A 122,173-nucleotide genomic window follows, 5' to 3' on the forward strand; every position below is an offset into this window, starting at 1 on the left:
GTGATCTTCTTGCAGTGACTCTGGTGAATCCATGTTGATCTTTCAGCAATGTTATTTTTAAAAGGAAATTGGATCCAGTTGTTTTACTGCTGTTATGCTGCTCCCTCCTGTTGAGTCATGACCACGTCCATGGCTCAAAATTTCAGCAGCAGTCTTGTAGAAGTGTTCATAATGCAAATGACAACAACAATGACACAAAGGAAGACCCTCTGTAGAGTGTCAACCTCTGTATGGCACAGCGAAAAAACATTAGGTGATAATCTTTGAGAAATTGCTGTCAGTCAGTTCCTGTCACCGCCATAGCATCTGTTTTCTGTGTTGTTTACAGAATCATGATGCCATCCCTGAACTTCCTCTGTGCTTTCGGTTGGAGCTTGGCATGCTCCCCTTATCCTTCAGATAACCATTCTGTTGTCCACCATCTCCTGTTGATGCTCTCTAGGAAGCCCAGTGGTACAGCTCTCTGCGGGTCGTCAGCTGGAGGTGGTCTCCACCCCTCACTGATCCTCTTGTCGCCTCTCTCATAGCCTCAGTCTGCATCTGCATCTCATTTTCTTCTTCCATCACTTTACCTTTTTCCACCTGTAATTTAAGCCTCCCCAGAAAATGGCCCTTGCCATGTGTCAACTTCACACAATTAGACATACATAAGAAAGTTAGTTGCACATTCTCTCTTAAAGATTCCCAGGGCTTGTCTGTTAGGCTGAACGAATGGACTCTATGGCAGAACAAACGCAGGGAATGCAGAAAGTGCTCTTTATTTACAGTGTCTGGATTATTTACACAGGGTGGGAGATTATGTACAGTGATAAATAAACGGAGGGAAACCAGGAAAGGGGGCTGACACGCACTCGGAGGGAAAGGTATAATCGGCACACACAGGGTTGATCTACGAGAAAAAGGAAAACGAAATTTTAGGGGAAGATACCAAACATCCAGCCATCCATCCATTCGCTTCCGCTTATCCTTTTCAGGGTCGCGGGGGGCGCTGGAGCCTATCCCAGCTGTCATAGGGCGAAAGGCGGGGTACACCCTGGACAGGTCGCCAGTCTGTCGCAGGGCTAACACATAGGGACAGACAACCATTCACACTCACATTCACTCGCACATTCACACCTAGTGGCAATTTGGATTGTCCAATTAACCTATCCCCACAAGCTGCATGTCTTTGGACGGTTTGGAGATACCAAACAATCAGTAAAAAGCGGCAATAAACATGGGGAGAGTTGGAGAGCTCACTTCTCACACTGGCAGTACAGGTTTGGGCGAGAATCTCCAGGATGCGAAGGTAAAGATGCGATTGATGTTTGAAGTGATCCCGGAAATACGGCTTTACCAGCAGCTGACAGGCAAGCGGGTGATGGATCCGGCTAAGGATACAGGACAACAGGTAAGCAGACAAAATCCAAAACATGGGTTGGCTGTAGTGCACACCGCAGAGATTAACAAACACGTTACCACTCAGGGAGGCAACAATACTCCGACACCAGATGTCTGTCGCGCTGCTCCTAAATAACGCTCCATCAAATGATGTCTGATGTACCACCGGTGTGACAGCATCCTGTGAGACACCGTCCCACCTACCTGTGATGAAAAAGGAAGCAAACCCATGACACCACACCAGAGAAACCCTACCAACTCCTAATAGTCCCCCCCCCCTCAACGGGCGGCCCCCGGAAGGGCTTACCAGGATGTCTCTTGTAAAAGTCAGCAATGAGATCAGGGTCCTCAATAAACGAACTCGGAATCTAGTACTGATCCTCAGGCCCGTACCCCTCCCAGTCCACCAAAAACTGAAAGCCCTGGCCCCAGCGGCGCATGTCCAGTAGCTGCCGGACTGAATAGATAGAAATGCCATCCACTACTCCGGCGGGCGGGGGAGGGGGGCACAACGGGCTGCGAGAAACAGGTTTGAGCTGGGAAACATGGAAAGTAGGATGAATCCTCATGGAAGCGGGCAGTTGCAGTCTGACACATACAGGATTAATGAAGCATTGAATAGTGAAAGGACCCAGAAAACGGGGCACCAGCTTTCTAGACATACATTTCAAAGGAACAGTTGCAGACGACAGCCACACCTTCTGTCCCATGGATTATAGAGGAGCAGGGGATCTCCTCCGATCCACCGTACAGTGAGCTCGTGTCACAGTCTAAAGCAACACCGCCTTGGTCTGACGCCAAATCCTCCTGCTGCGGCGCAGGTGGTCCTGCACCACTGGGACCACAACCTCCGCCTCCTTAGAAGGAAACAGTGGGTGCTGATAACCCAAACAAACCTCAAACGGAGAGAAACTGGGGACAGAACAGGTGAGAGAGTTATGCGCATATTCTATCCAGGAGAGATGAGAGCTCCAGGAAGCAGGATTAGCCAAAACCACACAACGGAGCGCGGATTCCAGTTGTTGGTTCGTCCTTTAAGTTTGTCGATTAGACTGTGGGTGATAGCCCGAGGAGAGGCTCGCCCCCACCCCCAAGGCAGCACAAAACCCCTTCCACACACGTGACACAAACTGAGGTCCCCTGTCAGACACAATGTCCTGGGGAATCCCATGCAACCGAAAAACATGAACACCGAGTAAGCGAGCAGTCTCAAGGGCGGAAGGGAGTTTAGGCAAGGGAACAAAATGGGCAGCCTTGGAGAATCTATCCACGATGGTAAGGACGACCGAGTGACCAGAGGAACGCGGCAGCCCTGTGACGAAGTCCACAGCGATGTGCGACCACGGGTGACTGGGGACGGGCAGGGGATGCAAAAGCCCAGAAGGCGCCTGGTGACGGCTTTTAGAACGCGCACAAACTTCGCAAGCCACAACATACTCGCGCGCATCCCTCTCCAACGAAGGCCACGAAAAGGACCGTTTCGACAAAGACACCATACGATAAATGCCGGGATGACAGGCAAAGCGCACAGTGTGCAGCCAATGCAGGATGCGCGCGGACATACATAATTATGAGGTCAATCAAATGGACCAATATGGCAAGGCCATGATGATCCAATTGGTAAAGTAAAGCCGATTGGCATCTTTCTTGGCCTTCAGACAACAATTCTGATGGCTAAAGATCCAAGCGGAACAGGCAAAAAAACAAAAAACAAAAAAAAAGCGCCCAGGTGGAGATGCCCATCGTCCGGCGAAATCTGAGACAGCACGGCTCCTACGCCGGTATCGGAAGCATCAACCTTAACATCAAACTGTCTGAACACGTCGGGGTGGGCGAGGACGGGAGCGGAGCAAAACAGCTCCTTAAGCCGTGAAAAAGCCCGTTCGGCTTCCGCCGTCCACTGAAAAACACGAGCAGGAGATGTCAAACTAGTAAGCGGAAGCACAACTCGACTGAAATTCTTAATGAACCGCCGATAAAAATTAGCGAATCCCAGAAACCTCTGCAATTGCTATTGTGTGGAAGGGGTCGGCCAACTCACAATGGCTTCAAGCTTACAGGGGTCGGCTCTGAGCTGTCCCTTTTCCAGTACGTAACCCAAAAAGGACACTGACCCCGCATTTGAAGACACATTTCTCAGCTTTCACTAACAGTTTATTTTCCAGAAGCCACTGTAATACACAGCGCACCTGCTGTACGTGGTCATCCAGTGATCGGGAAAAAATGAGAATGTCATCCAGATAGACAAAGACAAAATGGTTCAAAAAGTCCCGCAACACATCATTGATCAGAGTCAGTCCAAATGGCATTACCATATACTCATAATGTCCCAGCGGAGTGTTGAACGTCTTCCACTCATCCCACTGACGTATGCATACCAAGTGATACGCATTACGTAGGTCCAAATTAGTGAAGACAACCGCTTCCTGTAACGGAACAAAGGTGGAAGAAAGCAGTGGAAGGGGATATTTATTCCTCACAGTGATGGAAATAAGTCCACAATAGTCAACATAAGGTCTGAGAGATCCATCCTTTTTCCCTACAAAAAAAGAACCCTGCAGCCACGGGTGAAGAGAACGGCCGAATCAAGCCTGCCTCCAGAGACTCCGTAATATAGGCTTCCATGGCAGCCCTCTCCGGCCTGAAGAGGTTGTACAGCCGATTAGTAGGCAGCAAAGCTCCAGGCAACAATTCAATAGAACAGTCATATGGCCGGTGGGGAGGCAGAGACAGAGCGCGACGTTTGAAAACTGACCTCAGATCATGATAGACCTCCAGCACAGACGACAGGTCCAAATCTTTTTGTGTCGATTCGGGAGCACCGGCCGCAGAGGGAGGTAAAGCAGACCGCAGACAGTGTGACAAACAGTGGCTACTCCAACTCTCTATACGACGGGTGGCCCAGTTGATATGGGGATTGTGGCGCTCGAACCAAGGATAGCCCAAGACTACAGGGGAATCAGGGGACGCGAAAACAAAAAAACTGAGAAATTTGCGATGATTGCCCGAGAGAATTGATGAGACAGGTTCCGTTTCATGGGTGACTGAGGGCAAAGCCTGACCATTGAGGGCAAAAACCGAAACAGGGACCTCTAGAAGTCGCATTTTAATACCGAGAAGACGTACCAGACCGCTGTCAATCAAATTCTGTTCACCCCCTGAGTCTAAAAGAGCTAAACGGACTTTACAAAACAAGTTTCCCTGACAGCAGAGTGCTCATCTTAGCTAGGTAGTGATGGTAAATTCGATTCTTTTTACTGAATCGAGTTTTAATGAGTCACTCACCAAAGTGAATCAGATTTCTTGAGTCACTGAGTCAGTTAACCAGAGAGTGCAAAAATGTATATTTTCACTCAAACTTGTTTGTTTCTCTTTTAATGTAAATCCTACTGCTAAGATGAATGATTGTAAAAGAAAACAACTATTTTATAGAGCAAAAAAAATTCTAAAGGGAACATTTATTTATTTTTTATTTTATTTTATTAATATTTTCCTTAAATGTGTCAAATATATATTTTCTCATCTAAATGTGCACTGAGCTGTGAGCCAGGGGGCGGTAATGCGCCTTAACATTGGTTGCCAACAGTGTTGCCAACTCCTCAGTAAGGAAAATCGCTATTGGTTGTCCTAAAAGTCGCTAGAAGTTGCTAAATGACGTCATCGCCTAATTTGCATAATTGGTCATGCTAATCTAATTGTAACCTATGTTGTTGGAGAGAGAAATAACATCGTGGAAGAGACATAAAGTGAGTAAAAAATGTCCTAAATGCATTTAGAGTTTATTTAGAACTACAAATTAAATTTCTTTTAGCAATTATTGTTTTTTTTTTTTTAATGTCACAATTCCAACCCTGCTCCTTTACCTGGGCTTGGACCGGCAAAAGTGACCCGAAATAGGCACTCTGGTGGAGTTACTTTGTGTGTGTGTGTGTTTATAAGTAGTTTTAAACCTTGTGATCCACAAAACAGCATAAGAGTATGTGATGGACCGAGTTGAAAAACAGGAGTCGTCCCAGGAATTATTAGAAAAATATAGTTTCCATTTATTTAACCCCCAAAAATTATATTCACAAGAGTAATAAATGTTGAGCTCATAAAAGAGGTCAAAGAAACAAAACTGAACTCAGGCAACGACTGCAAACTTAACAAACCAAATGACTGCTACAAACATACATAATTGACCTAACATGAAATGACATACAAGGGTATATATAATGGCTGATCAGACCATTGTGACACATGAGGGGTAGCAAACAAACACAATCATAAATCACAAACGATGCAGTATTAATAAACTAAACACCAAAGAAGAAAATCAAAAACCCCATTAAACCCTAAACTCAAATATTTAATTAAATACAAATACTTTGTTTTTAAAGTAAACAAAACACACATTACCCCCTTCAGCAGGAAGTGGTGGTGTGGTCCAATTATCTTCCTTCATATTTAATGGTTTCAAACCCTGGCTACCATCTTTTGTCCAGCAACTCCCAGGGATGATGGCAGGTAAGAAATAAAAAGACAAAAGTTAGTCAGAAAGCAAAGAAATGAAGTAGTATGAATACATAAGTAAACTAAATGTGCGCGCTTACAAATAGAACAAATGTATCCAAACCAATCAATAAAGTTATTGGCAACTAAAATATATTACTATGTTCAAATGAAGAATGAAAATACAAAAGTTACCGACTTTAGAGTGTAGCCACAGGTTTGGCCATCACAGAGTAAAAGAGTAAAAGAAGAACTGACTGCGTTACAGCACCTGCTGCTTGTTGAGAGTAAAAGCAATACGCGCTTTCACTCTGAAAACTCGCTAAATATAGCGACAAAGTCGCTAAGTTGGCAACACTGGTTGCCAACCAAGAAGAAGAAGAATCTGTAAGCCAGGAGGGAGGGGTGAGTGAGTGATTCGTCTATGCTACTGTGGCGAGACGAGGTTGGGATATAAAGTAAATACTCTTCAGTTTTAAAGAACGACAACGCCACCCTGGGAATTTCACCCAGAGAATACTGGAAATGACACTAAATCACCAAAAAGGCACTTAGGTTCGCTATACTCAATCCAGAGACGAGGTTCAATAATAAACAAATTGACAATTTATTGGTAATTATTTAAAACACCGAATAAACACATAATCATAAATATTCAAATACAAATATGCTTAAAAAGGTATTCAGAGCTGAGGCTTACCAGTGGAGGGGCAGGGATGCCACACACAACTAAAGAAAGAAAACACACCAAAACACAAGTGCAACACACTATCACACACTCACACTAATAAACTAGACAAGGCAGGTGTGTACACTCAAGGGATCCCACCACCAAGGCACCCTAGTCTCCTCCACGTCGGCACTCCGCATCTGAATAAAAGAAACAAAGAAAATGTTAATATATTACAACAAACTAATGTGTAGCACCGGGGGATAACCCAACTGCAGGACCACACTGGTGATCTACAGCTAGAAAAAGGGCCTCCCACCAGTGGTGTAACAGAAAATCCAAACTACAAATCAAAAAGCAATAAAACAACATACAATCTGAATAAAACTCTAAAATCTGGAGCAAACGGAATCGCCGTACTGCTCCAACTTGCCGTCCACACGACGATAAGTTAACAGTCAATCAATATGCACGCCAGCTGACTCCGATAACCGGCATGCATATGGCCGTTGTCCACGCCGACGTCCACTGTAAAAGCTGACAGCAGCAGGGAAAGAATTCTCACAACGGGAACAGACGGTAAAAGCACAGCAAGGCAAAACAGCAGCACTTCAGTTCGCGTAGCTTGGCGCAAAACTAAGGCCCACACTTCCAAGTAAGCCGTGTCATAGAACGTAAGTAGAATAGCTCAGGAGGCTTCTATAGCTACGACCAGCCGCGATGGAGACTTCAGAGGAGTAACCCACAAATGATCTCTACCACACCGAGAGGAAGTCAGGTGACCAAAAAAGGAGATCACAGGCAAGCGACCCAGAGACACTCAAATGGCCACTATTTATACCAGCGCCCCCTAATGGGCCAGGCTGAAAGTGGGTTGGACCGAGGGATAACATTCATCCTGCCACACTACGATTCAGCACAGGAAGGGAGGGGGTGAGTGAGTCAGTGATTCGTTCAACTCGTTTGAGCTGTGAGCCAGGAGGGAGGGGGTGAGTGAGTCCTGAGTGATTCGCTTATGCTACGATTCAGCACAGCAAGGGAGGGGTAACTCAAATGTGCTGTTAGCATGTTTGCTGAGAGATGCTACTGTGAACCGAGGAGCTATTGTCTTGATGTGAGCTTCTACTCAGGGTTTTTTCTTCCAGTTCAGAGCAGAGATGTTTTTGTTAAGAAACTGGCTGTTGTTTTTTCTCCCCACAATTTTAATTATAAGCTAGATATATTTCTACTAATGGAATTAGTTTGCTAACAGCAACAGAGATGAGTCATTGAGTCAGTTGCGCTTGTGAATCATGATTCACGAGTCAGTAAAGTAATTATCGAGTATTGAATGATTCGTTCACGAATCGAACATCACTATAGCTAGGTCTCAGGACCTAGCTAAGAACGGTGGTTACGGATAAGCTTACAAACACGTTTAACTTACCGAAAAAGTGCAGCGGGGTGCCGGGTCCTTCTGTCGGGTAGTCCAGTATACTGAAGAACACCTCAGGCTGTCAGATTAAAACAGTCGTCATGGTTTTGTAACGTAAACGCTGGAGCTCCTGTCTGCACCCCCGCTCTATCTCCCATTCCCGAACAGAGATACGTAAGTTTGTGCGTGACTGCAGCTTCCAGTCAAAGCTGTTACAATTACATCACACCCCAATTTCACAGCATTATGTAATGTAATTAGAATCAAACGTATGAGAAAGGAGACCCCTTGAACATAAAACAGCATCGTATGAACTACTGACGCTGTCACGTCGTCCATGTTTGTTACAGTCATTGGCTGGGACCTGACAACAGCGCCACCTGAAGGAGGCTTCTCTCTGTCTGATAGCTTGTGTTCTGACACCTGAGACCTGAGAACTGACAACTGAGAGCTGACACCTGAGACCTGACTTTTGGGACCTGACACCTGAGTCCTGACAATTGAGGCCCTGACATCTGAGACCTGACACCTCAGACCTGACACCTGACGAGTTTTTGTCTGAGACCTGACACTTGACAGCTTTTTGTCTGAGACCTGACGGATGTCCTAAAATGTACACCATACTGCCATTTCTTTTTGTGAGAGCTGAGTTTCAGTACCAGCTAAAAAGGACTGTTTAAGTTTAGTTTCAAAACCACCAAATAACAAGCTGAGTTTTGTGTTTCTAAGACTGTAGGAGATAAGGCTCGGGACTGGACGACGCTAACGCGTTGACGCCGTGCAGTAACAACATTTCTGCCTCTTTCATGGCTCTGTACTTTATTCTTGTTAGTGCCACATGGTCTAACAATCCAGCTTTAGGTGGCTTCCAGGTGGCTACCAGGTGTGCAGAATACAGTTTAATCAAAAAGTTTGAAAGCTGTGGCTACAACTGTAGCTTACCTCCACCAGTGTGTGAATGTGAGAGTGAATGAATAGTGGAACTGTAAAGCGCTTTGAGGGTCTTGAAAAGCGCTATATAAATGCAATCCATTATTATGATGATGTTTCACAATATTAAAAAAATCCTAACTTCACAGACACAGTTCACAATAAACAGCTTGTGTGCTTGCTGTGATTTCTTGAGCTCATAGTAACTTTAAAATTATTTTCCAGTGTTATTCCCTTTTATCCTCTTTTGAACCTTGAATGCTGTTAGAGGCCGTTCAAGTCCACTTTGTTCTGGGGTTGTTTTTTTTTCTCTTTTAGCCGTCGGGTGCCAGCCTGTGGAGGGGGGGGGTACTGTCAGGGTTCCTGGGTCGGTGATCCAGTGTTTTCGGTTTTGTTCATGTTCAGTTTATTTTGCCACTTCCATGTGCTCACTTCCTGCTTTTCCTGTGTTGCTCGTCTTGTGTCATTAGCCAGATTATGTTCAGCTGTGTACTCACCGGTCTCTCATTATCATCCTCATCAGTCTGTGTATTTAAGCCCTCTGTTTCTACTCGTTCACTGTCGTGTCATTGATGTTAATGTCGTCTGTATGTTCAGTTCGTCAACCGGTCGTTCGGTCGTTCAGTCAGTCAGTCAGTCAGCCAGCCAGCCAGCCAGCCAGCCAGCCATTTCCTACCTCTGTACTGTTTGTTCACTCCATCGGCAATAAACATCCACCTTCACCTACCTGCCTGTGAGTCCAGTGTTTGGGTCCTCCTTCTCTCATCCACGACACTACTCCTGACACAGTAAATAAAAGCCTGTTTAGAAAATGTCAGAAGCAGAAAGTTAAAATATTTGTGTTAAACTGAAGAGAGAAAAGGTAAAAAGTTATCAGAAAAAATAATACTCAAGTAAATTACAGACACCTGAAAGAATTTTAGTCAAGTACAGCAAGAAAACTATTTGTACTTTGTTACTTTCCACCGCTGATTAAGCACAGTTTCAAATAAGATAAAGAAATCAATAAGTAATAGATTTGATCCAAACACTTTTCTACTTTAATTGCACACTGAAATCAATGTGTAACAGATTTCCTTTTATGGTCAACGTCGTCTCCATAATTGGTTTTAGCACCAATTGGCTGCCCCTCTGCTGGCTATCTGAAGCTCACCAACCAGGAAAAAAATTGTCTCTAGTTTTACTCTTTTAGCACAGTGTGAAAGATGAATACTTAATTTGATTGTTTCTGCTTGTATTTACAGTCATGTGTTGGTGTTTGTTATGTAGGTGTGTCAACTTTTTTACATTTTGTATTTTTATTATATTCTCATTGTGTGACCTCCCTATATTTATGTACAGCACTTTTGCGAACTTTATAGTTTTTAAATGTGGTTTATAACTGGATTAGATTGAAGAGGCAGAGCTAAAACTTGTTATTTAGACAGAGTATGAACTGAGGGGCTGCACCAAGTCCTAGAATAAGATAAAGAATCATTACTTTGTCTTGTGAATCATGCCAAGATACACTAACAGAGTCTCTGATTAAAAAACATGGAATATGAAGCAGAATAAGACACCTTTAATATGTGTCATCTCTCAGGTAAATGCTTCAAACATCGCCTCAGCTGTCAAGGAAAACATCTTCAGACGACTTCCTGGACTTTGTCGGCGTTTGAAGAGACGCAGAGTCACTGTCCTGGTAAAAATAAACTGACACCTCAGGGAAGAACCACTCAAGTCCTTTCAAAATAAAGCATGCCACCTGAGTGTCCACTGTGATTCATTTTCAGTGTAACTTGGAGAAGTTCTGTTGGGGGCGGAGTCAGACAAGTCATTCAGGTCAGCTGTGTCAGTGCCCGCGGGGTTCCAGGTGTTCACATTTCTTTCTCCACAGCCTCTGAGTGATAATGCTTTTTAATAAATATGAGAAAACTTTTTGTAAAGAGTTTTTTTTTGTTTAGATTAAAATATTTCACATAGCACACACAGTATGATACAGACTGAAGCTTTAACACATTGTGAAAGTTAAATATCAAGGAATGTTTGAATAAAAAAAATGCCTACTTTCTGATGTGAATGAGAATTTATAAAGAAGAAAGAAGAAGTGTGGTGAATAATATATGATAATGCAGATGTTAATCATACAAAGTAAACTGGAGCGGACCCTAAACACACTTTGATCCGTGTAATAGATCTTATAATTTGGATTCAGAGAGTTTATAAATGTTGTTGTTCATGCAAAGTCACACACAAATCCGATTTCATTCCATCAGCATGATGTTCAAAATTGAAAGCATATCAGCACTTCACTGAAATGAAAAACAGGAATAATGATAATCAACACTGATATGATGTGAATCACTTTTGTCGATGGTTTTCATTAATGGTTTGATAATGCATCGCTATGAATTATGGAATGTAATTACTTCCTCTCATAAAGGATGCTTTAGTGTCTCCTCTGCAAAAAGAGGTAATAAAGGTAGCACTGAAGCACATTTCCTTTTGAGAGAACTTAACTAGCTCTGACTGTGGCCACAGAGACTTCAGGTTCAGTGTTCAGACGGATCAGGCCTGTTCAGTTTCCACCTGCTGCTGACACAACTCCACGATTCCCTCAGGGATTTGAATTCCAGGTGCAGAATTTTAACCAGGGACAACCTTGGATCAAAGCTGGACAACTGCTCAGCCATTGAGTCCACTTCTCTTGGAGGACGGTGTCTTGTTCTTGGCTGGGAAAGATGAACTCTGAACACTTACACATGTGAGTGAGAAGCGGGGAGAGAAGCTGCTGCCTGCGAGTTTGCTGTAGGAGAAGTGCACTGGCAGAGAGAAGAGAGCTTGAGTTTGACCAGGTACCAAAGCAAATTTTTCATACTGGACAAATAATGTAAATATGACGGTGTATCACAAAAGATTGATATCAAACTGATCACTTGACCTATATTATGTTACTTGCTCTTCAAGTGAATGAACAAATGGCGAAATGAAAAGCCGAACAACAATGCTGTTTTTTTTAGAGAGTCTTAGCTTACATGTGTGTTTATTTCATATTTTCAGTTATTACCTTACACAGCTAAATAAAGCACTCTAAATCGGTTTTAGTTATGCAAGAAAGTGCAATAAACTACAAAAAAATTGAAAATCGTTTTTGTTTTTTTAACATATATTTCTAGTTAGAGAAATTTAAGAGGTTTATCCCTCAAAACTGTAAATACAAAAAAGTTGCACAAAATAGTTTCCCACCACAGGAAATTTATTTTGAGTGTCTTCATAGTTTTATTTTTGAAATACACCAACGAAAACAAATATTATAGTCCTAATTTGCAAAAAAGCAGCATATGCATCTAAATAAATTATTTCCAGCAGTGCAATTTGAGTTCTAAGCATCCCAGACACGACACAGAAAGTCATAAAGTCAAACATAACTTTTAAAAACACCAGTATATGCTCATGAGGCCCTGATGGTAAAAAACTACATTTCCGCGAAAATGACGCCACTTCCGGTTTCGGGACAGGTAATGCGATAGTTCACGCTGTCGTCTATTGTAACTAGGAAGTGGTATGAACAGCTGATCGGATCGGCAAAGCGTGTTTCTGGAATATTATGTTTTTGTTGCTGCAAGTGCTTTTTATGCAGTTTCTGCAAAGCTATATGTGGAAGGAAACTGTGACCTAGGACAAGCTGATGGCATAAGATGTAAGTACAACTCCTCCGGTTTCATATGCAAAAAAAATTATTGCTAGCTTACATGGCTGCAGTGCTACCGGGATTTAAAAGTAGTTGCGCAAAACGGAGCGTGCCCGCTCTGACCGGTTTTAAAGGGTTAAAGTGTGGAAGTACTGACCTTACTTTGAGTTTGATTCTGTAAAAAGTGACAAAAACATTAGCTGTTCACTGCATGGGAAGAAAACATTCTTTTTACAGCGAAACTCCCCCCCCCCTCCCCTAAACTTCCGAGCAAGCACTGAGTACGCTGCCACGGTAATGTGAAATTCACAGAGAAACTCCCAGATCCTTCCACTGACTGCTGCGACACACCTGCACCAGGGCAAACCTCCGCCTGCCCCACTCCTGCTATACAGGTGAAATAGAGCAAATAGAGAAATAGAGCAACAGGATTGCTGAGTCTTTGATTTTATTTATTTTCTGCTGTGTTTTACTTGCATCTATTTAAAAGAGTGAGTGTAAATGGCCTGCATTTGTATAGCGCTTTTCTAGTCCTTAACATATTTGACATAAGATAAAAAACAACAACAACATGAAATCCAACATACCTGATAAAAAAGGTAAAAGAAAGAAAGGCCTCCAAGTAAATAATTTGCCCAGTCCAGCTTCTACGACCAAATACAAACAGTGGGGAAGAGGGTTAGCTCAACCCACCACAACTTCCAAGCTAGCAAGGAGTATATATTCATGCTAGCATTTATGATACACACATACTACACACTTATAACATTAACCAGCCAGCCCACCAAGATCAGGAGCACCTATCATAGGAGGGGTCTCATGAACGCCATCTTCGACTGGGTCAGCGGCGGATTGCTGATGGATCCATGATAGTGTGCGGTCATCACACTCGCCAATGCTGGAGACGGAATCCACAGTACGGGTGGCAGGAGGTACGCTCCTGTGTCCCCAAAAGATGTCACAGACCCATCCAGGTCAGACTCAGGGGGGCCACTGACAACGCTCACAGCAGGATGTGCAGGATCGTCGTTCAATGTTGTATCCAAGGGCAAAAAGTTAACTTGAAGGAGCAGGTTGCGATGCACCACACGCTCATGACCTTCTTTGTCTCTGATACGGCAGATGTGAAGAGCAGGATCCAAGTCGACTACCGTGTACACAACAGGTCCCCATTTGTCAGAGAGCTTCCTTTTTCCTCTGACTCCCTTGTTTGCCAACAACACCTGGTCCCCTAGTGATAGAGGCAGACCCTTCACCTTTCTGTTGTACTGGTCAGACTGGTGTCTCTGCTCCATCGTGATGTGCTCCTTGGCTTGGAGCATAGCAGAGCACAGGTCATCCATCAGTGACTTGACATAGATATCATAGTCACAAATGGTGTCATCATGAAGGACATCCCGAAACATGAGGTCAATTGGCAACCTTGGGACCCTCCCAAACATCAGGTAGAATGGCGCAAAGCCGGAGGTCTCGTGTGCTGTACAGTTATACACAAACGCTATGGACTGTATCATCTGCGGCCATTTCTGCTTACATCTGGGGGGGGGAGGGACCGTAACATGTTTCCAAGGGTGCGATTAAATCTCTCTGTGGTACCATTACCCATGGGGTGGTATGGTGAAGTGTGGGATTTGGCAACACCACCCAAAACCAGAAGCTCTGCAAGCAGCTCACTCTCAAAACTAGCTCCCTGGTCAGAGTGAATGCGCTGAGGGAAGCCATACACACAGAAAAATCCATCCCAGAGCTTTTTAGCAACTCTCTTAGCTGTCTGATCCGGGCAGTGGAATGCATGTGCTAATTTTGTGAAGTGGTCAGTAATCACAAGGACATCCACAGACTTGTTGTTGCTGTCCTCAGCTGACCAGAAGTCAATGCACACAGGTTCCAGTGGAGCACAGGTCTTAATGCTTTCTAACGGGGCCCTAGCTGCTGGCTCTGGGGTCTTGCTGAGAACACACCTGCGGCAATTTCTCACATGATCGCGCACATCCTTCTCTATATCATACCAGAAGAAACGCTGACAAGCCAAGGAGAGTGTGAGTGTGCGAGGTTGACCTTGATGACCAGCATTGTCGTGTATGCCAGACAGCACCACTTGTTTTAGGGAGTCAGGTACCACAAACTGGAATCTCTTGTGTTTGGCCAGTGGGTCCCTCACAACTCTGTAGAGGACACCATTGAGGAATGTGAGCTAATCCCATTGTTTCAGGAGCAGCAACATATGTTGGTGCTCTGACAAATGGGGACCTGTTGGGTCTGCGCTTACGCTCAACATAGCGGGCTACTCTGGAGATCCCCTGTTTGATGAGACAGGAGATCAGCATGGGACAGCGCATGAAAGACATCACAGTCAGGTGGACTAATGGAGGTCAGGTGACCAGCGAGGGATGTTGCACGCTGGCGAGAAGCAGACTCCCACTCACAGAGGGAAGGCATGTCATCAGTTGACAGAGACACATCAAGCACAGCAGAGTGTGGAGCACTGCGTATCGATTGAGGTTGACAGGTCAAACGGAAGGCATCTTGGACACTGGCATCTTTCACATCACTGATTTGCTCTAGCAGCTCAAAGTACGGCTCCGACAGGAGGCGCTGGGCCAAAGGCCTCACAAATGGTTCCCTGCTCAGGGTGTCTGCCACGATGTTCAGCTTTCCAGGAGCATATTTGATCTCAAAGCAGTATGGTGCAAGCTTAGAGACCCAACGCTGTTCACAGGCATCCAGCTTTGGCTTAGTCAGAATGTATGTGAGAGGATTGTTATCAGTCCAGACAGTGAACCGGTGACCCTTGAGCCAGTGGCTGAATTTATCGCACACAGCCCATTTCAGAGCCAAAAATTCAAGCCGGTGTGCTGGGTATTTGGCCTGACTGCGGCTGAGAGACTTACTAGCAAAGGCTATAGGTCTTGCTCTCTCCTCACCAGTTGGCACCTGGGATAATACAGCACCCAGCCCATCCATGGAAGCATCAGTTGAAAGGATGAATGGCCTCTCAAAATCAGGATGTGCCAGCACCGCACAGCTGAGGAGTGCACCTTTGAGTCCCTCAAATGCCTTCTCGCAAGCAGGAGTCCAGTCTTGAGGGGTGAGCTTACGAAAGGTTCCAGGTTTCTGACTCCCATGGCAGCCTTTAGTCCTCTTCTGACCGGCAGTTAGAGCAAAGAGTGGCTTTGCAATATGAGAGCACCCTGGAATGAAATGCTGGTAAAACATCACCATGCCAAGGAAGGATCTCACTTTCCTCTGAAAAGGGGTGCGACCGTCACCATCCATAAGGTCAGTCTTCTGAAAACTGGCGATAACCCTCACTTTATCCCGATCAACTGAGACACCACCAGCATCCACGACATGACCCAAAAACCTCACATAGCGTCTGAGAAAGTGACATTTTTTCTGCGTCAGCTTCAGATTGCTAGTCCTCAGGCGAGAGAAAACAATCTCGAGACATTTTAGGGCCTCCTCTTCTGAAGGTGCAAACACCAGCAGGTCATCAAGATAACACAGGAGGCTGGAAAAGTTCAAGTCACCAAAGATGCTGAGCATCATCCGCATAAAAGATGCTGGGCTGTTGCATAGACCCTGGGGAAGTCTGTTGTACTCATACAGGCCAAGAGGTGCAGTGAAAGCCATGTACCATCTGTCAGACTCATGGAGGGGAATGTTGTAGAACCTGGATGTGAGGTCCATGGTGCTGAAGAAAGCATTCCCACCAAGGGCAGCAAGGCAGTCAGCCTGATGGGGCAGTGGGTGAGCATCCTTAACGGTTTTGGCATTGAGCCAGCGGAAGTCAGTGCATATCCTCAAGTCACCTGACTTCTTCCAAACCATTACCAGTGGTGCGGCGTATTTGCTGGTGGACTTACTGATGATGCCTTTCATCTCCATGTCTGACAGCACCTCTCGCAACTTATGATAGTGAGCCGGGGGTACTCTGTGATAGGGAAGCCTGAAAGGGTGGTCGTCAGTGAGGTGGATATGATGGACAAAGTCTTTCACCTCACCACAGTCCAGTTTGTCTCTAGAGAACACATCTTGGTAAGTCAACACAAGCCCCACCAATTTCCTCTTCCACCCATCTGACACTTCACAGCCCTCAATGTCAATATCAGCCAACCCAGCGTCTTTGAGTAGCTGTGCAGAGTCAGGCACAGAGTCTGATGAGGGAGGATTGCAAAATGCATGTAAGAAGAAAAATACCTTATACAGAGAATTTATAATGAACAGAAGTACAGAAGCTGAAAATAAATACAAGAAATATAAAAATAAATTAACGAGTATTTTAAGGTCATGTAAAAAGGAATACTATGAAAAATTACTGATTATGAATAAAAATAATATTAAAGGGATCTGGAAAACATTAAATACCATCATCAAAAAGGGCTCGGGGCAGGCAGACTATCCTTCGTATTTCGCAAATAATGATAGAAATATTACTAATATGAGAGATGTGGTAAATGAGTTCAATAAATTCTTTGTAAGTGTTGGGCCAGACTTGGCTGAAACAATTCCTGATATAACAGATTCTGTAGAGAAAGAAACTAGACTCATTGACTCTAATCCTCATTCAATGTTCTTAACGGTGGTGGAAGAAATGGAAATCATTGATATTGTTGGGAAATCACAAACAACAGGTTTGACCAGCCCACAACCCCCCCACCCTCACCTTCACTACAGAGTCCTCTCCCCACTCTCCTACCTCCCTCGCTTCCCCCCCTTCCTGACACCATGACACCCCCCTCCTCCAATCCCTCTCTCAGCAGCAAGACATCTCCCCCCCTCCCCTCCTCCCAAACATCTCCCAGTGTCACAGTGGATCAGGTCAGGAGACAACTGAGGAAGCTTCGCCCCAGAAAGGCAGCAGGCCCAGACAAGGTGTGTCCTAGGATGCTAAAGGCGTGTGCTGCTGAACTTGGGGAGCCGCTACAACAAGTCTTCAACCTCAGTCTGCGACTGGGGAGAGTGCCCGCCCTATGGAAGACATCCTGCATCGTCCCGGTCCCCAAAAGGAACCGGCCCAATGAGCTGAATGACTTCCGACCGGTGGCACTGACGTCACATCTTATGAAGACTCTAGAGCGGCTCTTCCTCAACCTCCTCCGACCACAGGTACAACATGCCCAGGACCCACTACAGTTTGCATACAAGGCGGGTGTCGGAGTGGAGGATGCCATCCTGTACCTCCTACACAGAGCCCACTCATACCTGGATGGGGGAAAAGGCATGGTCAGGATCCTGTTTCTTGACTTTTCCAGTGCCTTTAATACCATCCGGCCCTGTATGCTTCAAGAAAAACTGAACAGGATGGAGGTGGACCCCTGCCTGGTGGCTTGGATCTCCGACTACCTCACCGACAGACCACAGTACGTCAGGCTGAAGGACATCACGTCTGACACTGTGGTCAGCAGCACAGGAGCACCACAGGGAACTGTGCTGTCCCCTCTTCTCTTCACCCTGTACACCTCTGACTTCTGCTACAACTCTGAATTATGCCACATTCAGAAGTTTGCAGACGACACAGCCATCATGGGGTGTATCTGGGATGATCAGGAAGAGGAGTACAGAAGTCTGGTGAGGAACTTTGTCGCATGGAGTCACACAAACCACCTGCAACTCAACACCTCAAAGACTAAGGAACTGGTTGTGGACTTCGGGAGGTCTAGAGCAGGTCCACTGCCGGTTCAGATAGAGGGGGAGGAGGTGGAGGTGGTCAACAAGTACAAGTACCTCGGGCTGTGGGTGGACAATAAACTGGACTGGTCATGCAACACAGAGCACCTGTATAAAAAAGCCCAAAGCTGACTGTACTTCCTCAGGAGGCTGAGGTCTTTTAACATCTGCAGGAAGCTCCTGAGGATGTTTTACCAGTCGGTGGTTGCTGGAGTACTTTTCTATGCTGTGGTGTGCTGGGGGAGCAGCACAGCAAAGAAGGACTCATCCAGGCTGGAGAAACTGATCAGGAGGGCTGGCTCTGTGGTCGGCATGAAGCTGGACACTCTGGTGACAGTGGCAGAGAAAAGGACATTAAAGAAACTGATGGACATTATGGACAATGCCAGGCATCCTCTGCACACGGCCATTAACAACCAGAAGAGTCTGTTCAGTGACAGGTTGCTTCTCCCAAAGACAAGAACTAACAAACTTAAAAACTCCTTTGTCCCACACGCCATCAGACTGTTTAACTCCTCTCTGGAGGGGAGAGGGAGGGGAAACAGGAGGACAAAGGAGGGGGGAACAACTAAGCTGTAGTGCCTCTTCACCTCACTGTGCAATACCTTTTGTGCAATACTTTTGTAAATAGTCAACAGTGCAATAGACTCAATACTTGAAATGTGCAATTCACTTGTATTTTTATTTTTATTCCTATTTATTATATTTATCCCCTTCGTATATTTTATTTATATTGTCTCTGTATTTATATATATGTGTGTGTGTATAACTCTGTAACTTCTGTCGGTGCTGTGCTTTTTTGGAAATCGAATTTCCCAGAGGAACTCACCCGAGGGATTAATAAAGTTCTATCTAATCTAATCTAATCTAATCTAAAAAACTCTACAGACTCTGACGACATTGATATGGAAATCGTTAAGAGAGTGATAGAGGGCATTTCCAAACCCTTAACACACATTTGCAATTTGTCCTTACAAACTGGTACATTCCCAAAACAAATGAAAACAGCTAAAGTAACACCACTGTTTAAAAATGGTGACAGACACCAATTCACAAATTATAGGCCTGTCTCTCTACTTTCTCAATTTTCAAAAATACTGGAAAAAGTCTTTAGTAATAGACTTGACAAATTTATAGATAAACACAAAATAATAATGGACAGTCAGTATGGTTTCAGATCAAATAGATCAACATCATTGGCATTAATGGAACTGATCGAAAATATCACCAACAATATAGATAAAAGACAATGTATAGTTAGTGTATTCATTGACCTAAAAAAAGCTTTTGACACAATTAATCATGACATATTACTTGATAAACTGGAGTATTATGGCATTAGAGGAGTGGTGTTAGAATGGGTAAAGAGTTATTTGAGAGACAGGCAGCAATTTGTGAAAATTGGGGAATATCAATCAGAGTGTATGGACATTGTTTGTGGAGTTCCGCAGGGGTCAGTATTGGGACCAAAGCTGTTTATCCTCTATATCAATGATATATGCAGAACATCAGATATACTACAGTTTATTCTATTTGCAGATGATACAAATATTTTTTGTGCTGGAGAGAATTTACAGCAGCTTTTGGAAATTGTCACACAAGAAATGATTAAACTGAAAACATGGTTTGATAGAAATAAGCTATCATTAAATTTGGAATTTATGTTATTCGGAAATTGTAAAAAAGATGCAGGAGCAAAATTATTAGTAAACAATGTTGAAATAGAGCAAGTTTCGGATACAAAATTTCTGGGTGTGATAATAGATAACAAAATCTGCTGGAAACCTCACATAAAGCATATACAAGCCAAACTGTCAAGAAGCATCTCCGTACTGAGTAAAGTTAAATATTTTTTGCCTTCCAAATCACTCCGGGTACTTTATTGTTCACTTATATTGCCATATTTGGAATACTGTGTGGAAATTTGGGGAAACACATATAAAACTGCACTTCAACCAATATGTAAAATTCAAAAAAAAAGCAATCAGGATGATTACTAAAGCAGGATTTAGAGACCATACTAACATCATGTTTTTGAAATTAAAAATACTGAAGTTTATGGATCTTATAAAATATAAAACTGCAAAAATTATGTACAAAGCCAGATACAATATGTTACCAGGAAATATACAGAGGATGTTCTATGACAGAGAAGGAGACTATGAATTGAGGGGGAAATTGAATCTAAGGATTCTTAAAGCACGGTCAAAGGTTAAAACCTTTTGTGTCACTATTTATGGGGTAAAACTGTGGAATAGTTTTACTATAGATCTACAGCAATGCTCAGGAATTAGTAAGTTCATGAAAATACTTCGAAAACTGATTTTGGAAGAATATGATACCGATAAAGATGATCACCCATTGTATGTATAAAAATATCAAATTATATCCAAATTATATCAATCACGGTAGCCATGTTTATATAGGTTCTCCTCGTGTATTGTGTGGAGTATGTGATGATGGGAATTAGGTGAATTATGTGGGATCAATAAGATGTTGAGCAGGGGTAGGAATTAATAAGTATGTTCATACTTCTTCCTACTCCTTTTCAGACCAAACATTGTTACATTATGTCAGACGATTTTGTTTTATTTCATTATTTTTATTTTTTTGTTTATCTGAACACATACGTGTGTGTGTGTATATCTACATATATATTCGTATCTGTAAATGAAAATATATGTAGTGTGTATATATTGTTTTTTTGTTTTATATGTCTGAAACAAATAAAGATACAACAATACAATACAAAAAAAACTGGTATGCTGGTCAGTCAGAGTCTCGCAGAGACCTTGAGTGATGGGCAGGTCCTCTACAGCAATACAAGGAAAGACATCCGCAGTCTTAGCATTGCGACGAAGTGTCACAGGGCTCTCTGTTGGGTTAAGGACTTTCATAGGGACCCAACGATCTCCCCACATGGGTGTTATAATGTTCCCCACCATTATATTCTTTGGAGTGGAACAGGTTGACGTGGGTTCCACAATGGCAGTACTTTCTGGAGACACAAGGGCAGAAGCTGGCAGCTTTCCCCAAACTACATATTATTTTTGTGGCAGGAGAGTGACACTCTTCCGCAACCTGACTGTACCTACTTTATCTGGCATCACAGGAGCAGACCACCGTGAGATACAACTCAGCAACTGCAGGAAGTCTTCACAATCAGTGCCAGTGTAATTGGAGTTAATAAGCTCCCAGTAATTTGTATCAGCCTTCATCTTCTGAATGATGGGCCGGATCACATTGCTCCCCACAATGAGTTCATCTTTTTGCCCAGGAACCACAAACGTTGGCACAAGCAACCTAGACCCATATATTTCCAAATCACAGATGCATTTGGGTTGTGTGAGAAGGCCACCGCAACCAACCAGCACCACATTTTCAGAGACCTGCTGCGGAATCAGAGCAACACCAGCAGCTCTTAGCTTGTAATCAGCCTCTTCACTTAGTGTGCATGACATAATTCCTGAATCAAGCATGCCTGTTAAGGACCACCGGCCACTGACGGACACTGGGGTGTAAAACAACTCACTAGCCCTGCCAACTCTTTGTGAACCCATAATAACAGTCTTCTCATCAGAGAGGCCACTACAGCAGTTAACATATATGGTTTCTGGATCTGTTACATTTGTGAGGGTTTCATTAACACTGCCCATGCTACCCCTCTCGTTACATGGGCTGGCTAGTTTAAAGCAGCATTGGTGGGAGGAGGGACTGAAATGCTTTGTTTCTGGCGCAACTGTGGGCATTCACGCCTCATGTGTCCAGGGTCAAAGCGGCTGTGGCATAGCTTGTACAGCCTACAATGCAAATGGGTTGTGTGTTCATGTGAGCCACACACTCTGCAAGAAGCACGATAAGCACTGCGGTGCCCATGGGAATGACCCGTGGGTTGTGGGCACCTAGGACCAGTGATGCAGTGCACATGGACAGAACCTTGTCAAACAGTGCTACCATCTGTTGAACATCTGGCTCAGCTGGAGGAGGGCCGGAAACTGGCAAAGATTGGAGCATGACATGAGGAGTCGAGGGAGGACAAGCCGAGGGCTGCTGCACACTTACCATGTCACCAGAAGAGAGAGGCTGACATGTGTCTGCAGAGGGAACAGAGGGCATAGGGTACGAGGCTGGCTCATGTGTTACTGGGACTGCTTGAGCACTACTGGAGTGGGGCTGGCTGTTAACAGTAACAGGGCTCAGATGTGGGATGGACAGACATGCTGTATTATGAGACAAAACACTAGACTGTCTTACTTTCCTCACATAGTTGTCCAGACGGTTCTGAACCTCAGCCGCAGTCCATTCCTCAGGAGCCTTCAGTTGAAAAGACAAGGCAAGACTGTGATCAGGACAGTGATTAATGAACATCGAAACAACCTCACCACTGGGGTCCTCTACCAGTTTGCCACGCCTGCGGAGACACTCATCAGCAGCGTCAATGGACTTGTTCAACTGGATCCAGTAATCCATGGCATTCTCACCTGGTCGTGGCACAGTACTGTAGAAATCTTTCATGGGCAGGCTGGAATATGTCAAGTCGCTGAAGTTAGATCTCAGTATGTCAAACACAGGAGTGATAAGATCATTCCCATTCAACTCAGGGCGGCAACGAAGTGACACCTTGACCACATATCTGGCATTATAAACTAGTTTTAAAAAGAGACTTTTTCATTTGATTACATTTTATATGATGGATTATGCAGAAAAAGTAGAATTGGGATGAAAGATCTATCGCTTTATTACCTATTCAGGTTGTAAATCATGTTTTTAAAACGTAACTTAGTAACTAATTACTTTTGAAAATAAGTAATCAGTAAAGGAGCAGGATTACTGGTTTGAGACCGGATGTAGGGTTGTAGATTTCCGATAGTTTTACTTTGCGGTCAATCGCTACTACGAAGATTTACTCCAAAATCATGTCCAAAACTCGAAAACGGAAAGATCGCGTTAAGTTACAAAGAGCAGAAGGTGGGAACACTCACCACTGTTGTGTCATAAAAAATCTAATGATCAATTTAAAGAGTTTAGATCGATCAGTTGTTTACGTCACTCAACACAAGCAGAACTGCATCACTGCAGCAGAAGACACAGTCCACATTCAGAAGCACATCTCTGTATAGTGACTGGTCTTGTGATGTAAACAGGCAAATGTTCAGCATTCAAACTACAGGTGAAAAATAGTCAAACCAGATGTTTCCCCCGTTATGTTAATATCAGCTAGTCAAGTACACACCTACACAACATGTTAACAAACCGTGAAAAAAAGCCACACAAAAAATGAACGATTGCTGGTAAGGGTTTCTATACATTAGTATTTACGAAGGGTATGTTGTGACTTACCTTCCAAATTACAGTGGTCCCTTGCTATAACGTGGTTCACCTTTCACCTCGCTGTTTCGCAGATTTTTTAGCGCAAGTTTGCATGCTTATTTTTTTTTACGTCACCTTGTGTCCTGATCGCTGCAGACGATCTCCTCCGTGACGTCTCTCCTGTACAGTACAGAATCGCTGCATCGATCACTAGCAGTGTGACTCTGAAGTGCAGTGGATGTCGACGAAACGTTTTGCACTGTCAAAAAATAAAATTGGCTACTTGATTTCACCTATCGCTGCTTATTTTTAGAACATAACACCCGCGATAAACGAGGGACAGCTGTTTCTTATTAGTATTTTAAGTATTCTATCTATTTTATTTATTGAATTTTATTGTTTTATTTATATTTTGATATTGCTAGGGATGATGCAATGATCGGGGACCATTCTTAATTTCGTTGTTCTCATGACAATGACAATAAAGTTTCTGATTCTGATTCTGATTCTGATTACAGATACTGAGAAATATAACATTTGAATCCCTTTTCTCTTTTGCTCTGAGGCGCGGGGGAAAAAATCAACAAGTCGATGAAGATCATTTACAGATATATTGGGTAAATGCCCAAGACATCTATAGAAATGTAAATCGCGGCTTGATTCATTCATTTTCTTAACTTGTTTTGGACCGTAAACAAAGCGTGAATAGGACACCGGAAACAAAGCTCCCCACAGGAGTTTCCGCACCGGAAGTAGCATATGCTAACGTGCACATAGTTTTTTTTTTTGTTTTTTTTTAACGTGCTCATAGTCTATCACCTGATTTCAACAGCAGCTGACGTAGGCCGTGTCCCAATTAACAGCGGCCTCCCATGGACGAACATGATAGAGCCTGCCTGAAACTAGGAGAAAAATTGAAACGGGAGTGGCATCCAGGGAGGGAAACGTGGGTGTACGGGGCGCGGGAGCCAACCCTGATGCGCGGCCTGTGAAATGCGACCCAGGGGTACTCTGGGACCCCCGGGGTCCGGAGCTGCCCCGAAGGGGAGCACAAGGGTTAAGCCCACGTTGGCAGCTTCAGTGCTAGCATAGCCATGGTCACTGACTTTAGCATGCGACGACGTCTTAACATTGGGGTTTGACGGCACAAATTGCAGCTTTGCATTCTTAATAACCTTTTAGACAAATTGCATCAATATGATTGTATTTGGTCCCCCTTTACAAGCTGGCTTTCTGTAACTTGAAGAACAGAGGAGTAATGACAGAGTGGTGGTGTGGGAATTGGTGTGCGAAGAAAGAATAGGATAACTTCCCTTTGTTTTGTTTTTTGTTGTTGTTCTGTTGTTTTTGTTTGTTTGTTTTTAAACTATTTATTTATGTAGTTATCCTTAAGCTCTGTTATTGAAGTTTAAAATGAAATAAATAAAAATTGTTGATGATAAAAAAAAGTTTAAACTTCAAAGCTCATGCATGCATGCACATCCAGTGCTCAGTGTCTAATTGTGTGTTTGTGTTTTTACCTTTTTGCAGTAGCGCAGTGAAACATTTGGGCGGTGGATAAATAATGGAAAATAAAATTCAGACTACAGACAGCTTCAGGTGAGTACACGTGGTGCACAAGGACCAAATCTCACCTTCTCAACCTGGACAAAATGAATTATTTTACACTGATACTGTAAACTTTTGTTTGTATGTCAGGTTTCCATACATCGGAAACAGCTGCTGCATCTGTAATTCTGTCCGTCCCGAGGAGAGTCCACACTCTACATCAGATCCTTGGCTCACCTATAATGACGCACAGGTGCTGCACACAACTGGATCTGCAGCTTGTGAGGAACAGCAGCACTCAGCCTACATCCTGTTTTACAAGAGAAACGTAAGAAGACACAGCATCTCATCCTGAAGTGAGAGAATGGCACGCCAGCTGCAGCCTAATCCAATCTCTCTTCTTTTCTTTTTTCGGTGCCCAGACACCCTTCAGTTTCATCATGTCATCCCTAACAATACAATGTAGAGTTGGATGGAGGATGAAGACAGCAGAGAGCAAAAGAAACAGGTAAGAGCAGACAGGTAGTCAGAGTTAACAAAAACTTTTAAAGCCAGTGTAGCTTCTGTTTTGAACACATTTATTGATGACAATTTTACATAAATAAGCAGTGTGTTATACTGTTATCAGATGTGGAGTCTCACTAACCACTTTAATAGTGACTTGTGTCTCAAATACTGTTTATTTGTCTTAGTTACAGATAGTGAAATAAAAATGGAACGAGAAGCGTAGGATTTTGAATTGATACCATTGGTGCATCTACTAAAGTTCTGGGGTCAGTTTGAATATCAGTGACCTTGACCTTGAGTTCAAGTTTTCTGAAAATCTTGTGAATGCTACAACTCTGTGACGAGAAGTAAGTCTCCTAGGTCTTTAAATTTGTATATAGGTGAATCTAGTAGGAAGCTGAAGGGTTGCACTGCGGGCCATCTGTAGAGGTGTAGAGTCAACAACCTGTCTGTGAACGTGGACAAAACAAAAGAGATTGTTGACTTCAGGAGAGCACAGTGGGATCACTGCCCACTTAACATGAATGGATCCTCTGTGGAGGTCGTCAAGAGCACCAGATTTCTTGGTGTCCACCTGGCGGAGAACCTCTCCTGCTCCCTCAACACCAGCTCCATAACCAAGAAGGCCCAGCAGCGTCTCTACTTCAAGCAGAAGCTGAGGAAAGCCCATCTCCCACCATCCATTCTCACCACCTTTTACAGTGGGACTAACAAGAGCATCCTAAGTAGCTGCATCACTGTCTGGTATGGTAACTGCAGCGTATTAGATCGCAGTATCCTACAACGGATTGTGAGAGCAGCTGAGAAGATCATTGGAGTCCCTCTCCCCTCCTTATAACACCCGCTTGCTGGAGGACCCCACACAGCCTTCAAACACACTCTTCACCCTGCTGCCTTCTGGAAAGAGGTCCCAGAACATCCGGGCCCTCGCTACCAAACTACGGAAAAGTTTCTTCCCACAAGCCGTCAGACCCCTGAACACTCAGTGACTGCACTGGCACACGCACACCTTCACACATGTCACTACCAAGCACTTATCTGCAGTATCTCACACTCATACACATACATACAGACACCAAGTTACTTTTGCACAATACTCAGCATTTTGCACATTTCCATTGTCTTGTGTCTGTATCGTCCTGTTCTGTCTAGTTTTGCACTGTTTTGTCTTGTTTATTTTTGCAATTTATGCACACTGCACTTTATGTAGTCCTGGGTTTGTCCGTATATGTCATATATAGCACCAGGGTCTCGGAGGAACGCGGTCTCATTTCACTCTGTACAGTACCTCTGCACGTGGTTAAAATGACAATAAAAGCCACTTGACTTGACCTGTATTTTGTAGCAGTTGCTTGGAGACGAGCACCATACAGTTCAAATGAGCATACATTCCAAAATATGCAAATGAGCCCCATACATCATAATGCTGATGTTTGCTGTTCAGGGTATGAACGTTCTATGCTGAAAGTTTATAAATATACAACCTTTGACTGCTTGTTTTCAGTTGAACTTTTGCAAAGCTGAGGAGATTTTGGCTGCGATCACATCAAGTCCAAAGATGTTTAAACTTCTTTTTCACAGAAAGGTAAGTTTGAAGAGACTCGCAGCACATTTCTCTGAATGTTTTCTTATGGTAAATAAGCATTTTTGAAACTTTTAAGGAAGCTTCTTGGATGATTTCTGTAAAAACTGAATTTTGAATCCAAATGAAGGATATTGTATTTTCTTACCATATACTTTGTTTTATGCCATTACTGATGTTGCTTTTCTTGTTTCTAAACAGAAATCACACAAACAAAACGTGGCAGAGAAGGAAATTCCTTCTACGTCTCATCAGAGGTAAAGAAATGCGCCGCTCTTTAATGCTGCTGGAGATATTTATAGCAGTGGTTTAGTTGGAGCTCTTTTATTTCCCTTTTATTGGTGTTTTGCATTTACATCTTTTTTACTACTTCTAGTCTTGTCTATAATTTCTATTGATTCAGAGATTAGCGTTTGAAAATGTAGAGTGTAAATGTACAAAATACATGATTTTGTTCCATTACAGTTATTAATTTTTATCTGCAATCTCCAGCATGTACTCCTTGTTAAAAATTTCCACTTTGAAAAATAACATTTACACTTTTGTCCTCATCAGCATCCCGGATGCTTGTGTTGCTGAAAATGGTCAAAAGAAGAAGAGAAAATGGAGACACCTCTGCTGTTCCTCGGTTTGCTTTTACACGAAACATATGAAATGCACATTCTCTTTAAATTGCACTTGTTAATTTAAAGTGACTTTACTTTTTTAATAAACTTATGTTTGTTCGTCCTCTGCAGCAAACTGACAGCGATGCAGAGGCAGAGAGCAACACTGTGAAGACACAAAAAAAGTGTCGCTGGTTTCTTTTTAAATTCTGGAAGGTATGTTTTATGGAAAGAGTCACTGTCATCAAGCATTTACTCATCACAGTTAAATGCGAAGAATTAAGAGCAATTTAGCACATCCATGTCCTCAAATTAAGTTCAAAGATGTTTAAACGTTTTTTTTTTCACAGAAAGGTAAGTTTGAAGAGACTTGCAGGATGTTTCTCTAAATATTTTTTATGGTAAATAAGCATTTTTGAATCTTTTAATGAAGCTTGATGGATGATTTCTGTAAAAACTGAATTTTGATCAAAACCAAATGAAGGATTTTGTATTTCATAGAACAAACTTTAAAACTCAATTTAAAGCATGAATAAATTGTTTTTAATTTATTTAAAGATATTCCTATATATCTGCTTCATGAGCTGACAGCTCACTGAAGTGATAAATAATATGAAATAATACCAAATTTTCTAACTGGACACTTTTCATGGAGAGACTCCCTTGGTATGTTTGTTTTATGCCATTACTGATGTTGGTTTTCTTGTTTCTAAACAGAAATTACACAAACAAAACGTGGCAGAGAAGGAAATTCCTTCTACGTCTCATCAGAGGTAAAGAAATGCGCCGCTCTTTAATGCTGCTGGAGATATTTATAGCAGTGGTTTAGTTGGAGCTGTTTTATTTCCCTTTTATTGGCATTTTTCTTCCACCTTGTGTATTTACATCTTTTTTACTACTTTTGGACGTCCTCCAAAATGTTTCAACTTCAAAGCTCATGCATACATGCGCATACACTGCTCAGAATCTTGACATCTTTCCTAATTTTGTGTTTGTGTTTTTACCTTTTTGGAGCAGTGTAGCATGCGGTGGGAAAAAAATAGAAAGTCAAACTGGGACTATAGACTGCTTCGGGTGAGTACACGTGGTGCACAAAGACTCACTTTGTCAAAGTGGAGAAAATGAATTATTTTACACTGATACTGTAAACGTTGCGCGTGTGTGTCAGGTTTCCAAACATCGGAAACACCTGCTACATGAACTCCTGCCTGCAGAGCCTCCTCAACATTGAGGAGTTCATAAGAGACATCAGGCGTCAGGGGGTTTTGTGGAGCACAGATCCAGAAGCTCAGCTCTTAAGGTGCGCTACGTCAACCTTCTACTTTCTTCAAAAACCTGAAGAACAAAGAGATCTAACAGCAGAAATGTCTGTTTACCCTTCCTTTCTACAGAAGGCTTATTGATGTCAGGGACTGTCACGAGTCAACAGATTATGGCCTTAAAGATCACCACCTAAGAGCTTTTAAGAAGGCATTCAGCAGTCAAGCTCCTGAATACACCGGCAGTGCACAGAAAGTGCGTCAGCTATTTGGACATTTCGTTTTTTGCTTTACCTTCTGATTTTGATGTACTGTTTTAAATCTCTCTGCTTTTCTTTCAGGACGCTCATGAATTCCTAACATTATTCCTTGATGAGGTCAAAAGGCTCACACCTCACCTGGAGAGGAACGCAGCTCTCCTGGGCCAAAGTTATAGCTGCCCAGTAGAAGACCATCACATTTTTAAAATGGAAAACATGAGGACATGCAAGAGGTAAGCCTGTCTTTCAGAAACGCAGAGCTGGTTGCAATATTTTCATATACCTCTTTTCCACGTACCTGATCTTTACTTTAACTACGTTACTCCTGAAATGTGTAGCTGCGGTCACCACTCATCACAGCAAGAGGAATTCACCAGCTTGTCTCTAGACCTTGTTCCAGAGGGGTCTATTATAAACATGTTAGAGACATACTTGAAGGTAAGATCACAAATTCCAATAGAGTTGTCGTATCAGCGATCTTAACACACCTTTTTTGTTAGTGTTTGTGTGCATGTGTGTGTGCATATGTTGAGATTTCTTTCTACCATAAAGCCTGTTTTCTCTGTGCTGTTGTTCAGGAACAAGAAATAGAATTTCGCTGTGATTGTGGAGGGACGGCCTCAGAACTGAAGTCGTCTTTTGATACACTGCCAAGGTGAGTAAGGTCACATCAGAATTGATCGACTGACCAGGTTTCCAAACTGTGGCGCATCAAATATCAGAGTTCTTCGAGACAATACTTGAGCAGTCGTTTTCTCCCATCTTCTGTTTGTGTTTGACACTCATTCTTCTTATTTTCTACCTTGTTTGTGTTTTTTTTCTTTTCTGCCAGAGTTCTGATCTTGCATCTGAAGAGGTTTGGCTTTACACAAACCTACAAGATTAAGAAGGTGGATGACCCCGTCAGGCTGCAGAGGGACTTGGTGGTGCCATCCAATCAGGTAAAAACAGACTGCAGAACGTCTCAGGCTACGTCCACACTAGCCCGGATAGATTTGAAAACTCCGTGTCCACACTGGCGTTTTCAGTCATTTTCAAATAGTTGTGCGTCTGCATTGAAACGGCCGAAAACGCTTACGTTCCAGTCCTGCGCATGCGCAAAAGTGAGTGAGAATTACAGAATTTGAAGAAAAGCTATCCGGAGCATGTACAAACTGATATTAATCTTTTTTAGGGCTGTCAAAGTTGAGAGCAATCAAAACAACTGCTGTCTAATGCACTCGGCTTATCTTTGTTTAATTGCTCACATGACTGCATCACATGACCAAAATGCGTCATCGTTTTAGAAAGTCTGCGTTTTCGAGTGTCCACACTGCGATGGGACAACTCCGTTTTGAAATGTATGCGTTTTCGAGAGCGTTTTCAAGATGCTGTGTTTTTCCTTGAGGAAAACGCCGTCTCGGTGTGGACGGGAGGTCAAAGCGGAGAGAAAACGATGCGTTTTCAAACGAAAACGCATTAGTGTGGACGTAGCCTCAGCAAATCAGCTTAATTATGGCACTGATGTGAGACTTTATGAAACTAACACTCTTTGGATTTGTTCCTTCTCAGGGTGGTGGCTGTTATAGTCTTTGCAGCATCATCAGTCATTATGGAGGCACAGAGTCAGGTAAAACAACAGACTTGTGACAAACAGAAAATGAAACTTGCTACTTTTCAGTGAAGGACTCACACACAAAAGCTTTTGATGTTCTAAGAAGCACTAAGTCAAAATCACTGTTTGCTTGAATCAGTTGACTTCCAGAAGTTGGATTCATTTGTCTTAATGTGATTTCAGGACACTACATCTGTAGTTCTGTCCATCCTGAGGAGAGTCAGCACTCTACATCAGATCGCTGGCTCACCTATAATGACGCACAGGTGCTCCACACAACTGGATCTGCAGTTTGTGAGGAACAGCAGCAGTCGGCCTACATCCTGTTTTACAAGAGAAACGTAAGAAGACACAGCATCTCATCCTGAAGTGAGAGAATTTTTAAATGTCCTGTTACCTTGTTAACCAGTTTTGTCTTCATTCTCAGTTCTGAAACAGGAAATGGAAGGAAGGAAGGAAGTTAAGGTCATCATCATGCTGAGAAGGAAAAGCAGTCGTCCCAGCCCACCATCGCACACTGGAGGACAAGTATAGGTAAGTATTGCCCTCAGGAGGGAGGGTCCTGCCAGAGAGCCTGGTCCTCCCAAGATTTCTTCCTCCAGGAGGGAGTTTTTTCTTGCCACCGTCGCCCCACATTCACTGGTCTCATCAGCAGGGACATTTTTAACCTCCTAAGACCTGAACTTTCATGGCATGCATTTTTAATTCCTCTGTGCCATTTAGGTTGATTGGGACCCGATGAAGGTAAAAACCAAGACATCAGAATCAGGCTATCTTTTTTTTGTTTCTCAAAAGAATGAGATCCACATATGAGGACATTCATTTTAAATTTCGATTGAACAGTGGCAGTGTCATGTCCTCCCTCATAAGTGGATATCAGGTTTTTGAAGAGCAAAATTTTGTATTTTGGTCTAGACAACCCAAAATGTTATGTCTACATATGTGGACACCAGGTCCTAGGAGGTTAAAACAAAATCTACTAGAGATCGTCCTTTTCTGGACCAGTGTTTGGCTTGCTCTCTGGGAACAACAAATTAGTGCTGTCAGCGTTAACGTCATTAGGTAAAATGACGTTAACGCTGACAGCACTAATTTGTTGTTATTATTATTAATATTATTATTAATTTATTTGTAAAATAAATTAAATTTAAAAAAAAAACAAAGAAATGATTTAATTCTTTATTTTATTTTGTTTTATTAAAATCAAAATAACAACAAAAACAAAAATAACTAATAAAAAAATATTAAAAGTATTCAGCAGTGTTTTGTGAATCTTGTAATGAGCCTTAGTTAAGTTGATGTCACAGAAGTTTCTGAATCATTTAGATTGTTCAACAAACTGATTCACTCAGGTAAAGATGGTGAGCTGGAGCAATGGTACCCTTGGAGTTCAGTTTAAGTTTTCAGACAAATATTCCCTCGATCAGTTGCAGCTTCTGCTTTTAAATAAATGATTTAGCTGCAAATGTTTAGCTACAGGTAGCAAAGTCCAAAAGTGACACCAGCCAAACATGCAAAAAATGCAAGATGGTGGTGCGCACAGATACAGCGGCTCTATGCTCTCCACTTACCCAATTTCACTGTGCAAGAAACTGCACAATGACAATAAAAAGCTCTAAGTCTAAAACAGTTTCCTGTCCAGTAAAATCGGGCAATTATTCGCTCCAGAGTTTTATCCTACTCCAGGTGAGCAGCCATCGACTTGTAATGAGCCAGCTAAAACAATAATTTCTCAGTGGCTCTTCTGGCACCAACAAGTGGGTGTGTTCTTCCATCGTGCAAGTGTCACGACACACTGAACATGGTCTGAACATGGATTTTCCCTCGATATGTCTTTTCCACCAGTACTATGGGGTATTTGTGAATATCCATGACTGACCCGGCCAGGTGGCCAGCTGGTCTTTGGACAGGGTCACGGCAGTTTCAAGGTTCAACAAAATCCCTTTCACTGACAGACTGAAGGAAAGCTCCTCAAAAATGGAGGGTCTTCAAGCTCCTCAGTGGCAGGAAAAGGTTTCCCGGACCCAGTGTTGTATATTTGTTTCCCAAAAGATTGAACTAGTGGAGAGAAATCAGGTTCTGAAACCATCCAGAGGACAAAGTCTCCAACTGGTTTGTGGAAGTCCAGTTTCTCCAAATTAATCAGCGGGTGAAATGTCTCTTCATGGATGGTTTTGATTCTGTTGTTATTCACGAACAAAGCCGTCAAAGCAGCATCTGAAAGAAAGTCATCTTTCATTGTTGTCTCCAGCGTGTTAAAAGAGAGATCGAGCTCAGTGATGAGTTTTGAAGCGGCTGCAGGGACTTCTCCAAGGTTTTGGCTCGAACAGTCGAAGGATGTTGTTCACAGTGGTGACACTGTTGACTGGTGATTGACAAGCACTGAGATACTAACATGACAAACACAAGAAACATCATGACTTATTCTCCTGAGTGCCTGCAAAACACAAAATCAAACTCAAAGCTTTTCTCTCAGGTGCTGGTGTGGCACAATCTAATGATAAAAAAGGTCATGCTAACAGCTTTTGGAGCACAGCTGCACAAAATAACAGCTTTTGGAGCACAAAATGCATTACAGGTAAACCCAGTACCCAAACATGTTAACAAGGATAAAGAAAAAATCTGAAACAAAAGCAGGTAGTGTGGTGATTTATGTTGTGAGGATGCTTTCACTCCCATCAAAGTCACCCAGTGTTGAGAACCCAAATGAGCCCAAAAACCTCAAGTGGCTGCAACCAACAGCGAACGTCAAGAAGTGGATACTTGCATGTTGAGCCAGAAACATGCAGAAAACCCAAAAGAGGCAAGACAGCACATCTTGGTCCCACTCAGGCAGTACGAACACCTGGAAAGAGGAGCCCACAGTTCAGACCCAAGGTCACTGGTAAGGACACCAGCCAGTTATAAGTCTAGTTTTAATTTTCATTTTAGTGTTATGGCCTTTCTAAGGGTGGCCAGACCATAATATGAGGGTGATCCACCCCTGTCTGACCCCAAGCAGCACATCACACAACCAGTACAATTTTGATGGTGATTTTTTTTCACAGTGATTGAATTCTAACAAAGGAAAGGAGCGAACTATAGCTTCGGGGTGGACCCCAAAACAACAAACAAAAGGGACCGTATCTAAAGGATGTACAAAACTTATTTATGAAAAGAATAAAACCAAATGACAATGTCTTATCTCCCTAACTAAGAAAAACATGAGAAAAGGGTAATCAAATAAAAAGGCAGTCCACCCCTACATGCTCCTGTATAAAGAGACGGGTAACACAAAGCCTGCAGGTTGAGGTCCACGGCAGTGTCATCTTATATGTTGTCTCCAGGTCAAGGAGACAACATATAACATGGATAGACACAGATTTCAAAATAGCCAGCTGGAATGTTAAGGGGTTGAATAACGGGATTAAGAGGAAGAAAATATTAACATATCTAAAGTTATCAAGAGTTGATATAGCCTTTATTCAAGAAATGCACACGTGTAAGTCAGAAGCCTTAAAACTTAAATGTTCCTGGGTAGGTAAAGTCTTTTCCAGTCCTGGAACTGGTAAAAGTAGGGGAGTGTCGGTTCTGATTCATAAAGCAGTTAGCTTTACTGAAACAAAAGTAATAACAGATAAGGAAGGTAGATTTATATTGGTTTATGGACAACTACTGGACACACCAATAATTTTATGTAATATCTATGCACCTAATGCGGACATACTCACCTTTTTTCACAACCTGTCACAGTATCTTTTGGAATTAGAAGGTGCACAAATAGTGGTAGGAGGAGATTTTAATCATATACTGGATCAAGACCTAGATAGATCACTTCCTAGGACAGGCACAGAGAGTAAATCTGTAGTTGCCATAAGGCAGATGACCTCAGGTTTAGGTCTGAATGATGTTTGGCGGACAATGCATCCAGAAGGCAGGGAATATTCCTTTTACTCTCCGCCTCATAATGTTTATACTAGAATCGACTACTTTCTTATTTCTGAAGCCTTAGTGAATAACTCTATAGATTCAAGTATTGGTAATATAGTATTCTCGGATCATGTGCCAATTTTTCTATGTCTTGGAAATATTTTACAGATTCCTCAAAGCCGCAGATGGCATTTAAATGTGTCCTTAATTAACCCTTTAAGACCTACCATAGAACCAAGTCCGCCAGAGCTTATATTATATTTTTTCATGCTGTGGAGCCATTTTTGGGAGCATTTCAAGTTGCTATACATCAATACAACCATTATAGCCCAAGCTTTAATAATATGTCTGCATTAGGTGCACAGTAATTACACAAATAGCAAAAAAGTGCAATAAACTACAAAAAAATTGAAAATTGTTTTTGTTTTTTTAACATATATTTGTAGTCAGAGAAATTTAAGAGGCTTATCCCTCAAAACTGTAAATACAAAAAAGTTGCACAAACTAGTTTCCCACCACAGGAAATTTATTTTAAGTGTCTTCATAGTTTTATTTTTGAAATACACCAATTTTTATACACTGCAGGAAAAACGAAAATAAATATTATAATGCAAATTTGCAAAATAACAGCATATGCATCAAAATAAACTATTTCCAGCAGTGCAATATGAGTCCTAAGCATCCCAGAAATGACACAGAAAGTCATAAACTCAAACATAACTTTTAAAAACACAAATATAGGCTCATAAGGTCCTGATGGTAAAAAACTACATTTCCGCAAAATGACGTCTCTTCCGGTTTCGGGCAGGTCATGGCGGACATGCGACAGTTCACGCTGATGGACGTAGGAAGTGTTACAAACAGCTGATCGGATCGGCAAAGCGTGTTTCTGGAATATTATGTTTTTGTTGCTGCAAGTGATTTTTATGCAGTTTCTGCAAAGCTATATGTGGAAGGAAACTGTGACCTAGGACAAGCTGATGGCATAAGATGTAAGTACAACTCCTCCGGTTTCATATGTAAAAAAAATTATTGCGTTAGCTTACGTGGTTGCAGTGCTACCGGGATTTAAAAATAGTTACGCAAAATGGAGCATGTCCGCTCTGACCGGCTTTAACCCTTGTGCTCCTCTTCGGGGCAGCCCCAGACCCCGGGGGTCCCAAAGTACCCCACCCTCAGTAGAGACAGGTGAATGAAAATGAAAAAAAAACCAGAACGATCATTTGGGGTCGAAGAGTGCCCCAGAGCGATTCTAATGGGTTCGTCAGGGGATCGGGAAAGAAAATGTAGCACTTGGGGGCCACGCACAGAAGCTGCTGCGGCAGCGTGGGGGTCATTGATACCCCAGTACATAAAAATGAAGCATAATCATAATAATGATGATGATGATAATAATAATAATAATAAGAAGAAGAATACAACACACAGACGCTTCTGAGTTTTATTTTATTTGAAATTACACTCACGATACAACTGAGGCAATCTGGAAGGCCATACCTTTTAGGGACATGCGCAATAGGGAGGGTGCGTTTTTAAAATGCCCCCCCTCCCCCCCGGGGCTGTATTTTTGATTACAATATCAACAAACTGTCCGTGTTTCAGGTGCTCGGTGCTGTACAGCGCCTTCGGTGGCTGTGAATACATGATCAGGAGACATTGAATGGAAGGAATGAAACGCGGCATGAGGAGTCTTTTCCTGATGCTGTAATAATGTTCAGCGTAAAAGTCATCCTCCAAGTGTCACAGCGGGATGGAACGGACACACGCGCAGGCTCTGAGTTGGGAAACACAAGAATCTTTATTACAGCACACCAGGTGATCTATTTACAGAGGTGAGGGGGAAGGCGGGCTCCGGGGGTCCACACACAAAGGGAAAAGACGCTGAAAGTCCACACGCACTCCGTCCACTCCTCACGCTCCTCTCCACACTCCACAGAAAACACGATGACGTACTCCACTCCTCGCACACTCAATCACTCAGGAAACACAGGGGTTGGTCCAGGGAATGCGGATCGGCAACGGTCCAGCGACGAGAAACACAGAGCTGCCGTCTTATAAAGGAGCTGGAACACTCTCGTAACGAGCCACAGGTGCGTGATGGCGACCAGGTGCATGGACCAAGGGCAGAAGCCCACAGGTGAGCTCTGCCCTGGCAGAGGGAGGAGGGAAAGAGAGCCGTCGGTGACAGACTCAGGCGAAACGTCTTCTTTGAAAGCGTTCGCATCCCCCAGGATGGTGTTTCCGGATGCACTCTTTCCCGATCCTGTTTTACTGACCAGAAGGAGCCTCAGTTCTTCACGGGTCGCAGAGCCTGCAGGGTTGGGGAAATGATAGTAACATTTGAATCATTCTAGAAAAAAAAACATAAAACACTACGTTACACTAGGCTATTTTTTTGTTATCTTTGTATTGATGTTGACAGCAAGCAGTTTGCCCACATAACGCCAGTAGCACAAGCAGCACACATCCCTGGATCCGGCCTTTGGTCGCCAACATTTTCAGTAAGCTAAGAAAAGAAGAAAGAAAAAAAGAGGTGAATTAAGGCACATTCAAGGAAAGTATATCAGATCAGATTAGCAAGTTAAACCACACTGAAAATACACGTTGAATAAACCATGGCCCCAAACTAGTTGGTTGTCCCATGTGTTTCCCCCGTAGCTCCTCCGGGCGCACACACAATGAGCCCTGGTTTCGCGACGCAGGCGTAGCAACAACCTCCTTCTACTCCTCATTGCCTCCTGTGTGTGTGTGTGTGTGTGTGTGTGTGTGTGTGTGTGTGTGTGTGTGTGTGTGTGTGAAGGAGGTACTGGGTTCCTCACAGACGGTGGTGTTCGCGAAACCCACCCTCCCCAAAGCTAAGGGCTCGCCAGCGAGGCGCGTGAGAGCGAGGAAAATGTTTAAAAAAAAAAAAAAGGGAAAGGAGGATGAGGAGACACTGAGGGTCCGAGGTCTAAACGGAAGGCTGTGTTCAGGTAACCCGACCTCTGCAGACCTAAGCGTACGCTAGAGAGGCTCTTGAGAACGATGTAGAGGGAGCAAGGATGAGGAGGAGGCAAGGAGTGTCCAAACGGAGGGCGGTGTTCGCGTAATAGGCAGGCCACATAGCTGGTCTTTCACTAGCGAGGCAGATGAGAACGAAGGAGAGGGAGCAAGAAGGACGAGGGGCATTGAGAGCCCCAGGTCCAACTGGAGGGCGGTGTTCACATAATAGCCGGCCATCCGCAGACCTAAGCGTACGCTCGCAAAGAGCATAAACGGAGGGCCGTGTTCACATAATGGGCAGGCCAAACGGCTGTTCTTTCACTAGCGAGGCACTTGAGAACGATAAGAGGGAGCAAGGAGGATGAGGAGCAACGGAGACCCCGAGGTCCAACTGGAGGGTGGTGTTCGTGTAATAGGCAGGCAGGCCACACAGCTGCTTTTTCACTAGCGAGGCGCATGAAAACGAACGAGAAGGAGCAAGGAGGACGAGGAGCGACGGAGATCCCGAGGTCCTCACCGAAGGGGGTGTACACGAAATCGGCCATCTGCAGACCTAAGCGTACACTAGCGAGGAGCATAAACGGAGGGCGGTGTTCGCCTAATGGGCAGGCTAAACAGCTGCGCTTTCACTAGCGAGGCCCTTGAGAACGATGTAGAGGGAGCAAGGAGTATGAGGAGCAATGCAGGGTCCGAGGTCCAACTGGAGGTCAGTGTTCGCGTAATAGGAAGGCCAAACAGCTTCTCTTTCACTAGCGAGGCGCATGACAACGGTAGAGAAGGAGCAAAGAGGACGAGGAGCAATGGAGAGCCCAAGGTCCTCACCGAAAGGGATGTTCGCGAAACCGGCCCTCCACAGACCTAAGCATACACTAGCGAGGAGCATAAATGGAGGATGGTGTTCGCGTAATAGGCAGGCCAAACAGCTTCTCTTTCACTAGTGAGGCGCATGACAACGGTAGAGAAGGAGCAAGGAAGACGAGGAGCAACGGAGAGCCCGTGGTCCTCACTTAAGCCCATTTACGCGCAACCCAAGGCCCATCCGGCTAAGCGCTCGCCTGCGGGGAGCAGGAGAACGGGGGAGGAGGAAGGAGGTCGAGGAGGAACGGAGAGTCCGAGGTCCTCACTGAGGCCGGTGTACGCGAACACTCTCAAGAAGGAGACGATGATGATGATGATGTGAAGTTGAGAGTTGTTGCCGTGGCGCTTTGGGTTCCCTCCAGACCCCAAGGTTTGCCATCGTAACTTACGCGATCGATGGAGGGTTACAACCAATTAGGTGCCTTTGTCCGACGGTGTGACGAGACCCGCTATAGCTGGGGGTCCGCCTGACCCCCATCTGTCCCCACCGTGAACCGGCGCCCTGTTTCGCGACGAGACCTGGGTCCGTGCTGCCGGGGTCTGCGGGACCCCCCCCCCTTTTTTTTTTTGGTCCAGGGCGCACGAGGGTTAAGTATGCCTTAATAGCATCCCACCAAGTAGCCAATGTAGTGTCCTCTCGATTATTTGTCTGTTTGTAAAATTGTATTTCATCTCTTATCAATTTAATAAACCCAGAGTCTTTAATTAAGGACACATTTAAATGCCATCTGCGGCTTTGAGGAATCTGTAAAATATTTCCAAGACATAGAAAAATTGGCACATGGTCCGAGAATACTATATTACCAATACTTGAATCTATAGAGTTATTCACTAAGGCTTCAGAAATAAGAAAGTAGTCGATTCTAGTATAAACATTATGAGGCGGAGAGTAAAAGGAATATTCCCTGCCTTCTGGATGCATTGTCCGCCAAATATCATTCAGACCTAAATCTGAGGTCATCTGCCTTATGGCAACTACAGATTTACTCTCTGTGCCTCTCCTAGGAAGTGATCTATCTAGGTCTTGATCCAGTATTTGATTAAAATCTCCTCCTACCACTATTTGTGCACCTTCTAATTCCAAAAGATACTGTGACAGGTTGTGAAAAAAGGTGAGTATGTCCGCATTAGGTGCATAGATATTACATAAAATTATTGGTGTGTCCAGTAGTTGTCCATAAACCAATATGAATCTACCTTCCTTATCTGTTATTACTTTTGTTTCAGTAAAGCTAACTGCTTTATGAATCAGAACCGACACTCCCCTACTTTTACCAGTTCCAGGACTGGAAAAGACTTTACCTACCCAGGAACATTTAAGTTTTAAGGCTTCTGACTTACACGTGTGCATTTCTTGAATAAAGGCTATATCAACTCTTGATAATGTAACACACGATACTTTACCACTACTGAATGTAGAGAAAGTTAGGATCTTAGGCTTATGGTCTCTAGGAATCGACTAAGGCGCGAATGACACACAGCTCAAAGAACAGTCAACATTTATTCAAAACAAAACCAAAAACAGTCATTCAACAGTTCACAACAGTTCCAATTGTCCATATTTGGTGAGGACATCGACAGCCTTACTACATGCATTACTGACTATATAAACTTCTGTGTGGATAACACTGTACCTACCAGGACTGTACGGTGTTTCTCCAACAACAAACCTTGGATTACCCCAGAAATTAAAACCGTCCTCAAGCAGAAGAGGAGGGCCTTCAAATCCAGAGACAAAGAGGAGTTGAAAAGGGTGCAGAGAGAGCTGAGGGGACTGATAAGGAATGGGAAGGAGAGCTACAGGCAGAAGATGGAGAACCAGCTTCAACAAAACAACGTTGGTGAAGTCTGGAGAGGCCTCAGAACCATCTCGGGCCACAAACAGCAGAACTCTCTGCCTGGGAGGGATGTGAGATGGGCAAATGAACTGAATCATTTCTTCAACAGATTTGACTCAGCCATGAGGCAGTCTGCAACATCGGCTGCAGACTCACCCACCCCCACTGCTGCTGTTCCACCTCAGACACTTCACACCTCCTCTATTCACCCTGCTCACTCCCCCCCACCCCCAACAACAGCATCCAATACACACTCAACACAAGGCTCCAGCCTGTCTCTCTCAACCACCCAGGTTAGGAGGGAACTGAGGAGGATTAATGGCAAGAAGGCAGCGGGTCCAGATGGCATCAGCTCGAGGGTCGTTAGGTCCTGCGCGGACCAACTGTGTGGGGTGATGGAGCACCTCTTCAACCTGAGCCTGAGGTTGGGAAGAGTCCCACAGCTCTGGAAAACCTCCTGTGTTGTACCAGTGCCAAAGACTTCATGCCCCAAGGACCTCAACAGCTACAGGCCGGTGGCTCTGACATCCCACCTGATGAAGACCCTGGAGCGGTTGGTCCTGGCTCAGCTTCGGCGCCTAATAAGCTCATCACTGGACCCACTTCAGTTTGCCTACCAGCCTGGCATTGGAGCGGATGATGCCGTCATTCACCTCCTACATCGTTCCCTCGCTCACCTGGAGACCGCTGGAAGCACTGTGAGAATCATGTTCTTTGATTTCTCCAGTGCCTTCAACACCATTCTTCCCTCGGTTCTAAAGGACAAGCTGGTGAACTCTGGAGTGGACCATCACCTCACTACCTGGATCCTGGACTACCTCACCGACCGACCACAGTATGTGAGGACTCAGGGCTGTGTGTCGGACAGGGTCGTCTGCAGTACGGGGGCCCCACAGGGAACGGTTCTGGCTCCGTTCCTCTTCACCATCTACACTGCAGACTTCTCCCACAATTCCACCCAGTGCTTCCTGCAGAAGTTCTCTGATGACTCTGCAATAGTCGGCCTCATCACTGATGGGGACGACCAGGAGTACAGAGGTCTGACCCAAGACTTTGTGGACTGGTGCCAGCTGAACTACCTCCAGATCAACGCCAGTAAAACCAAGGAACTGGTGGTAGACTTCCGCAGGCACAAGCATTCTCCACTGCAACCACTGAACATCCAAGGTATGGACATTGAGGCTGTGGACAGCTACAGGTACCTTGGTGTTCATCTGAACAATAGACTGGACTGGACTCATAACTCAGACGCCCTCTACAGGAAAGGGCAGAGCAGGCTGTACCTGCTGCGGAGACTCAGGTCGTTTGGAGTGGAGGGCCCACTCCTGAAGAAATTCTATGACTCTGTTGTGGCTTCTGCTATCTTTTATGGCGTGGTCTGCTGGGGCGGCAGCATCTCTGCTGGGGACAGGAAGAGACTGAACAGGGTGATCCGAAGGGCCAGCTCTGTTCTAGGATGCCCTCTGGACCCAGTGGAGGTGGTGAGTGACAGGAGAACGGCGGCTAAGCTGTCATCCCTGATGGACAACATCTCCCACCCCATGCAGCAGACTGTGACAGCACTGAGCAGCTCCTTCAGTGGGAGACTGCGGCACCCACGGTGTGGGACGGAGAGATTTCGCAGGTCTTTCCTCCCCACTGCTGTCAGACTCCATAATAAAGACTATAACTGATCAAGCACACACATCCATACATATGCAATAATACTAAGTGCAATAATCCTTTCTGTCATCGTTGTATTTTTACTCAGTTGTATATAGTATTTGTATTTGTATTCTATTTTTATCTTATTGTATATTTATTTTATTTTATTCTACTGTATATAGTATTTTATTTTATTCTATTCTGTACAGTTGTGTACTGTATTTATTCTTATTGTATTCAAATTTTTGCCTCATAACTTTTGCACTGTCCACTTCCTGCTGTGACAAAACAAATTTCCCACGTGTGGGACTAATAAAGGTTATCTTATCTTATCTTATCTTATTTGTCAGTCTGTGTATTCAGTTTTAGAGTTCAGAGTTCAGTGTTCTTTTCAGTTCAGGTGTGTGAGTATAGTGTTAATGTTAGTAGTACTACCCGGGTAGCGTATTGTTCTGAGATCTCATAAGCTTATCTGTCAAGAAGTCACGCAGTTGTCACTTTAAGTAGGCTGGAAATCTTTCCTGCATCGCAGCTGGGGATCCGGAATCCTGGCTCGCAACTTTAGACTCCAACAAAAAAACCAACCTGCACAGGGCAGTGAACATATTTTACATGAATATCATATAACAACTTAATTAACACTAGTGACCAAATGTCTCTCACTCTTTGTATATAACGACTTAATGCAATCAATAATAAAATTAATCAAAGAACCTTAAAACAATTTCCACATCATACAAATTTAACTCAAATCTCATATTTTGTGAACAGCAGTCACATCAATCCAATGAATTGAGAGAATGTACATTACTGATGCACGAGGAAAGTGCAAAACGTGGTCGCAGTACTATTTAGCCAAAGACTGCTCATATTTATCATCTCATTACAATAAATAAAACTTACCTACTAGCTTCCAAAGAAATATTTCCGATTGGTTTAAAACATTCACAAGTGAAGAAATAAAAAGATAATACAGCACTTAAAAGGAACACATGAAATTTACATTATACTAAGCTAATGATTAGCTGACGATTAGCTTGCTATGCTAGCGCAGTTAGTCAACTCACCGGAAATGAACAAAAAACACAAAAACAGAGGTACACCAGCATCAACAAGCGGAAAAGTAAAATTTGTGTCTTCACACACAACCTTTTTCTTGAACAAGGATTAAAGAAAAACTCGGTGAGTAGCTCCGACCAGCATATGTAGCCTTAGCGCTATTCTCCTTCTCTACAGTTCTCAACTCAAGTTCACAAGCACTAAACAATCTCATAGTGCCACCTACTGACATTCTTTGGGAACAGCAGTTCATTTTCATGAGGCAAATTTTAGGTGGGTTACAATAACTTTAGATATGTTAATATTTTCTTCCTCTTAATCCCGTTATTCAACCCCTTAACATTCCAGCTGGCTATTTTGAAATCTGTCTGTCTATCCATGTTATATGTTGTCTCCTTGACCTGGAGACAACATATAAGATGACACCGCCATGGACCTCAACCTGCAGGCTTTGTGTTACCTGTTTCTTTATACAGGAGCATGTAGGGGTGGACTGCCTTTTTATTTGATTACCCTTTTCTCATGTTTTTCTTAGTTAGGGACATTTTGGGGGACGTTATACTCTTACTTGTTAAACACATGCTCCCATCCACTCTCTTGGTCCAGAAGCTCCATAATCCAAGTGTCCCAACTCAGGTCTGATGGCATTTTTTCAGTGGTGTTTTTAACCTCTTGGGAACTTTCACTACATTCCTTACTTGATGCAGAAAGAAGAAACGAGTCAGGGATGCATAGCAAGCACAACAAGACACCAGCAGCCCAGACCTTTCACCAACTGAAGACATTTGCAGCACCATAAAACATGACAGAGAAGAGCTGGGACTATGTGAAAGGGTGAAGTGCTGCAGTCAAGTTGCAATGGTCCTATCTTTTATACAGTCTATGGTTCACTCTATTAAGATGTGATTATTTCCAAGGTCCATTTAGTTTTAGTTAGCTGAAGCTAAACCAGAAGTTAAAACGAGATGGTGAAAAACATTTTTAGTTAATGTTACGACTGTTGTCGTAATGTTGTCTCATATGTAAATCTGAGTGTGCAGGTGCCTTTCCGTGATTGGTGCATCCATGGGACGGCCCATACAGATTGGCTAATGACCTGGAGACAACATATAAGATGACACCGCCATGGACCTCAACCTGCAGGCTTTGTGTTACCCGTCTCTTTATACAGGAGCATGTAGGGGTGGACTGCCTTTTTATTTGATTACCCTTTTCTCATGTTTTTCTTAGTTAGGGAGATAAGACATTGTCATTTGGTTTTATTCTTTTCATAAATAAGTTTTGTACATCCTTTAGATACGGTCCCTTTTGTTTGTTGTTTTGGGGTCCACCCCGAAGCTATAGTTCGCTCCTTTCCTTTGTTAGAATTCAATCACTGTGAAAAAAAATCACCATCAAAATTGTACTGGTTGTGTGATGTGCTGCTTGGGGTCAGACAGGGGTGGATCACCCTCATATTATGGTCTGGCCACCCTTAGAAAGGCCATAACACTAAAATGAAAATTAAAACTAGACTTATAACTGGCTGGTGTCCTTACCAGTGACCTTGGGTCTGAACTGTGGGCTCCTCTTTCCAGGTGTTCGTACTGCCTGAGTGGGACCAAGATGTGCTGTCTTGCCTCTTTTGGGTTTTCTGCATGTTTCTGGCTCAACATGCAAGTATCCACTTCTTGACGTTCGCTGTTGGTTGCAGCCACTTGAGGTTTTTGGGCTCATTTGGGTTCTCAACACTGGGTGACTTTGATGGGAGTGAAAGCATCCTCACAACATAAATCACCACACTACCTGCTTTTGTTTCAGATTTTTTCTTTATCCTTGTTAACATGTTTGGGTACTGGGTTTACCTGTAATGCATTTTGTGCTCCAAAAGCTGTTATTTTGTGCAGCTGTGCTCCAAAAGCTGTTAGCATGACCTTTTTTATCATTAGATTGTGCCACACCAGCATCTGAGAGAAAAGCTTTGAGTTTGATTTTGTGTTTGTGTTTTGCAGGCACTCAGGAGAATAAGTCATGATGTTTCTTGTGTTTGTCATGTTAGTATCTCAGTGCTTGTCAATCACCAGTCAACAGTGTCACCACTGTGAACAACATCCTTCGACTGTTCGAGCCAAAACCTTGGAGAAGTCCCTGCAGCCGCTTCAAAACTCATCACTGAGCTCGATCTCTCTTTTAACACGCTGGAGACAACAATGAAAGATGACTTTCTTTCATATGCTGCTTTGAGGGCTTTGTTCGTGAATAACAACAGAATCAAAACCATCCATGAAGAGACATTTCACCCGCTGATTAATTTGGAGAAATTGGACTTCCACAAACCAGTTGGAGACTTTGTCTTCTGGATGGTTTCAGAACCTGATTTCTCTCCACTAGTTCAATCTTTTGGGAAACAAATATACAACACTGGGTCCGGGAAACCTTTTCCTGCCACTGAGGAGCTTGAAGACCCTCCATTTTTGAGGAGCTTTCCTTCAGTCTGTCAGTGAAAGGGATTTTGTTGAACCTTGAAACTGCCGTGACCCTGTCCAAAGACCAGCTGGCCACCTGGCCGGGTCAGTCATGGATATTCACAAATACCCCATAGTACTGGTGGAAAAGACATATTGAGGGAAAATCCATGTTCAGACCATGTTCAGTGTGTCGTGACACTTGCACGATGGAAGAACACACCCACTTGTTGGTGCCAGAAGAGCCACTGAGAAATTATTGTTTTAGCTGGCTCATTACAAGTCGATGGCTGCTCACCTGGAGTAGGATAAAACTCTGGAGCGAATAATTGCCCGATTTTACTGGACAGGAAACTGTTTTAGACTTAGAGCTTTTTATTGTCATTGTGCAGTTTCTTGCACAGTGAAATTGGGTAAGTGGAGAGCATAGAGCCGCTGTATCTGTGCGCACCACCATCTTGCATTTTTTGCATGTTTGGCTGGTGTCACTTTTGGACTTTGCTACCTGTAGCTAAACATTTGCAGCTAAATCATTTATTTAAAAGCAGAAGCTGCAACTGATCGAGGGAATATTTGTCTGAAAACTTAAACTGAACTCCAAGGGTACCATTGCTCCAGCTCACCATCTTTACCTGAGTGAATCAGTTTGTTGAACAATCTAAATGATTCAGAAACTTCTGTGACATCAACTTAACTAAGGCTCATTACAAGATTCACAAAACACTGCTGAATACTTTTAATATTTTTTTATTAGTTATTTTTGTTTTTGTTGTTATTTTGATTTTAATAAAACAAAATAAAATAAAGAATTAAATCATTTCTTTGGTTTTTAAATTTAATTTATTTTACAAATAAATTAATAATAATATTAATAATAATAACAACAAATTAGTGCTGTCAGTGTTAACGTCATTTTACCTAATGACGTTAACGCTGACAGCACTAATTTGTTGTTCCCAGAGAGCAAGCCAAACACTGGTCCAGAAAAGGACGATCTCTAGTAGATTTTGTTTTAACCTCCTAGGACCTGGTGTCCACATATGTAGACATAACATTTTGGGTTGTCTAGACCAAAATACAAAATTTTGCTCTTCAAAAACCTGATATCCACTTATGAGGGAGGACATGACACTGCCACTGTTCAATCGAAATTTAAAATGAATGTCCTCATATGTGGATCTCATTCTTTTGAGAAACAAAAAAAAGATAGTCTGAATCTGATGTCTTGGTTTTTACCTTCATCGGGTCCCAATCAACCTAAATGGCACAGAGAAATTAAAAATGCATGCCATGAAAGTTCAGGTCTTAGGAGGTTAAAAATGTCCCTGCTGATGAGACCAGTGAATGTGGGGCGACGGTGGCAAGAAAAAACTCCCTCCTGGAGGAAGAAATCTTGGAAGGACCAGGCTCTCTGGCAGGACCCTCCCTCCTGAGGGCAATACTTACCTATACTTGTCCTCCAGTGTGCGATGGTGGGCTGGGACGACTGCTTTTCCTTCTCAGCATGATGATGACCTTAACTTCCTTCCTTCCTTCCATTTCCTGTTTCAGAACTGAGAATGAAGACAAAACTGGTTAACAAGGTAACAGGACATTTAAAAATTCTCTCACTTCAGGATGAGATGCTGTGTCTTCTTACGTTTCTCTTGTAAAACAGGATGTAGGCCGACTGCTGCTGTTCCTCACAAACTGCAGATCCAGTTGTGTGGAGCACCTGTGCGTCATTATAGGTGAGCCAGCGATCTGATGTAGAGTGCTGACTCTCCTCAGGATGGACAGAACTACAGATGTAGTGTCCTGAAATCACATTAAGACAAATGAATCCAACTTCTGGAAGTCAACTGATTCAAGCAAACAGTGATTTTGACTTAGTGCTTCTTAGAACATCAAAAGCTTTTGTGTGTGAGTCCTTCACTGAAAAGTAGCAAGTTTCATTTTCTGTTTGTCACAAGTCTGTTGTTTTACCTGACTCTGTGCCTCCATAATGACTGATGATGCTGCAAAGACTATAACAGCCACCACCCTGAGAAGGAACAAATCCAAAGAGTGTTAGTTTCATAAAGTCTCACATCAGTGCCATAATTAAGCTGATTTGCTGAGGCTACGTCCACACTAATGCGTTTTCGTTTGAAAACGCATCGTTTTCTCTCCGCTTTGACCTCCCGTCCACACCGAGACGCCGTTTTCCTCAAGGAAAAACACAGCATCTTGAAAACGCTCTCGAAAACGCATACATTTCAAAACGGAGTTGTCCCATCGCAGTGTGGACACTCGAAAACGCAGACTTTCTAAAACGATGACGCATTTTGGTCATGTGATGCAGTCATGTGAGCAATTAAACAAAGATAAGCCGAGTGCATTAGACAGCAGTTGTTTTGATTGCTCTCAACTTTGACAGCCCTAAAAAAGATTAATATCAGTTTGTACATGCTCCGGATAGCTTTTCTTCAAATTCTGTAATTCTCACTCACTTTTGCGCATGCGCAGGACTGGAACGTAAGCGTTTTCGGCCGTTTCAATGCAGACGCACAACTATTTGAAAATGACTGAAAACGCCAGTGTGGACACAGAGTTTTCAAATCTATCCGGGCTAGTGTGGACGTAGCCTGAGACGTTCTGCAGTCTGTTTTTACCTGATTGGATGGCACCACCAAGTCCCTCTGCAGCCTGACGGGGTCATCCACCTTCTTAATCTTGTAGGTTTGTGTAAAGCCAAACCTCTTCAGATGCAAGATCAGAACTCTGGCAGAAAAGAAAAAAAACACAAACAAGGTAGAAAATAAGAAGAATGAGTGTCAAACACAAACAGAAGATGGGAGAAAACGACTGCTCAAGTATTGTCTCGAAGAACTCTGATATTTGATGCGCCACAGTTTGGAAACCTGGTCAGTCGATCAATTCTGATGTGACCTTACTCACCTTGGCAGTGTATCAAAAGACGACTTCAGTTCTGAGGCCGTCCCTCCACAATCACAGCGAAATTCTATTTCTTGTTCCTGAACAACAGCACAGAGAAGACAGGCTTTATGGTAGAAAGACATCTCAACATATGCACACACACATGCACACAAACACTAACAAAAAAGTGTGTTAAGATCGCTGATACGACAACTCTATTGGAATTTGTGATCTTACCTTCAAGTATGTCTCTAACATGTTTATAATAGACCCCTCTGGAACAAGGTCTAGAGACAAGCTGGTGAATTCCTCTTGCTGTGATGATTGGTGACCGCAGCTACACATTTCAGGAGTAACGTAGTTAAAGTAAAGATCAGGTACGTGGAAAAGAGGTATATGAAAATATTGCAACCAGCTCTGCGTTTCTGAAAGACAGGCTTACCTCTTGCATGTCCTCATGTTTTCCATTTTAAAAATGTGATGGTCTTCTACTGGGCAGCTATAACTTTGGCCCAGGAGAGCTGCGTTCCTCTCCAGGTGAGGTGTGAGCCTTTTGACCTCATCGAGGAATAATGTTAGGAATTCATGAGCGTCCTGAAAGAAAAGCAGAGAGATTTAAAACAGTACATCAAAATCAGAAGGTAAAGCAAAAAACGAAATGTCCAAATAGCTGACGCACTTTCTGTGCACTGCCGGTGTATTCAGGAGCTTGACTGCTGAATGCCTTCTTAAAAGCTCTTAGGTGGTGATCTTTAAGGCCATAATCTGTTGACTCGTGACAGTCCCTGACATCAATAAGCCTTCTGTAGAAAGGAAGGGTAAACAGACATTTCTGCTGTTAGATCTCTTTGTTCTTCAGGTTTTTGAAGAAAGTAGAAGGTTGACGTAGCGCACCTTAAGAGCTGAGCTTCTGGATCTGTGCTCCACAAAACCCCCTGACGCCTGATGTCTCTTATGAACTCCTCAATGTTGAGGAGGCTCTGCAGGCAGGAGTTCATGTAGCAGGTGTTTCCGATGTTTGGAAACCTGACACACACGCGCAACGTTTACAGTATCAGTGTAAAATAATTCATTTTCTCCACTTTGACAAAGTGAGTCTTTGTGCACCACGTGTACTCACCCGAAGCAGTCTATAGTCCCAGTTTGACTTTCTATTTTTTTCCCACCGAATGCTACACTGCTCCAAAAAGGTAAAAACACAAACACAAAATTAGGAAAGATGTCAAGATTCTGAGCAGTGTATGCGCATGTATGCATGAGCTTTGAAGTTGAAACATTTTGGAGGACGTCCAAAAGTAGTAAAAAAGATGTAAATACACAAGGTGGAAGTAAAATGCCAATAAAAGGGAAATAAAACAGCTCCAACTAAACCACTGCTATAAATATCTCCAGCAGCATTAAAGAGCGGCGCATTTCTTTACCTCTGATGAGACGTAGAAGGAATTTCCTTCTCTGCCACGTTTTGTTTGTGTAATTTCTGTTTAGAAACAAGAAAACCAACATCAGTAATGGCATAAAACAAACATACCAAGTGGGTCTCTCCATGAAAAGTGTCCAGTTAGAAAATTTGGTATTATTTCATATTATTTATCACTTCAGTGAGCTGTCAGCTCATGAAGCAGATATATAGGAATATCTTTAAATAAATTAAAAACAATTTATTCATGCTTTAAATTGAGTTTTAAAGTTTGTCCTATGAAATACAAAATCCTTCATTTGGTTTTGATCAAAATTCAGTTTTTACAGAAATCATCCATCAAGCTTCATTAAAAGATTCAAAAATGCTTATTTACCATAAAAAATATTTAGAGAAACATCCTGCAAGTCTCTTCAAACTTACCTTTCTGTGAAGAAAAAAAACGTTTAAACATCTTTGAACTTAATTTGAGGACATGGATGTGCTAAATTGCTCTTAATTCTTCGCATTTAACTGTGATGAGTAAATGCTTGATGACAGTGACTCTTTCCATAAAACATACCTTCCAGAATTTAAAAAGAAACCAGCGACACTTTTTTTGTGTCTTCACAGTGTTGCTCTCTGCCTCTGCATCGCTGTCAGTTTGCTGCAGAGGACGAACAAACATAAGTTTATTAAAAAAGTAAAGTCACTTTAAATTAACAAGTGCAATTTAAAGAGAATGTGCATTTCATATGTTTCGTGTAAAAGCAAACCGAGGAACAGCAGAGGTGTCTCCATTTTCTCTTCTTCTTTTGACCATTTTCAGCAACACAAGCATCCGGGATGCTGACGAGGACAAAAGTGTAAATGTTATTTTTCAAAGTGGAAATTTTTAACAAGGAGTACATGCTGGAGATTGCAGATAAAAATTAATAACTGTAATGGAACAAAATCATGTATTTTGTACATTTACACTCTACATTTTCAAACGCTAATCTCTGAATCAATAGAAATTATAGACAAGACTAGAAGTAGTAAAAAAGATGTAAATGCAAAACACCAATAAAAGGGAAATAAAAGAGCTCCAACTAAACCACTGCTATAAATATCTCCAGCAGCATTAAAGAGCGGCGCATTTCTTTACCTCTGATGAGACGTAGAAGGAATTTCCTTCTCTGCCACGTTTTGTTTGTGTGATTTCTGTTTAGAAACAAGAAAAGCAACATCAGTAATGGCATAAAACAAAGTATATGGTAAGAAAATACAATATCCTTCATTTGGATTCAAAATTCAGTTTTTACAGAAAAAGAAGCTTCCTTAAAAGTTTCAAAAATGCTTATTTACCATAAGAAAATATTCAGAGAAATGTGCTGCGAGTCTCTTCAAACTTACCTTTCTGTGAAAAAGAAGTTTAAACATCTTTGGACTTGATGTGATCGCAGCCAAAATCTCCTCAGCTTTGCAAAAGTTCAACTGAAAACAAGCAGTCAAAGGTTGTATATTTATAAACTTTCAGCATAGAACGTTCATACCCTGAACAGCAAACATCAGCATTATGATGTATGGGGCTCATTTGCATATTTTGGAATGTATGCTCATTTGAACTGTATGGTGCTCGTCTCCAAGCAACTGCTACAAAAACAGGTCAAGTCAAGTGGCTTTTATTGTCATTTTAACCACGTGCAGAGGTACTGTACAGAGTGAAATGAGACCGCGTTCCTCCGAGACCCTGGTGCTATATATGACATATACGGACAAACCCAGGACTACATAAAGTGCAGTGTGCATAAATTGCAAAAATAAACAAGACAAAACAGTGCAAAACTAGACAGAACAGGACGATACAGACACAAGACAATGGAAATGTGCAAAATGCTGAGTATTGTGCAAAAGTAACTTGGTGTCTGTATGTATGTGTATGAGTGTGAGATACTGCAGATAAGTGCTTGGTAGTGACATGTGTGAAGGTGTGCGTGTGCCAGTGCAGTCACTGAGTGTTCTGGGGTCTGACGGCTTGTGGGAAGAAACTTTTCCGTAGTTTGGTAGCGAGGGCCCGGATGTTCTGGGACCTCTTTCCAGAAGGCAGCAGGGTGAAGAGTGTGTTTGAAGGCTGTGTGGGGTCCTCCAGCAAGCGGGTGTTATAAGGAGGGGAGAGGGACTCCAATGATCTTCTCAGCTGCTCTCACAATCCGTTGTAGGGTACTGCGATCTAATACGCTGCAGTTACCATACCAGACAGTGATGCAGCTACTTAGGATGCTCTTGTTAGTCCCACTGTAAAAGGTGGTGAGAATGGATGGTGGGAGATGGGCTTTCCTCAGCTTCTGCTTGAAGTAGAGACGCTGCTGGGCCTTCTTGGTTATGGAGCTGGTGTTGAGGGAGCAGGAGAGGTTCTCCGCCAGGTGGACACCAAGAAATCTGGTGCTCTTGACGACCTCCACAGAGGATCCATTCATGTTAAGTGGGCAGTGATCCCACTGTGCTCTCCTGAAGTCAACAATCTCTTTTGTTTTGTCCACGTTCACAGACAGGTTGTTGACTCTACACCTCTACAGATGGCCCGCAGTGCAACCCTTCAGCTTCCTACTAGATTCACCTATATACAAATTTAAAGACCTAGGAGACTTACTTCTCGTCACAGAGTTGTAGCATTCACAAGATTTTCAGAAAACTTGAACTCAAGGTCAAGGTCACTGATATTCAAACTGACCCCAGAACTTTAGTAGATGCACCAATGGTATCAATTCAAAATCCTACGCTTCTCGTTCCATTTTTATTTCACTATCTGTAACTAAGACAAATAAACAGTATTTGAGACACAAGTCACTATTAAAGTGGTTAGTGAGACTCCACATCTGATAACAGTATAACACACTGCTTATTTATGTAAAATTGTCATCAATAAATGTGTTCAAAACAGAAGCTACACTGGCTTTAAAAGTTTTTGTTAACTCTGACTACCTGTCTGCTCTTACCTGTTTCTTTTGCTCTCTGCTGTCTTCATCCTCCATCCAACTCTACATTGTATTGTTAGGGATGACATGATGAAACTGAAGGGTGTCTGGGCACCGAAAAAAGAAAAGAAGAGAGATTGGATTAGGCTGCAGCTGGCGTGCCATTCTCTCACTTCAGGATGAGATGCTGTGTCTTCTTACGTTAATCTTGTAAAACAGGATGTAGGCTGAGTGCTGCTGTTCCTCACAAGCTGCAGATCCAGTTGTGTGCAGCACCTGTGCGTCATTATAGGTGAGCCAAGGATGTAGAGTGTGGACTCTCCTCGGGACGGACAGAATTACAGATGCAGCAGCTGTTTCCGATGTATGGAAACCTGACACACAAACAAAAGTTTACAGTATCAGTGTAAAATAATTCATTTTGTCCAGGTTGAGAAGGTGCGATTTGGTCCTTGTGCACCACGTGTACTCACCTGAAGCTGTCTGTAGTCTGAATTTTATTTTCCATTATTTATCCACCGCCCAAATGTTTCACTGCGCTACTGCAAAAAGGTAAAAACACAAACACACAATTAGACACTGAGCACTGGATGTGCATGCATGCATGAGCTTTGAAGTTTAAACTTTTTTTTATCATCAACAATTTTTATTTATTTCATTTTAAACTTCAATAACAGAGCTTAAGGATAACTACATAAATAAATAGTTTAAAAAACAAACAAACAAAAACAAAACACAACAACAAAAAAAACAAAACAAAGGGAAGTTATCCTATTCTTTCTTCGCACACCAATTCCCACACCACCACTCTGTCATTACTCCTCTGTTCTTCAAGTTACAGAAAGCCAGCTTGTAAAGGGGGACCAAATACAATCATATTGATGCAATTTGTCTAATAAACCATAAGTCACTTTTTCGTAAGACGCCAACTTAGCCATTGTCTTTAGCCGCTCTTCATAGGGAGGGGGGGTTCTTTTTCCGCCAATGTCTTAGCAGGACCCGTTTGGCCGTAGTAAGAGCCAAAATAATCCATCTTTTTGTATAACTGGAAAAATCTACAGGGAGTGCAGAATTATTAGGCAAGTTGTATTTCTGAGGAATAATTTTATTATTGAACAACAACCATGTTCTCAATGAACCCAAAAAACTCATTAATATCAAAGCTGAATGTTTTTGGAAGTAGTTTTTAGTTTGTTTTTAGTTTTAGCTATTTTAGGGGGATATCTGTGTGTGCAGGTGACTATTACTGTGCATAATTATTAGGCAACTTAACAAAAAACAAATATATACCCATTTCAATTATTTATTTTTACCAGTGAAACCAATATAACATCTCCACATTCACAAATATACATTTCTGACATTCAAAAACAAAACAAAAACAAATCAGTGACCAATATAGCCACCTTTCTTTGCAAGGACACTCAAAAGCCTGCCATCCATGGATTCTGTCAGTGTTTTGATCTGTTCACCATCAACATTGCGCGCAGCAGCAACCACAGCCTCCCAGACACTGTTCAGACAGGTGTACTGTTTTCCCTCCTTGTAAATCTCACATTTGATGATGGACCACAGGTTCTCAATGGGGTTCAGATCAGGTGAACAAGGTGGCCATGTCATTAGTTTTTCTTCTTTTATACCCTTTCTTTCCAGCCACGCTGAGGAGTACTTGGACGCGTGTGATGGAGCATTGTCCTGCATGAAAATCGTGTTTTTCTTGAAGGATTCAGACTTCTTCCTGTACCACTGCTTGAAGAAGGTGTCTTCCAGAAACTGGCAGTAGGACTGGGAGTTGAGCTTGACTCCATCCTCAACCCGAAAAGGCCCCACAAGCTCATCTTTGATGATACCAGCCCAAACCAGTACTCCACCTCCACCTTGCTGGCATCTGAGTCGGACTGGAGCTCTCTGCCCTTTACCAATCCAGCCACGGGCCCATCCATCTGGCTCATGTTAAGGTTCAAATATTGAGGAAGGAGAGTAAACACAACCATGGTCCAGAAGAGCTTGGTCAGACAATTGATTTTAATGAATACACGCGTGGGAAGACCAGTTCCGTTCACAGACAGGGCTGATCTCCGACTTAATCAAAGCATAAACAGATTTTTTATACCATCAGGGCTTGAACTTACTGACGCCCCCCTCATCAAGACTCACTCTCATGTCATCAGTCCATAAAACCTTAGAAAAATCAATCTTGAGATGTTTCTTGGCCCAGTCTTGACGTTTCAGCTTGTGTGTCTTGTTCTGTGGTGGTCGTCTTTCAGCCTTTCTTACCTTGGCCATGTCTCTGAGTATTGCACACCTTGTGCTTTTGGGCACTCCAGTGATGTTGCAGCTCTGAAATATGGCCAAACTGGTGGCAAGTGGCATCTTGGCAGCTGCACGCTTGACTTTTCTCAGTTCATGGGCAGTTATTTTGCGCCTTGGTTTTTCCACATGCTTCTTGCAACCCTGTTGACTATTTTGAATGAAACGCTTGATTGTTCGATGATCACGCTTCAGAAGCTTTGCAATTTTGAGACTGCTGCATCCCTCTGCAAGATATCTCACTATTTTTGACTTTTCTGAGCCTGTCAAGTTCTTCTTTTGACCCATTTTGCCAAAGGAAAGGACGTTGCCTAATAATTATGCACACCTGATATAGGGTGTTGATGTCATTAGACCACACCCCTTCTCATTACAGAGATGCACATCACCTAATATGCTTAATTGGTAGTAGGCTTTCGAGCCTATACAGCTTGGAGTAAGACAACATGCATGAAGAGGATGATGTGGACAAAATACTCATTTGCCTAATAATTCTGCACTCCCTGTACATCAGAAATTTCCGTGGTTATACCAAGTATGGACTGTTTTGGTGAGATAACAAATCTCCTTTTTAAAACACTGAAAATTACCTCCATTATATTTTCCCACCAATCCCGAAGTGCCGAACAGCTCCATAAGATATGTAAAATCAAAGCATTTTGACCATCACATCTCCAACATTCGTCCGTAGAGGCCAGGTTCCATTTATACAATTGTTGCGGTGTTCGATGCCACCTATGGATTATCTTAAATTGAATCAATCTACTGCCTGTTTCTTTATACATAGTATTAATATTTTGAAAACATGAATCCCATTCAACTGAAGATATGTCCAATGCCATGCCCTGGGCCCAGTAGCCCTTAACTTTAAGGAGAGGGTCAGCTGACCGTTCTTGCAATAAGTGATAAATCTTAGAGGTAATGCCTTTACCCAAGGATGATCTTGAGAGCAGGACTTCCACAGGGCTGCCCACAGGACAACTCAAAGGGGTTCCCAGCCACTTCGATAATGAACTATGTATTTGGACATATCTCCAGAATTGATTACGCTGCAACTTATATAACTCCACAATTTTATCAAAGCTTAAAAAACATTTAGTCCCACAGTCAAATAAATCTGATACATTAAGGATGCCTGCTTTACGGCACTGTAACCAGTCAACCGATGTCCCTCCAATTAAAATTATTTTATTACTCCATAAGGTTGCCGAAGGTGATTTAATAAAGTCCCAGCGACCTGCCCTATGTAATTTAAACCACAATATCTTTGCAATTATAGGATGGGTAGTTTTATGACTGGTATCAAACAGCTCCCTCCAAGGAGAAATACCGCCATTAACTTCCGTCTCTATATGGGACCAGATGGGTTTAACTGGTGCAGTAGGTAACCAAGCTCTAAGTTGTTTCACGTTCATCACCCAATAATACCACTGGAAATTAGGCAATGAAAAACCTCCTTGTTTTGCACTCGCTTGAAGTTTCTTAATACTTAAACGATGTGGTGAGCTATCCCAAAGAAACTGCCGCATTAAAAAGTCTAGATCTTTGAAATACTTATCTGGAATGTGTAATGGAATATTAGATAAAATATAAAAGATCATGGGTGCAGTCATCATCTTAATACAACTAATTTTACCCCATATTGTGAGACACACTCTGGACCATCTACCAAATTCCATTTTTATCCTTTCAAACATTGGCTCCATATTTGCTCGAACCATCTTAGTGTAATCCGAGGTAATTTGTATCCCCAAATACCTCAAACCATTCACGGACCACAGAAACTCCCTGTCACGGCGAGTGAGATAAGCCGTATAAAAATAATAAATGAGGATCCAATCGCAGGCAGTAGTGGAGGAGTGAAGGTGGTTTATTGGACACGAAATAAATATAGACAAACAGCAAATGGAGCACAAACTAAACTAGACTGGAGACAACTAAACTACTGAATACGAACCGGAACTCAAACATGAAGCAAGGTGGACGACGGTACAAGATGGTGACGGCAGGGAACACACGGATGAAACATGGTGGAAAACACAGACAGACCAGCAACTACAATGACAGAGGACACGACTTAAATACACACAGAGAAACACAGGGGAATTACACACAGGTGGTGGACACAGCTGGGAATAATCAACAAGACGAGACAGAGGTAAAACTGAACACACTCACATGGGACGCAGACCTTCACAATAAAACAGGAAACGAGAACACTACACCAAGACGCAGACCTGACACTGAGACAGACAGAATGACACATGGAACCTGAACTAAACTAAACGTGAGATACAACCGAGAACAAATCCTTAAACATGAATAAACAGAAACATAGAATTCTAATAATAATAATAATAATAATAATAATAATAGGGCAGCACGGTGGCACGGTGGTTAGCACTGTTGCCGCACAGCAAGAAGGTCCTGAGTTCAATTCCACCATCAGGCCGGGGTCTTTCTGTGTGGAGTTTGCATGTTCTCCCCGTGTTTGCGTGGGTTCTCTCCGGGTACTCCGGCTTCCTCCCACCGTCCAAAGACATGCAGCTTGTGGGGATAGGTTAATTGGATAATCCAAATTGTCACTAGGTGTGAATGTGCGAATGAATGTGAGTGCGAATGGTTGTCTGTCCCTGTGTGTTGGCCCTGCGACAGACTGGCGACCTGTCCAGGGTGTACCCCGCCTCTCGCTCTATGACAGCTGGGATAGGCTCCAGCGCCCCCCGCGACCCTGAAAAGGACAAGCGGAAGCGAATGGATGGATGGATGGATGGATGGAATAATAATAATAATAATACTCATAACGCCCAAAACCACAACAAACATTCAAAAATAAACTAATCAATCAAAACTCAAAATACTGGGTCGAAACTGACCCAGAACCATGACAGTACCCCCCCCCCACCTCCAAGGGCTGGCCCCCGACAGCCCTTGGACAACAAAAAGACAGCAACAAAACAGAGCACCAGACCAGGGTGGGTGGAGGGGGTCAAGGAAGGAGGGTACGAAACCAAAAACAAGGGGCTGAAGCCCAACCAGATGAAGGCGGAGCTGAAGCCGGACCAAACGAAGGCGGAGCCGGACCAGATGAAGGCCAAAACCAGTCCAAAAACACAAGAAAACAGTCCACGAACACAGGAAAACAGATCAAAAACAAAACCAAACTAGAGCTCAACAAGAGTCTAAGAAAAGTTCAGGGGGTCGACAACACAAGGACCAAGACAGTTCTGGAGGCCGGCCGTGCACACGGCAACGGCGGCGACGGGCAAACAGTTCTGGAGGCCGACCGTGCACACGGCAACGGCGGTGATGGGCAAACAGTTCTGGAGGCCGACCACTTGGAAGGCAGTGGCGGCCACTGAGCAGGTCCGGAGGTCGGCCGCGATGCCAGCGGCGGCGACGAACTCTTTCCGGAGGCCGTCCCCGAAGGCCATGATGCCAACTTAGAGGCCCGGAAAACGGCCGGCAGAGGCGAGGCAGAACGGGTCGAGCTGGCTCTGATGGCGGTGTGGCAACCGCAGGACCAGACGAGGCAGGACCAGACGAAGACGAGGCAGGACCAGACGAAGGCGGAGCTGAAGCCGAACCAGATGAAGGCGGAGCTGAAGCCGGACCAAACGAAGACGAGGCAGGGCCAGACGAAGGTGGAGCCGGACCAGATGAAGGCACGGAGGCTGGACCAGGCGTGGATGAAGGCACGGCAGCGGGACGGCTGCGGAACCAGACAGTGGTGATGCTGCAGGCAGTGATGCTGCAGGAGGTGATGTGGATGCAGGCAACGGTGTAGAAGCCACAGGGGATGATTCAGCAGGTGGTGGCTAAACAAACTTCCCCGGACCGTCAGCAGACGTGAGGATGTGCTTGCTGGGTCCTCCAGGACCCCCAGCAGACGAGGCATGGTGCTGGCTGGGCTCCTCAGACCCACCATCTGACTTGGCTTGAGGCTGGACGGGCAACTCGGGCCCCCCAGCTGACGACAGTTGAGGCTGGCTGGGTTCACCTGAACCCCCAGCTAACATGGCTTGAGACTGGACGGGCCCCTCTGGCCCGCCAGTGGAAACAGACACTGAAGCAGCAGGCACGGAGACCTCTGCCAGTGTGGACACTGGCTGGGACTGAGCAGCACAGTGGCTAGACTCAGGCAGCAACAGTGGGATGCAGTCCTCAGAGGGCTGAAAGTGTTCCCCAATACACTCAGCAGAGGACGGAGGCGGACGGGTGAACTCACTTGAACTCTCAGGGGGTGCTGAGAGCTGAGACTGTTCTGGTGAGTTCTCCGGTGAGGCTGCTGGCACTGGCGTCTTGACCTCTAGGGGTCCAGAGTTGGCTGGTGACTGACACCCAGCCTCTGGGGAGGCCCTAGAGGGAGCAACTGTCTCTGACATGGCCAGCTTAAGAGAACCAGCAGATATTGTGGTGAAGTGTGTTCCCTGCTTTGAATGAGATAGTGAGGATGGTGGCTGAGTAAACGAGCGGACAGACAGCTGAACTGGTGGCGACAGAGCAATAGGCAGCGAAGCGGCTACAGAGTGACCTACAGGTAGCGGAGACGACTGTAGTGGAGTTGTAATAAGTGGTGGAGTGGGTGACTGAACTGAGGGCAGCGCGGCTGCTGACTGAACTGAGGGCAGCATTACAGGCCTGGCATTTGACTGGGATGGAAGTGAGGATGGGACAATGGAGCGGACACGGTCATAAACATGGAACGAGGGTTCAGAACAGGCAGTCTTAGAAGCTATGGCCATGGGTGAGAAATCATTGTTATCCTCAGTAGAAACACAAAAAATTGCGGTAGCGGCGGGGGGGTGTAGGTGAAGCTCGTGGAGAACGAAACTCTGCACGAGTGGATGCAGAGAGTCCAATAGCCAGGGATAACCGGAAATAAGGTGTTGTAGGTTGGCTTCCACAGTGTAAAGAGAGGCGTCTCCCTCATGCTCTAACCACTGGTTAATTAATCTAGAAGCAGAGTCAATAACGGCCTCCCGAAGCTCCCTGGGTGGACTGAATGCCGCTGGATCCATAGCTGGCTGGTCCGTACTGTCACGGCGAGTGAGATAAGCCGTATAAAAATAATAAATGAGGATCAATCGCAGGCAGTAGTGGAGGAGTGAAGGTGGTTTATTGGACACGAAATAAATATAGACAAACAGCAAATGGAGCACAAACTAAACTAGACTGGAGACAACTAAACTACTGAATACGAACCGGAACTCAAACATGAAGCAAGGTGGACGACGGTACAAGATGGTGACGGCAGGGAACACACGGATGAAACATGGTGGAAAACACAGACGGACCAGCAACTACAATGACAGAGGACACGACTTAAATACACACAGAGAAACACAGGGGAATTACACACAGGTGGTGGACACAGCTGGGAATAATCAACAAGACGAAACAGAGGTAAAACTGAACACACTCACATGGGACGCAGACCTTCACAATAAAACAGGAAACGAGAACACTACACCAGACCTGACACAGAGACAGACAGAATGACACATGGAACCTGAACTAAACTAAACGTGAGATACAACCGAGAACAAATCCTTAAACATGAATAAACAGAAACATAGAATTCTAATAATAATAATAATAATAATACTCATAGCGCCCAAAACCACAACAAACATTCAAAAATAAACTAATCAATCAAAACTCAAAATACTGGGTCGAAACTGACCCAGAACCATGACACTCCCAACTGTTTAAATAAAGTATGGGGGCAGTGTCCTGACATAGGCATTGCCTCTGATTTATCCCAGTTGACGCGATACCCTGAAAGCAGCGTAAAGCTTTCTATACATTCTAATAGGGCTGGAATTGACTTCCCAGGCTGGGTCATAAGTAACAACACATCATCTGTATATAATAGAAGCTTATGTTGACTATTACCCATCGAAATTTCAAATATATTTACATTATTTCTCAGTTTTTGTGCCAAAGGCTCTATAGCAATTACAAAAAGACCGGGGCTAAGGGGACAACCCATTTTTGTGGATCTCAGTAAAAGGAATAGGTCTGATATGAGCCCATTCGTCAATACTCGCGCTGAAGGCGAATCATATAATATCTTTATCCACCTAATAAAATTGTCACCAAAACCAAACTTTTCTAATGTCTTAAACAGATAATCCCACTCAACACAATCAAAAGCTTTTGCAGCATCCAGCGATAGGGCCACTGTTGGATATACTGAATCATATACATAATTTTGCAAATTAACCAACCGCCTAATATTATCTGAACCATAGCGGTTTGGAACAAAACCAGATTGGTCTGCATGAATTATTTTCGCCATTACTACTTTTAATCGACCCGCTAAGACCTTTGCCAAGATTTTTTGGTCAGAATTCAGCAAAGATATGGGGCGGTAACCACTTGGGTCTAAAGGGTCTTTCCCAGTTTTAAGAATAAATGTTATAAGTCCAGAGTGCATTGACTGAGGTAATGAGCCTACTTTGAACGCCTCATTATAAACATCGAGCAACAGGGGACTTAACATATCCTCAAATGCTCTATAGAAATCCAATGGTAACCCATCTAATCCTGGAGCTTTATTAAGTGGCATACTGTTAATTGCACGGGTAATCTCCTCCACTGTAATTGGAGCATCTATAATCAGTGGGACTAACAAGAGCATCCTAAGTAGCTGCATCACTGTCTGGTATGGTAACTGCAGCGTATTAGATCGCAGTACCCTACAACGGATTGTGAGAGCAGCTGAGAAGATCATTGGAGTCCCTCTCCCCTCCTTATAACACCCGCTTGCTGGAGGACCCCACACAGCCTTCAAACACACTCTTCACCCTGCTGCCTTCTGGAAAGAGGTCCCAGAACATCCGGGCCCTCGCTACCAAACTACGGAAAAGTTTCTTCCCACAAGCCGTCAGACCCCTGAACACTCAGTGACTGCACTGGCACACGCACACCTTCACACATGTCACTACCAAGCACTTATCTGCAGTATCTCACACTCATACACATACATACAGACACCAAGTTACTTTTGCACAATACTCAGCATTTTGCACATTTCCATTGTCTTGTGTCTGTATCGTCCTGTTCTGTCTAGTTTTGCACTGTTTTGTCTTGTTTATTTTTGCAATTTATGCACACTGCACTTTATGTAGTCCTGGGTTTGTCCGTATATGTCATATATAGCACCAGGGTCTCGGAGGAACGCGGTCTCATTTCACTCTGTACAGTACCTCTGCACGTGGTTAAAATGACAATAAAAGCCACTTGACTTGACCTGTTTTTTGTAGCAGTTGCTTGGAGACGAGCACCATACAGTTCAAATGAGCATTCATTCCAAAATATGCAAATGAGCCCCATACATCATAATGCTGATGTTTGCTGTTCAGGGTATGAACGTTCTATGCTGAAAGTTTATAAATATACAACCTTTGACTGCTTGTTTTCAGTTGAACTTTTGCAAAGCTGAGGAGATTTTGGCTGCGATCACATCAAGTCCAAAGATGTTTAAACTTCTTTTTCACAGAAAGGTAAGTTTGAAGAGACTCGCAGCACATTTCTCTGAATGTTTTCTTATGGTAAATAAGCATTTTTGAAACTTTTAAGGAAGCTTCTTGGATGATTTCTGTAAAAACTGAATTTTGAATCCAAATGAAGGATATTGTATTTTCTTACCATATACTTTGTTTTATGCCATTACTGATGTTGCTTTTCTTGTTTCTAAACAGAAATCACACAAACAAAACGTGGCAGAGAAGGAAATTCCTTCTACGTCTCATCAGAGGTAAAGAAATGCGCCGCTCTTTAATGCTGCTGGAGATATTTATAGCAGTGGTTTAGTTGGAGCTGTTTTATTTCCCTTTTATTGGTGTTTTGCATTTACATCTTTTTTACTACTTCTAGTCTTGTCTATAATTTCTATTGATTCAGAGATTAGCGTTTGAAAATGTAGAGTGTAAATGTACAAAATACATGATTTTGTTCCATTACAGTTATTAATTTTTATCTGCAATCTCCAGCATGTACTCCTTGTTAAAAATTTCCACTTTGAAAAATAACATTTACACTTTTGTCCTCATCAGCATCCCGGATGCTTGTGTTGCTGAAAATGGTCAAAAGAAGAAGAGAAAATGGAGACACCTCTGCTGTTCCTCGGTTTGCTTTTACACGAAACATATGAAATGCACATTCTCTTTAAATTGCACTTGTTAATTTAAAGTGACTTTACTTTTTTAATAAACTTATGTTTGTTCGTCCTCTGCAGCAAACTGACAGCGATGCAGAGGCAGAGAGCAACACTGTGAAGACACAAAAAAAGTGTCGCTGGTTTCTTTTTAAATTCTGGAAGGTATGTTTTATGGAAAGAGTCACTGTCATCAAGCATTTACTCACCACAGTTAAATGCGAAGAATTAAGAGCAATTTAGCACATCCATGTCCTCAAATTAAGTTCAAAGATGTTTAAAGGTTGTTTTTTTTTTCACAGAAAGGTAAGTTTGAAGAGACTTGCAGGATGTTTCTCTAAATATTTTTTATGGTAAATAAGCATTTTTGAATCTTTTAATGAAGCTTGATGGATGATTTCTGTAAAAACTGAATTTTGATCAAAACCAAATGAAGGATTTTGTATTTCATAGGACAAACTTTAAAACTCAATTTAAAGCATGAATAAATTGTTTTTATTTTATTTAAAGATATTCCTATATATCTGCTTCATGAGCTGACAGCTCACTAAAGTGATAAATAATATGAAATAATACCAAATTTTCTAACTGGACACTTTTCATGGAGAGACTCCCTTGGTATGTTTGTTTTATGCCATTACTGATGTTGGTTTTCTTGTTTCTAAACAGAAATTACACAAACAAAACGTGGCAGAGAAGGAAATTCCTTCTACGTCTCATCAGAGGTAAAGAAATGCGCCGCTCTTTAATGCTGCTGGAGATATTTATAGCAGTGGTTTAGTTGGAGCTCTTTTATTTCCCTTTTATTGGCATTTTTCTTCCACCTTGTGTATTTACATCTTTTTTACTACTTTTGGACGTCCTCCAAAATGTTTCAACTTCAAAGCTCATGCATACATGCGCATACACTGCTCAGAATCTTGACATCTTTCCTAATTTTGTGTTTGTGTTTTTACCTTTTTGGAGCAGTGTAGCATGCGGTGGGAAAAAAATAGAAAGTCAAACTGGGACTATAGACTGCTTCGGGTGAGTACACGTGGTGCACAAAGACTCACTTTGTCAAAGTGGAGAAAATGAATTATTTTACACTGATACTGTAAACGTTGCGCGTGTGTGTCAGGTTTCCAAACATCGGAAACAGCTGCTACATGAACTCCTGCCTGCAGAGCCTCCTCAACATTGAGGAGTTCATAAGAGACATCAGGCGTCAGGGGGTTTTGTGGAGCACAGATCCAGAAGCTCAGCTCTTAAGGTGCGCTACGTCAACCTTCTACTTTCTTCAAAAACCTGAAGAACAAAGAGATCTAACAGCAGAAATGTCTGTTTACCCTTCCTTTCTACAGAAGGCTTATTGATGTCAGGGACTGTCACGAGTCAACAGATTATGGCCTTAAAGATCACCACCTAAGAGCTTTTAAGAAGGCATTCAGCAGTCAAGCTCCTGAATACACCGGCAGTGCACAGAAAGTGCGTCAGCTATTTGGACATTTCGTTTTTTGCTTTACCTTCTGATTTTGATGTACTGTTTTAAATCTCTCTGCTTTTCTTTCAGGACGCTCATGAATTCCTAACATTATTCCTCGATGAGGTCAAAAGGCTCACACCTCACCTGGAGAGGAACGCAGCTCTCCTGGGCCAAAGTTATAGCTGCCCAGTAGAAGACCATCACATTTTTAAAATGGAAAACATGAGGACATGCAAGAGGTAAGCCTGTCTTTCAGAAACGCAGAGCTGGTTGCAATATTTTCATATACCTCTTTTCCACGTACCTGATCTTTACTTTAACTACGTTACTCCTGAAATGTGTAGCTGCGGTCACCAATCATCACAGCAAGAGGAATTCACCAGCTTGTCTCTAGACCTTGTTCCAGAGGGGTCTGTGATAAACATGTTAGAGACATACTTGAAGGTAAGATCACAAATTCCAATAGAGTTGTCGTATCAGCGATCTTAACACACCTTTTTTGTTAGTGTTTGTGTGCATGTGTGTGTGCATATGTTGAGATTTCTTTCTACCATAAAGCCTGTTTTCTCTGTGCTGTTGCTCAGGAACAAGAAATAGAATTTCGCTGTGATTGTGGAGGGACGGCCTCAGAACTGAAGTCGTCTTTTGATACACTGCCAAGGTGAGTAAGGTCACATCAGAATTGATCGACTGACCAGGTTTCCAAACTGTGGCGCATCAAATATCAGAGTTCTTCGAGACAATACTTGAGCAGTCGTTTTCTCCCATCTTCTGTTTGTGTTTGACACTCATTCTTCTTATTTTCTACCTTGTTTGTGTTTTTTTTCTTTTCTGCCAGAGTTCTGATCTTGCATCTGAAGAGGTTTGGCTTTACACAAACCTACAAGATTAAGAAGGTGGATGACCCCGTCAGGCTGCAGAGGGACTTGGTGGTGCCATCCAATCAGGTAAAAACAGACTGCAGAACGTCTCAGGCTACGTCCACACTAGCCCGGATAGATTTGAAAACTCCGTGTCCACACTGGCGTTTTCAGTCATTTTCAAATAGTTGTGCGTCTGCATTGAAACGGCCGAAAACGCTTACGTTCCAGTCCTGCGCATGCGCAAAAGTGAGTGAGAATTACAGAATTTGAAGAAAAGCTATCCGGAGCATGTACAAACTGATATTAATCTTTTTTAGGGCTGTCAAAGTTGAGAGCAATCAAAACAACTGCTGTCTAATGCACTCGGCTTATCTTTGTTTAATTGCTCACATGACTGCATCACATGACCAAAATGCGTCATCGTTTTAGAAAGTCTGCGTTTTCGAGTGTCCACACTGCGATGGGACAACTCCGTTTTGAAATGTATGCGTTTTCGAGAGCGTTTTCAAGATGCTGTGTTTTTCCTTGAGGAAAACGCCGTCTCGGTGTGGACGGGAGGTCAAAGCGGAGAGAAAACGATGCGTTTTCAAACGAAAACGCATTAGTGTGGACGTAGCCTCAGCAAATCAGCTTAATTATGGCACTGATGTGAGACTTTATGAAACTAACACTCTTTGGATTTGTTCCTTCTCAGGGTGGTGGCTGTTATAGTCTTTGCAGCATCATCAGTCATTATGGAGGCACAGAGTCAGGTAAAACAACAGACTTGTGACAAACAGAAAATGAAACTTGCTACTTTTCAGTGAAGGACTCACACACAAAAGCTTTTGATGTTCTAAGAAGCACTAAGTCAAAATCACTGTTTGCTTGAATCAGTTGACTTCCAGAAGTTGGATTCATTTGTCTTAATGTGATTTCAGGACACTACATCTGTAGTTCTGTCCATCCTGAGGAGAGTCAGCACTCTACATCAGATCGCTGGCTCACCTATAATGACGCACAGGTGCTCCACACAACTGGATCTGCAGTTTGTGAGGAACAGCAGCAGTCGGCCTACATCCTGTTTTACAAGAGAAACGTAAGAAGACACAGCATCTCATCCTGAAGTGAGAGAATTTTTAAATGTCCTGTTACCTTGTTAACCAGTTTTGTCTTCATTCTCAGTTCTGAAACAGGAAATGGAAGGAAGGAAGGAAGTTAAGGTCATCATCATGCTGAGAAGGAAAAGCAGTCGTCCCAGCCCACCATCGCACACTGGAGGACAAGTATAGGTAAGTATTGCCCTCAGGAGGGAGGGTCCTGCCAGAGAGCCTGGTCCTCCCAAGATTTCTTCCTCCAGGAGGGAGTTTTTTCTTGCCACCGTCGCCCCACATTCACTGGTCTCATCAGCAGGGACATTTTTAACCTCCTAAGACCTGAACTTTCATGGCATGCATTTTTAATTCCTCTGTGCCATTTAGGTTGATTGGGACCCGATGAAGGTAAAAACCAAGACATCAGATTCAGACTATCTTTTTTTTGTTTCTCAAAAGAATGAGATCCACATATGAGGACATTCATTTTAAATTTCGATTGAACAGTGGCAGTGTCATGTCCTCCCTCATAAGTGGATATCAGGTTTTTGAAGAGCAAAATTTTGTATTTTGGTCTAGACAACCCAAAATGTTATGTCTACATATGTGGACACCAGGTCCTAGGAGGTTAAAACAAAATCTACTAGAGATCGTCCTTTTCTGGACCAGTGTTTGGCTTGCTCTCTGGGAACAACAAATTAGTGCTGTCAGCGTTAACGTCATTAGGTAAAATGACGTTAACACTGACAGCACTAATTTGTTGTTATTATTATTAATATTATTATTAATTTATTTGTAAAATAAATTAAATAAAAAAAAACAAAAATGATTTAATTCTTTATTTTATTTTGTTTTATTAAAATCAAAATAACAACAAAAACAAAAATAACTAATAAAAAAATATTAAAAGTATTCAGCAGTGTTTTGTGAATCTTGTAATGAGCCTTAGTTAAGTTGATGTCACAGAAGTTTCTGAATCATTTAGATTGTTCAACAAACTGATTCACTCAGGTAAAGATGGTGAGCTGGAGCAATGGTACCCTTGGAGTTCAGTTTAAGTTTTCAGACAAATATTCCCTCGATCAGTTGCAGCTTCTGCTTTTAAATAAATGATTTAGCTGCAAATGTTTAGCTACAGGTAGCAAAGTCCAAAAGTGACACCAGCCAAACATGCAAAAAATGCAAGATGGTGGTGCGCACAGATACAGCGGCTCTATGCTCTCCACTTACCCAATTTCACTGTGCAAGAAACTGCACAATGACAATAAAAAGCTCTAAGTCTAAAACAGTTTCCTGTCCAGTAAAATCGGGCAATTATTCGCTCCAGAGTTTTATCCTACTCCAGGTGAGCAGCCATCGACTTGTAATGAGCCAGCTAAAACAATAATTTCTCAGTGGCTCTTCTGGCACCAACAAGTGGGTGTGTTCTTCCATCGTGCAAGTGTCACGACACACTGAACATGGTCTGAACATGGATTTTCCCTCAATATTTCTTTTCCACCAGTACTATGGGGTATTTGTGAATATCCATGACTGACCCGGCCAGGTGGCCAGCTGGTCTTTGGACAGGGTCACGGCAGTTTCAAGGTTCAACAAAATCCCTTTCACTGACAGACTGAAGGAAAGCTCCTCAAAAATGGAGGGTCTTCAAGCTCCTCAGTGGCAGGAAAAGGTTTCCCGGACCCAGTGTTGTATATTTGTTTCCCAAAAGATTGAACTAGTGGAGAGAAATCAGGTTCTGAAACCATCCAGAGGACAAAGTCTCCAACTGGTTTGTGGAAGTCCAGTTTCTCCAAATTAATCAGCGGGTGAAATGTCTCTTCATGGATGGTTTTGATTCTGTTGTTATTCACGAACAAAGCCCTCAAAGCAGCATATGAAAGAAAGTCATCTTTCATTGTTGTCTCCAGCGTGTTAAAAGAGAGATCGAGCTCAGTGATGAGTTTTGAAGCGGCTGCAGGGACTTCTCCAAGGTTTTGGCTCGAACAGTCGAAGGATGTTGTTCACAGTGGTGACACTGTTGACTGGTGATTGACAAGCACTGAGATACTAACATGACAAACACAAGAAACATCATGACTTATTCTCCTGAGTGCCTGCAAAACACAAACACAAAATCAAACTCAAAGCTTTTCTCTCAGGTGCTGGTGTGGCACAATCTAATGATAAAAAAGGTCATGCTAACAGCTTTTGGAGCACAGCTGCACAAAATAACAGCTTTTGGAGCACAAAATGCATTACAGGTAAACCCAGTACCCAAACATGTTAACAAGGATAAAGAAAAAATCTGAAACAAAAGCAGGTAGTGTGGTGATTTATGTTGTGAGGATGCTTTCACTCCCATCAAAGTCACCCAGTGTTGAGAACCCAAATGAGCCCAAAAACCTCAAGTGGCTGCAACCAACAGCGAATGTCAAGAAGTGGATACTTGCATGTTGAGCCAGAAACATGCAGAAAACCCAAAAGAGGCAAGACAGCACATCTTGGTCCCACTCAGGCAGTACGAACACCTGGAAAGAGGAGCCCACAGTTCAGACCCAAGGTCACTGGTAAGGACGCCAGCCAGTTATAAGTCTAGTTTTAATTTTCATTTTAGTGTTATGGCCTTTCTAAGGGTGGCCAGACCATAATATGAGGGTGATCCACCCCTGTCTGACCCCAAGCAGCACATCACACAACCAGTACAATTTTGATGGTGATTTTTTTTCACAGTGATTGAATTCTAACAAAGGAAAGGAGCGAACTATAGCTTCGGGGTGGACCCCAAAACAACAAACAAAAGGGACCGTATCTAAAGGATGTACAAAACTTATTTATGAAAAGAATAAAACCAAATGACAATGTCTTATCTCCCTAACTAAGAAAAACATGAGAAAAGGGTAATCAAATAAAAAGGCAGTCCACCCCTACATGCTCCTGTATAAAGAGACGGGTAACACAAAGCCTGCAGGTTGAGGTCCATGGCGGTGTCATCTTATATGTTGTCTCCAGGTCATTAGCCAATCTGTATGGGCCGTCCCATGGATGCACCAATCACGGAAAGGCACCTGCACACTCAGATTTACATATGAGACAACATTACGACAACAGTCGTAACATTAACTAAAAATGTTTTTCACCATCTCGTTTTAACTTCTGGTTTAGCTTCAGCTAACTAAAACTAAATGGACCTTGGAAATAATCACATCTTAATAGAGTGAACCATAGACTGTATAAAAAATAGGACCATTGCAACTTGACTGCAGCACTTCACCCTTTCACATAGTCCCAGCTCTTCTCTGTCATGTTTTATGGTGCTGCAAATGTCTTCAGTTGGTGAAAGGTCTGGGCTGCTGGTGTCTTGTTGTGCTTGCTATGCATCCCTGACTCGTTTCTTCTTTCTGCATCAAGTAAGGAATGTAGTGAAAGTTCCCAAGAGGTTAAAAACAGCACTGAAAAAATGCCATCAGACCTGAGTTGGGACACTTGGATTATGGAGCTTCTGGACCAAGAGAGTGGATGGGAGCATGTGTTTAACAAGTAAGAGTATAACGTCCCCCAAAATGTCCCTAACTAAGAAAAACATGAGAAAAGGGTAATCAAATAAAAAGGCAGTCCACCCCTACATGCTCCTGTATAAAGAAACAGGTAACACAAAGCCTGCAGGTTGAGGTCCATGGCGGTGTCATCTTATATGTTGTCTCCAGGTCAAGGAGACAACATATAACATGGATAGACAGACAGATTTCAAAATAGCCAGCTGGAATGTTAAGGGGTTGAATAACGGGATTAAGAGGAAGAAAATATTAACAAATCTAAAGTTATTGTAACCCACCTAAAATTTGCCTCATGAAAATGAACTGCTGTTCCCAAAGAATGTCAGTAGGTGGCACTATGAGATTGTTTAGTGCTTGTGAACTTGAGTTGAGAACTGTAGAGAAGGAGAATAGCGCTAAGGCTACATATGCTGGTCGGAGCTACTCACCGAGTTTTTCTTTAATCCTTGTTCAAGAAAAAGGTTGTGTGTGAAGACACAAATTGGATTTTACTTTTCCGCTTGTTGATGCTGATGTACCTCTGTTTTTGTGTTTTTTGTTCATTTCCGGTGAGTTGACTAACTGCGCTAGCATAGCAAGCTAATCGTCAGCTAATCATTAGCTTAGTATAATGTAAATTTCATGTGTTCCTTTTAAGTGCTGTATTATCTTTTTATTTCTTCACTTGTGAATGTTTTAAACCAATCGGAAATATTTCTTTGGAAGCTAGTAGGTAAGTTTTATTTATTGTAATGAGATGATAAATATGAGCAGTCTTTGGCTAAATAGTACTGCGACCATGTTTTGCACTTTCCTCGTGCATCAGTAATGTACATTCTCTCAATTCATTGGATTGATGTGACTGCTGTTCACAAAATATGAGATTTGAGTTAAATTTGTATGATGTGGAAATTGTTTTAAGGTTCTTTGATTAATTTTATTATTGATTGCATTAAGTCGTTATATACAAAGAGTGAGAGACATTTGGTCACTAGTGTTAATTAAGTTGTTATATGATATTCATGTAAAATATGTTCACTGCCCTGTGCAGGTTGGTTTTTTTTTTTGTTGGAGTCTAAAGTTGCGAGCCAGGATTCCGGATCCCCAGCTGCGATGCAGGAAAGATTTCCAGCCTACTTAAAGTGACAACTGCGTTGCTTCTTGACAGATAAGCTTATGAGATCTCAGAACAATACACTACCCGGGTAGTACTACTAACATTAACACTATACTCACACACCTGAACTGAAAAGACTGAAAAGAACTCTGAACACTGAACTCTAAAACTGAATACACAGACTGACAAATATGGACAATTGGAACTGTTGTGAACTGTTGAATGACTGTTTTTGGTTTGTTTTGAATAAATGTTGACTGTTCTTTGAGCTGTGTGTCATTCGCGCCTTAGTAGAGTCCTAGACACCATAAGCCTAAGATCCTAACTTTCTCTACATTCAGTAGTGGTAAAGTATCGTGTGTTACATTATCAAGAGTTGATATAGCCTTTATTCAAGAAATGCACACGTGTAAGTCAGAAGCCTTAAAACTTAAATGTTCCTGGGTAGGTAAAGTCTTTTCCAGTCCTGGAACTGGTAAAAGTAGGGGAGTGTCGGTTCTGATTCATAAAGCAGTTAGCTTTACTGAAACAAAAGTAATAACAGATAAGGAAGGTAGATTTATATTGGTTTATGGACAACTACTGGACACACCAATAATTTTATGTAATATCTATGCACCTAATGCGGACATACTCGCCTTTTTTCACAACCTGTCACAGTATCTTTTGGAATTAGAAGGTGCACAAATAGTGGTAGGAGGAGATTTTAATCAAATACTGGATCAAGACCTAGATAGATCACTTCCTAGGAGAGGCACAGAGGGTAAATCTGTAGTTGCCATAAGGCAGATGACCTCAGATTTAGGTCTGAATGATATTTGGCGGACAATGCATCCAGAAGGCAGGGAATATTCCTTTTACTCTCCGCCTCATAATGTTTATACTAGAATCGACTACTTTCTTATTTCTGAAGCCTTAGTGAATAACTCTATAGATTCAAGTATTGGTAACTAAGCTGTAGTGCCTCTTCACCTCACTGTGCAATACCTTTTGTGCAATACTTTTGTAAATAGTCAACGGTGCAATAGACTCAATACTTGAAATGTGCAATTCTTGAAATGTGCAATTCACTTGTATTTTTATTTTTATTCCTATTTATTCTATTTATCCCCTTCGTATATTTTATTTATATTGTCTCTGTATTTATATATATATATATATATGTGTGTGTGTGTGTGTGTGTGTGTATTTTATATATATATATATATATATATATATATATATATATACTCTGTAACTTCTGTCGGTGCTGTGCTTTTTTGGAAATCGAATTTCCCAGAGGAACCCACCCGAGGGATTAATAAAGTTCAATCTAATCTAATCTAATATAGTATTCTCGGACCATGTGCCAATTTTTCTATGTCTTGGAAATATTTTACAGATTCCTCAAAGCCGCAGATAGCATTTAAATGTGTCCTTAATTAAAGACTCTGGGTTTATTAAATTGATAAGCGATGAAATACAATTTTACAAACAGACAAATAATCGAGAGGACACTACATTGGCTACTTGGTGGGATGCTGTTAGGGAAAATATTCTAAAACACTTCTTCAGTAAAGACTCAGAGAAGAGAAACACACAGAACTTCTTGCTAGCAAGGGCAGCCTCCAGACTGAGACTCGCGCTGAGCTTTGCCCTTGTCTTTATTTTATACTTCAGTGTGTGTGTGTGTGTGTGTGTGTGTGTGTGTTACTGCTTGTCAAAGGGTCATATACATAAAAGCACAAAAGGTACATCCTTGGTCACAAAGAGGGTAGTCTCCCCCACCCTAGATGGTTCACCCTAGATAACACGGTGGGGAAGTCCAGCAGTTCATCTAAACAAAAGGCACTTAGACTAAAACAGACATAGCTATGTTAAAACAATAAAACAAGGTGCAACCTCTCATGCTCCCAGGACGTGGGGGTGCATTCCTGGGGTGCACACCAAGCCTGCAGCCTGTTAGAGATCACACATCCTGTCACTACACAATTAATTATATGCCTCTAAGCATACATGGTTAAATATTTCCTAATACAAATAACTACAAGCAGTATTCTACCATATGCAAACTTATATCACTAAAAGATTATACTGACTACTATGGTTCAGATAATATTAGGCGGTTGGTTAATTTGGAAAATTATGTATATGATTCAGTATATCCAACAGTGGCCCTATCGCTGGATGCTGCACAAGCTTTTGATTGTGTTGAGTGGGATTATCTGTTTAAGACATTAGAAAAGTTTGGTTTTGGTGACAATTTTATTAGGTGGATAAAGATATTATATGATTCGCCTTCAGCGCGAGTATTGACGAATGGGCTCATATCAGACCTATTCCTTTTACTGAGATCCACAAAAATGGGTTGTCCCCTTAGCCCCGGTCTTTTTGTAATTGCTATAGAGCCTTTGGCACAAAAACTGAGAAATAATGTAAATATATTTGAAATTTCGATGGGTAATAGTCAACATAAGCTTCTATTATATACAGATGATGTGTTGTTACTTATGACCCAGCCTGGGAAGTCAATTCCAGCCCTATTAGAATGTATAGAAAGCTTTACGCTGCTTTCAGGGTATCGCGTCAACTGGGATAAATCAGAGGCAATGCCTATGTCAGGACACTGCCCCCATACTTTATTTAAACAGTTGGGAGTGTCATGGTTCTGGGTCAGTTTCGACCCAGTATTTTGAGTTTTGATTGATTAGTTTATTTTTGAATGTTTGTTGTGGTTTTGGGCGCTATGAGTATTATTATTATTATTATTATTATTAGAATTCTATGTTTCTGTTTATTCATGTTTAAGGATTTGTTCTCGGTTGTATCTCACGTTTAGTTTAGTTCAGGTTCCATGTGTCATTCTGTCTGTCTCTGTGTCAGGTCTGCGTCTTGGTGTAGTGTTCTCGTTTCCTGTTTTATTGTGAAGGTCTGCGTCCCATGTGAGTGTGTTCAGTTTTACCTCTGTTTCGTCTTGTTGATTATTCCCAGCTGTGTCCACCACCTGTGTGTAATTCCCCTGTGTTTCTCTGTGTGTATTTAAGTCGTGTCCTCTGTCATTGTAGTTGCTGGTCTGTCTGTGTTTTCCACCATGTTTCATCCGTGTGTTCCCTGCCGTCACCATCTTGTACCGTCGTCCACCTTGCTTCATGTTTGAGTTCCGGTTCGTATTCAGTAGTTTAGTTGTCTCCAGTCTAGTTTAGTTTGTGCTCCATTTGCTGTTTGTCTATATTTATTTCGTGTCCAATAAACCACCTTCACTCCTCCACTACTGCCTGCGATTGGATCCTCATTTATTATTTTTATACGGCTTATCTCACTCGCCGTGACAGTACGGACCAGCCAGCTATGGATCCAGCGGCATTCAGTCCACCCAGGGAGCTTCGGGAGGCCGTTATTGACTCTGCTTCTAGATTAATTAACCAGTGGTTAGAGCATGAGGGAGACGCCTCTCTTTACACTGTGGAAGCCAACCTACAACACCTTATTTCCGGTTATCCCTGGCTATTGGACTCTCTGCATCCGCTTGTGCAGAGTTTCGTTCTCCACGAGCTTCACCTACACCCCCCCGCCGCTACCGCAATTTTTTGTGTTTCTACTGAGGATAACAATGATTTCTCAGCCATGGCCATAGCTTCTAAGACTGCCTGTTCTGAACCCTCGTTCCATGTTTATGACCGTGTCCGCTCCATTGTCCCATCCTCACTTCCATCCCAGTCAAATGCCCGGCCTGTAATGCTGCCCTCAGTTCAGTCAGCAGCCGCGCTGCCCTCAGTTCAGTCAGCAGCCGCGCTGCCCTCAGTTCAGTCACCCACTCCACCACTTATTACAACTCCACTACAGTCGTCTCCGCTACCTGTAGGTCACTCTGTAGCCGCTTCGCTGCCTATTGCTCTGTCGCCACCAGTTCAGCTGTCTGTCCGCTCGTTTACTCAGCCACCATCCTCACTATCTCATTCAAAGCAGGGAACACACTTCACCACAATATCTGCTGGTTCTCTTAAGCTGGCCATGTCAGAGACAGTTGCTCCCTCTAGGGCCTCCCCAGAGGCTGGGTGTCAGTCACCAGCCAACTCTGGACCCCTAGAGGTCAAGACGCCAGCGCCAGCAGCCTCACCGGAGAACTCACCAGAACAGTCTCAGCTCTCAGCACCCCCTGAGAGTTCAAGTGAGTTCACCCGTCCGCCTCCGTCCTCTGCTGAGTGTATTGGGGAACACTTTCAGCCCTCTGAGGACTGCATCCCACTGTTGCTGCCTGAGTCTAGCCACTGTGCTGCTCAGTCCCAGCCAGTGTCCACACTGGCAGAGGTCTCCGTGCCTGCTGCTTCAGTGTCTGTTTCCACTGGAGGGCCAGAGGGGCCCGTCCAGTCTCAAGCCATGTTAGCTGGGGGTTCAGGTGAACCCAGCCAGCATCCTGCCTCGTCGGCTGGAGGAGCCCAGCCAGCCTCAAGTGTCGTCAGCTGGGGGTTCGGGAGAACCCAGCCAGCCTCAACTGTCGTCAGCTGGGGGGCCCGAGTTGCCCGTCCAGCCTCAAGCCAAGTCAGATGGTGGGTCTGAGGAGCCCACCCAGCACCATGCCTCGTCTGCTGGGGGTCCTGGAGGACCCAGCAAGCACATCCTCACGTCTGCTGACGGTCCGGGGAAGTTTGTTTAGCCACCACCTGCTGAATCATCCCCTGTGGCTTCTACACCGTTGCCTGCATCCACATCACCTCCTGCAGCATCACTGCCTGCAGCATCACCACTGTCTGGTTCCGCAGCCGTCCCGCAGCCGTGCCTTCATCCACGCCTGGTCCAGCCTCCGTGCCTTCATCTGGTCCGGCTCCGCCTTCGTCTGGCCCTGCCTCGTCTTCGTTTGGTCCGGCTTCAGCTCCGCCTTCATCTGGTTCGGCTTCAGCTCCGCCTTCGTCTGGTCCTGCCTCGTCTTCGTCTGGTCCTGCCTCGTCTGGTCCTGCGGTTGCCACACCGCCATCAGAGCCAGCTCGACCCGTTCTGCCTCGCCTCTGCCGGCCGTTTTCCGGGCCTCTAAGTTGGCATCATGGCCTTCGGGGACGGCCTCCGGAAAGAGTTCGTCGCCGCCGCTGGCATCGCGGCCGACCTCCGGACCTGCTCAGTGGCCGCCACTGCCTTCCAAGTGGTCGGCCTCCAGAACTGTTTGCCCATCACCGCCGTTGCCGTGTGCACGGTCGGCCTCCAGAACTGTTTGCCCGTCGCCGCCGTTGCCGTGTGCACGGCCGGCCTCCAGAACTGTCTTGGTCCTTGTGTTGTCGACCCCCTGAACTTTTCTTAGACTCTTGTTGAGCTCTAGTTTGGTTTTGTTTTTGATCTGTTTTCCTGTGTTCGTGGACTGTTTTCTTGTGTTTTTGGACTGGTTTTGGCCTTCATCTGGTCCGGCTCCGCCTTCGTCTGGCCCTGCCTCGTCTTCGTTTGGTCCGGCTTCAGCTCCGCCTTCATCTGGTTGGGCTTCAGCCCCTTGTTTTTGGTTTCGTACCCTCCTTCCTTGACCCCCTCCACCCACCCTGGTCTGGTGCTCTGTTTTGTTGCGGTCTTTTTGTTTGGGGCTGTCGGGGGCCAGCCCTTGGAGGTGGGGGGGGGGGGGGTTACTGTCATGGTTCTGGGTCAGTTTCGACCCAGTATTTTGAGTTTTGATTGATTAGTTTATTTTTGAATGTTTGTTGTGGTTTTGGGCGTTATGAGTATTATTATTATTATTATTATTATTATTCCATCCATCCATTCGCTTCCGCTTGTCCTTTTCAGGGTCGCGGGGGGCGCTGGAGCCTATCCCAGCTGTCATAGGGCGAGAGGCGGGGTACACCCTGGACAGGTCGCCAGTCTGTCGCAGGGCCAACACACAGGGACAGACAACCATTCGCACTCACATTCATTCGCACATTCACACCTAGTGACAATTTGGATTATTCAATTAACCTATCCCCACAAGCTGCATGTCTTTGGACGGTGGGAGGAAGCCGGAGTACCCGGAGAGAACCCACGCAAACGCGGGGAGAACATGCAAACTCCACACAGAAAGAGTGGTCCTGATGTTGGAATTGAACTCAGGACCTTCTTGCTGTGCGGCAACAGTGCTAACCACCGTGCCACCGTGCTGCCCTATTATTATTATTATTATTATTATTATTAGAATTCTATGTTTCTGTTTATTCATGTTTAAGGATTTGTTCTCGGTTGTATCTCACGTTTAGTTTAGTTCAGGTTCCATGTAGGGCTGAACGATATATCGCATTTGCGATAATATCGCGACATGATCAAGTGCAATTTTCTAACCGCAAAGGCTGCGATTATACTCTGGACATGTCCAAATTCATGGGCTGCATCCTCCTGAGGCCGCATTTGTAGACCGATTACGTCACAGCGACGCGCCGAAGGCTGTCCAAATTACTACCATATCCCAGAATTCATAGCGCGGCCCAGCCAAACTCCAGTTTCCAGCAATGGCGGCCGCTACTAAGTTTTAAAATTACTCATACTAATCTTTCAGGGTCACAAAATAAACTTTTAACATATTTTCAGGCGAGAAAGTAGTTGTGTAAACATCAAATATCTGCTCGGTTTATCAAGATATCCCATATTTGCAAAAGTGCTTCGACGTTTTCAGAGGTGTCTGCTACCCACCAGCTCGACAGCTAGCCGGGAGCTCGAGGGTTACTGATGCGGCCGAGAACGGCACAACTCCCGGCACATCATTTTCAGATCACCGCGGAGTTTCGCTGCTCGGGTTAAACGTAATATATAAGTCACTTAGACAACCTAAAAATGTTATTGTTGGGCTTTTTTCAGTGTTTTGTTTGTTCGTGAGTAAATCGGTTTGGCTGAGATTAAAGTTATTAGATTAGATAAAATAAAACTTTATTAATCCCCCGGGTGGGTTCCTCCTTGGTTTTCACACAGCTGACTAAACGTCAAACAGAAAACTTATTAAACAGAAGTATGAGACAGTCGAGAATTTACACCAGTGTCTGGTTATATTTTAGATAGCAAGAAGCAGACGGCCGAGTTTATTAAACTCCACCGAGACAGCGGTGACGCTAATCAGAACTAGACCGTCCAATTTCACGCCTTTAAACTTTAAAGGCGTGTTTGTGTGTGTGTTTATACAATTGCTATTATGTTTGCACTTTATGTGTAATGTTACTGACTGCAGAGATCAGTAAGATGTGTGTATTTTTTATTTATTAGTTTTATTTATTTAATATTATTTTTTAATTGAATGACTGTCTAGTAGTTTGTCGAAAAACTGAGTGTGGTAAAGCCACTGATTTTTTTTATGTATATTTCTGCAATCTGCACATTGTACTGACTTTCATTTTAATGTTTACACCAGGGTTCCTTGTCAGCACTTTATGCTCAGATGTTTGTAAGCTAAAAATAAACTATTGTGTATGTTCAAATATACTGTTGTGATTGAAGAAGTTAAATAAAAATGTCAGTCATCAATTCATGCATCACCTCATGTCATCATAACAGAGGTCTGTCTTCCAGGAAAGAACAGTTTAAAATTAATGTAATATAGTATTGGCCATACTATATGATGTATTGCTTGTCTTTGTTTAATAATACAGAAGACAAAGACCTTAAAAAATAATCGCATATCGCATCGCAATCGCAATATTGGGGCAAAAAATCGCAATTAGATTATTTTCCATAATCGTTCAGCCCTAGTTCCATGTGTCATTCTGTCTGTCTCTGTGTCAGGTCTGCGTCTTGGTGTAGTGTTCTCGTTTCCTGTTTTATTGTGAAGGTCTGCGTCCCATGTGAGTGTGTTCAGTTTTACCTCTGTCTCGTCTTGTTGATTATTCCCAGCTGTGTCCACCACCTGTGTGTAATTCCCCTGTGTTTCTCTGTGTGTATTTAAGTCGTGTCCTCTGTCATTGTAGTTGCTGGTCTGTCTGTGTTTTCCACCATGTTTCATCCGTGTGTTCCCTGCCGTCACCATCTTGTACCGTCGTCCACCTTGCTTCATGTTTGAGTTCCGGTTCGTATTCAGTAGTTTAGTTGTCTCCAGTCTAGTTTAGTTTGTGCTCCATTTGCTGTTTGTCTATATTTATTTCGTGTCCAATAAACCACCTTCACTCCTCCACTACTGCCTGCGATTGGATCCTCATTTATTATTTTTATACGGCTTATCTCACTCGCCGTGACAGGGAGTTTCTGTGGTCCGTGAATGGTTTGAGGTATTTGGGGATACAAATTACCTCGGATTACACTAAGATGGTTCGAGCAAATATGGAGCCAATGTTTGAAAGGATAAAAATGGAATTTGGTAGATGGTCCAGAGTGTGTCTCACAATATGGGGTAAAATTAGTTGTATTAAGATGATGACTGCACCCATGATCTTTTATATTTTATCTAATATTCCATTACACATTCCAGATAAGTATTTCAAAGATCTAGACTTTTTAATGCGGCAGTTTCTTTGGGATAGCTCACCACATCGTTTAAGTATTAAGAAACTTCAAGCGAGTGCAAAACAAGGAGGTTTTTCATTGCCTAATTTCCAATGGTATTATTGGGTGATGAACGTGAAACAACTTAGAGCTTGGTTACCTACTGCACCAGTTAAACCCATCTGGTCCCATATAGAGATGGAAGTTAATGGCGGTATTTCTCCTTGGAGGGAGCTGTTTGATACCAGTCATAAAACTACCCATCCTATAATTGCAAAGATATTGTGGTTTAAATTACATAGGGCAGGTCGCTGGGACTTTATTAAATCACCTTCGGCAACCTTATGGAGTAATAAAATAATTTTAATTGGAGGGACATCGGTTGACTGGTTACAGTGCCGTAAAGCAGGCATCCTTAATGTATCAGATTTATTTGACTGTGGGACTAAATGTTTTTTAAGCTTTGATAAAATTGTGGAGTTATATAAGTTGCAGCGTAATCAATTCTGGAGATATGTCCAAATACATAGTTCATTATCGAAGTGGCTGGGAACCCCTTTGAGTTGTCCTGTGGGCAGCCCTGTGGAAGTCCTGCTCTCAAGATCATCCTTGGGTAAAGGCATTACCTCTAAGATTTATCACTTATTGCAAGAACGGTCAGCTGACCCTCTCCTTAAAGTTAAGGGCTACTGGGCCCAGGGCATGGCATTGGACATATCTTCAGTTGAATGGGATTCATGTTTTCAAAATATTAATACTATGTATAAAGAAACAGGCAGTAGATTGATTCAATTTAAGATAATCCATAGGTGGCATCGAACACCGCAACAATTGTATAAATGGAACCTGGCCTCTACGGACGAATGTTGGAGATGTGATGGTCAAAATGCTTTGATTTTACATATCTTATGGAGCTGTTCGGCACTTCGGGATTGGTGGGAAAATATAATGGAGGTAATTTTCAGTGTTTTAAAAAGGAGATTTGTTATCTCACCAAAACTGTCCATACTTGGTATAACCACAGAAATTTCTGATGTACAGGGAGTGCAGAATTATTAGGCAAATGAGTATTTTGTCCACATCATCCTCTTCATGCATGTTGTCTTACTCCAAGCTGTATAGGCTCGAAAGCCTACTACCAATTAAGCATATTAGGTGATGTGCATCTCTGTAATGAGAAGGGGTGTGGTCTAATGACATCAACACCCTATATCAGGTGTGCATAATTATTAGGCAACGTCCTTTCCTTTGGCAAAATGGGTCAAAAGAAGGACTTGACAGGCTCAGAAAAGTCAAAAATAGTGAGATATCTTGCAGAGGGATGCAGCAGTCTCAAAATTGCAAAGCTTCTGAAGCGTGATCATCGAACAATCAAGCGTTTCATTCAAAATAGTCAACAGGGTCGCAAGAAGCGTGTGGAAAAACCAAGGCGCAAAATAACTGCCCATGAACTGAGAAAAGTCAAGCGTGCAGCTGCCAAGATGCCACTTGCCACCAGTTTGGCCATATTTCAGAGCTGCAACATCACTGGAGTGCCCAAAAGCACAAGGTGTGCAATACTCAGAGACATGGCCAAGGTAAGAAAAGCTGAAAGACGACCACCACAGAACAAGACACACAAGCTGAAACGTCAAGACTGGGCCAAGAAACATCTCAAGATTGATTTTTCTAAGGTTTTATGGACTGATGACATGAGAGTGAGTCTTGATGGGCCAGATGGATGGGCCCGTGGCTGGATTGGTAAAGGGCAGAGAGCTCCAGTCCGACTCAGATGCCAGCAAGGTGGAGGTGGAGTACTGGTTTGGGCTGGTATCATCAAAGATGAGCTTGTGGGGCCTTTTCGGGTTGAGGATGGAGTCAAGCTCAACTCCCAGTCCTACTGCCAGTTTCTGGAAGACACCTTCTTCAAGCAGTGGTACAGGAAGAAGTCTGCATCCTTCAAGAAAAACATGATTTCCATGCAGGACAATGCTCCATCACACGCGTCCAAGTACTCCACAGCGTGGCTGGCAAGAAAGGGTATAAAAGAAGAAAAACTAATGACATGGCCACCTTGTTCACCTGATCTGAACCCCATTGAGAACCTGTGGTCCATCATCAAATGTGAGATTTACAAGGAGGGAAAACAGTACACCTCTCTGAACAGTGTCTGGGAGGCTGTGGTTGCTGCTGCACGCAATGTTGATGGTGAACAGATCAAAACACTGACAGAATCCATGGATGGCAGGCTTTTGAGTGTCCTTGCAAAGAAAGGTGGCTATATTGGTCGCTGATTTGTTTTTGTTTTGTTTTTGAATGTCAGAAATGTATATTTGTGAATGTGGAGATGTTATATTGGTTTCACTGGTAAAAATAAATAATTGAAATGGGTATATATTTGTTTTTTGTTAAGTTGCCTAATAATTATGCACAGTAATAGTCACCTGCACACACAGATATCCCCCTAAAATAGCTCAAACTAAAAACAAACTAAAAACTACTTCCAAAAACATTCAGCTTTGATATTAATGAGTTTTTTGGGTTCATTGAGAACATGGTTGTTGTTCAATAATAAAATTATTCCTCAGAAATACAACTTGCCTAATAATTCTGCACTCCCTGTAGATTTTTCCAGTTATACAAAAAGATGGATTATTTTGGCTCTTACTACGGCCAAACGGGTCCTGCTAAGACATTGGCGGAAAAAGAACCCCCCCCCCCCCCCCCCCCTCCCTATGAAGAGTGGCTAAAGACAATGGCTAAGTTGGCGTCTTACGAAAAAGTGACTTATGGTTTATTAGACAAATTGCATCAATATGATTGTATTTGGTCCCCCTTTACAAGCTGGCTTTCTGTAACTTGAAGAACAGAGGAGTAATGACAGAGTGGTGGTGTGGGAATTGGTGTGCGAAGAAAGAATAGGATAACTTCCCTTTGTTTTGTTTTTTTTGTTGTTGTGTTTTGTTTTTGTTTGTTTGTTTTTTAAACTATTTATTTATGTAGTTATCCTTAAGCTCTGTTATTGAAGTTTAAAATGAAATAAATAAAAATTGTTGATGATAAAAAAAAAGTTTAAACTTCAAAGCTCATGCATGCATGCACATCCAGTGCTCAGTGTCTAATTGTGTGTTTGTGTTTTTACCTTTTTGCAGTAGCGCAGTGAAACATTTGGGCGGTGGATAAATAATGGAAAATAAAATTCAGACTACAGACAGCTTCAGGTGAGTACACGTGGTGCACAAGGACCAAATCTCACCTTCTCAACCTGGACAAAATGAATTATTTTACACTGATACTGTAAACTTTTGTTTGTGTGTCAGGTTTCCATACATCGGAAACAGCTGCTGCATCTGTAATTCTGTCCGTCCCGAGGAGAGTCCACACTCTACATCCTTGGCTCACCTATAATGACGCACAGGTGCTGCACACAACTAGATCTGCAGCTTGTGAGGAACAGCAGCACTCAGCCTACATCCTGTTTTACAAGATTAACGTAAGAAGACACAGCATCTCATCCTGAAGTGAGAGAATGGCACGCCAGCTGCAGCCTAATCCAATCTCTCTTCTTTTCTTTTTTCGGTGCCCAGACACCCTTCAGTTTCATCATGTCATCCCTAACAATACAATGTAGAGTTGGATGGAGGATGAAGACAGCAGAGAGCAAAAGAAACAGGTAAGAGCAGACAGGTAGTCAGAGTTAACAAAAACTTTTAAAGCCAGTGTAGCTTCTGTTTTGAACACATTTATTGATGACAATTTTACATAAATAAGCAGTGTGTTATACTGTTATCAGATGTGGAGTCTCACGAACCACTTTAATAGTGACTTGTGTCTCAAATACTGTTTATTTGTCTTAGTTACAGATAGTGAAATAAAAATGGAACGAGAAGCGTAGGATTTTGAATTGATACCATTGGTGCATCTACTAAAGTTCTGGGGTCAGTTTGAATATCAGTGACCTTGACCTTGAGTTCAAGTTTTCTGAAAATCTTGTGAATGCTACAACTCTGTGACGAGAAGTAAGTCTCCTAGGTCTTTAAATTTGTATATAGGTGAATCTAGTAGGAAGCTGAAGGGTTGCACTGCGGGCCATCTGTAGAGGTGTAGAGTCAACAACCTGTCTGTGAACGTGGACAAAACAAAAGAGATTGTTGACTTCAGGAGAGCACAGTGGGATCACTGCCCACTTAACATGAATGGATCCTCTGTGGAGGTCGTCAAGAGCACCAGATTTCTTGGTGTCCACCTGGCGGAGAACCTCTCCTGCTCCCTCAACACCAGCTCCATAACCAAGAAGGCCCAGCAGCGTCTCTACTTCAAGCAGAAGCTGAGGAAAGCCCATCTCCCACCATCCATTCTCACCACCTTTTACAGTGGGACTAACAAGAGCATCCTAAGTAGCTGCATCACTGTCTGGTATGGTAACTGCAGCGTATTAGATCGCAGTACCCTACAACGGATTGTGAGAGCAGCTGAGAAGATCATTGGAGTCCCTCTCCCCTCCTTATAACACCCGCTTGCTGGAGGACCCCACACAGCCTTCAAACACACTCTTCACCCTGCTGCCTTCTGGAAAGAGGTCCCAGAACATCCGGGCCCTCGCTACCAAACTACGGAAAAGTTTCTTCCCACAAGCCGTCAGACCCCTGAACACTCAGTGACTGCACTGGCACACGCACACCTTCACACATGTCACTACCAAGCACTTATCTGCAGTATCTCACACTCATACACATACATACAGACACCAAGTTACTTTTGCACAATACTCAGCATTTTGCACATTTCCATTGTCTTGTGTCTGTATCGTCCTGTTCTGTCTAGTTTTGCACTGTTTTGTCTTGTTTATTTTTGCAATTTATGCACACTGCACTTTATGTAGTCCTGGGTTTGTCCGTATATGTCATATATAGCACCAGGGTCTCGGAGGAACGCGGTCTCATTTCACTCTGTACAGTACCTCTGCACGTGGTTAAAATGACAATAAAAGCCACTTGACTTGACCTGTTTTTGTAGCAGTTGCTTGGAGACGAGCACCATACAGTTCAAATGAGCATACATTCCAAAATATGCAAATGAGCCCCATACATCATAATGCTGATGTTTGCTGTTCAGGGTATGAACGTTCTATGCTGAAAGTTTATAAATATACAACCTTTGACTGCTTGTTTTCAGTTGAACTTTTGCAAAGCTGAGGAGATTTTGGCTGCGATCACATCAAGTCCAAAGATGTTTAAACTTCTTTTTCACAGAAAGGTAAGTTTGAAGAGACTCGCAGCACATTTCTCTGAATGTTTTCTTATGGTAAATAAGCATTTTTGAAACTTTTAAGGAAGCTTCTTGGATGATTTCTGTAAAAACTGAATTTTGAATCCAAATGAAGGATATTGTATTTTCTTACCATATACTTTGTTTTATGCCATTACTGATGTTGCTTTTCTTGTTTCTAAACAGAAATCACACAAACAAAACGTGGCAGAGAAGGAAATTCCTTCTACGTCTCATCAGAGGTAAAGAAATGCGCCGCTCTTTAATGCTGCTGGAGATATTTATAGAGTAGAGTAGTAGTAGTAGAGTGTAAATGTACAAAATACATGATTTTGTTCCATTACAGTTATTAATTTTTATCTGCAATCTCCAGCATGTACTCCTTGTTAAAAATTTCCACTTTGAAAAATAACATTTACACTTTTGTCCTCATCAGCATCCCGGATGCTTGTGTTGCTGAAAATGGTCAAAAGAAGAAGAGAAAATGGAGACACCTCTGCTGTTCCTCGGTTTGCTTTTACACGAAACATATGAAATGCACATTCTCTTTAAATTGCACTTGTTAATTTAAAGTGACTTTACTTTTTTAATAAACTTATGTTTGTTCGTCCTCTGCAGCAAACTGACAGCGATGCAGAGGCAGAGAGCAACACTGTGAAGACACAAAAAAAGTGTCGCTGGTTTCTTTTTAAATTCTGGAAGGTATGTTTTATGGAAAGAGTCACTGTCATCAAGCATTTACTCACCACAGTTAAATGCGAAGAATTAAGAGCAATTTAGCACATCCATGTCCTCAAATTAAGTTCAAAGATGTTTAAACGTTTTTTTCTTCACAGAAAGGTAAGTTTGAAGAGACTTGCAGGATGTTTCTCTAAATATTTTTTATGGTAAATAAGCATTTTTGAATCTTTTAATGAAGCTTGATGGATGATTTCTGTAAAAACTGAATTTTGATCACAACCAAATGAAGGATTTTGTATTTCATAGGACAAACTTTAAAACTCAATTTAAAGCATGAATAAATTGTTTTTAATTTATTTAAAGATATTCCTATATATCTGCTTCATGAGCTGACAGCTCACTAAAGTGATAAATAATATGAAATAATACCAAATTTTCTAACTGGACACTTTTCATGGAGAGACTCCCTTGGTATGTTTGTTTTATGCCATTACTGATGTTGCTTTTCTTGTTTCTAAACAGAAATTACACAAACAAAACGTGGCAGAGAAGGAAATTCCTTCTACGTCTCATCAGAGGTAAAGAAATGCGCCGCTCTTTAATGCTGCTGGAGATATTTATAGCAGTGGTTTAGTTGGAGCTGTTTTATTTCCCTTTTATTGGCATTTTTCTTCCACCATGTGTATTTACATCTTTTTTACTACTTTTGGACGTCCTCCAAAATGTTTCAACTTCAAAGCTCATGCATACATGCGCATACACTGCTCAGAATCTTGACATCTTTCCTAATTTTGTGTTTGTGTTTTTACCTTTTTGGAGCAGTGTAGCATGCGGTGGGAAAAAAATAGAAAGTCAAACTGGGACTATAGACTGCTTCGGGTGAGTACACGTGGTGCACAAAGACTCACTTTGTCAAAGTGGAGAAAATGAATTATTTTACACTGATACTGTAAACGTTGCGCGTGTGTGTCAGGTTTCCAAACATCGGAAACACCTGCTACATGAACTCCTGCCTGCAGAGCCTCCTCAACATTGAGGAGTTCATAAGAGACATCAGGCGTCAGGGGGTTTTGTGGAGCACAGATCCAGAATCTCAGCTCTTAAGGTGCGCTACGTCAACCTTCTACTTTCTTCAAAAACCTGAAGAACAAAGAGATCTAACAGCAGAAATGTCTGTTTACCCTTCCTTTCTACAGAAGGCTTATTGATGTCAGGGACTGTCACGAGTCAACAGATTATGGCCTTAAAGATCACCACCTAAGAGCTTTTAAGAAGGCATTCAGCAGTCAAGCTCCTGAATACACCGGCAGTGCACAGAAAGTGCGTCAGCTATTTGGACATTTCGTTTTTTGCTTTACCTTCTGATTTTGATGTACTGTTTTAAATCTCTCTGCTTTTCTTTCAGGACGCTCATGAATTCCTAACATTATTCCTCGATGAGGTCAAAAGGCTCACACCTCACCTGGAGAGGAACGCAGCTCTCCTGGGCCAAAGTTATAGCTGCCCAGTAGAAGACCATCACATTTTTAAAATGGAAAACATGAGGACATGCAAGAGGTAAGCCTGTCTTTCAGAAACGCAGAGCTGGTTGCAATATTTTCATATACCTCTTTTCCACGTACCTGATCTTTACTTTAACTACGTTACTCCTGAAATGTGTAGCTGCGGTCACCAATCATCACAGCAAGAGGAATTCACCAGCTTGTCTCTAGACCTTGTTCCAGAGGGGTCTATTATAAACATGTTAGAGACATACTTGAAGGTAAGATCACAAATTCCAATAGAGTTGTCGTATCAGCGATCTTAACACACCTTTTTTGTTAGTGTTTGTGTGCATGTGTGTGTGCATATGTTGAGATTTCTTTCTACCATAAAGCCTGTCTTCTCTGTGCTGTTGCTCAGGAACAAGAAATAGAATTTCGCTGTGATTGTGGAGGGACGGCCTCAGAACTGAAGTCGTCTTTTGATACACTGCCAAGGTGAGTAAGGTCACATCAGAATTGATCGACTGACCAGGTTTCCAAACTGTGGCGCATCAAATATCAGAGTTCTTCGAGACAATACTTGAGCAGTCGTTTTCTCCCATCTTCTGTTTGTGTTTGACACTCATTCTTCTTATTTTCTACCTTGTTTGTGTTTTTTTTCTTTTCTGCCAGAGTTCTGATCTTGCATCTGAAGAGGTTTGGCTTTACACAAACCTACAAGATTAAGAAGGTGGATGACCCCGTCAGGCTGCAGAGGGACTTGGTGGTGCCATCCAATCAGGTAAAAACAGACTGCAGAACGTCTCAGGCTACGTCCACACTAGCCCGGATAGATTTGAAAACTCCGTGTCCACACTGGCGTTTTCAGTCATTTTCAAATAGTTGTGCGTCTGCATTGAAACGGCCGAAAACGCTTACGTTCCAGTCCTGCGCATGCGCAAAAGTGAGTGAGAATTACAGAATTTGAAGAAAAGCTATCCGGAGCATGTACAAACTGATATTAATCTTTTTTAGGGCTGTCAAAGTTGAGAGCAATCAAAACAACTGCTGTCTAATGCACTCGGCTTATCTTTGTTTAATTGCTCACATGACTGCATCACATGACCAAAATGCGTCATCGTTTTAGAAAGTCTGCGTTTTCGAGTGTCCACACTGCGATGGGACAACTCCGTTTTGAAATGTATGCGTTTTCGAGAGCGTTTTCAAGATGCTGTGTTTTTCCTTGAGGAAAACGCCGTCTCGGTGTGGACGGGAGGTCAAAGCGGAGAGAAAACGATGCGTTTTCAAACGAAAACGCATTAGTGTGGACGTAGCCTCAGCAAATCAGCTTAATTATGGCACTGATGTGAGACTTTATGAAACTAACACTCTTTGGATTTGTTCCTTCTCAGGGTGGTGGCTGTTATAGTCTTTGCAGCATCATCAGTCATTATGGAGGCACAGAGTCAGGTAAAACAACAGACTTGTGACAAACAGAAAATGAAACTTGCTACTTTTCAGTGAAGGACTCACACACAAAAGCTTTTGATGTTCTAAGAAGCACTAAGTCAAAATCACTGTTTGCTTGAATCAGTTGACTTCCAGAAGTTGGATTCATTTGTCTTAATGTGATTTCAGGACACTACATCTGTAGTTCTGTCCATCCTGAGGAGAGTCAGCACTCTACATCAGATCGCTGGCTCACCTATAATGACGCACAGGTGCTCCACACAACTGGATCTGCAGTTTGTGAGGAACAGCAGCAGTCGGCCTACATCCTGTTTTACAAGAGAAACGTAAGAAGACACAGCATCTCATCCTGAAGTGAGAGAATTTTTAAATGTCCTGTTACCTTGTTAACCAGTTTTGTCTTCATTCTCAGTTCTGAAACAGGAAATGGAAGGAAGGAAGGAAGTTAAGGTCATCATCATGCTGAGAAGGAAAAGCAGTCGTCCCAGCCCACCATCGCACACTGGAGGACAAGTATAGGTAAGTATTGCCCTCAGGAGGGAGGGTCCTGCCAGAGAGCCTGGTCCTCCCAAGATTTCTTCCTCCAGGAGGGAGTTTTTTCTTGCCACCGTCGCCCCACATTCACTGGTCTCATCAGCAGGGACATTTTTAACCTCCTAAGACCTGAACTTTCATGGCATGCATTTTTAATTCCTCTGTGCCATTTAGGTTGATTGGGACCCGATGAAGGTAAAAACCAAGACATCAGATTCAGACTATCTTTTTTTTGTTTCTCAAAAGAATGAGATCCACATATGAGGACATTCATTTTAAATTTCGATTGAACAGTGGCAGTGTCATGTCCTCCCTCATAAGTGGATATCAGGTTTTTGAAGAGCAAAATTTTGTATTTTGGTCTAGACAACCCAAAATGTTATGTCTACATATGTGGACACCAGGTCCTAGGAGGTTAAAACAAAATCTACTAGAGATCGTCCTTTTCTGGACCAGTGTTTGGCTTGCTCTCTGGGAACAACAAATTAGTGCTGTCAGTGTTAACGTCATTAGGTAAAATGACGTTAACACTGACAGCACTAATTTGTTGTTATTATTATTAATATTATTATTAATTTATTTGTAAAATAAATTAAATTTAAAAACCAAAGAAATGATTTAATTCTTTATTTTATTTTGTTTTATTAAAATCAAAATAACAACAAAAACAAAAATAACTAATAAAAAAATATTAAAAGTATTCAGCAGTGTTTTGTGAATCTTGTAATGAGCCTTAGTTAAGTTGATGTCACAGAAGTTTCTGAATCATTTAGATTGTTCAACAAACTGATTCACTCAGGTAAAGATGGTGAGCTGGAGCAATGGTACCCTTGGAGTTCAGTTTAAGTTTTCAGACAAATATTCCCTCGATCAGTTGCAGCTTCTGCTTTTAAATAAATGATTTAGCTGCAAATGTTTAGCTACAGGTAGCAAAGTCCAAAAGTGACACCAGCCAAACATGCAAAAAATGCAAGATGGTGGTGCGCACAGATACAGCGGCTCTATGCTCTCCACTTACCCAATTTCACTGTGCAAGAAACTGCACAATGACAATAAAAAGCTCTAAGTCTAAAACAGTTTCCTGTCCAGTAAAATCGGGCAATTATTCGCTCCAGAGTTTTATCCTACTCCAGGTGAGCAGCCATCGACTTGTAATGAGCCAGCTAAAACAATAATTTCTCAGTGGCTCTTCTGGCACCAACAAGTGGGTGTGTTCTTCCATCGTGCAAGTGTCACGACACACTGAACATGGTCTGAACATGGATTTTCCCTCGATATTTCTTTTCCACCAGTACTATGGGGTATTTGTGAATATCCATGACTGACCCGGCCAGGTGGCCAGCTGGTCTTTGGACAGGGTCACGGCAGTTTCAAGGTTCAACAAAATCCCTTTCACTGACAGACTGAAGGAAAGCTCCTCAAAAATGGAGGGTCTTCAAGCTCCTCAGTGGCAGGAAAAGGTTTCCCGGACCCAGTGTTGTATATTTGTTTCCCAAAAGATTGAAATAGTGGAGAGAAATCAGGTTCTGAAACCATCCAGAAGACAAAGTCTCCAACTGGTTTGTGGAAGTCCAGTTTCTCCAAATTAATCAGCGGGTGAAATGTCTCTTCATGGATGGTTTTGATTCTGTTGTTATTCACGAACAAAGCCGTCAAAGCAGCATATGAAAGAAAGTCATCTTTCATTGTTGTCTCCAGCGTGTTAAAAGAGAGATCGAGCTCAGTGATGAGTTTTGAAGCGGCTGCAGGGACTTCTCCAAGGTTTTGGCTCGAACAGTCGAAGGATGTTGTTCACAGTGGTGACACTGTTGACTGGTGATTGACAAGCACTGAGATACTAACATGACAAACACAAGAAACATCATGACTTATTCTCCTGAGTGCCTGCAAAACACAAACACAAAATCAAACTCAAAGCTTTTCTCTCAGGTGCTGGTGTGGCACAATCTAATGATAAAAAAGGTCATGCTAACAGCTTTTGGAGCACAGCTGCACAAAATAACAGCTTTTGGAGCACAAAATGCATTACAGGTAAACCCAGTACCCAAACATGTTAACAAGGATACAGAAAAAATCTGAAACAAAAGCAGGTAGTGTGGTGATTTATGTTGTGAGGATGCTTTCACTCCCATCAAAGTCACCCAGTGTTGAGAACCCAAATGAGCCCAAAAACCTCAAGTGGCTGCAACCAACAGCGAACGTCAAGAAGTGGATACTTGCATGTTGAGCCAGAAACATGCAGAAAACCCAAAAGAGGCAAGACAGCACATCTTGGTCCCACTCAGGCAGTACGAACACCTGGAAAGAGGAGCCCACAGTTCAGACCCAAGGTCACTGGTAAGGACACCAGCCAGTTATAAGTCTAGTTTTAATTTTCATTTTAGTGTTATGGCCTTTCTATGGGTGGCCAGACCATAATATAAGGGTGATCCACCCCTGTCTGACCCCAAGCAGCACATCACACAACCAGTACAATTTTGATGGTGATTTTTTTTCACAGTGATTGAATTCTAACAAAGGAAAGGAGCGAACTATAGCTTCGGGGTGGACCCCAAAACAACAAACAAAAGGGACCGTATCTAAAGGATGTACAAAACTTATTTATGAAAAGAATAAAACCAAATGACAATGTCTTATCTCCCTAACTAAGAAAAACATGAGAAAAGGGTAATCAAATAAAAAGGCAGTCCACCCCTACATGCTCCTGTATAAAGAGACGGGTAACACAAAGCCTGCAGGTTGAGGTCCATGGCGGTGTCATCTTATATGTTGTCTCCAGGTCATTAGCCAATCTGTATGGGTCGTCCCATGGATGCACCAATCACGGAAAGGCACCTGCACACTCAGATTTACATATGAGACAACATTACGACAACAGTCGTAACATTAACTAAAAATGTTTTTCACCATCTCGTTTTAACTTCTGGTTTAGCTTCAGCTAACTAAAACTAAATGGACCTTGGAAATAATCACATCTTAATAGAGTGAACCATAGACTGTATAAAAGATAGGACCATTGCAACTTGACTGCAGCACTTCACCCTTTCACATAGTCCCAGCTCTTCTCTGTCATGTTTTATGGTGCTGCAAATGTCTTCAGTTGGTGAAAGGTCTGGGCTGCTGGTGTCTTGTTGTGCTTGCTATGCATCCCTGACTCGTTTCTTCTTTCTGCATCAAGTAAGGAATGTAGTGAAAGTTCCCAAGAGGTTAAAAACACCACTGAAAAAATGCCATCAGACCTGAGTTGGGACACTTGGATTATGGAGCTTCTGGACCAAGAGAGTGGATGGGAGCATGTGTTTAACAAGTAAGAGTATAACGTCCCCCAAAATGTCCCTAACTAAGAAAAACATGAGAAAAGGGTAATCAAATAAAAAGGCAGTCCACCCCTACATGCTCCTGTATAAAGAAACAGGTAACACAAAGCCTGCAGGTTGAGGTCCATGGCGGTGTCATCTTATATGTTGTCTCCAGGTCAAGGAGACAACATATAACATGGATAGACAGACAGATTTCAAAATAGCCAGCTGGAATGTTAAGGGGTTGAATAACGGGATTAAGAGGAAGAAAATATTAACATATCTAAAGTTATTGTAACCCACCTAAAATTTGCCTCATGAAAATGAACTGCTGTTCCCAAAGAATGTCAGTAGGTGGCACTATGAGATTGTTTAGTGCTTGTGAACTTGAGTTGAGAACTGTAGAGAAGGAGAATAGCGCTAAGGCTACATATGCTGGTCGGAGCTACTCACCGAGTTTTTCTTTAATCCTTGTTCAAGAAAAAGGTTGTGTGTGAAGACACAAATTGGATTTTACTTTTCCGCTTGTTGGGAATCGCGGACACTTTTTGTTGGTGCTGATGTACCTCTGTTTTTGTGTTGTTTGTTCATTTCCGGTGAGTTGACTAACTGCGCTAGCATAGCAAGCTAATCGTCAGCTAATCATTAGCTTAGTATAATGTAAATTTCATGTGTTCCTTTTAAGTGCTGTATTATCTTTTTATTTCTTCACTTGTGAATGTTTTAAACCAATCGGAAATATTTCTTTGGAAGCTAGTAGGTAAGTTTTATTTATTGTAATGAGATGATAAATATGAGCAGTCTTTGGCTAAATAGTACTGCGACCACGTTTTGCACTTTCCTCGTGCATCAGTAATGTACATTCTCTCAATTCATTGGATTGATGTGACTGCTGTTCACAAAATATGAGATTTGAGTTAAATTTGTATGATGTGGAAATTGTTTTAAGGCTCTTTGATTAATTTTATTATTGATTGCATTAAGTCGTTATATACAAAGAGTGAGAGACATTTGGTCACTAGTGTTGATTAAGTTGTTATATGATATTCATGTAAAATATGTTCACTGCCCTGTGCAGGTTGGTTTTTTTGTTGGAGTCTAAAGTTGCGAGCCAGGATTCCGGATCCCCAGCTGCGATGCAGGAAAGATTTCCAGCCTACTTAAAGTGACAACTGCGTGACTTCTTGACAGATAAGCTTATGAGATCTCAAAACAATACACTACCCGGGTAGTACTACTAACATTAACACTATACTCACACACCTGAACTGAAAAGAACACTGAACTCTGAACTCTAAAACTGAATACACAGACTGACAAATAAGATAAGATAAGATAAGATAACCTTTATTAGTCCCACACGTGGGAAATTTGTTTTGTCACAGCAGGAAGTGGACAGTGCAAAAGTTATGAGGCAAAAATTAGAATACAATAAGAATAAATACAGTACACAACTGTACAGAATAGAATAAAATAAAATACTATATACAGTAGAATAAAATAAAATAAATATACAATAAGATAAAAATAGAATACAAATACAAATACTATATACAACTGAGTAAAAATACAACGATGACAGAAAGGATTATTGCACTTAGTATTATTGCATATGTATGGATGTGTGTGCTTGATCAGTTAAAGTCTTTGTTGTGGAGTCTGACAGCAGTGGGGAGGAAAGACCTGCGAAATCTCTCCGTCCCACACCGTGGGTGCCGCAGTCTCCCACTGAAGGAGCTGCTCAGTGCTGTCACAGTCTGCTGCATGGGGTGGGAGATGTTGTCCATCAGGGATGACAGCTTAGCCGCCGTTCTCCTGTCACTCACCACCTCCACTGGGTCCAGAGGGCATCCTAGAACAGAGCTGGCCCTTCGGATCACCCTGTTCAGTCTCTTCCTGTCCCCAGCAGAGATGCTGCCGCCCCAGCACACCACGCCATAAAAGATAGCAGAAGCCACCACAGAGTCATAGAAGGTCTTCAGGAGTGGGCCCTCCACCCCAAACGACCTGAGTCTCCGCAGCAGGTACAGCCTGCTCTGCCCTTTCCTGTAGAGGGCGTCTGAGTTATGAGTCCAGTCCAGTCTATTGTTCAGATGAACACCAAGGTACCTGTAGCTGTCCACAGCCTCAATGTCCATACCTTGGATGTTCAGTGGTTGCAGTGGAGAATGCTTGTGCCTGCGGAAGTCTACCACCAGTTCCTTGGTTTTACTGGCGTTGATCTGGAGGTAGTTCAGCTGGCACCAGTCCACAAAGTCTTGAGTCAGTCCTCTGTACTCCTTGTCGTCCCCATCAGTGATGAGGCCGACTATTGCAGAGTCATCAGAGAACTTCTGCAGGAAGCACTGGGTGGAATTGTGGGAGAAGTCTGCAGTGTAGATGGTGAAGAGGAACGGAGCCAGAACCGTTCCCTGTGGGGCCCCCGTACTGCAGACGACCCTGTCCGACACACAGCCCTGAGTCCTCACATACTGTGGTCGGTCGGTGAGGTAGTCCAGGATCCAGGTAGTGAGGTGATGGTCCACTCCAGAGTTCACCAGCTTGTCCTTTAGAACCGAGGGAAGAATGGTGTTGAAGGCACTGGAGAAATCAAAGAACATGATTCTCACAGTGCTTCCAGCGGTCTCCAGGTGAGCGAGGGAACGATGTAGGAGGTGAATGACGGCATCATCCGCTCCAATGCCAGGCTGGTAGGCAAACTGAAGTGGGTCCAGTGATGAGCTTATTAGGCGCTGAAGCTGAGCCAGGACCAACCGCTCCAGGGTCTTCATCAGGTGGGATGTCAGAGCCACCGGCCTGTAGCTGTTGAGGTCCTTGGGGCGTGAAGTCTTTGGCACTGGTACAACACAGGAGGTTTTCCAGAGCTGTGGGACTCTTCCCAACCTCAGGCTCAGGTTGAAGAGGTGCTCCATCACCCCACACAGTTGGTCCGCGCAGGACCTGACGACCCTCGAGCTGATGCCATCTGGACCCGCTGCCTTCTTGCCATTAATCCTCCTCAGTTCCCTCCTAACCTGGGTGGTTGAAAGAGACAGGCTGGAGCCTTGTGTTGAGTGTGTATTGGATGCTGTTGTTGGGGGTGGGGGGGAGTGAGCAGGGTGAATAGAGGAGGTGTGAAGTGTCTGAGGTGTCAGAGGTGGAACAGCAGCAGTGGGGGTGGGTGAGTCTGCAGCCGATGTTGCAGACTGCCTCATGGCTGAGTCAAATCTGTTGAAGAAATGATTCAGTTCATTTGCCCACCTCACATCCCTCCCAGGCAGAGAGTTCTGCTGTTTGTGGCCCGAGATGGTTCTGAGGCCTCTCCAGACTTCACCAACGTTGTTTTGTTGAAGCTGGTTCTCCATCTTCTGCCTGTAGCTCTCCTTCCCATTCCTTATCAGTCCCCTCAACTCTCTCTGCACCCTTTTCAACTCCTCTTTGTCTCTGGATTTGAAGGCCCTCCTCTTCTGCTTGAGGACGGTTTTAATTTCTGGGGTAATCCAAGGTTTGTTGTTGGAGAAACACCGTACAGTCCTGGTAGGTACAGTGTTATCCACACAGAAGTTTATATAGTCAGTAATGCATGTAGTAAGGCTGTCGATGTCCTCACCAAATATGGACAATTGGAACTGTTGTGAACTGTTGAATGACTGTTTTTGGTTTTGTTTTGAATAAATGTTGACTGTTCTTTGAGCTGTGTGTCATTCGCGCCTTAGTCGATTCCTAGAGACCATAAGCCTAAGATCCTAACTTTCTCTACATTCAGTAGTGGTAAAGTATCGTGTGTTACATTATCAAGAGTTGATATAGCCTTTATTCAAGAAATGCACATGTGTAAGTCAGAAGCCTTAAAACTTAAATGTTCCTGGGTAGGTAAAGTCTTTTCCAGTCCTGGAACTGGTAAAAGTAGGGGAGTGTCGGTTCTGATTCATAAAGCAGTTAGCTTTACTGAAACAAAAGTAATAACAGATAAGGAAGGTAGATTTATATTGGTTTATGGACAACTACTGGACACACCAATAATTTTATGTAATATCTATGCACCTAATGCGGACATACTCACCTTTTTTCACAACCTGTCACAGTATCTTTTGGAATTAGAAGGTGCACAAATAGTGGTAGGAGGAGATTTTAATCAAATACTGGATCAAGACCTAGATAGATCACTTCCTAGGAGAGGCACAGAGAGTAAATCTGTAGTTGCCATAAGGCAGATGACCTCAGATTTAGGTCTGAATGATATTTGGCGGACAATGCATCCAGAAGGCAGGGAATATTCCTTTTACTCTCCGCCTCATAATGTTTATACTAGAATCGACTACTTTCTTATTTCTGAAGCCTTAGTGAATAACTCTATAGATTCAAGTATTGGTAATATAGTATTCTCGGACCATGTGCCAATTTTTCTATGTCTTGGAAATATTTTACAGATTCCTCAAAGCCGCAGATGGCATTTAAATGTGTCCTTAATTAAAGACTCTGGGTTTATTAAATTGATAAGAGATGAAATACAATTTTACAAACAGACAAATAATCGAGAGGACACTACATTGGCTACTTGGTGGGATGCTATTAAGGCATACTTAACCCTCGTGCGCCCTGGACCAAAAAAAAAAAAGGGGGGGGGGTCCCGCAGACCCCGGCAGCACGGACCCAGGTCTCGTCGTGAAACAGGGCGCCGGTTCACGGTGGGGACAGATGGGGGTCAGGCGGACCCCCAGCTATAGCGGGTCTCGTCACACCGTCGGACAAAGGCACCTAATTGGTTGTAACCCTCCATCGATCGCGTAAGTTACGATGGCAAACCTTGGGGTCTGGAGGGAACCCAAAGCGCCACGGCAACAACTCTCAACTTCACATCATCATCATCATCGTCTCCTTCTTGAGAGTGTTCGCGTACACCGGCCTCAGTGAGGACCTCAGACTCTCCGTTCCTCCTCGACCTCCTTCCTCCTCCCCCGTTCTCCTGCTCCCCGCAGGCGAGCGCTTAGCCGGATGGGCCTTGGGTTGCGCGTAAATGGGCCTAAGTGAGGACCACGGGCTCTCCGTTGCTCCTCGTCTTCCTTGCTCCTTCTCTACCGTTGTCATGCGCCTCACTAGTGAAAGAGAAGCTGTTTGGCCTGCCTATTACGCGAACACCATCCTCCATTTATGCTCCTCGCTAGTGTATGCTTAGGTCTGTGGAGGGCCGGTTTCGCGAACATCCCTTTCGGTGAGGACCTTGGGCTCTCCATTGCTCCTCGTCCTCTTTGCTCCTTCTCTACCGTTGTCATGCGCCTCGCTAGTGAAAGAGAAGCTGTTTGGCCTTCCTATTACGCGAACACTGACCTCCAGTTGGACCTCGGACCCTGCATTGCTCCTCATACTCCTTGCTCCCTCTACATCGTTCTCAAGGGCCTCGCTAGTGAAAGCGCAGCTGTTTAGCCTGCCCATTAGGCGAACACCGCCCTCCGTTTATGCTCCTCGCTAGTGTACGCTTAGGTCTGCAGATGGCCGATTTCGTGTACACCCCCTTCGGTGAGGACCTCGGGATCTCCGTCGCTCCTCGTCCTCCTTGCTCCTTCTCGTTCGTTTTCATGCGCCTCGCTAGTGAAAAAGCAGCTGTGTGGCCTGCCTGCCTATTACACGAACACCACCCTCCAGTTGGACCTCGGGGTCTCCGTTGCTCCTCATCCTCCTTGCTCCCTCTTATCGTTCTCAAGTGCCTCGCTAGTGAAAGAACAGCCGTTTGGCCTGCCCATTATGTGAACACGGCCCTCCGTTTATGCTCTTCGCGAGCGTACGCTTAGGTCTGCGGATGGCCGGTTTCGCGAACACCGCCCTCTAGTTGGACCTGGGGCTCTCAATGCCCCTCGTCCTTCTTGCTCCCTCTCCTTCGTTCTCATCTGCCTCGCTAGTGAAAGACCAGCTATGTGGCCTGCCTATTACGCGAACACCGCCCTCCGTTTGGACACTCCTTGCCTCCTCCTCATCCTTGCTCCCTCTACATCGTTCTCAAGAGCCTCGCTAGCGTACGCTTAGGTCTGCGGAGGGCGGGTTACCTGAACACAGCCTTCCGTTTAGACCTCGGACCCTCAGTGTCTCCTCATCCTCCTTTCCCTTTTTTTAAAACATTTTCCTCGCTCTCACGCGCCTCGCTGGCGAGCCCTTAGCTTTGGGGAGGGTGGGTTTCGCGAACACCACCGTCTGTGAGGAACCCAGTACCTCCTTCACTCACTCACTCACACACACACACACACACACACACACACGAGGCAGTGAGGAGTAGAAGGAGGTTGTTGCTACGCCTGCGTCGCGAAACCAGGGCTCATTGTGTGTGCGCCCGGAGGAGCTACGGGGGAAACACATGGGACAACCAACTAGTTTGGGGCCATGGTTTATTCAACGTGTATTTTCAGTGTGGTTTAACTTGCTAATCTGATCTGATATACTTTCCTTGAATGTGCCTTAATTTCACCTCTTTTTTTCTTTCTTCTTTTCTTAGCTTACTGAAAATGTTGGCGACCAAAGGCCGGATCCAGGGATGTGTGCTGCTTGTGCTACTGGCGTTATGTGGGCAAACTGCTTGCTGTCAACATCAATACAAAGATAACAAAAAAATAGCCTAGTGTAACGTAGTGTTTTATGTTTTTTTTTCTAGAATGATTCAAATGTTACTATCATTTCCCCAACCCTGCAGGCTCTGCGACCCGTGAAGAACTGAGACTCCTTCTGGTCGGTAAAACAGGATCGGGAAAGAGTGCATCCGGAAACACCATCCTGGGGGATGCGAACGCTTTCAAAGAAGACGTTTCGCCTGAGTCTGTCACCGACGGCTGTCTCAGAAAAGAGGCAGAGGGCAAAGACGGAAGAAATATCGCTGTGATCGACACTCTGGGGCTGTCTTTTGGATGAAATTGATGAAATGGTGGATTTCAATGGAGGAAACCACTACACCAACGAGATGTATAGGGCGGCCCAGAAGAAACTCGAAGGAGAAAGGCTGAAGAGGAGAAAGGAGGAAGAACAAAGAAAAAGGGAAGAAGAGGAGAGGATCGAATTGAAGGAGCGGTGTAAATTCTTCCGCCTCGCTTCCCTGGGATTATTTGGCACAGGAGCGTACTTTACATCTTATGTTCTCATGGGGCTCGGTGGAGCCCTTGGATATTCTCAGTTAAAGACGCCGAGCTTGATGGTTGGGCGTCTTCTTTACTCGTCGATACCGTGAAAACTGCGTAGGTGTATCACCTACTCGACCTAGTGATCAACGAGTACCGCACCGAAGCATGCAACGGGTGCAAGACCAATCACCCCAGCCAGAGACAACACGAGTGTCTGTGAGTCTTGGTGTCAGGGTCCCTGTGCCTACCCAGTCGGCTCAGTATGGCTACATATGTTTTTCATTTTGTTCCTGCTCTCTCCCTTCCTCTCTTTCCCTCCTCCCTCTGCCAGGGCGGAGCTCACCTGTGGGCTTCTGCCCTTGGTCCATGCACCTGGTCGCCATCACGCACCTGTGGCTCGTTACGAGAGTGTTCCAGCTCCTTTATAAGACGGCAGCTCTGTGTTTCTCGTCGCTGGACCGTTGCCGATCCGCATTCCCTGGACCAACCCCTGTGTTTCCTGAGTGATTGAGTGTGCGAGGAGTGGAGTACGTCATCGTGTTTTCTGTGGAGTGTGGAGAGGAACGTGAGGAGTGGACGGAGTGCGTGTGGACTTTCAGCGTCTTTTCCCTTTGTGTGTGGACCCCCGGAGCCCACCTTCCCCCTCACCTCTGTAAATAGATCACCTGGTGTGCTGTAATAAAGATTCTTGTGTTTCCCAACTCAGAGCCTGCGCGTGTGTCCGTTCCATCCCGATGTGACACTTGGAGGATGACTTTTACGCTGAACATTATTACAGCATCAGGAAAAGACTCCTCATGCCGCGTTTCATTCCTTCCATTCAACGTCTCCTAATCATGTATTCACAGCCACCGAAGGCGCTGTACAGCACCGAGCACCTGAAACACGGACAGTTTGTTGATATTGTAATCAAAAATACAGCCCCGGGGGGGAGGGGGGGCATTTTAAAAACGCACCCTCCCTATTGCGCATGTCCCTAAAAGGTATGGCCTTCCAGATTGCCTCAGTTGTATCGTGAGTGTAATTTCAAATAAAATAAAACTCAGAAGCGTCTGTGTGTTGTATTCTTCTTCTTCTTATTATTATTATTATTATTATCATTATTATTATTGTGATTAGAGATGGCACGATACCACTTTTTTATGTCCGATACCGATACCGATATCATAAATTTGGATATCTGCCGATACCGATATGAATCCGATATAGTGTTTTTTAATCAACAAAACTGTTTTTTAAAATATCTTGCTGCATTTTGCAAGTCTGCAAGTTCATACTCAAGTTTAAAACAACAACTACACTAAAGCTATTCTGTTATACCTGTATACAAAAAAAATATTTCATAGTTCAGCAATACTGATCAATCTAATAAACTTAGACCTACACCATCCTCCCTATTCTGGTATTTTAAAGAGTACTTAGCGTAAATATTAAGCAACCTAACTAATAGGGTTCCAACTCCCAGCAACAACAAAAATAAATAAATAAAAAATAGGGAACCACCCCTCACGCTCCACCTCATGATGCTTAATCGACGTAATCAACCTTAATTTGATGCAGTGTGAAAAAAAAATGCACAGAAATCAATTCTTTTTCAAGAAATATTAAATAGATTCAACATCTTTCTTCAACAAAATTGCAGACTGCACAGATGGTACCTTCCCAAAGTAAAAAGTACTATAGCTTACTAGGGTATATATATTAGACTTAATAGTTACTATATACAGTAATTGACTTCTATTCATTTTACATCAAATTAAAACTTTGGGTGTCAGATAATTATTTATTAAAAGCTCGACATTTTAAATGAGAATAAGAAAGAAAAGTATGTCTTTGTGCCCCCTTTTCCCAGTTAATGCCCTATCGGCCCCCCTGGCTAAACTTTGCTAGATCCGCCCCTGCACAGTTACCAGCCGTCAGCTACGTAGAAAAAGATCCTGGAGTAGAAAGAAATATTAAATAAATTCTAACAACAGCTTATCAAGCTTAAACGTGCTGCTGTTGTTCAGCCGCTGGTTTCCTCTTTCTGGTGCAAAGTGGACCAAAAACAAACAAGAGAGACAGACTCGCGACAGAAAAGCCGATCAGCTGATCGTTAGCAGTTTCAGATTGAAGTAGCAGCCGGAGAGCGAGAGGCAGTCGCTCGTTAAGCTTAACGTGGGAATGCTTTACAAACATTCAGAGATGGACTTACACACGTGCTTTACTTCTCTCGGGATAACTTTGTCGGAGATGAAATGCCAGGTTGCTAGCGAAGCTCCAAATGCTATCCAGACCACCGACAGGTCCCGCATGCCACAGCTGCTCTATCACGTGACGCATACTGCTCCGACTGCTAACGTTCTGAGGTGAGTTACGGTGTGTTGCAAGTTTTGTGAGGTGCTTTCGTGATATTTAATGGATCGGATTACATTTTTTATTTTTCTCCGATATCCGATCCAGTAATTTAGGTCAGTATCGGACCGATACCGATACGTAATATCGGATCGGTCCATCTCTAATTGTGATTATGCTTCATTTTTATGTACTGGGGTATCAATGACCCCCACGCTGCCGCAGCAGCTTCTGTGCGTGGCCCCCAAGTGCTACATTTTCTTTCCCGATCCCCTGACGAACCCATTAGAATCGCTCTGGGGCACTCTTCGACCCCAAATGATCGTTCTGGTTTTTTTTTCATTTTCATTCACCTGTCTCTACTGAGGGTGGGGTACTTTGGGACCCCCGGGGTCTGGGGCTGCCCCGAAGAGGAGCACAAGGAGGAGCTTCTTCCTGCAGGCGATACGGTCTCTCAATCACACCACCACACAGTACTGACCCACACATATGGTTCTTACACACACACTGGACTTTCTGGACATTGTTTTTGCACAACACTGGTCACTATATTCTTCATTTCCAGTTAATACTTGTACAGCTGCTGTTATTGTGTATATATTTATTTATATTTAGATTTCTTCATACATTCTTATATAGTTCTATATTGTGTATTGTGTATTTTGTTGTACAGTTATTTTATTTTCAACTTTAATTTATATATTTTATCTTATTCTTCCCAGTTAAATTTACCCTTCATTCTAATTTGTGTTGTACAGTTATTTCATTTTTAACCTTAATTTATATTTTATTCCTTTCTAGTTAAATTTACCCTTTTTAATTTTGCATATTTATTTCCTATCTTATTCATAGCCTTTTCCTTTTTTTGTTTTCTTTAGGTCACGAGTAGTTGTCCAAGCATTTCACTACATATCGTACTGTGTATGACTGTGTACGTGACAAATAAAATTTGAATTTGAATTTGAAGGGTTAAAGCCGGTCAGAGCGGACATGCTCCATTTTGCGTAACTATTTTTAAATCCCGGTAGCACTGCAACCACGTAAGCTAACGCAATATTTTTTTTTACATATGAAACCGGAGGAGTTGTACTTACATCTTATGCCATCAGCTTGTCCTAGGTCACAGTTTCCTTCCACATATAGCTTTGCAAAAACTGCATAAAAAGCACTTGCAGCAACAAAAACATAATATTCCAGAAACACGCTTTGCCGATCCGATCAGCTGTTTGTAACACTTCCTACGTCCATCAGCGTGAACTGTCGCATGTCCGCCATGACCTGCCCGAAACCGGAAGAGACGTCATTTTGCGGAAATGTAGTTTTTTACGATCGGGGCCTTATGAGCCTATATTTGTGTTTTTAAAAGTTATGTTTGAGTTTATGACTTTCTGTGTCGTTTCTGGGATGCTTAGGACTCATATTGCACTGCTGGAAATAGTTTATTTTGATGCACATGCTGTTATTTTGCAAATTTGCATTATAATATTTATTTTCGTTTTTCCTGCAGTGTATAAAAATTGGTGTATTTCAAAAATAAAACTATGAAGACACTCAAAATAAATTTCCTGTGGTGGGAAACTAGTTTGTGCAACTTTTTTGTATTTACAGTTTTGAGGGATAAGCCTCTTAAATTTCTCTGACTAGAAATATATGTTAAAAAAACAAAAACAATTTTTTCAATTTTTTTGTAGTTTATTGCACTTTTTTGCAATTTGTGTAATTACTGTGCACCTAATGCAGACATATTATTAAAGCTTGGGCTATAATGGTTGTATTGATGTATAGCAACTTGAAATGCTCCCAAAAATGGCACTACAGCATGAAAAAATATAATATAAGCTCTGGCGGACTTGGTTCTATGGTAGGTCTTAAAGGGTTAATTAAGGACACATTTAAATGCCATCTGCGGCTTTGAGGAATCTGTAAAATATTTCCAAGACATAGAAAAATTGGCACATGGTCCGAGAATACTATATTACCAATACTTGAATCTATAGAGTTATTCACTAAGGCTTCAGAAATAAGAAAGTAGTCGATTCTAGTATAAACATTATGAGGCGGAGAGTAAAAGGAATATTCCCTGCCTTCTGGATGCATTGTCCGCCAAATATCATTCAGACCTAAATCTGAGGTCATCTGCCTTATGGCAACTACAGATTTACTCTCTGTGCCTCTCCTAGGAAGTGATCTATCTAGGTCTTGATCCAGTATTTGATTAAAATCTCCTCCTACCACTATTTGTGCACCTTCTAATTCCAAAAGATACTGTGACAGGTTGTGAAAAAAGGTGAGTATGTCCGCATTAGGTGCATAGATATTACATAAAATTATTGGTGTGTCCAGTAGTTGTCCATAAACCAATATAAATCTACCTTCCTTATCTGTTATTACTTTTGTTTCAGTAAAGCTAACTGCTTTATGAATCAGAACCGACACTCCCCTACTTTTACCAGTTCCAGGACTGGAAAAGACTTTACCTACCCAGGAACATTTAAGTTTTAAGGCTTCTGACTTACACGTGTGCATTTCTTGAATAAAGGCTATATCAACTCTTGATAACTTTAGATATGTTAATATTTTCTTCCTCTTAATCCCGTTATTCAACCCCTTAACATTCCAGCTGGCTATTTTGAAATCTGTGTCTATCCATGTTATATGTTGTCTCCTTGACCTGGAGACAACATATAAGATGACACCGCCATGGACCTCAACCTGCAGGCTTTGTGTTACCCGTCTCTTTATACAGGAGCATGTAGGGGTGGACTGCCTTTTTATTTGATTACCCTTTTCTCATGTTTTTCTTAGTTAGGGAGATAAGACATTGTCATTTGGTTTTATTCTTTTCATAAATAAGTTTTGTACATCCTTTAGATACGGTCCCTTTTGTTTGTTGTTTTGGGGTCCACCCCGAAGCTATAGTTCGCTCCTTTCCTTTGTTAGAATTCAATCACTGTGAAAAAAAATCACCATCAAAATTGTACTGGTTGTGTGATGTGCTGCTTGGGGTCAGACAGGGGTGGATCACCCTTATATTATGGTCTGGCCACCCTTAGAAAGGCCATAACACTAAAATGAAAATTAAAACTAGACTTATAACTGGCTGGTGTCCTTACCAGTGACCTTGGGTCTGAACTGTGGGCTCCTCTTTCCAGGTGTTCGTACTGCCTGAGTGGGACCAAGATGTGCTGTCTTGCCTCTTTTGGGTTTTCTGCATGTTTCTGGCTCAACATGCAAGTATCCACTTCTTGACGTTCGCTGTTGGTTGCAGCCACTTGAGGTTTTTGGGCTCATTTGGGTTCTCAACACTGGGTGACTTTGATGGGAGTGAAAGCATCCTCACAACATAAATCACCACACTACCTGCTTTTGTTTCAGATTTTTTCTTTATCCTTGTTAACATGTTTGGGTACTGGGTTTACCTGTAATGCATTTTGTGCTCCAAAAGCTGTTATTTTGTGCAGCTGTGCTCCAAAAGCTGTTAGCATGACCTTTTTTATCATTAGATTGTGCCACACCAGCATCTGAGAGAAAAGCTTTGAGTTTGATTTTGTGTTTGTGTTTTGCAGGCACTCAGGAGAATAAGTCATGATGTTTCTTGTGTTTGTCATGTTAGTATCTCAGTGCTTGTCAATCACCAGTCAACAGTGTCACCACTGTGAACAACATCCTTCGACTGTTCGAGCCAAAACCTTGGAGAAGTCCCTGCAGCCGCTTCAAAACTCATCACTGAGCTCGATCTCTCTTTTAACACGCTGGAGACAACAATGAAAGATGACTTTCTTTCATATGCTGCTTTGACGGCTTTGTTCGTGAATAACAACAGAATCAAAACCATCCATGAAGAGACATTTCACCCGCTGATTAATTTGGAGAAACTGGACTTCCACAAACCAGTTGGAGACTTTGTCTTCTGGATGGTTTCAGAACCTGATTTCTCTCCACTATTTCAATCTTTTGGGAAACAAATATACAACACTGGGTCCGGGAAACCTTTTCCTGCCACTGAGGAGCTTGAAGACCCTCCATTTTTGAGGAGCTTTCCTTCAGTCTGTCAGTGAAAGGGATTTTGTTGAACCTTGAAACTGCCGTGACCCTGTCCAAAGACCAGCTGGCCACCTGGCCGGGTCAGTCATGGATATTCACAAATACCCCATAGTACTGGTGGAAAAGACATATCGAGGGAAAATCCATGTTCAGACCATGTTCAGTGTGTCGTGACACTTGCACGATGGAAGAACACACCCACTTGTTGGTGCCAGAAGAGCCACTGAGAAATTATTGTTTTAGCTGGCTCATTACAAGTCGATGGCTGCTCACCTGGAGTAGGATAAAACTCTGGAGCGAATAATTGCCCGATTTTACTGGACAGGAAACTGTTTTAGACTTAGAGCTTTTTATTGTCATTGTGCAGTTTCTTGCACAGTGAAATTGGGTAAGTGGAGAGCATAGAGCCGCTGTATCTGTGCGCACCACCATCTTGCATTTTTTGCATGTTTGGCTGGTGTCACTTTTGGACTTTGCTACCTGTAGCTAAACATTTGCAGCTAAATCATTTATTTAAAAGCAGAAGCTGCAACTGATCGAGGGAATATTTGTCTGAAAACTTAAACTGAACTCCAAGGGTACCATTGCTCCAGCTCACCATCTTTACCTGAGTGAATCAGTTTGTTGAACAATCTAAATGATTCAGAAACTTCTGTGACATCAACTTAACTAAGGCTCATTACAAGATTCACAAAACACTGCTGAATACTTTTAATATTTTTTTATTAGTTATTTTTGTTTTTGTTGTTATTTTGATTTTAATAAAACAAAATAAAATAAAGAATTAAATCATTTCTTTGGTTTTTTTTAATTTAATTTATTTTACAAATAAATTAATAATAATATTAATAATAATAACAACAAATTAGTGCTGTCAGTGTTAACGTCATTTTACCTAATGACGTTAACGCTGACAGCACTAATTTGTTGTTCCCAGAGAGCAAGCCAAACACTGGTCCAGAAAAGGACGATCTCTAGTAGATTTTGTTTTAACCTCCTAGGACCTGGTGTCCACATATGTAGACATAACATTTTGGGTTGTCTAGACCAAAATACAAAATTTTGCTCTTCAAAAACCTGATATCCACTTATGAGGGAGGACATGACACTGCCACTGTTCAATCGAAATTTAAAATGAATGTCCTCATATGTGGATCTCATTCTTTTGAGAAACAAAAAAAAGATAGTCTGAATCTGATGTCTTGGTTTTTACCTTCATCGGGTCCCAATCAACCTAAATGGCACAGAGGAATTAAAAATGCATGCCATGAAAGTTCAGGTCTTAGGAGGTTAAAAATGTCCCTGCTGATGAGACCAGTGAATGTGGGGCGACGGTGGCAAGAAAAAACTCCCTCCTGGAGGAAGAAATCTTGGGAGGACCAGGCTCTCTGGCAGGACCCTCCCTCCTGAGGGCAATACTTACCTATACTTGTCCTCCAGTGTGCGATGGTGGGCTGGGACGACTGCTTTTCCTTCTCAGCATGATGATGACCTTAACTTCCTTCCTTCCTTCCATTTCCTGTTTCAGAACTGAGAATGAAGACAAAACTGGTTAACAAGGTAACAGGACATTTAAAAATTCTCTCACTTCAGGATGAGATGCTGTGTCTTCTTACGTTTCTCTTATAAAACAGCATGTAGGCCGAGTGCTGCTGTTCCTCACAAACTGCAGATCCAGTTGTGTGGAGCACCTGTGCGTCATTATAGGTGAGCCAGCGATCTGATGTAGAGTGCTGACTCTCCTCAGGATGGACAGAACTACAGATGTAGTGTCCTGAAATCACATTAAGACAAATGAATCCAACTTCTGGAAGTCAACTGATTCAAGCAAACAGTGATTTTGACTTAGTGCTTCTTAGAACATCAAAAGCTTTTGTGTGTGAGTCCTTCACTGAAAAGTAGCAAGTTTCATTTTCTGTTTGTCACAAGTCTGTTGTTTTACCTGACTCTGTGCCTCCATAATGACTGATGATGCTGCAAAGACTATAACAGCCACCACCCTGAGAAGGAACAAATCCAAAGAGTGTTAGTTTCATAAAGTCTCACATCAGTGCCATAATTAAGCTGATTTGCTGAGGCTACGTCCACACTAATGCGTTTTCGTTTGAAAACGCATCGTTTTCTCTCCGCTTTGACCTCCCGTCCACACCGAGACGGCGTTTTCCTCAAGGAAAAACACAGCATCTTGAAAACGCTCTCGAAAACGCATACATTTCAAAACGGAGTTGTCCCATCGCAGTGTGGACACTCGAAAACGCAGACTTTCTAAAACGATGACGCATTTTGGTCATGTGATGCAGTCATGTGAGCAATTAAACAAAGATAAGCCGAGTGCATTAGACAGCAGTTGTTTTGATTGCTCTCAACTTTGACAGCCCTAAAAAAGATTAATATCAGTTTGTACATGCTCCGGATAGCTTTTCTTCAAATTCTGTAATTCTCACTCACTTTTGCGCATGCGCAGGACTGGAACGTAAGCGTTTTCGGCCGTTTCAATGCAGACGCACAACTATTTGAAAATGACTGAAAACGCCAGTGTGGACACAGAGTTTTCAAATCTATCCGGGCTAGTGTGGACGTAGCCTGAGACGTTCTGCAGTCTGTTTTTACCTGATTGGATGGCACCACCAAGTCCCTCTGCAGCCTGACGGGGTCATCCACCTTCTTAATCTTGTAGGTTTGTGTAAAGCCAAACCTCTTCAGATGCAAGATCAGAACTCTGGCAGAAAAGAAAAAAAACACAAACAAGGTAGAAAATAAGAAGAATGAGTGTCAAACACAAACAGAAGATGGGAGAAAACGACTGCTCAAGTATTGTCTCGAAGAATTCTGATATTTGATGCGCCACAGTTTGGAAACCTGGTCAGTCGATCAATTCTGATGTGACCTTACTCACCTTGGCAGTGTATCAAAAGACGACTTCAGTTCTGAGGCCGTCCCTCCACAATCACAGCGAAATTCTATTTCTTGTTCCTGAGCAACAGCACAGAGAAGACAGGCTTTATGGTAGAAAGAAATCTCAACATATGCACACACACATGCACACAAACACTAACAAAAAAGGTGTGTTAAGATCGCTGATACGACAACTCTATTGGAATTTGTGATCTTACCTTCAAGTATGTCTCTAACATGTTTATAATAGACCCCTCTGGAACAAGGTCTAGAGACAAGCTGGTGAATTCCTCTTGCTGTGATGATTGGTGACCGCAGCTACACATTTCAGGAGTAACGTAGTTAAAGTAAAGATCAGGTACGTGGAAAAGAGGTATATGAAAATATTGCAACCAGCTCTGCGTTTCTGAAAGACAGGCTTACCTCTTGCATGTCCTCATGTTTTCCATTTTAAAAATGTGATGCTCTTCTACTGGGCAGCTATAACTTTGGCCCAGGAGAGCTGCGTTCCTCTCCAGGTGAGGTGTGAGCCTTTTGACCTCATCGAGGAATAATGTTAGGAATTCATGAGCGTCCTGAAAGAAAAGCAGAGAGATTTAAAACAGTAAATCAAAATCAGAAGGTAAAGCAAAAAACGAAATGTCCAAATAGCTGACGCACTTTCTGTGCACTGCCGGTGTATTCAGGAGCTTGACTGCTGAATGCCTTCTTAAAAGCTCTTAGGTGGTGATCTTTAAGGCCATAATCTGTTGACTCGTGACAGTCCCTGACATCAATAAGCCTTCTGTAGAAAGGAAGGGTAAACAGACATTTTATGCTGTTAGATCTCTTTGTTCTTCAGGTTTTTGAAGAAAGTAGAAGGTTGACGTAGCGCACCTTAAGAGCTGAGCTTCTGGATCTGTGCTCCACAAAACCCCCTGACGCCTGATGTCTCTTATGAACTCCTCAATGTTGAGGAGGCTCTGCAGGCAGGAGTTCATGTAGCAGGTGTTTCCGATGTTTGGAAACCTGACACACACGCGCAACGTTTACAGTATCAGTGTAAAATAATTCATTTTCTCCACTTTGACAAAGTGAGTCTTTGTGCACCACGTGTACTCACCCGAAGCAGTCTATAGTCCCAGTTTGACTTTCTATTTTTTTCCCACCGCATGCTACACTGCTCCAAAAAGGTAAAAACACAAACACAAAATTAGGAAAGATGTCAAGATTCTGAGCAGTGTATGCGCATGTATGCATGAGCTTTGAAGTTGAAACATTTTGGAGGACGTCCAAAAGTAGTAAAAAAGATGTAAATACACAAGGTGGAAGAAAAATGCCAATAAAAGGGAAATAAAACAGCTCCAACTAAACCACTGCTATAAATATCTCCAGCAGCATTAAAGAGCGGCGCATTTCTTTACCTCTGATGAGACGTAGAAGGAATTTCCTTCTCTGCCACGTTTTGTTTGTGTAATTTCTGTTTAGAAACAAGAAAACCAACATCAGTAATGGCATAAAACAAACATACCAAGGGAGTCTCTCCATGAAAAGTGTCCAGTTAGAAAATTTGGTATTATTTCATATTATTTATCACTTTAGTGAGCTGTCAGCTCATGAAGCAGATATATAGGAATATCTTTAAATAAATTAAAAACAATTTATTCATGCTTTAAATTGAGTTTTAAAGTTTGTCCTATGAAATACAAAATCCTTCATTTGGTTTTGATCAAAATTCAGTTTTTACAGAAATCATCCATCAAGCTTCATTAAAAGATTCAAAAATGCTTATTTACCATAAAAAATATTTAGAGAAACATCCTGCAAGTCTCTTCAAACTTACCTTTCTGTGAAAAAAAAAAACGTTTAAACATCTTTGAACTTAATTTGAGGACATGGATGTGCTAAATTGCTCTTAATTCTTCGCATTTAACTGTGATGAGTAAATGCTTGATGACAGTGACTCTTTCCATAAAACATACCTTCCAGAATTTAAAAAGAAACCAGCGACACTTTTTTTGTGTCTTCACAGTGTTGCTCTCTGCCTCTGCATCGCTGTCAGTTTGCTGCAGAGGACGAACAAACATAAGTTTATTAAAAAAGTAAAGTCACTTTAAATTAACAAGTGCAATTTAAAGAGAATGTGCATTTCATATGTTTCGTGTAAAAGCAAACCGAGGAACAGCAGAGGTGTCTCCATTTTCTCTTCTTCTTTTGACCATTTTCAGCAACACAAGCATCCGGGATGCTGATGAGGACAAAAGTGTAAATGTTATTTTTCAAAGTGGAAATTTTTAACAAGGAGTACATGCTGGAGATTGCAGATAAAAATTAATAACTGTAATGGAACAAAATCATGTATTTTGTACATTTACACTCTACATTTTCAAACGCTAATCTCTGAATCAATAGAAATTATAGACAAGACTAGAAGTAGTAAAAAAGATGTAAATACAAAACACCAATAAAAGGGAAATAAAAGAGCTCCAACTAAACCACTGCTATAAATATCTCCAGCAGCATTAAAGAGCGGCGCATTTCTTTACCTCTGATGAGACGTAGAAGGAATTTCCTTCTCTGCCACGTTTTGTTTGTGTGATTTCTGTTTAGAAACAAGAAAAGCAACATCAGTAATGGCATAAAACAAAGTATATGGTAAGAAAATACAATATCCTTCATTTGGATTCAAAATTCAGTTTTTACAGAAATCATCCAAGAAGCTTCCTTAAAAGTTTCAAAAATGCTTATTTACCATAAGAAAACATTCAGAGAAATGTGCTGCGAGTCTCTTCAAACTTACCTTTCTGTGAAAAAGAAGTTTAAACATCTTTGGACTTGATGTGATCGCAGCCAAAATCTCCTCAGCTTTGCAAAAGTTCAACTGAAAACAAGCAGTCAAAGGTTGTATATTTATAAACTTTCAGCATAGAACGTTCATACCCTGAACAGCAAACATCAGCATTATGATGTATGGGGCTCATTTGCATATTTTGGAATGTATGCTCATTTGAACTGTATGGTGCTCGTCTCCAAGCAACTGCTACAAAATACAGGTCAAGTCAAGTGGCTTTTATTGTCATTTTAACCACGTGCAGAGGTACTGTACAGAGTGAAATGAGACCGCGTTCCTCCGAGACCCTGGTGCTATATATGACATATACGGACAAACCCAGGACTACATAAAGTGCAGTGTGCATAAATTGCAAAAATAAACAAGACAAAACAGTGCAAAACTAGACAGAACAGGACGATACAGACACAAGACAATGGAAATGTGCAAAATGCTGAGTATTGTGCAAAAGTAACTTGGTGTCTGTACGTATGTGTATGAGTGTGAGATACTGCAGATAAGTGCTTGGTAGTGACATGTGTGAAGGTGTGCGTGTGCCAGTGCAGTCACTGAGTGTTCAGGGGTCTGACGGCTTGTGGGAAGAAACTTTTCCGTAGTTTGGTAGCGAGGGCCCGGATGTTCTGGGACCTCTTTCCAGAAGGCAGCAGGGTGAAGAGTGTGTTTGAAGGCTGTGTGGGGTCCTCCAGCAAGCGGGTGTTATAAGGAGGGGAGAGGGACTCCAATGATCTTCTCAGCTGCTCTCACAATCCGTTGTAGGGTACTGCGATCTAATACGCTGCAGTTACCATACCAGACAGTGATGCAGCTACTTAGGATGCTCTTGTTAGTCCCACTGTAAAAGGTGGTGAGAATGGATGGTGGGAGATGGGCTTTCCTCAGCTTCTGCTTGAAGTAGAGATGCTGCTGGGCCTTCTTGGTTATGGAGCTGGTGTTGAGGGAGCAGGAGAGGTTCTCCGCCAGGTGGACACCAAGAAATCTGGTGCTCTTGACGACCTCCACAGAGGATCCATTCATGTTAAGTGGGCAGTGATCCCACTGTGCTCTCCTGAAGTCAACAATCTCTTTTGTTTTGTCCACGTTCACAGACAGGTTGTTGACTCTACACCTCTACAGATGGCCCGCAGTGCAACCCTTCAGCTTCCTACTAGATTCACCTATATACAAATTTAAAGACCTAGGAGACTTACTTCTCGTCACAGAGTTGTAGCATTCACAAGATTTTCAGAAAACTTGAACTCAAGGTCAAGGTCACTGATATTCAAACTGACCCCAGAACTTTAGTAGATGCACCAATGGTATCAATTCAAAATCCTACGCTTCTCGTTCCATTTTTATTTCACTATCTGTAACTAAGACAAATAAACAGTATTTGGGACACAAGTCACTATTAAAGTGGTTAGTGAGACTCCACATCTGATAACAGTATAACACACTGCTTATTTATGTAAAATTGTCATCAATAAATGTGTTCAAAACAGAAGCTACACTGGCTTTAAAAGTTTTTGTTAACTCTGACTACCTGTCTGCTCTTACCTGTTTCTTTTGCTCTCTGCTGTCTTCATCCTCCATCCAACTCTACATTGTATTGTTAGGGATGACATGATGAAACTGAAGGGTGTCTGGGCACCGAAAAAAGAAAAGAAGAGAGATTGGATTAGGCTGCAGCTGGCGTGCCATTCTCTCACTTCAGGATGAGATGCTGTGTCTTCTTACGTTAATCTTGTAAAACAGGATGTAGGCTGAGTGCTGCTGTTCCTCACAAGCTGCAGATCTAGTTGTGTGCAGCACCTGTGCGTCATTATAGGTGAGCCAAGGATGTAGAGTGTGGACTCTCCTCGGGACGGACAGAATTACAGATGCAGCAGCTGTTTCCGATGTATGGAAACCTGACACACAAACAAAAGTTTACAGTATCAGTGTAAAATAATTCATTTTGTCCAGGTTGAGAAGGTGAGCTTTGGTCCTTGTGCACCACGTGTACTCACCTGAAGCCGTCTGTAGTCTGAATTTTATTTTCCATTATTTATCCACCGCCCAAATGTTTCACTGCGCTACTGCAAAAAGGTAAAAACACAAACACACAATTAGACACTGAGCACTGGATGTGCATGCATGCATGAGCTTTGAAGTTTAAACTTTTTTTTATCATCAACAATTTTTATTTATTTCATTTTAAACTTCAATAACAGAGCTTAAGGATAACTACATAAATAAATAGTTTAAAAAACAAACAAACAAAAACAAAACACAACAACAAAAAAAACAAAACAAAGGGAAGTTATCCTATTCTTTCTTCGCACACCAATTCCCACACCACCACTCTGTCATTACTCCTCTGTTCTTCAAGTTACAGAAAGCCAGCTTGTAAAGGGGGACCAAATACAATCATATTGATGTAATTTGTCTAATAAACCATAAGTCACTTTTTCGTAAGACGCCAACTTAGCCATTGTCTTTAGCCACTCTTCATAGGGAGGGGGGGTTCTTTTTCTGCCAATGTCTTAGCAGGACCCGTTTGGCCGTAGTAAGAGCCAAAATAATCCATCTTTTTGTATAACTGGAAAAATCTACAGGGAGTGCAGAATTATTAGGCAAGTTGTATTTCTGAGGAATAATTTTATTATTGAACAACAACCATGTTCTCAATGAACCCAAAAAACTCATTAATATCAAAGCTGAATGTTTTTGGAAGTAGTTTTTAGTTTGTTTTTAGTTTGAGCTATTTTAGGGGGATATCTGTGTGTGCAGGTGACTATTACTGTGCATAATTATTAGGCAACTTAACAAAAAACAAATATATACCCATTTCAATTATTTATTTTTACCAGTGAAACCAATATAACATCTCCACATTCACAAATATACATTTCTGACATTCAAAAACAAAACAACAACAAATCAGTGACCAATATAGCCACCTTTCTTTGCAAGGACACTCAAAAGCCTGCCATCCATGGATTCTGTCAGTGTTTTGATCTGTTCACCATCAACATTGCGTGCAGCAGCAACCACAGCCTCCCAGACACTGTTCAGAGAGGTGTACTGTTTTCCCTCCTTGTAAATGGCTGTAGCTCAGGTGGCAGAGCAGGTCAGCCACTAATCAGAAGGTCGGTGGGTCGATCCCAGGCTGCATCCTGGCTGCATGCCAAATATCCTTGGCAAGATACTAACCCCATGTTTGCCTACTGGTGGTGGTCAGAGGGCCCGGTGGCGCCAGTGTCCGGCAGCCTCGCCTCTGTCAGTGTGCCCCAGGGCAGCTGTGGCTACAATGTAGCTTGCCATCGCCAGTGTGTGAATGTGTGTGTGAATGGGTGAATGACTGAATGTAGTGTGAAGCGCTTTGGGGTCCTTAGGGACTAGAAAAGCGCTATACAAATGCAGGCCATTTACCATAAATCTCACATTTGATGATGGACCACAGGTTCTCAATGGGGTTCAGATCAGGTGAACAAGGAGGCCATGTCATTAGTTTTTCTTCTTTTATACCCTTTCTTGCCAGCCACGCTGTGGAGTACTTGGACGCGTGTGATGGAGCATTGTCCTGCATGGAAATCATGTTTTTCTTGAAGGATGCAGACTTCTTCCTGTACCACTGCTTGAAGAAGGTGTCTTCCAGAAACTGGCAGTAGGACTGGGAGTTGAGCTTGACTCCATCCTCAACCCGAAAAGGCCCCACAAGCTCATCTTTGATGATACCAGCCCAAACCAGTACTCCACCTCCACCTTGCTGGCATCTGAGTCGGACTGGAGCTCTCTGCCCTTTACCAATCCAGCCACGGGCCCATCCATCTGGCCCATGTTAAGGTTCAAATATTGAGGAAGGAGAGTAAACACAACCATGGTCCAGAAGAGCTTGGTCAGACAATTGATTTTAATGAATACACGCGTGGGAAGACCAGTTCCGTTCGCAGACAGGGCTGATCTCCGACTTAATCAAAGCATAAACAGATTTTTTATACCATCAGGGCTTGAACTTACTGACGCCCCCCTCATCAAGACTCACTCTCATTTCATCAGTCCATAAAACCTTAGAAAAATCAGTCTTGAGATATTTCTTGGCCCAGTCTTGACGTTTCAGCTTGTGTGTCTTGTTCAGTGGTGGTCGTCTTTCAGCCTTTCTTACCTTGGCCATGTCTCTGAGTATTGCACACCTTGTGCTTTTGGGCACTCCAGTGATGTTGCAGCTCTGAAATATGGCCAAACTGGTGGCAAGTGGCATCTTGGCAGCTGCACGCTTGACTTTTCTCAGTTCATGGGCAGTTATTTTGCGCCTTGGTTTTTCCACACGCTTCTTGCGACCCTGTTGACTATTTTGAATGAAACGCTTGATTGTTCGATGATCACGCTTCAGAAGCTTTGCAATTTTGAGACTGCTGCATCCCTCTGCAAGATATCTCACTATTTTTGACTTTTCTGAGCCTGTCAAGTTCTTCTTTTGACCCATTTTGCCAAAGGAAAGGACGTTGCCTAATAATTATGCACACCTGATATAGGGTGTTGATGTCATTAGACCACACCCCTTCTCATTACAGAGATGCACATCACCTAATATGCTTAATTGGTAGTAGGCTTTCGAGCCTATACAGCTTGGAGTAAGACAACATGCGTGAAGAGGATGATGTGGACAAAATACTCATTTGCCTAATAATTCTGCACTCCCTGTACATCAGAAATTTCTGTGGTTATACCAAGTATGGACTGTTTTGGTGAGATAACAAATCTCCTTTTTAAAACACTGAAAATTACCTCCATTATATTTTCCCACCAATCCCGAAGTGCCGAACAGCTCCATAAGATATGTAAAATCAAAGCATTTTGACCATCACATCTCCAACATTCGTCCGTAGAGGCCAGGTTCCATTTATACAATTGTTGCGGTGTTCGATGCCACCTATGGATTATCTTAAATTGAATCAATCTACTGCCTGTTTCTTTATACATAGTATTAATATTTTGAAAACATGAATCCCATTCAACTGAAGATATGTCCAATGCCATGCCCTGGGCCCAGTAGCCCTTAACTTTAAGGAGAGGGTCAGCTGACCGTTCTTGCAATAAGTGATAAATCTTAGAGGTAATGCCTTTACCCAAGGATGATCTTGAGAGCAGGACTTCCACAGGGCTGCCCACAGGACAACTCAAAGGGGTTCCCAGCCACTTCGATAATGAACTATGTATTTGGACATATCTCCAGAATTGATTACGCTGCAACTTATATAACTCCACAATTTTATCAAAGCTTAAAAAACATTTAGTCCCACAGTCAAATAAATCTGATACATTAAGGATGCCTGCTTTACGGCACTGTAACCAGTCAACCGATGTCCCTCCAATTAAAATTATTTTATTACTCCATAAGGTTGCCGAAGGTGATTTAATAAAGTCCCAGCGACCTGCCCTATGTAATTTAAACCACAATATCTTTGCAATTATAGGATGGGTAGTTTTATGACTGGTATCAAACAGCTCCCTCCAAGGAGAAATACCGCCATTAACTTCCGTCTCTATATGGGACCAGATGGGTTTAACTGGTGCAGTAGGTAACCAAGCTCTAAGTTGTTTCACGTTCATCACCCAATAATACCATTGGAAATTAGGCAATGAAAAACCTCCTTGTTTTGCACTCGCTTGAAGTTTCTTAATACTTAAACGATGTGGTGAGCTATCCCAAAGAAACTGCCGCATTAAAAAGTCTAGATCTTTGAAATACTTATCTGGAATGTGTAATGGAATATTAGATAAAATATAAAAGATCATGGGTGCAGTCATCATCTTAATACAACTAATTTTACCCCATATTGTGAGACACACTCTGGACCATCTACCAAATTCCATTTTTATCCTTTCAAACATTGGCTCCATATTTGCTGGAACCATCTTAGTGTAATCCGAGGTAATTTGTATCCCCAAATACCTCAAACCATTCACGGACCACAGAAACTCCCTGTCACGGCGAGTGAGATAAGCCGTATAAAAATAATAAATGAGGATCCAATCGCAGGCAGTAGTGGAGGAGTGAAGGTGGTTTATTGGACACGAAATAAATATAGACAAACAGCAAATGGAGCACAAACTAAACTAGACTGGAGACAACTAAACTACTGAATACGAACCGGAACTCAAACATGAAGCAAGGTGGACGACGGTACAAGATGGTGACGGCAGGGAACACACGGATGAAACATGGTGGAAAACACAGACAGACCAGCAACTACAATGACAGAGGACACGACTTAAATACACACAGAGAAACACAGGGGAATTACACACAGGTGGTGGACACAGCTGGGAATAATCAACAAGACGAGACAGAGGTAAAACTGAACACACTCACATGGGACGCAGACCTTCACAATAAAACAGGAAACGAGAACACTACACCAAGACGCAGACCTGACACAGAGACAGACAGAATGACACATGGAACTAGGGCTGAACGATTATGGAAAATAATCTAATTGCGATTTTTTGCCCCAATATTGCGATTGCGATGCGATATGCGATTATTTTTTAAGGTCTTTGTCTTCTGTATTATTAAACAAAGACAAGCAATACATCATATAGTATGGCCAATACTATATTACATTAATTTTAAACTGTTCTTTCCTGGAAGACAGACCTCTGTTATGATGACATGAGGTGATGCATGAATTGATGACTGACATTTTTATTTAACTTCTTCAATCACAACAGTATATTTGAACATACACAATAGTTTATTTTTAGCTTACAAACATCTGAGCATAAAGTGCTGACAAGGAACCCTGGTGTAAACATTAAAATGAAAGTCAGTACAATGTGCAGATTGCAGAAATATACATAAACAAAATCAGTGGCTTTACCACACTCAGTTTTTCGACAAACTACTAGACAGTCATTCAATTAAAAAATAATATTAAATAAATAAAACTAATAAATAAAAAATACACACATCTTACTGATCTCTGCAGTCAGTAACATTACACATAAAGTGCAAACATAATAGCAATTGTATAAACACACACACAAACACGCCTTTAAAATTTAAAGGCGTGAAATTGGACGGTCTAGTTCTGATTAGCGTCACCGCTGTCTCGGTGGAGTTTAATAAACTCGGCCGTCTGCTTCTTGCTATCTAAAATATAACCAGACACTGGTGTAAATTCTCGACTGTCTCATACTTCTGTTTAATAAGTTTTCTGTTTGACGTTTAGTCAGCTGTGTGAAAACCAAGGAGGAACCCACCCGGGGGATTAATAAAGTTTTATTTTATCTAATCTAATAACTTTAATCTCAGCCAAACCGATTTACTCACGAACAAACAAAACACTGAAAAAAGCCCAACAATAACATTTTTAGGTTGTCTAAGTGACTTATATATTACGTTTAACCCGAGCAGCGAAACTCCGCGGTGATCTGAAAATGATGTGCCGGGAGTTGTGCCGTTCTCGGCCGCATCAGTAACCCTCGAGCTCCCGGCTAGCTGTCGAGCTGGTGGGTAGCAGACGCCTCTGAAAACGTCGAAGCACTTTTGCAAATATGGGATATCTTGATAAACCGAGCAGATATTTGATGTTTACACAACTACTTTCTCGCCTGAAAATATGTTAAAAGTTTATTTTGTGACCCTGAAAGATTAGTATGAGTAATTTTAAAACTTAGTAGCGGCCGCCATTGCTGGAAACTGGAGTTTGGCTGGGCCGCGCTATGAATTCTGGGATATGGTAGTAATTTGGACAGCCTTCGGCACGTCGCTGTGACGTAATCGGTCTACAAATGCGGCCTCAGGAGGATGCAGCCCATGAATTTGGACATGTCCAGAGTATAATTGCAGCCTTTGCGGTTAGAAAATTGCACTTGATCATGTCGCGATATTATCGCAAATGCGATATATCGTTCAGCCCTACATGGAACCTGAACTAAACTAAACGTGAGATACAACCGAGAACAAATCCTTAAACATGAATAAACAGAAACATAGAATTATAATAATAATAATAATAATAATAATAATAATAATAATAGGGCAGCACGGTGGCACGGTGGTTAGCACTGTTGCCGCACAGCAAGAAGGTCCTGAGTTCAATTCCAACATCAGGCCGGGGTCTTTCTGTGTGGAGTTTGCATGTTCTCCCCGTGTTTGCGTGGGTTCTCTCCGGGTACTCCGGCTTCCTCCCACCGTCCAAAGACATGCAGCTTGTGGGGATAGGTTAATTGGATAATCCAAATTGTCACTAGGTGTGAATGTGCGAATGAATGTGAGTGCGAATGGTTGTCTGTCCCTGTGTGTTGGCCCTGCGACAGACTGGCGACCTGTCCAGGGTGTACCCCGCCTCTCGCCGTATGACAGCTGGGATAGGCTCCAGCGCCCCCCGCGACCCTGAAAAGGACAAGCGGAAGCGAATGGATGGATGGATGGATGGAATAATAATAATAATAATAATACTCATAACGCCCAAAACCACAACAAACATTCAAAAATAAACTAATCAATCAAAATTCAAAATACTGGGTCGAAACTGACCCAGAACCATGACAGTACCCCCCCCACCTCCAAGGGCTGGCCCCCGACAGCCCCAAACAAAAAGACAGCAACAAAACAGAGCACCAGACCAGGGTGGGTGGAGGGGGTCAAGGAAGGAGGGTACGAAACCAAAAACAAGGGGCTGAAGCCGGACCAAACGAAGACGAGGCAGGGCCAGACGAAGGCGGAGCCGGACCAGATGAAGGCCAAAACCAGTCCAAAAACACAAGAAAACAGTCCACGAACACAGGAAAACAGATCAAAAACAAAACCAAACTAGAGCTCAACAAGAGTCTAAGAAAAGTTCAGGGGGTCGACAACACAAGGACCAAGACAGTTCTGGAGGCCGGCCGTGCACACGGCAACGGCGGCGACGGGCAAACAGTTCTGGAGGCCGACCGTGCACACGGCAACGGCGGTGATGGGCAAACAGTTCTGGAGGCCGACCACTTGGAAGGCAGTGGCGGCCACTGAGCAGGTCCGGAGGTCGGCCGCGATGCCAGCGGCGGCCGACGAACTCTTTCCGGAGGCCGTCCCCGAAGGCCATGATGCCAACTTAGAGGCCCGGAAAACGGCCGGCAGAGGCGAGGCAGAACGGGTCGAGCTGGCTCTGATGGCGGTGTGGCAACCGCAGGACCAGACGAGGCAGGACCAGACGAAGACGAGGCAGGACCAGACGAAGGCGGAGCTGAAGCCGAACCAGATGAAGGCGGAGCTGAAGCCGGACCAAACGAAGATGAGGCAGGGCCAGACGAAGGCGGAGCCGGACCAGATGAAGGCACGGAGGCTGGACCAGGCGTGGATGAAGGCACGGCAGCGGGACGGCTGCGGAACCAGACAGTGGTGATGCTGCAGGCAGTGATGCTGCAGGAGGTGATGTGGATGCAGGCAACGGTGTAGAAGCCACAGGGGATGATTCAGCAGGTGGTGGCTAAACAAACTTCCCCGGACCGTCAGCAGACGTGAGGATGTGCTTGCTGGGTCCTCCAGGACCCCCAGCAGACGAGGCATGGTGCTGGGTGGGCTCCTCAGACCCACCATCTGACTTGGCTTGAGGCTGGACGGGCAACTCGGGCCCCCCAGCTGACGACAGTTGAGGCTGGCTGGGTTCTCCCGAACCCCCAGCTGACGACACTTGAGGCTGGCTGGGCTCCTCAGGCCCTCCAGCCGACGAGGCAGGATGCTGGCTGGGTTCACCTGAACCCCCAGCTAACATGGCTTGAGACTGGACGGGCCCCTCTGGCCCTCCAGTGGAAACAGACACTGAAGCAGCAGGCACGGAGACCTCTGCCAGTGTGGACACTGGCTGGGACTGAGCAGCACAGTGGCTAGACTCAGGCAGCAACAGTGGGATGCAGTCCTCAGAGGGCTGAAAGTGTTCCCCAATACACTCAGCAGAGGACGGAGGCGGACGGGTGAACTCACTTGAACTCTCAGGGGGTGCTGAGAGCTGAGACTGTTCTGGTGAGTTCTCCGGTGAGGCTGCTGGCGCTGGCGTCTTGACCTCTAGGGGTCCAGAGTTGGCTGGTGACTGACACCCAGCCTCTGGGGAGGCCCTAGAGGGAGCAACTGTCTCTGACATGGCCAGCTTAAGAGAACCAGCAGATATTGTGGTGAAGTGTGTTCCCTGCTTTGAATGAGATAGTGAGGATGGTGGCTGAGTAAACGAGCGGACAGACAGCTGAACTGGTGGCAACAGACCCAGCCAACATGTATATATGGGCCCCACCTGGTTTTTGCTCGGGCTGGATGGGTACCATGTGGGCATGGGCTCAAACTGGGCTTTTTGTATGGGGCCTACTTGGGTTCTTCACATTAAACCCATATGGGCCATCCCAAGTGAGCACTTTTAGTAGGTCCTAGCTGGGTCAAACATGGGAAACACTTAACTTGGTCCAAAATGGGAAACACATGTAGGACCCACTTGGGTTTTCCACCTGGGATAGACATGGGCAAACACAGTCGTTTAAGGATAGGCTGTTGTTGTGTGCCCCAGGTGGGGCAAAGTTAGGTAATCAATATAT

The 122,173-nt window shown here is 42.9% G+C and overlaps 5 protein-coding genes and 3 long non-coding RNA genes across 10 annotated transcripts; 3 read left to right on the forward strand and 5 right to left on the reverse strand.

Moving 5' to 3' along the window:
• The first annotated feature begins 25,472 nt into the window (after positions 1-25,472).
• LOC146683478 (ubiquitin carboxyl-terminal hydrolase 37-like) lies at positions 25,473-31,938 on the forward strand. The gene is made up of 16 exons (XM_085445708.1): positions 25,473-25,591; positions 27,095-27,175; positions 27,374-27,429; positions 27,728-27,800; positions 27,910-27,993; positions 28,495-28,550; positions 28,795-28,851; positions 28,946-29,077; positions 29,169-29,292; positions 29,378-29,529; positions 29,635-29,734; positions 29,875-29,951; positions 30,129-30,237; positions 30,848-30,905; positions 31,074-31,231; positions 31,318-31,938. Exons 1-16 carry the CDS (start codon positions 25,556-25,558, stop codon positions 31,321-31,323), a joined length of 1,359 nt encoding a protein of 452 aa, XP_085301834.1. The 5' UTR covers positions 25,473-25,555; the 3' UTR covers positions 31,324-31,938.
• Positions 31,939-36,981: 5,043 nt separating this feature from the next.
• LOC146683479 (uncharacterized) lies at positions 36,982-43,685 on the reverse strand. Of its 2 annotated transcripts, XR_014917433.1 has the most exons (4): positions 43,189-43,685; positions 42,557-42,706; positions 37,238-37,305; positions 36,982-37,110 (listed from the first exon to the last, which is right to left on the reverse strand). It is a non-coding gene; the product is annotated as an uncharacterized LOC146683479 (long non-coding RNA). The 2 variants fall into 2 exon arrangements; XR_014917432.1 differs by having other exon boundaries at positions 36,982-37,305; positions 43,189-43,679.
• Positions 43,686-47,236: 3,551 nt separating this feature from the next.
• Positions 47,237-49,678, reverse strand: LOC146683480 (ubiquitin carboxyl-terminal hydrolase 37-like). The gene is made up of 8 exons (XM_085445555.1): positions 49,417-49,678; positions 49,202-49,325; positions 48,965-49,116; positions 48,760-48,859; positions 48,544-48,620; positions 48,258-48,366; positions 47,590-47,647; positions 47,237-47,421 (listed from the first exon to the last, which is right to left on the reverse strand). The coding sequence occupies exons 1-8, from the start codon at positions 49,518-49,520 to the stop codon at positions 47,237-47,239; spliced, it is 909 nt and encodes a 302-aa protein (XP_085301681.1). The 5' UTR covers positions 49,521-49,678.
• A 1,641-nt stretch (positions 49,679-51,319) lies between these two features.
• LOC146683481 (uncharacterized) lies at positions 51,320-53,798 on the reverse strand. 2 transcript variants are annotated; one of them, XR_014917584.1, is made up of 4 exons: positions 53,349-53,798; positions 53,077-53,249; positions 52,897-52,982; positions 51,320-51,394 (listed from the first exon to the last, which is right to left on the reverse strand). It is a non-coding gene; the product is annotated as an uncharacterized LOC146683481 (long non-coding RNA). The 2 variants fall into 2 exon arrangements; XR_014917583.1 differs by lacking the exon at positions 51,320-51,394 and having other exon boundaries at positions 52,211-52,982.
• Positions 53,799-64,322: 10,524 nt separating this feature from the next.
• LOC146683482 (ubiquitin carboxyl-terminal hydrolase 37-like) lies at positions 64,323-67,464 on the forward strand. The gene is made up of 10 exons (XM_085446609.1): positions 64,323-64,375; positions 64,470-64,601; positions 64,693-64,816; positions 64,902-65,053; positions 65,159-65,258; positions 65,399-65,475; positions 65,653-65,761; positions 66,372-66,429; positions 66,598-66,755; positions 66,842-67,464. Exons 2-10 carry the CDS (start codon positions 64,498-64,500, stop codon positions 66,845-66,847), a joined length of 888 nt encoding a protein of 295 aa, XP_085302735.1. The 5' UTR covers positions 64,323-64,375; positions 64,470-64,497; the 3' UTR covers positions 66,848-67,464.
• A 3,112-nt stretch (positions 67,465-70,576) lies between these two features.
• Positions 70,577-89,656, forward strand: LOC146683483 (ubiquitin carboxyl-terminal hydrolase 37-like). The gene is made up of 20 exons (XM_085445813.1): positions 70,577-70,834; positions 71,317-71,470; positions 82,902-82,970; positions 83,070-83,242; positions 83,337-83,422; positions 84,925-85,005; positions 85,204-85,259; positions 85,454-85,526; positions 85,636-85,719; positions 86,221-86,276; positions 86,521-86,577; positions 86,672-86,803; positions 86,895-87,018; positions 87,104-87,255; positions 87,361-87,460; positions 87,601-87,677; positions 87,855-87,963; positions 88,574-88,631; positions 88,800-88,957; positions 89,044-89,656. The coding sequence occupies exons 5-20, from the start codon at positions 83,387-83,389 to the stop codon at positions 89,047-89,049; spliced, it is 1,359 nt and encodes a 452-aa protein (XP_085301939.1). The 5' UTR covers positions 70,577-70,834; positions 71,317-71,470; positions 82,902-82,970; positions 83,070-83,242; positions 83,337-83,386; the 3' UTR covers positions 89,050-89,656.
• Positions 89,657-106,828: 17,172 nt separating this feature from the next.
• On the reverse strand, positions 106,829-110,272 carry LOC146683484 (ubiquitin carboxyl-terminal hydrolase 37-like). The gene is made up of 11 exons (XM_085446687.1): positions 110,220-110,272; positions 109,919-109,975; positions 109,693-109,824; positions 109,477-109,600; positions 109,240-109,391; positions 109,035-109,134; positions 108,818-108,894; positions 108,532-108,640; positions 107,864-107,921; positions 107,538-107,695; positions 106,829-107,451 (listed from the first exon to the last, which is right to left on the reverse strand). The coding sequence occupies exons 3-11, from the start codon at positions 109,794-109,796 to the stop codon at positions 107,446-107,448; spliced, it is 888 nt and encodes a 295-aa protein (XP_085302813.1). The 5' UTR covers positions 109,797-109,824; positions 109,919-109,975; positions 110,220-110,272; the 3' UTR covers positions 106,829-107,445.
• Positions 110,273-111,601: 1,329 nt separating this feature from the next.
• On the reverse strand, positions 111,602-114,010 carry LOC146683485 (uncharacterized). The gene is made up of 4 exons (XR_014917668.1): positions 113,632-114,010; positions 113,360-113,532; positions 113,180-113,265; positions 111,602-111,676 (listed from the first exon to the last, which is right to left on the reverse strand). It is a non-coding gene; the product is annotated as an uncharacterized LOC146683485 (long non-coding RNA).
• Positions 114,011-122,173: the final 8,163 nt, after the last annotated feature.

The sequence above is a fragment of the Copadichromis virginalis genome, linkage group LG22, assembly GCF_057382275.1.
Source record: "Copadichromis virginalis isolate Kocher_CV1m ecotype Utaka linkage group LG22, C_Virginalis_male_GT1.1, whole genome shotgun sequence".
Lineage (NCBI taxonomy): Eukaryota > Metazoa > Chordata > Actinopteri > Cichliformes > Cichlidae > Copadichromis > Copadichromis virginalis.

Bases quoted from the DNA above. Each gene is read 5' to 3' on its own strand.
- LOC146683478 (XM_085445708.1), top strand. From the start codon at position 25,556: ATGGAGGATGAAGACAGCAGAGAGCAAAAGAAACAG. The intron at 29,078-29,168 runs GTGCGCTACGTC...TCCTTTCTACAG, and splicing joins CCAGAAGCTCAGCTCTTAAG to AAGGCTTATTGATGTCAGGG. The intron at 30,906-31,073 runs GTAAAACAACAG...ATGTGATTTCAG, and splicing joins TTATGGAGGCACAGAGTCAG to GACACTACATCTGTAGTTCT.
- LOC146683480 (XM_085445555.1), bottom strand. From the start codon at position 49,520: ATGAACTCCTGCCTGCAGAGCCTCCTCAACATTGAGGAGTTCATAAGA. The intron at 49,117-49,201 runs GTGCGTCAGCTA...CTTTTCTTTCAG, and splicing joins ACACCGGCAGTGCACAGAAA to GACGCTCATGAATTCCTAAC. The intron at 47,648-48,257 runs GTAAAAACAGAC...GTTCCTTCTCAG, and splicing joins TGGTGGTGCCATCCAATCAG to GGTGGTGGCTGTTATAGTCT.
- LOC146683482 (XM_085446609.1), top strand. From the start codon at position 64,498: ATGAACTCCTGCCTGCAGAGCCTCCTCAACATTGAGGAGTTCATAAGA. The intron at 65,054-65,158 runs GTAAGCCTGTCT...TGAAATGTGTAG, and splicing joins AACATGAGGACATGCAAGAG to CTGCGGTCACCAATCATCAC. The intron at 65,476-65,652 runs GTGAGTAAGGTC...CTTTTCTGCCAG, and splicing joins TCTTTTGATACACTGCCAAG to AGTTCTGATCTTGCATCTGA.
- LOC146683483 (XM_085445813.1), top strand. From the start codon at position 83,387: ATGGAGGATGAAGACAGCAGAGAGCAAAAGAAACAG. The intron at 87,019-87,103 runs GTGCGTCAGCTA...CTTTTCTTTCAG, and splicing joins ACACCGGCAGTGCACAGAAA to GACGCTCATGAATTCCTAAC. The intron at 87,964-88,573 runs GTAAAAACAGAC...GTTCCTTCTCAG, and splicing joins TGGTGGTGCCATCCAATCAG to GGTGGTGGCTGTTATAGTCT.
- LOC146683484 (XM_085446687.1), bottom strand. From the start codon at position 109,796: ATGAACTCCTGCCTGCAGAGCCTCCTCAACATTGAGGAGTTCATAAGA. The intron at 109,392-109,476 runs GTGCGTCAGCTA...CTTTTCTTTCAG, and splicing joins ACACCGGCAGTGCACAGAAA to GACGCTCATGAATTCCTAAC. The intron at 108,641-108,817 runs GTGAGTAAGGTC...CTTTTCTGCCAG, and splicing joins TCTTTTGATACACTGCCAAG to AGTTCTGATCTTGCATCTGA.